The 144,179-nt window shown below is 37.5% G+C and overlaps 6 protein-coding genes across 6 annotated transcripts in view; 3 read left to right on the top strand and 3 right to left on the bottom strand.

Annotated features, from left to right (window-relative positions):
- The window catches only part of ctns (cystinosin, lysosomal cystine transporter), a 5,909-nt gene extending 3,557 nt beyond the window's left edge, over positions 1-2,352 (top strand). The window contains exons 9-10 of the mRNA XM_053513694.1: positions 408-525; positions 1,319-2,352. Coding sequence (XP_053369669.1) covers positions 408-525; positions 1,319-1,464 — 264 coding nt within the window. The 3' untranslated portion in view covers positions 1,465-2,352. The remainder of the gene's footprint in view (positions 1-407; positions 526-1,318) is intronic.
- Positions 2,353-23,762: 21,410 nt separating this feature from the next.
- nrtn (neurturin) lies at positions 23,763-39,058 on the bottom strand. Its single transcript, XM_053512647.1, has 3 exons — positions 38,350-39,058; positions 28,025-28,295; positions 23,763-26,567 (listed from the first exon to the last, which is right to left on the bottom strand). The coding sequence occupies exons 2-3, from the start codon at positions 28,266-28,268 to the stop codon at positions 26,143-26,145; spliced, it is 669 nt and encodes a 222-aa protein (XP_053368622.1). The 5' UTR covers positions 28,269-28,295; positions 38,350-39,058; the 3' UTR covers positions 23,763-26,142.
- Positions 39,059-49,582: 10,524 nt separating this feature from the next.
- On the bottom strand, positions 49,583-55,957 carry ndufa11 (NADH:ubiquinone oxidoreductase subunit A11). The gene is made up of 4 exons (XM_053513457.1): positions 55,814-55,957; positions 54,114-54,206; positions 49,911-50,033; positions 49,583-49,757 (listed from the first exon to the last, which is right to left on the bottom strand). Exons 1-4 carry the CDS (start codon positions 55,890-55,892, stop codon positions 49,645-49,647), a joined length of 408 nt encoding a protein of 135 aa, XP_053369432.1. The 5' UTR covers positions 55,893-55,957; the 3' UTR covers positions 49,583-49,644.
- Positions 55,958-58,636: 2,679 nt separating this feature from the next.
- Positions 58,637-65,297, top strand: vmac (vimentin type intermediate filament associated coiled-coil protein). Its single transcript, XM_053513228.1, has 3 exons — positions 58,637-59,002; positions 59,160-59,360; positions 63,724-65,297. The coding sequence occupies exons 2-3, from the start codon at positions 59,170-59,172 to the stop codon at positions 64,076-64,078; spliced, it is 546 nt and encodes a 181-aa protein (XP_053369203.1). The 5' UTR covers positions 58,637-59,002; positions 59,160-59,169; the 3' UTR covers positions 64,079-65,297.
- A 188-nt stretch (positions 65,298-65,485) lies between these two features.
- larp6b (La ribonucleoprotein 6, translational regulator b) lies at positions 65,486-68,253 on the bottom strand. The gene is made up of 4 exons (XM_053513227.1): positions 68,196-68,253; positions 67,964-68,114; positions 67,019-67,232; positions 65,486-66,754 (listed from the first exon to the last, which is right to left on the bottom strand). The coding sequence occupies exons 2-4, from the start codon at positions 68,065-68,067 to the stop codon at positions 65,645-65,647; spliced, it is 1,428 nt and encodes a 475-aa protein (XP_053369202.1). The 5' UTR covers positions 68,068-68,114; positions 68,196-68,253; the 3' UTR covers positions 65,486-65,644.
- Positions 68,254-71,187: 2,934 nt separating this feature from the next.
- Positions 71,188-72,929, top strand: gadd45ba (growth arrest and DNA-damage-inducible, beta a). Its single transcript, XM_053513229.1, has 4 exons — positions 71,188-71,401; positions 71,531-71,632; positions 71,755-71,983; positions 72,104-72,929. The coding sequence occupies exons 1-4, from the start codon at positions 71,358-71,360 to the stop codon at positions 72,215-72,217; spliced, it is 489 nt and encodes a 162-aa protein (XP_053369204.1). The 5' UTR covers positions 71,188-71,357; the 3' UTR covers positions 72,218-72,929.
- Positions 72,930-144,179: the final 71,250 nt, after the last annotated feature.

The raw sequence follows: 144,179 nt of genomic DNA, 5'->3' as shown, positions 1-144,179 counted from the left end.
TTTGACTTAAACAACCCCCCCAAAAAAGTCGAGCATTCCTTGGTGTCTTAAACATTGTTGCTATTGTAATGCAATTAGTTAACATGTCAAGTGATGGATGACCAGTAATCATGTACGTTTATTAGTGGGATAATGTACATTAAATCAGTGGAAATAATGTAATCCAGTTGTCACATACACAACCAACTGGACCCATAAAATGAGGGTTGCATCATTACATGCATATAGATACATACATTCATGAAAATTTATCATGAGCATGTGTGTATACTGTCTGTACTATTCCTCGAGCCAGAATCATATCAGTACTTACCACTGAAAAGAGAGAGTGTTGCAAGTGGCACCTTGTTGCTTGGACCAGCTTGTAGCTTTAGTTTATAATTGTATGCCATTGGAATTATTTTTAGGCTTACATGAACTATCAGCGACAAAGCACACAAGGGTGGAGCATTGGCAATGTGCTACTGGATTTAACAGGAGGCAGTTTCAGTCTGCTTCAGATGTTTCTGGAATCCTATAACAACAGTAAGAATGAACAATCTATCACACAACACAGGAAAAAAAAACACTGGCAAACACACTATTTTTAGACATTCATACTCTGTTAATACTTGTTGGATAAATCTTTTGAAACATGAGTGTTGTACATGTTTATCTCAGTTAGTTATTTAATATAAAGGAGAAACTTTATAGTACAGAAAATTATCAGCCTGGATAATTGAAACATTTTTGTAACTTTTCCATTTATATATAGACATTTATATATAAACCTGTTCTTAATGTAGTTTATGTCAAATTTTGCTAAACATGTTTTCAATGCCTAAGACAGATCTGAATATTACCTTCCTTTTACTGCAATGCCATGTGTAGCTTCCATTCTCCAGATTTATGCTGAAATCTGCTAAATTGCTTGTAATTTTTAATCTCTGAGTAAAAACGCAAAGTGTATGGAATCTGGACATATTAATGTGCCACTGATCATTATCAAAAGTTATAAAAGTACCTCTCCAGTAAAGAGATTATTAAATACACTTTTATAAGGGAAATGCGCTATATCGCCAAATGTTTCCGAACAGCTTCCTTTCACACCCACATGTGCTCTTAAACCAGTGCTAAAATACAAAATGTGCAGGTTGGATAGTCTGGTGTGGTGACCACTAATGGGAGCAGGCAAAAAAAAACAACAACAACAGATTGAATAAAAAGAAAATGTCATTAGCTTTCCAAACAAAAAAACGTGCTTAGGAATTTACACATGCAGTTAAACATAGATTTTGGATTATTTGTAACTCTTGATGTGTTTTAATTTTTTTTGCAGATCAGTGGAAGCTCATATTTGGAGACCCAACAAAATTCGGATTGGGTGTCTTCTCAATATTTTTCGACATTATTTTTATGATTCAGCACTACTGCCTTTATCGTGGTAAAGGTCCTGAATATCAGGTACTGAATGGTGAGAATTAGGGAACAACTTATGATTGTGTGCAGTTCAGGTAAAGATGCCTTAAAGGAGTAGGACCTTGGACCTACCTCAGCAAAAAAAATTGTTCTTAAAACACTTTTTTATAAGGGTTTTTTTATGCCTAAAATCTTAGACAATTTATAAAAAGCATTTTGATGTTGAATTGATAAAATCTTGAAATGTACTATAGCTGGACAAACATAACTTTATATTTTTATATGAAAAAGATTTAAGTATGATTATGCATTCTGTAAGGACTTTTTAAAGAATATCCCCTGAATTCAAACATATGATGGTTAATGTTTAACTTCTTCTGTAATTTTAATTATATATAATGGTGTTCAAGTCAGATTTGTTAACATATTGACATTTTATTTTGCCTATATACGTGCACAAAGAGAATCAGGAAACATTTCTCATGAGCACAATTAGCAGTATCACAAAGTAACCTCCAGTGCTTTGGACCAATCATGTCTCAGATTCAAGAATAATCCACCTGAAAAGCTGTTTGACTAAAGCTAGTTTACACAAAATAGATTTCAGTGTAGTTTCTACCTGCTGATGAATGCAAACCAGACCTCCTCCGGCCAAGGTATGACAGGAGCTATAGCAATTAGATTGCAGCCTAGCTAAATGAACTAATGTTGCTGATGCTATTAATGGCAAGAGAGCTTTTAGTTGCTTCAAAATTGTATAATAAGGTTAGGAGTACAGTACAGTACTTAGTAATACTAAAATGTCAAACTTTTAGTTTCACTACCACCTACTACTACTACTTTTTCGTCTTCTTTGTCTACGTCTTTATTATTTTTTAAAATGACCTTTTGTTGAACACTCATTGTATTTGTTCCTCCCTTTATTTGTGTTAAATAAAAAAGGAACAGACAGTATCATTGAAATTTCAGTGTTTTTTCTTCCTCCTCTTTTTTTTTTTTTTTTTAAATATGTGCAAGAATAAAGTTGAACCACAGGTTCTTTTTTACACTTCCCCAGTAGGAGGTGCAAGAGGCATAGAAGACTCGCGTTATGTGCTGTAATCAAATGCAATGAGGAGAATGTGTTTTTTGTTTGTTTGTTTGCTTTTTTATGCTAAGGGGTTATAGATGTTCATGAAATTTCAGGTTTGTTAGATCAATTACATGGAAACTTTTTATATTAAATTAAAATTTGCTCACTTAATACCTGGTATTTCACATTTGCTTAATCAACTATTATAACATACCAAATGCACAGACTATATGTTGTTCAACACACTTAAATCTACATTGGCTCTCGAAATAAAAAAAAAAAAAAATCCAAAACATCAATAATACATTGTTGACTTAAACATACTGTAACATAAAAAGTGTCGATCTAAAATGGGTCAATGTTCATTATGTCAAGTAAATATAATGTTTTTATGTCATTTTGACACTCTTGATCGTTCGTGTAGACTACTCAAAATGGTGTCACAGCAGAATTATGATTTACAGTGATGTTTTTAGTTGTCAAGAGGTTTGTATGTTACTTTCTTAAATGTAATCCGGCCTATTTCTATGAACAAATAGGCTTGCAAAAAAAAAAGGATGTGAATCCTTTGGGATTATGTGGAGTTTTGCATGAATTGGTCATAAAATGTACTCTGGTCTTTATCTAAATCACAACAATAGAAAAACACAGTCTGCTTAAAATAATACTACACAAACATATGTTTTTATGTTTTTATCTAACATAACATGTAAACATTCAAAGTGCAGGGTGGAAAAAGTATGTGAAGCCCTAGCCTAATGACTTCTCCAAGAGCTACAGTAATTGGAGCCAGGAGTGAGCCAAACTTGAGTCCAATCAGTGTGATAATATTGAATGTGTTGCTGAAAGCTGTCCTGCTCTTTAACACTAGAAGCGCCGCGCCAGTGTCACCTACTAAAACCGCGGTTCAGCGGTCATTTGACCGCCTATTGTTTTGAATGGGAAGCTGCTGCTGACACACAATGATCGCTAGATGGCGCTTTCACCCAAAGCAAATAGTTTAGCTCCAAGATCAACTTGCACTTGGACAATGCGCCATTCATTCCCGCGTTGATAATAAGCGGTATCTTTTTTTCATATTCAACTGAGAAAACCTACTACAGAGTCTCTAAGGGGACAAACGAAGAGGGAAAAAACAAGTCAGAGGGAAAAAACAAGTCATGTTTGGAATTATAACCCAAAGTTTTTGACTTTTTTCTGCCGTTTTTTCTCCTTCTTTGTCCATCTAGGGGCTTCGTACTATAACAAAAAGGAAAGCTCTACTTAATTTTATATCGTATGGAGAAAATGTTATTAGTTTGTTCATTCTATTTGAAGCTTCTGAACGTCTCGGAGCAGCGATTTAGTTCTGAACTCGCTTCCGTGAAATTATCGCTAAAACAATATTAAATTTGAATAAATCAGATCTACTACAGCAAATAATAAACTATGCTATGTCATAACCGAAGCAAACACAACGAATATGTCTCGTTTCGTTCAGTGTTGCTAGGCAACGGACCACGCGCCTAATCGGTTCACTTTGCCGCGGTGTATTATAAACCTGCGAATTGTTTCACTGCTTATGTTCATGTAATAAAAGCGAGGGAAATGTGAAAGTGATGTGTGGCCACTGAATGAGAACTAAATCAAAGATTTCGGTAACTACACTGAGTGTAACATCTGCATAGTGACACTAAAAAGCTGAACACCTTCACTTTCCCGTTTACCTCTGAGAAAAAAAAAGCTGTATGTTGTTTGTTTATATGTTTATAAAAGTACACGAAGTAGGCGCGCGCGCACACACACACACACACCTCCCCTGAGCCCTCGGTCAACATCTAATGACCGTCGGTATGCAAATGAGACGTAGCCTAACGTGGTGTCGTGTCGGATTTCAGCGGTCAAAGAAAGTGGAAAGACTTTGAAGTAGTTTCAGTGTTTTTTTTAGTTACAACAAGCACATCGATGAGTCCACGTTGTTTCACTGGTTATGACATAGTGACACTAAACAGCTGAACAACTTCACTTTTCTGTTTACCTCTGAGAAAAAAAAGCTGTATTTAGTTTGTTTATATTCAGAGTAACACCTTCCAACCACCTCTCATAGTCTATTGTTAGTTTTAATGATTTGGCTGAAACTAATTATCACTACATAAGTACCCCAACACCATTGATCATGAGTTTCAGCTGAAACTAATTCTATACATGCAACAGAAAATGTAGATGCAGATTCCAAATGTATAAAGATACATGCTATATATATATATATGTGTGTGTGTGTGTGTATTCGATGCATGCTATATATATATATATATATATATATATATATATATATATATATATATATGTGTGTGTATGTGTGTGTAATCGAGGCTGGCTCTATTCAGGGGCAATAGGGGCAGCGCCCCATCAACTAAATGTCTGCACATGTTAATATATTCCTAAAATTAATATATTACAAGTTGATAAACTGATCTGCGGTAGCAGAGAAATCCGCTGAAAAAGGGACACTACACAATAAGGTATTAGATGTCCCTCATGTCTCTGTCCCTCTGCTGTGCGTATTCATTCACAGGCTGCAGCGCGCGCGCGCGCTCACACACACACACACACACACACACACCTCCCCTGAAGTAGTTGCGGCGTTTTTCAGTTACAACAAGCACAGCGATGAGTATAAGAATAAAATAAGGTAACAGTTTGATCTGTGTAGTTAGTGCCCTTGTATAGAATAAATGAATGAATAACACATTCCAACCACCTCTCAATAGAGTGGACAGCAGCATACATTGGAGGGAACTTCTGAGGTGGTCAGTGATTGATGGCACGGTCGTTCGGAGGGGGTTGTGATCACACCTACAGTTCTTTTGTTCTAAGCTGTCGGTCAAATATCTCTCCACTTGAAATGGAAGCACAAAATTGAGGGGCAACATGCAAGGGATTTCAGCATCTCGACGCACAGTAGAAGCTGTTTGTAAAGAAGACAATCTTTGTTTTTTTATTTTGTAATTTTTCTCGTGTTTACCTTGTACTGTACAATGTATATTCATTTTATTAATGAATTGCTGTGAATAAACTACATATGCAGTTGATTTACCAGAAAGGACTTTGTTTTGTGTGCTAAACTAAACTTCAGGGTCAAGTAATAGCGATTTTATTTGAAAAGTATATATATATAGCATGTATCTTTATACATTTGGAATCTGCATCTACATTTTCTGTTGCATGTATAGAATTAGTTTCAGCTGAAACTCATGATCAGGGGTGTTGGGGTACTTATGTAGTGATAATTAGTTTCAGCCAAATCATTAAAACTAACAATAGACTATGAGAGGTGGTTGGAAGGTGTTACTCTGAATATAAACAAACTAAATACAGCTTTTTTTTCTCAGAGGTAAACAGAAAAGTGAAGTTGTTCAGCTGTTTAGTGTCACTATGTCATAACCAGTGAAACAACGTGGACGCATCGCTGTGCTTGTTGTAACTGAAAAAAACGCTGCAACTACTTCAAAGTCTTTCCACTTTCTTTGAGCGCTGAAATCCGACACGACACCACGTTAGGCTACGTCTTGACTCATTTGCATACCGACGGTCATTAGATGTTGACCGAGGGCTCAGGGGAGGTGTGTGTGTGTGTGTCTGTGCGCGCGCGCGCCTACTTCGTGTACTTTTATAAACATTCTACATATAAACAAACAACATACAGCTTTTTTTCTTTCTCAGAGGTAAACGGGAAAGTGAAGGTGTTCAGCTGTTTAGTGTCACTATGCAGATGTTACACTCAGTGTAGTTACCGAAATCTTTGATTTAGTTCTCATTCAGTGGCCACACATCACCTCCACATTTCACTCGCTTTTATGCATAAGCAGTGAAACATTCCACAGGTTTATAATACACCGCGGCCAAGTGAACCACGTTCCCGCCGATTAGGCGCGTGGTCCGTTGCCTAGCAACACTGAACGAAACGAGGCATAATCGTGGTGTTTGCTTCGGTTATGACATAGCATAGTTTATTATCTGCTGTAGTGGATCTGATTTATTTACATTCAATAATGAGGCTTTATATCTTCAGGAGGGGTTATTACATATGTAATATGTAAAAAAATATTGTTTTAGAGATAATTTCACGGAAGCTTCTAACAGAACGAACAAACTGATTAATTTTCTCAAAACCTTATAAAATTAAGTAAAGCGAAATTCCCTAAATGTCCTTATAAAATATCGCTGATTATCAACGCCAGAACGAATGGCGAATTGTCGATATTTTACGGAAGCATATATATATATATAAACTGCATATATGGAATGAAACCTGAGATAGTTACACATACGCACTGAATGACGCATAGATAGTATGCGCGATTCCTTGCGCCATCTGCTGAGAGAAATGAGAATCGCAGGTTGGAAAAGACAGGAAACGTCATGCCGCCGCGCAGCTGTCAGCGATTTCACGTAAATAAGAACAAAATAGCTTTATACTGGCTTTTACTGGTGTGATTTTAAAAATTTAAGCATACAGGGTGATTAAGCTCACAGAACTAGGAAAAGTCATGAAAGGAGGGTCCTGGAAATTGATCGAGTGTGAAGTATTTTTTTTTTTTTTACCCCCTTGCGGTCAAATGACCGCTGCTCGGCGCTTCTAGTGTTAAAAACACGCACCAGTTTTGGGTTTACTGGTTTCAAAAAGCACTGCCTGATGTGAACCATGCCTCGCAGAAAAGAGCTCTCAGAAGACCTATACAATCAAGAATTGTTGACTTGCATGAAGCTGCAAAGGGTTACAAAAGTATCTCTAAAAGCCTTGATGTTCATGTGTTCATGGTAAAACACACTGTCTACAAATGGAGAAAGTTCAGCACTGTTGCTTTTCTCCCTAGGTGTGGTCGTCCTGTAAAGATGACTGCAAGAGCACAGCGCAGAATGCTTAATAAAGTAAAGAAGAATCCTAGAGTGACTTACAGAAATCTCTGGCACATGCTAACATTTTTGTTGACACAACTACAATAAGGAAAACATTAAACAAAAATGGAGTACATGGGAAGCCAACACAAAGGAAGCCACTGCTGTCCAAAAAAAAATTTGAGGCACGTTTAAAGTTTGCAAAAAACACCTGGATGTTCCCCAGCACTACTGCCAAAATATTCTGAAGACAAAAAAAACTAAAATTTAGTTATTTAGAAAAAAACACAACACTGTGTGGAGAAAAAAAGGCACCGCACACCAATATCAAAACCTCATCCCCACTGTAAAACATGACGGAGGAAGCATCATGGTTTGGGGCTGCTTTGCTGCAGGGCCTGGGCACATTCCAGAGTTTATCAAGACATTTTGCAGGAAAATGTAAGACCATCTGTCCGCCAACTGAAGCTCAGCAGAGGATGGGTGATGCAACAGGAGAATGAGCCAAAGCATACAAGTAATTCAACAGAAGAGGCTTCAACAGCCCTCTGAAGTGGCCCAGTCCTGACCTCATCCCGATTAAAATGCTGTGGCATGACCTTAAGAGAGCGATTTACACCAGACATCCCAGGAAGATTGCTACACTGAAACAGTTTTGTGAACAGGTGTGGTCCAAAGTTACTCCAGATCGTTGTGCAGGTCTGATCTGCAACTACAGGAAATGTTTGGTTGAGGTTATTGCTGCTAAAGGAAGGTCAACCATTTATTAAGTCCAAAGGTTCACATACTTTTTCCACCCTACACTGTGAATGTGTGCATGTTATGTTCAATAAAAACATGAAAACATATATTTGTGTAGTATTATTTTAAGCAGACCGTGTTTTTCTATTGTTGTGACTTAGATGACATAATCCCAAAGGGTTCACATACTTTTTCTTGCAACTCTATTAATGTAAAAACATATAAAAGTAATTGGTTTAATTAATACTTTGCTGTAAAAAATTGTAACATGTAAATATTTCTATGATTAGCAGTTCATCAGTGTTGGTGAACACACCAACATTAAGTAGGGCACAAATTATTATTATTATTATTATTATTATTATTATTAATATTATTATTTAAATGTCAAAGAATTTGAACAATTCCCCTGACTATACAGAACTATGCTACCTGGCAAAAATAAAATCACCAATTCAGAAGGGTTTACGTGTTGGGCTGCAACAAGGAAAGAAAACAACTAAAGAGATTTTAAATGAGTGAAAATAAATTCAGAACTCTTCAACACATTATTAAAGCCTGGAAGGATAGTGCTGTCAAGTTTTGGAAGAAATGTGGTCATGAATGGACATATAACTTACAGTATACGCTTGGTGAAGTAGAATTGTAAAATAGCAAAAAAACAAACAAACAAAAACAGTCCAACCTAGCTATGTACTGTACGTATAATATATCTAAAGTAAGAGCACCCCCCCCCCATCATTCCATGCACATTACTTTCAAAGGACAAAGGTGTTTTAAGCATTTTATTAATTTATTTAACCAAAATAATAACTAAAACCCAAAAACACTTTTTCACTTAGGTCTATGTAGTTTCGTAATTTTTTCTCCTTGATATTAAAAACCTTCATTTAAAAACTGCATGATTGAGTGTTTACTTAAAAAAAAAAAGAGAAATCAGTATGGGGGAAAAACACTTTTTTACACCACTATATAATTTAAAGAAAGTTTTGTTTTCATTTATTATTTCATCAGTGGTAGTTATGATGTGTTTGCTAGAACTCTGTCACTCTGTCTTCAGAGGTCAGCAGATGTAGTGTGGAGTACGGGTATAATGAATTACTGTGTAGACTGTAAAATCGTTAGTAAAATTGCTTTCCATGTTTTTCAGATTAAAATAGCTATCGCCCTCCTGCTTAATGGGAAATGTCATCACACACACACATACACCTCCTTTCCCTGAATCATGGCTACAATTTACCTTCTCCTGTTACTTGCACTAAGGAATATTTGGTTAGTTTCTGAACTTTGTTGATTTATCTGATCGTTCCATATTTATGTGTGTTTTTTTTAAATTAATATTCATTCTGTTCACTTTTTCAGTATTTAAAAATGATATATTGTTGCTATCCGGTCTTTGCATTCACCATCTGGAAATGTTGGTTCACACCATGGTAAGTTCATATTGTATAGTACATTACATATTTTTTCTTTATTCTATATTATTCTGTAATATTTTTATATTGTAGCCCTACGTTCAGTGCTGCTAAACCATTACAAATACTATTTCACTCTATAGTCCCTTCAGAAAACTCTTCATGTGCAGCAAGCCTCATGTCAACATAACTGATTTCATTTGTAAGGTGCTTTCTGTTCATCAGACACCTCGCACCAGACCTTCCACTGTTTACATCCATAATGAATAAGTAATTTGACTTACACCTATCCACAGTGATGGCCCAAACTATTGAGAAAAAAATCTGTGTTTTAATGAAATTCTTAAATGTTTGAAATAATAACAGTCAAAACAATAAGAATATTTTTTTATTTTATACAGTGAAATTGCTATACAACAATCAAAATTTAAAATGAAGTCATTTATTCTTTAAAACAGGCTGGATTCAGCTCGGAATAGAGTCAAAAAGACATCTGCATTACTCTGGTGTTACTCACTCAATCCATGCCTACAGTACTTGATTGCTTTCTAAAGATCATTGTCCAACAGTTTTCTGTTGGGTTTAATGCTGGAGAATACCCAGGCCATGGCTTCAGAAGCTGAATACTATTGTCACATAACCAGTTTTTTTTTCAGTTATTCAGCACAAAATGTTCCTATTTCGGTCTGAACCAAATACTAGATAAGCACAGAGGATAAATGAATTTTAGTCAATAGTGAAACTTTATTGTGATCAAAAAGGAATCACACGTGTTTTACAACCACACTGCAAATCAAAGAAATCTTATCAAGTGATCAAATCTTAAATCTAGTCATATGCATGCATAAGACTTCCCATTGTAAGTTTACAACAAATGAGATATAAGATTAGTAAAATATATTTCTGAACCTTTCACCCTTTCCTATTCTCATTGTAGATAATTCTTGCAAACTATAAATATTGCTTTCCAGAAAGAAAGAAGTTTAACTGCTAATAAATGTAAACTTAGTAATAAGATGAGGCTCAGTTCAGAGATGAACTGAACATGGCTTAACCAGCCTTCTAGCACCCCAACCATAAGACATGCAGTAGGTCCTATACCTGCATGATGATATACATAATTCATGTCAGATTGTTGAATAAAAAAATGTCACAGAAGCATAGCAAAGTTTTGCTAAGGCATGATTAGCAGTAAAAGTAGAAAAGTAACAGCAGAGAGCAGTGTGGAGTTGAAATCAGCCTGTCGCACAGACAGCGAACCTGCTCCTCACCAGCTGTAAATTTTGAGAAAAATGTGGTCCAAACATAAGTGTAAACAGAGAGGAAAAGTGCTCTCATTATCCTTAAATTTCTCTCAGTCAGTAATCAGTATAAATATGACATTTGGACTTATGACACATGACCATGTTTAATTTCCAGAGCAGTTTCAGTTTTTAAAAAGTCGATTTTCAAATTGCCATTACATTTATTTAAACAGACAGCCAACTTAAGTGTTTATATGTTCATTCCTTAAAAAAATAGTTTAGTAGTTGAGTTTGGAAACTTGAAGTTCGGGGTATGCATGTCAGAAAAGATTATGGTACCCGCCATTAATATGGTAAACTGATCTCAGTGTGCCTACTTGTTTGTTTGTTTACGGGCTTAGAAGATCACGAAAAAACCTGTAGATAAGAATTGCTTGCTGGAGAGAGTGTAAGTGATGATGAAAGAAGAGCTGGGAAAGCGGTGTTCTCAGGTTAAAACAAGTCAGACGTAAAAGCTTTTTTGATCACTTCATATAAAATTACTGAAGCATGACCATAGCCATGACAGATCTTGGAACTTGCAGCTTGCAACATGTCTGAGCCAAATTCAAAATAGATATGTCACTAAATGTTAACTCTTTTAGCATTCTGTAGTGTTGGAATATACAAATGCACAGAACAGTGGCTGTTGGCATCACGTAGGGTCTTCCTATACAGGAACGATTTGATGGGGTAGGTGATATCTAAAGGGGAAAATTATGGAGAAACAGAGTTATACAATTCTTTTCTACTAATTTGTGTAGCCACATTTACACATTTATCAATTGTGTAAGGCAGCTGAGACAATATCACACTTACAGTATATTAGTGGTAGCTGATAATGTATTAAAGCAATGTTGAAATACACATCTTCTAGGAAATAATTGAGTCACTTTCCTAATAAATATCATGAAAAATTATTTTGGGAACATTGCCACACGTAAATCATTCATGCAGACCACAAATCAATCTGTACCAAGAATCATCACAATCCCACACACTAAAAGTAATGTTTTACTTTATTCTGGTGTAGTGCTGCTATAATTCAATTTATTTATTTTTTTATTTTTTTTTGAAAAAGCATAGATTACAACTTTTAAAGTATGTATACATTTTTGGGCCCATCTGTTTTGCATGCAAATGCTTGTCCCATATAATTTGGGACAATAGGCTGACAGTGAAATCATCTCTCAAATACATACTACCGTTCAAAAGTTTGGGGTCACTTTCTAACTCCATGATCGTTTCTGATTTTTATTTCTTTCTACATTGTAAAGAAATGCTGAAGGCGTCCAAAAATGCATTAATCTCCTATTTGAACAGTTAATGGTGAGATGTGTCTGCTACTTATGCCCTGTAAAGACTTCATAAAGCCTCTAATCTGATGTGCTTTTAATTGGTCATTTTTCAGGCTGATAACTCCAAATGAACTTTTCAAGGTAGGTTTTGGTCTCGCCCTCCTGGGATGGCCTTCATGAGAGCCAGTTTCATTATGGTGCTTGACGGATTTTGCAAATGCACTTGACAATACTGTTCTTGCAAGAACTAATGTATTACAGAAAGGCTGACCTCTGTGTCTTAAAATAACAACTAACTGTTGTTTTGTTGTTGTTACGTAATTACCTAATTCCATATGTGTTGTTTTATAGTTTTAAAATCCCCAGTATTGTTGTAGAATGTAGAAAATAAATCACTAAACAAAAACAAAGAAATTTGCCAGTGACCCCAAACTTTCGAACGGTAGTGTATATAAATAAATAAAATTATTAGCATTTTTTTGCAAGCTTCTCAGACATTTGCTTCGACTTGTATACTGTAAAACATTTCACTGAAAACATGTCTTGAGGTCTATGACAGTAATTGGCAGCAGTAAGAAATAAGATTAGTGACTAGACTGAATGAGGACCAGCAGGATTATTTTATCCTGTTAAAAATTGAAATTTAAACTGAGAATTTACACTGAAATAACATTTATACTGACTGAGTCTGCATGCAAGTGGACAGTTTCCCTCATAACATAACAGAAAGACAAAATTGAGTATTAAAAATTGTGTCTTTATAACAAAAATTAATGAAATTAAACAATTTCTAACTCAGAGGAATCAATTCTGCTTTAGTTTTGATTGCAGGAGTTGTTCTAGTACAACACAAGTCTTCTCTTCCAGAGGACGATGTAAGTTTCTCAAGTGCTAACGATGATACAGTATATTCTATTGCTTTTTCCTCAGCTCATGTTTCAGGTAATATAATTAATCTAAGAATCTCATTATTTTACTGTAAAGTCTTCTTCTTTAACAGGATAAAATAATCCAGCTGGTGCTCATTTGGTCTAGTCACTAATCTTATTTCTTACTTCTGCCAATTACTGTCATAGAACTCAAGACATGTTTTCAGTGAAATGTTTTATACAAGTCGAAGCAAATGTCTGAGAAGCTGGCAAAAAATGCTAATGATTTTATTTATATATCCCATGTGAATTATCTAATCAGTCATTAACAACATTATGTAAACAAAAGAGTGGAAAACGAATAATACCTTGATAATAGTAATAGTTAAAAGTACTACAGTTCCTGGCTTCCACAGTAGATTACTTCATTGTCATGTACAACACACTTTGAAGTATTACACAAATCAAATTTACTATTTAGTAAAAATCATAATATAAACATTTTTTTCTATCAATAAACAATTCTTTTAATTTTCATTTATATTTGTTTGTAGTTTTGTGTTTTTTACGCTATTAACACCAGCTATCTATTCCATTGTGTTTTGCATTTTATGGGATTTTATGGGATTATTATAACCAATAGAGAATGATGCATACATGGATGCATACATAAAATATCATGAGACCTTTGCCTGTGAACTACATCCATTAAATCAAACCTCAACATGCTGCCACTGACCCTTTTCCAGTAACAGTTGTTACCATATCTTACCATTAGGCTTACTATTGGCTAGTTGGTGCTGTGACAGTGGAGCCAGCGTGTCCACACATCTCACTGCTCCTAGCTTGATGGGGAAAGTGAAACTACAGCATGCATTCAGCACCTTAGCCAGTTCCTCACTGAACAGGCAAGGGTCAGTGCTGACTAATTCTCCCCGGCTGGTGCTGCATTCCAACTCACCATTTTGCTGTCATCATCTGTCTTTAAAAGGCAGCCAGGATAAAAAAAAAAACTATGGACGAAACCCTTTTCTGACTGTTCTGATCATGGGTCTACCAATTGTTAATGATTCTGACAGGTGCCTTTTGTTCACCAGCACATGTCTACAGTTTCAGGTTAACGGATCACTGTGGCACAGCAGACAACACACCGAGATTTAGGGGCTCGAGCTCTGGGAATGACCCTCAGCTTACTGTGTTCAATGACTGGCAGCAGGCTGGTGAGTGAATACTGATTAAGGTGCACTATAAAGGATTAGCCCTAGTACAATTAGCCCCATCTTGAGAGGTGTCTTTTTCAGTGAAATGTCATTCAACTCACACTATATATACATTATGGCTGGTGTTAAACAGAACCAATCACAGGAACATCACTGTCTACCTTGCCAGCTCCTATGCTCTGTGGTAAGAACACTGAATGATTCTCATTCTCAAAACAGTACAGTATCAGGACTGTCCAAAATTAACTGTAATACCTGTACTCTATAATCTCATGTATATGGAATAATAGGAATAAATCTTATTATAAATGCTTATAACTGAACATAGACAGTTCATAAATAAATATGATTATTTTCTGTTTTTATTTTAGTACCTAATTTTTTTTTGGTCATTGCTATTAATTATTATTGTGCACAAAAAACAATGAATATACTTGGATTAAAAACTTTTCTAAAATGCAGTGCCTTAGATTACGAGCATAATCAAAACACTCGTAAACCAAATCTAATTTTCCCATAAGAAATAATAGAAACTCAAATTATTCATTTTACAGCCCAAATAAATAAATAAATAAAATACATAAAAATAGTTAACACAAAATATAAAGTAAAGCATAAAAAAATAAAACACATTAACCTGCACTTTACCCTAAAAAAAAAAAGTAAAAATAAATCCTGAGATAGATAAACGTTTCCGTTTGTGCGCGCAGGCGCTGTGTGTGTGTGTGTGTGTGTGTGTGTGTGTGTGTGTGAACGGCTAAAGCTTCTCCCCTCTCCCCCTTCTCGTCTTACACAGTTACCCTTCCTCACTCTTTTCACACACACACGTACACAACGGAAACACTGTTTTATCAGAAAAATAAAGAAGAAATCTCACATGACACATAATTGAGCGACACACTAACAGAATCACTGCTGTAAAGTGAAAATAAAACAAATTAACCTGCACTTTACCTTTGAAAAGAATCACAACAGAGCAGTGTTTCTGTGTAGAGCAGAGAGAAAGAGTGTATGTCTGTGTGTGTCTGTGAAGGCGAAAGTAGGAGAGGTTACAGAGCAGGCTAATACAGCGAGAGAACATGGATCTTTAACCTCTCTAATAAGACTTGCTTTTGCTTTACACACGGCGCTGTGCACACACGCATACTGTATGCGAACACTCACGTGGTCACAGTGTTATAGTAAACAGTACACGCATGCACGGATGTTGATTATACCAGTAAGACCAAGCACGTGAAGCTCAGCGTCAAAACAAAAAGCCCATGCGTGATACATGATACGCGGTACTCGTAAACCAAGACTTGTTCTTTTTCCAAGTTAAAATTTATTAAAAATCTTTGCTCATCTTGCGGAACACTTGCAAACCGTGTTACTCGCAATCTGAGGTTTTACTGTATAGAACTGCATTCACTGTATAGAACTGCATTAGTATGTGATATTTTTATTAACCTCTCTCAGCACATCACCAGTTATATGTGTTTTCTAACTAGGTTTCTGTAGGAACGTTGTTGTGAAAGTTCTGATTAATTTGCCTAGTGCTCAATTTTACATTCCTCATGCAAGATCCAGGAAAGAGAACAGCATTTCGGGGACAGTCTAAACAAAATTAAAAACAACGACTCAGTCTGCAGACTGATCTTTGAGTTATATAACATATTAAGTTGTTTTTTACTTTAAAAAGAAATGAAAAAATTAACCACAATTGGCATATGAAATGTGGGCTCTGCGAGACAGCTAATAATAGATGAAATTGTGAATTGGTTTGTGGTTCCTTTCAACAAGATTTGGATACTTAGCAAGATGTTGAAATATGCCTATATATGTTTTTTCTTTCAGCTCATTCTTTTAAATAAATTATTAGTGAGGTTTTGAAAGACATTGCGAACTTGGCTGTGTTGTTTTGCCAACATGGAAATAGATGTCAAACTGTGATTAGTAGAAGTGAGAAATTATGGATGCACTGTGAACACACAACTTTGTAATATACAGTATAGGCAGGTTTATGTACATTTCACACACCATATCATGACTCTAAAACATATTACTCACAATTTAAGGATCAGGTTTCCACTTATCCAATATTTTGATATATGCTCCATTATGAATATTGAAAACTACTTTCATGTGCCTGGCAGGACTAGAAGTGTTTTAGGAAATATAAAACCAACAAAGTGTTTCCATTAAGTTTTGAGGGAAAAATATGACATTTTGACAGATGCGTCCATTCAAGACATGTTTTTTACCTTTAATGTTTTGGCTTTTAATCTGTTTTATTTGGGCATATGCATAGACGTTTCCAACAGCATAATTCCACGTTTCTTAATTTGATCAATTGTATGTTTAATCATTTCCATCCATCCATCCATTGTTTATCCCTATGCCTATATCTTGTTTAGGGTCTCAGGGACTCTGGAGCCTATCACAGGAAACTCAGGGCACAGGGTGAGGTGCACCCTTAGTGAGTCGCCAACCCATCACATGGCTCAAGCACACACTCAAATACCCACTCATACAATAATGGAATTTGGAAACACCAATCAATCTACTTCACATGCCTTTGGACTATGAGAGGAAACTCATCAAGCATGGGTAGAATATGCAAACTCAGCAAGATTTCAACCCCCAACCTTGTGAGGCAACAATGCCAACCACTAAATATCCATGCTGCTAGTTGTTAACTGACTCACTCACTTACTCACCTTCTATACCGCATAACTGGAGCCCATCCCAGGAGATTTACTGTAGGCCATGAGGCGAGGTACACCTAGATAGGATGCCAATCCATCGCAGGGCACACACATACATTTACATTCATTCACACGCTGCGGGCACTTTAGGAATGCCAATTAGTCTACCCCAATCTAATCCTACCACTGCACAGTTAACAGGTAAGGATCAACATCAAGGGCTAGAGATAATTTCCTATGCTTGGAAACTATTAACTTCAGTAATCTTCACTACTGTGCAGAAGTTTTGACCTCAAGAATTTGAAATAATTTTCTTATTTTAAGGGCTCCAAAAAAGTCCTTTAGTAAGAGGAGTTGTTTAATACTTTTGCACTGTACTGTATTTGAAATTATTAATTGTTTTAAGGTGGCATGGTGGCTTAGTGGTTAGCACTGTCGCCTTGCACCTCCAGATTTCAGGTTCGAATCCCACCTCATGTCTATGTGCATAGTTCTCCCCATGCTTGGTGGGTTTCCCTCCCACAGTCCAAAGACATGCAAATGGTGTGTATGTTTGGTCTGCAATGGATTGCACCCCGCCTTGTTCCTTAAAGCTCCAGGCCCCGGTGATCCTGTATACAGGACAAAGCTGTAAGATGAAATAAGCGTTCATATCCTTACTTCATTCATTATTTTACCATTCACGTTACAGTTTAGATTAAATAAGACCAAGAAAATAAAATAAAAAAAGTCTTTTAGGGTACATGTTGTTGTTGTTGTTGGTTTTTCGTCTGCTCCCAGTAAGGGATCGCCACAGCAGACTATCTGGTCCGCACATACAAGCTTGGCACAGCTTTTAATGCTGGATGCCCTTCCTGATGCAACCTGCCCAAGGTTAGGGTTAGGGTTTATCCGGGCTTGGGACCGGCACTGAAACACCTACCACTGAGCCACCAATGCCCTAAACTTTTTCAGCTACATCATATTCCAAATTAGTTCCCATTTAAATTAGTCTATGTTGCATTTCTCAGTCAAGAATTGTTAGCGATTTACTTATTTTTAACCAGTAGACTCTCAAGATCTTTGTATATTCCATAAGCACACGTTATTTAGTGCTCTCATATTTTAGGCATGACCACATGGTCATAAACATCATGGTTTAGGTTAGTGTGGGCTTGTTTAGAGATCATATAGCTGCTGTAAGCAGAATTGGGCTTAAAATAGTCCAATAAATTGAGAGTGAGGAAATGAGGTAAATATTTAACACCAGTTCCTATTAAAGGGGTACCATCAGAAAAAATATTATTGCAGCTCTGTAAAATATAATGATTTACTCTGATCGAATTAGAAATCCTGAGTGTTTTACGGTACATATCGTGTAACATTGCATTTCACAGTTTTCCAAACGGTTCTATTCCAAGCACAATGGATAGATCAGAAAATGCACACTTGTGTTTTGGCGCTTTCCAAATGTTTATGAATTCTGATAGCTAAAATGAACCTTGTGTACGCAAAGACAACCATGATTTAAAAGCATAATAATCACATTTGCAAGTGACAGCCGTGGCACAGCCACACTTTTGGTTTTCCACTCCAGCTCAAAGTAAGCAAAGATGGTGAGCAGTGAAAACAGAGTTGCACATGAGTCACCTAAGTGTCCAAAGTGGTAACACCAATTACCAACACCATCATTATGTTTGCAGTATAACCATGGCACTGATTCAAGTCCTGCAGCAGACTTTTAAAATCTGGAGTCTTTGCGACTAAACTGAGTCATTAAAGGAACTGATCTTGTTGAGTAACATATGGATTTTTGAAGAGGCAGGGCATTTGTTCGCCAGCTATGCATCATAAAATCTTTTCATGTTGTCTAGGGCCGCCAGGCTCGTTCACGTGTGTCGCATGTGACAAAAATGTCCTCGGAGCAACTTTTATTGATGTTTTAAGAGCTCATGCAAGAGATTTGGCTGTTATGTTGGAAGGCTTTCTTTTGTACTTTAGAAGCAGATTTCCTATGTCTGCCTGCAGGATAGAGCTACAAAACATGTCTCCTATTTAAAATTATAGTGGCTCATCGATGGTGGGTGGCCCCACTGAGATATAGATCTTTTACAAGAGAGATCTGGCTAAAAAGTCATTAATAGATTCAGTCAGCTAAATAGCTATAGTACTCCAATCTTATCAAATAACTAAATCAGTTGTTTGACATCCCATGGATTTTAAAATGACTTTTATTAATAGACAGCTTCAGCTCCAACAAGCTGTTCCAAGCTGTGCAGCAAATATAAATGCAGAACTTTCCAAACATTTGGAAACTGAAATATTAACTCAAGCAAATGCTGTGTATTTAAGATAAACAGTATGTAAACAGTGATTTGTTAATATTTTAAAATAACCCCATTAGTTTTTACTAAAAGCAGTTCGTTTAATGAGTGGAAAAACACTTATAATACAGCAAGTCCTCTGATAACAGCATCGTAAATCATATCTTGACCATTATACTATTAAAAAAAGCTTGAAGCTGTCTAATTTATATAATTTACTTCAGTTATTCAAGCACACTTTGATAGATGTTTCTAATCATAGATTCAATAAATTTAAAGAAACTAATTATGAATGTTATTTGTATGCTGTTACTGTATACAGCTAATCAAACTTGATCAATGTAAATAATTAATTCTGATAGCTCAAAAGGTGTTTCTTTTGTTCTCAGCTTTAAAAACACCTGAGAATGATTCAGACTTCTTGCTTCACGTCTGAAACGCTGGCCTCCCAAGAACATTTTTAATGCCCCAACATGTGGAACTGGCTTGGACAGGGTTATAAACTTGTTGTAATGTCAAGTGGTGCTTGTGAATGATTGCGTGTACAGTTCCCACAGACAGACGTGTCTTTTTGCAATTTGGTGGTAATTTATTTTATTTTTTTATTTTTCAAGGATCAGGAATTCCACTAATTAAATGTTCACAGGAGCTGCAGTCGGCCCCAAACCACTTCGGCCAGAATCATTATTCATGGATGTCCTTCTTTAAATTGTTAAAGGGATTTTAAATTAAAATTATTTACTACAGTTAAGAGTCTCATCACCGTACTGTCCCTGAAGTCTTATGTAAATCAGCTTTATAAGGGGATTTTATCACAAGTCCTGGTTTGATTTGAGCTCATATTAAACATCATATTAATGCACCTGTTCTAATGCATTTTCGTTTATATACTAAATGTTAAAAGTGGCATACATTTATTTGAAACATTTATTTTTCAGAGTTGTCAGATCTTTGTAACAGACAGAGCACAATAGACCTGTTATAATGTCAGGACAAACAGAAACAAATTTGTTTCCAATGCATTAAATATAACTATAAATGAGTAAAAAATATGATGCCTTGTTCTTTAATTAAATAGAAATTGAGCATTAATTCATGTATTAATCAATTTGTATTGAAGATACAAAATACTGTAAAAGATTTTGTAGTGGTCACGTTCTGTACCACTGTGATAATTTTTCTGAAACATTAAGCCTCAGTGTGTTTTATTTCATACTTAAAGCACGTTAAGTTCCTTCACATTCAGGGTGTAAGCTTAGTCAAATTCTTAGACTATAGCCAGTTTATTATTTAGCATTTTTTATTTATTAATTATTAAAAAACAAAAACTACTACAGGGATTTTAACAAATAGTGATTTCAAAACTTCTAAAATAAATAGAGCACTAAAATGAGCTGCCCTGTGGAGATTAGTGTAATGTTGTCTGGCTGCTGCTGTTTCTTTTTTTCTTCTTTTTTTTTAAAAAAGGAAACAAAAGTCTTACACATGTTTAGTCTTACTAGCTTCCCTAAAGAGGTGCACTGTCTTCTCCATAGCCCTGTAAATTCACACGTAATGTCTGAATGTAAAAATAAACAAATGAGGACACTGGGAGACAGTGATAGATGATGTTTGTGTAGTGGAGATAAAGTGATATATACAAGTCAAAGTAGTTTTCTGAATTCGCTGATTTGGATCGCTTCCACTGTAGGTAGAACAGGGGGAGGTGTGTGGATGTTGAAGCTAAAGACTGGCTAATGTTCCTGCTGAGTTGTCACAATTATTTTGCTTTCTTTGTACAAATGCAATTGCTTTTAAAATTGTTAAACATTAAGCAGGTGATGCACAAACATTATTAGGAATAGTATGTATTTAATTATGGTATGAGGGAAAAATCTCAATACTCTGCAAGGATTTTATGAGCATTTGAGCATCTGCAACGTTACCTGTTGATAAGCAAATTAAATAAACTGTTGGGCTGGTTGTTGGATATTAAAGGGCAAATATGTAGAATGACACTATTATATTTAAAAATGTTAATATTATATACATCAATTATAATGCAATCATTCAGTTTTAAAGAGTAGCATGTAAAAAGGGCTCAAATGGAAGGTTTTGGTTTAATTTGTACATATATTTTTAATAAAAACAAATGTTTTACAATATAGGCTGTCAAGTGCCTAAAGATACAATTAAAAAATAGTTGTTTATGTACTGTAACATCCTATAATTCAGTAAGATGTAGCAACATTTTTTGTAGGAGTTCACTCAGTGTCTCAAATATCTTTTTTTTTTTTTACAACATCGCTTTGGTTCATTGATGTTTGAGGGCTTTAGTTTCTGCACAGTTCTCTTAAGATCCTTCGGCAGCAGTTCAGTGAGGTTAAAGTCTGGACTTCCAGGTCCTTTCATTTTCTTTTTCCGCCTTAGTCATTCAGACGGTGATTTGCTTGTGTGTTTGGAATCATCTTCCTGTTACATGACCCGGTGGTGAGCAGATGGCCTCACATTTTGTCTCAAAAATATTCTGGTATAAAGTGGAATTTATTATTGTCGCAATGATTTTCAAAGGCCCTGTGGTCAATTCATCAACCCCTCCACCATCAGCATATTAGTTTAGTTAGTTGGTGTTTGTGATTAGACACTATGTTAATCAAAGACTACTATTTCAGAAATTTGTAAATTGTTTAAAGCAATTTTGCACATTTGTATAAATAACTGTAACTTTTTAATACCAATAGCTTTTCTAAGGCTTTTATAAAAACATCATGGCTGATATTTTTCTTCTTATCATGAGGTAGACATACATATACAGTAAATGCTCTAGAAAATCGAAAAACTGCCAAAAGTTCTGCTTTGACAGAAATCGTCACACATCTTGATGATAAACTGGTCTTGTGACTTTCTTGACATCTGCCTACTATTTACTCTCTTAAGGATTTTGGGGAAGTAGGAAATGTTTAAATCTTTTTTTCATGGCTGGTTTCTAATTACTGATTTTATTTTAATAAATTAATTTGGAGTTGGAAATGATAATCGAGCAAAAGAATACGGAAGTGACCGCTGTGCAAAAGTGCAATTTACTATCAAAGCACATAGGTGAAGAAAGTCCCTGGAAAGAGATCAAGAGATTTGTAGAACATCCATGGCTCAGAATTCATTTAAAAAAATTAGTCATTGGAACTCACACTGATAATTTGTTCATGTTTAAAACATTCAAACAATTACACAGGCATGCTGACATAAAAATTAAGTTGGTGATTTAGAGCTTTTTACCGACAGGTCACTTAGACTTCAAAACATTATGCCTGAATAAAGTAATGAGGTGTTGCATAAATACAGTGGAGTTGAGAAGTAGTCCTAAAATAAATCTCCTTTAAAGGAAATGGACTAAAAGTTCAAAGTCCTTAGAAGTATAAATAATGAATGAAAGTATACATTTTCAAGAGGTAGGTATGTAGACTCAGCTTTCAAAGCTGCTTAAAGAACTCAAAATGCCATAGACAAAGAACTCTGATCGCTCTTGTATCACTCTATCTACTCTTTAGTGAGTGTTTTCTGATACGTAGCTACAGTATATTGTTTTTTTCCTTTTTTGGTGTCCTGTTAGGTATTACAGGACACCATACATAACTTTATTTTTGTTGTTGTTTTTTTACCATTTTACATTTTGATTGATTAAGAAATATGTATACCATAAGGTGCTCTCTTAAAGAAAAATATTTTTTTTTATCATTTAACAATTTCAAAATTATAATTTTATTTGTCACACGTATGACCATATGCAGTATAATATCCAGTAAATTGATTATATGACTGTTCATGACCTATAGGGTAAAGTGGAAAGACAGTAAGATAGATGGATATTACTGCAATAGGCAATAAAAAAATGGCACCAAGAAAAATGTAAATTAAATTTTTTTTTAAATATGAGTTAAGTTTACAAACAATTCACAGAGGCTGAAAAATATAAAATGTATAAATAAAACACATAAGTTAAACAGAATGTGTAGAATGTGAATGTGCAGAATGTACAATATGGCATGTCATTTATAAGGATGAACACTCCAAATGACCGTTTTTTGATGAAAATGTGATTTTAACGCATTCATCATCTTTAACAGCTCTAAGGTTGGGCTACACTTTATCGTTCATGTTAGCCACTGCACAAAATGAATAAATGTAATGTGATGTACAACATAAAAAATTAGTTCCCTCGCTCACTTACGCACATATTCTCTATACAGCTTATCCTGTTTAGGTGACAGAAGGCCTGGAACCTATTCCAGGGAACTCTGGGCACAGGGTGGGCTAAACACTGGATTGGGTGTTTGCCTCATCTGCATGTCTTTGGACTGTGGGAGGAAATTGACTAGTTAAATTAACTCACTCACTCACTCAATCATTTATCTGTACTGCTTTCTGCCAAGATATTGAACCTGGACCCTGGAGGTGCAAGGCAAACTCCAGTGCTAACCACTGCACCACCTAGTTGAATTCATTAATTTTTTTTATTGAGTTTTGCTTCCTGTGCACCTTCTTATATTGATGAAATGTGAAATGCATTACTTTAACTGTGTGAAATAAATAAACCAATGCAAGGCATGTTTTAAAGCTTGTACAGTTTATTAAACTGTGATAAGAACATAATGCATGAGACTTTGGCACCAATACATTCAATAAATAAATGCTCCTGTTTTGTCTGTGATGCTACAGTATGTAAATAAATAAACCATAACTTACTCTGTAATAAATATATATATATATATATAAACCTTTATACAGATGCATTGCATCAATGTTTATTGTAGTTGGTCGACCAGTTCCAACAAAGCCCGGGCAAAGCGGCTGTATCTGTGGTGATAGGTTGTGTTTTATAATACACCCATAATATCAGCTTAAATAATACATTTTGGTTTGAGGAAAGTAAAACATAAAAGTGTCAGAATAGGAAGTGTTTCAATCAGTACATCCAGTGAACGTTAAAAAAAAAAGAATAGAATATTTGCTGTGCCTTAGTTATATTTTATCATGCTGCATGCACAAAATTCACCAGTATCCTGATATCTGGTTTAATGCACAGGGTTGGGAATAATCTATAAATACCAGAAAGAAAATCCTGGTGGCATTTAGCATAACACCCTGCCTGCTTAGAATCTAGTTCAATAATGTAGTTGGTACAGGGTGGTCGGAATTTTCTTTTTTTTCAGGTCATTAAATTTATTAAATACTAATATACTCATTAGCTACATTTATTATTTAAAATGTTATGTTAAAATCAGACTTGTGTAGACTAATGTGCTTTGAGGTTCTTGCAGCTTAATATCAGTCTGCCTGAGGTGGTGATATTTCTGGATGGAATTATCTTGCGTTGTAGTTAGACCCGGGGATAGAAGTTCAAGTGATTATACTGAGGTATATAGACACTATACAAGCACTGTTTTAATGATTTTACTATAGATGGAACAATGCATCTAACTTAAATAAATATGAGGTGCTAACAAATAACTCCACTAAGTAAACAGAATATACTTTTGGTAATGAAATGACCTACTGTTTTGTCCACTTCAGCATTCAGTGTTTGTCCGAGTCTCTTCGAAAGGCACTAAGTGGATTAGAGTAGTCTGTTATAGGATTTACGAAAATGGAATGGATTTGGTGAGGCTATCTCAGACACAATCCTCCTGTCACAGTCTTAACAGGACACCTGCTCCTCGACTGATTTTGCAGTCAAATGCAGCAATCGGATCTAATTCTGCAAGCGGGTTGGAATTTAAAACTTACATAACAGTGCCTCAATTTACTCCCTCCCATATTTTTACCTTTGATTCAGTAAGAATTTGTGTTTTCTCAAATCATGCACAGGGTGTGAAAGAAATATCTCTAAACCATCTGTTATCTCATTTGTGCAAAAAGTCTGATTTATGGAACACTTTAATTTTTTTCCCAAGAAAACGAGATAGCGTTCGTATTGTGTTGAGACTAGTCTGTGTGAGTTGTTTTTGCAAATGTTGATGAACCACATTTTCCCCTAAGGAATATTTCCTCTGAAAAGTGATGTGATCAGATGTGTCTGATAAAAACAGCTTAAGTGAGGCCTGGATTGTTAAAATTTAATTTGATATGACAGCATGGTATTATCTTTGAGAAAGCTTATTGATGTCTCATACATAAATCGACATGAAGCCATGCAGAGACACTACGTTCATGTGAGTTCCTGTTTTTGGTGAAACAGACCTCTGATAAATCATCTTTTATGCTCTTTATCATTTCGATCAGGAGACACCCATCAGGGTGCCTTTACCAGTAAATCATAGGTTATCAACAATTAAATGATACATGTTGTGAAACACCAACATCCATCCACACCATGGATTGGTTTGTCTTGAGGGCTACATGATTTTACAAACTTCATGGGCTAGATTGTGTTCTCTCTTACCCAGTGACACCAAACTTAAATGAATTTTTCTGAACTTTGATTCCTTTTTTTGTCAGTTTTTCGATGTAGTATATTTTAAATTAAAGGTGGTGCTAGAGTTAACAGTACTAAGGTTTAAGCAACTTTTCAAACAACTTTTTGCATCAAAACCTTGCAAAGTGTGTGTATGGGGAATGTGATGGTAGATTTGCGTGAAAGGGCAAGATACACGAGTATATTTTTAACACAGTTTTTAACTTAAAAAATAGGACTTTTCAGGCTGAGCAGATTCCAATGCCTGTTTGTCTGTCATGGAGAAGGGGGGAAAAAACATAGACTGCATCATTAAAAGCCTGATTTCATATTATCCACCCCAAATGGTAAGGCTGTACTCTACAAATCACTCACAGCCTCCTTGTTTATAGCCTGCACTCTTTCCTTTTTTGTTTTCCCCGGAACTGTCATGACTTGTTTTCTATGTTATATTCTTTTTTTTGTTTAGTTTTTTTTGCACTTCTTACAAACTTCTTCTTATGTCTTTAAGTAAAGAAGAAGAATCTGCATTTTCCATGTAATTGATGTCATACACAAGCACACTTCAGAGCAGAAACCTCATAGATGGTGTGGTACTGACTGTGGTTGTCCAGGAAGGTAATCTCTTCATATTCCGTTGGCCGGCAGCACGGGCTGTGCCGAGCCCTGTCCGTGCTCTCTCTGGTCAACAAACGCTGCCCCTTCAGCTTTGCCAGTGCCAAGTCATAGTTGCGACGGCTGGCCACGCATTTGCCACTGCAGTACCGGAAAAGGATAACTTCATCACTGACGTAGCCCAGGCCGAGTTGGCTTACTGTCACCTCCTTGTCTGTCAGTGAACATGGCTTGGTACCCTTTTTAGCCCGCTTAGTTCTTTTGCCCAGTTTAGCATCCCTTTGGGCCTTCCTCTTCACCAATGTGCGGATGATCTGCTTCAACTCGCCTTCCGTGAAACTCTGGAATATGTGCATGACTGGAAATAGGACAGAAGGAGGTGCAGTGAGCTCAAATGTTCTGCTCAGGTCAAAATACAGTAACTATGCAGTTTTATTAAAAGTGGGAAAAAAGTCTAAAATAATTTTTAGTTTCACATCTTCCTTCTTAACACAAGCAAGCAAGCAAAAAAACAAACAAACAAAAAAACAGAACAAATGCTAACTGCTGATCTTAAATGCTAATGCTAGCATGCTAGTCATAATTGAAGATTTTGAAGAGCAAGTTTCTTTAACAAACACTAACAACTAAAACTAAAGTAATGTTTAAGGATATAATTTTCACTCATTTCACATGTTCCTCATCTCTGGCATGCCTACCTCCCTTTGCTTGCTCATACAGGATGAAAATGGTATTTGGTATTTTACAAATTATACATTTGCATTAAAACAATCAGAATATGAGACATGGCTTATTGTTAGCTAGCGAGATGATAAAAGGTCCGTTCAAGTTAGGCTAATGCTAAGAAGATAAGTTAATACTAATGCTTAACCTAAATTCGTAGCATTTTACTATAGTGAGCACTTATTTGAACTATAGATAAAACCATAGCTGGTGAGGTGAAAGAAGACCAGCGCTCCATGGTGACCGAACTGGATGTTAAGCTACAGAAATTTCAGTAATATGTCCAAAAAATAATAATAATAAAAAAATAATAACATAACCAGAACATCAACCAGGGCCTGGGGTTCAGAGCATGAAATGAAAACTTTTCAATAAATGTCCATTTATGATTATGACAATGTACTGTAAGTGTATTGCCTAAAAATCAATATTTACATAAAGTGCATTGGTATCTGGTCTACTGCTACATCTAAAATATTCAGCTCTTTCACTTAGTCAGAGGATGAATCTGTTGCTGTATATTAAGAAGCTGGTTTACATTGTATAAAATAATTTTTTTAAATCTTGAAGTCATTACTCTTGTGCCAAGTACTAGAATTTAAAGCCAGGTGGCTAAAAAGCGCGGTGAGCCCTCGCTGACCTGCTTAGCACGAGTAATTCTCTGATCCTTCTTTTAATCAAATGACTCGGTAGTCTCACAAATTCATCTCTGCTGACTGTGTGTGTTTGTGTCTGTTTGTATCGTTACACATGAATTCCTTTGTTACCTTATTGTTATTGTTAAAAGCAATTGATCAGGGGATGCATTAGTTTTATTTCTTGTTTTCAAACCATTCATATGAAAATGCAACAAATCAATTTATGTTTCATCTTCTGTATAAGAAGAATTCAAATTAATCCATGCTTTCTCTTTGACCTCTTAACCTCTTGCATTATTCAATTACTGCATTGTTGTATTATTGTATTTGATTTGCTAGAGCCACTGAGCTTCTAAATCAATCAATAAATTTATATATGAAGCCTTTACTAAATTAAACCAGAAAGTAGATTGTATTCTTGCAGCATACAGAAATAGAAAAGACTGTTTCTTACATTCAGAGATGACAGAGTTGTCCTCATTTGCTGACCTGACCCTCCGCAACTTTCCCCTGGTCCCAGGTGAGGAGTGATTTGAAGACATTGATGATGCTGATGATGGTGAGGATAATAAAGAAGATGAATGCTCAAAATGAGGAAGACCATGTGCTTTGGAGGAAATCAGCATCCTAGAGAGTAAGACGGAGAGTGCAGCACCACAGAGCATCAAGACGATGGCGACACACTTCCATAACTTCATCTTAAAATGACTAAGCGCATTGGCACTCTGCAAGAAACAAAACAAAACAAAGGTGTATAAAGGTCTGTGTGTGAAACATGTTCCGCCAACACATATCCTTTGACGACTGGCAGAACTAACTAACCCCAACTGGCAGGGCTGGCAACTGGCAGTTAGTGTACATAAAAGTGGAAGTATTTTTATTATATATATATATATATATATATATATATATATATATATATATATATATATATATATATATATATATATAATTTTTAACCAGTACTATAGTCAAAAGAATGAAACTGTGGAGGTGGCAGAGAGTCCTGAGAAACATACACGATTATATTTATATTTCCACTTATTCCGCTTTAGAATATCAGCTAGTGCACTTTGTAGGGTGTATAATGCTTTGTTCCAAACAATATCCCAGTAATGTTATGATATTTATCAGCACTCAGGGAATGAATCTCATCCAATCAGATTACATAGTCTAAACTTACAGTTGTATAATTCTATTTTAAATGAATAGCCTGATTAACAGGTAAAATCATCACAACGGCGATAATAAAGGTTTCAGACAAAGCCAATAAAAACTCTAAGAACTCAGGAGTAAATAAAACCTCTTTGATAACTGTGTAAACCAATGTTCTAACTCCTCTGAGAACAAAAGCTCCGGAAGCATACAAATTGCTTCATCATCTTTTGCTCACTCTCACACACTTTCAGGGAAACACAGCAAATACTGTACTTGCCCATGCTGGATACCAAACAAATTGCCTGTGCACCAGAGTATTTTGCCTGCTGTGAAAAGGGGTTTCCTGTGGACAGCTTTGTCCTTCAGCAATTTCATTCACAGATGTTATCACGAGTGGTTTGCATATCCAGGGATATTTTACCTCACTTCTGAACTATCCTTGTCATTTAATACTCACAGTTGTGGGCGATGTCCCTCAATCAACATGAGAACTACCCTAAACATTCAATACCTCCATGCTCTTATTTATTGTTGTGCTATGTTTTTTAAATTGCATGTGGAGGTGAAACTGGAAAAACAGCAAAGGGTCTGGATAAACTATCATGGTGATGTTACATTGGTCATAGGATCCTCTTTTGGGGGTTTGCCAACACACATATGAAAAGTGTATTTGTTTGGTTATTTCATTAATCTACCCAGTTAGTGCACTCTGTGGTGCCTTGGTTATCTAGCCTTATGGGTATTTTTTCCATAGATTTATAAGCCTTTTCTATATATCTATGATGTATTATCTTATAATAATTGTTCACTTCAAACATCATCAAGGGACAAAGAACATTGCCAGAAAGCATTGTTAAATTCTGTGGTTATTTTCTAATATTGCAAATTCATGTGAAAAGTGAGTGTTTACGATGTGTTTGGAATTAATTCTCGTTGGAAAGAGAGAGACTAGAGACACTTGGATGCAAAGCAGTTCTGTAAATCCGGAAAAATAATCTCGCAGTGGAGGATTTCTCCTGACCAACAACTTTTTAAAGTACATTTCCAGACTTTTTTTTCCCTACTGTACATTGACTTCAATTAGCATTTGGTTCCTAACTATGTAGAGGAGCATGGAAGACAAGAAGAAGCCAAGATTTTGAGTTCCATGCTTGAAATGGCTTACACGTATTGTTATTTTATAGTCTTATGAATAGTGACTTCTGGTTTAAGGTGTTTGAGGCTCCTGTGAAGATCATTTCATTCCCTATATAAAGTTAAAGATTCATTCATCATGCAGTGATTGTTGACATCCTAAAATTTTTGGGGTTTATTTTATGAATTTAAGCTTGCACTAGAAATTTGATCTGTCTAAAATGTCACTGTGGAGGGCTGTAAAAGTTGCTTTTAAATTTTTTAAGTGCACTTTGGAGCTCAGTGTACTTGATGCCTTGACGGGAGTGTCAACAGAAAAGCACTTCATGCAATGTGAAATAAATAAGCCATTAGACGTTTCCAGGATTATGGCCAAGAACATTTGAATGGTAAAATGATCAGGTGTTTCTTAAAAATATGAATAGTTCCTGTCTCAGTGTACAATATCTCATTTATAGAGACTACCGTAAAAGATTGTTTATTCATTGATCATGGCAAGAAGCTTAAAAGGTCAGCGGAAACTTCTTCAGTCATGGCTACAGATTCCAAGACCTTCTGAGGGATTCCTTGAGTTAACCAACCCAACTATTATAAATAATCCTTTTCATCACTTTTGAATAGATGATTGAACTGCTCCACCAGTGGCAAGGTCTCTTCTCTCTCCTCAGAGGAGCATTCAACTCTTTTCAAGGAGAGACCCAAGGGCTCTGTGTTGTTGACTTTCATTCAAGCTTCTTCACACTCAGGTATAGAGGTATAGAGTGTAGCACTTTGATTATTTGGCACTACACTAACTCACTCATCGTCTGTACTGTTTAATCCTGTATAAAGGGGCGGGGGGGGGGGGGGATTCTGGGACCTATCCCAGGAGACTTAGGGCATAAGGTGGGGTACACCCTGGACAGGGTGTCAATTCATTGGAGGGCACACATATATACACACTCTGGATAATTTAGAAAGCCAATTAACCTAATTTGCATGTCTTTGGATTGTGGTAGAAAACCCACCAAGCACGGGGACAACATGCAAACTCCATGCACACAGAGGTGGGAAATAAATCTAGAAGACAGTCTAGAATGCAAGATGACAGTGCTAACAACTAAGCCACAAAGGGACTATATTTTTTGTTTAATTTATTATTTTTTTCTTAAGCTTTTACATGGATATTTATCATCATTTCTCTGACTTGTGGACAGTCACAAATCCCACTATTTTATGCATTTTGATAAAGTAGATCTTGTTCTGCAATAGAGGCAATGTAAGACAAAGCATGGTTGTATCCTAAAGCACCTAAAAAACTAATTGAAAACAAATTGTAAACAAAGTGCACAAATAGAATGAGAAATGAAGGATGTTTTAAGCACTGTAAAAATGAGATCTGCATAATTCAGTAAATTTACTGGGATGTGGCCCTGTCCAACTAAGCAGGTGCAACTATGCAAAGATATTATATATATATATATATATTCAATTCAATTCAATTTTATTTGTATAGCGCTTTTAACAATTGGCATTGTCCCAAAGCATGAATCAAAATGGTCAGATAGTCCCTGGTGAGCGAGCCGAGGGCGATAGTGGCAAGGAAAAACTCGCTGAGATGGTAGTAGGAAGAAACCTTTAGAGGAACCAGACTCAACAGGAAACCCATCCTCATTTGGGTGAAACAGAGAGCAGGAATTGATCTGCATTCATACTGTGTGTTAGGTGGCAGGCAGTTCAGTATAACAGTTAATGTTAATTGATGTTAATATGGAGTCCAGGTAGTTATTGGAGACTCAGATAGACTTGTAGGAAATTCCAGTCCTGAACTATCGAACAGTCAAGTTCTCAGAGAAACAGCTGTCAACACCAGTCTGGTGTTGACAGCTGTTTCTCTGAGAACTTGACTGTTCGATAGGTTAGGACTGCACCTCCGGAGTAAAGGTTTTGAGTACCGCCTCACATGGTGGATTTCCTTGTATGGTGAAAAGACATGCAATTTAAATAACTAATCAATGTTACTGAATTGCCCGTAGTGAATATGTGTAGAAGTTGGTAGCTTTGATGAATTGGTACCCTGTACCCTCCCTAGTACCCCAAGTTCTGTCACCCTGTACAGGATAAATGGTATAAAAATCAGTGAGTGACTAAAAGTAATTCACGGGACGTACCTAGCTGAAATGATAATGGACCTAAACAGCTCTTTCACTACTTATTATGCAGTATCAAGTGTATAGGCCAGACAAACGCTCTATCTTCTCTTTTCTATTACTTTATTCTGTATACAGGGTCACGAAGGGCCTGGAGCCTATCCCACGAGGCGGGGTACACCCTACATGCTCATTCATACACTGTGATTAACCCAATCTCCAAGTCTTTGGACTATGGGAGGAAACTGGAGTACGCAGAGTTAACCCATCACGCAAGGGGCAGGGGGGCACCATGCAAACTACATGCACACAGACCCAAGGTAGGATTTGAACCCGGGTACCACTAAGCCACAGTGCTGCCTTATAGCACCTTGGTTATGTCCAAAAATATAGACCTGATAATATACTGTAGTTTCATTCGATAAACATAATCTTAAAAAATTGCAAAATATCGACTTCTAATAGGAGAGTTACAAAAATATGATCATGTGTTTAAAATTTATCATTAATAACTTTTTTTCATTCTCAGTATTTTCCATTCAAAATAAGTATTTCATACTGTTATTTTTAAAATGTCCACTTGACCGTGGCGTCTCCCTGTGTATAATTTTTCATGCTTGGCTCTTTGCTCCTTCATTCTTGTCTAAACAATTATCTGACTAATCGGCCTTGTTCTTCATTCGTAGAGAAGTTTCTTTGTTTCAAAAGCTCCACCGGAAATGTGGTCCAGGTTATTCTCTCTCCATAAATCCTACACATAGCTGCCTTTTTCCTTTATTAGGAAACATGTAATTGTTTACAGTGTTCTTTTGAAAAGGCGCCCACTTCCAACTAACTTATACCTTCATTCCATTACAAAACAAGCGTGAATGTTATATGTATTTATGGAAGATAGAAAACAAGACTAAAAATAAAACAAATTCTTTAGTGGAGTGGGTTCTTAAAAATACAAAGACAGGTACAATAAGACATTTAGAACTAGATTTCCTTAATGCAAGGTTCTCATGCAAGAGAAACAATTGGTAATTAACTGTCCTGTAGTATTCCCAAATCAACCCCTCTATCACAGCATAGCATACTATACTCAATTTTGTTACAACTTAGAAAACAACTTCGACCATAAGGGGGTAATTTGACAACAATTCAATTTCAATTTGAAACATTTCTGGTTATCAGCAAAAAATTTAATATAATAATCTGTGTCTTACAAGCATACACTTTTGCTCAGATGCATGAACAAACACCACAAAGAGATGTAAAAGCTATTTAAAGCTTTATAGGCTTTGTGTTAAGACCGTCCTGTTTACATTGTCAATCATTTGGAACGTCAGATTCTGGAAATTGACATAATGGCTAGCATCCTGGGAACTAATATCAAAGGTGTAATTCCAAGAAACTCTGTGTGGCTCATCAGGCATGAACAGCCGCACATGCACATGATAGACATCGAAATGCACACATGCATAAATACAATATACACATCTCACACCCAGAATGAGTGTGTATACAGTACTTGTATGAACATATGCTTCCTTGGAACACCATTCAAATGGTGAAATATTGAATTTTCTACTTTTATCGACGTGCAAACTCTGCTTTACATCCAAAAGCAGACTTGAAGTACTAAAAGTAAAAGTCTTCTTTTGGAGCATAAATGGGTTTAGAAATTTAGTTTTCAGTGTGGAAATGTAGAAAAGTTTTTTTTTTTTGGTTGGGAAGAGCATGTGGTGCATGCGTGTATCTCCTGGGCTTCATACCAGAGAGTGACATACTTGCTAAGAACTTTTTGAGGCTTTTACAGTAGTTGGCCAGCATGACATAAGTTTATAAGTTTGGGTAAGTTTATATCTCTGCCTGCTGCTTTGGCGTTTATCTTTTAAAATGCAAATGTACAGTACCCGTGGACAAGTATTTTTCGTTTTAAGTTTGTATACATTTTTTTTAATTAAGTTTATTTATGTATGGCCAAATGTTTCATCTATACACTGATCAGCCATAATTTTAAAACCTTTAACATTAAAAGTACCTAAGTTTTAGGTTTTCCTAGTGCACCCACGCAGCTCTGTTCCCTTGCAGCTCGGCTCTACAGGACCTCTGGGTGTGTTCTGTGGTGTCTGACATTCAGCAGATCTTTTGGGTGCAGTGGTTTGCAGGGTGGGGCCTCCATGAATCAGGCTTGTTCATCCTATGGATGCTTGATTAGATTGGGATCTGAGAAATTTGAAAGTCAGGTCAACAACCTTGAACTCTACAGCAGGCTATAACGCTCTCTGGGTGTTCTGATATCTTTTCTGTTGTGGCCTACAGTGACTTTTTTGAACAGTTTGTGCTATATTATCTTTTTCTGTAGGATTGGGCCAGATGGTCCCCATGAGCATAGATGGGGCTTAGGTGCCAATTATTCTTTTACCAGGTTACCTAATATATAAAATTTTAATCACTGGTATTCAGTTGATATTAATGTTATGGTGGTGTGTTTGTTTTTTGAACATCTCATTCCAGATATAGACCCATTTATTCTTGTAATAAGCTGAAGACTCTTCACTAGATTTTGGTTGTGTAGCTATGGATAATATAGTGCTCATTTATGCACTAATAAGCAACGCATTTGTGGCACAAGAGCATAAGCGATGTCAGGGACTGATGGATGTGGTCAGTGTTTCAGTTTATTCTGAAGATTTTCAGTGGGTTTAAGCTCAGGGCTCTGTGCAGCATAGTTCTTTCACACCATCCTTGGCAAACCTTGTCTTCATGGAGCTCAGTTTACACACGGGGTATTATCATGCTTGGAATATGATTGCGCCTCTTGTGTAAAAGGAAATGCTACAGAATACAAAGACAACCCTGTGCATTTGTATGCTTTTAATTTTAAGGCAGTAGATTGGGGAAGGCTCACATGGGTGTGAAGGGTAGGTGTGGATAAAGTTAAAGCATTTTAAAAAAGATGTGGTGCAGGTGCATCATAGGTTAATTGAGTAGTCTCTCCCACAACCCCTCATATGACAACAAGTCTGCTGACCAAGGAGTACCTTGAAATAGCATGACATTAAACTAACATGCCTGGATATTGTCAAAGAACCCAAACCATGTACATAAATCCCCATCCACCTCTGATGAAAAACATGCCATTTAAGTGAAGTTTAACTGAAAAATCTTAACATTTATCCTCAAACAACAATCCTAATGAATGGACTTTATATCTCCATTTGTGCTCACTACAATTTTATAAGCGTGACATAGTGTAGTCTTGTGAAATTACAGTACATCTGACATTTTGTCAGCTTTTGTAACTATTTATGCTATCCCAGAGGTAGCTTATTACTCAGATATGAAAGATCATCCATAAAGCATTCTTCTACTATGACCTCATCCTTAATCAAAATGAATAAACATCAAAGTGGACCAAACATTAAAGGAAGTTTTCAGACATTGTCTACAGGTTGAAATGTTTTGGTTGAGTGACAGCATGATGCTTTAACCTGACAGATTAATCCCCAGTTTCTCCCTGTGCTGTGTAATCAGCGTAAATAGTATGAATAGCAGCCCGCGTACACCCTCGTTCTTCCTCGTAGATCTGCACCAGAGGTTGTGCAATAGACACACCTAGATTGTTTTTCATCATGTGACTCCTGTTAAATGCTGATCTGGGAATCAATAATGATTTCTTCACACACTAAGTTGTCAAGGTTCGAGAAAATCAGCATTAATCTCCGGGCAACACTTGAGTATTCCAGGTGTCTTCATAAGCTCAGGCCAGACTAATGCTGATCCTCCAAAGCCATGCACAATGAATTTATTATATTTTTCAGGAGAAACAATCATTTCACGCTCTGGTATTTTAGCCGCTGCTGGACTTGTGTTCTGTGTTCATCATCAAGTTCGTGCTCGCTCGCCAAACACTGTATGGAAGTGAATGACACTAGACAGATGTCTGCCAAATGAAGGGAATGTCTCCCAGTGTTTACAGGCCATATAATGAATGTTTAGTTCAAAACCCTTGTTTGTTTTGTTTTTTTTCTCTCCTGCCTTCACAGCTGCCATATTGCGTGTTTATATCTAGTCATATTTAGTCTGTCATTGTGTCTGCTTTTACACAGGAAAGTCCAACAGCGTGTGAATGTGCATTAATATATTATTTATGAACTGCATGAATTCAACGTCAATGGGACAAACATGAGTCAGAAATACCTTTATGTAAGCCTTGTTTTTTTATTTGTATATCCCGAGGCTTTTCATGCAGTGAATGCGTTGAACATCACTTGTTTTTACTCTCCTTGAGTAAGAAAGGGAAGTTTTCATAGTCCCACACTGTTATCAGTTCAATGCGTAACAATGAAAACAAACTTACGGTACCTGCATACAACATAATCAAGAAATCATCAAATTCTTTTAATTAACCCAGCATCCCAGTAGAGGAATATTAGAACTGTAGCACTTGGTTAAGTTGTAACAGTAACTTTAGTTTTACAGTATATTAATAATATACCAAGTGCTTATGATCCAACCTTATATCTCAAACATTACCACATTACTGGATAAGTCCTGTGGATAAGCCATGAGGTATACTCCATACTGTATATACAACCATAATTATCACTATAACCCATTGTATATATGTAATGTAATAAAGTACATGTCAAATAAATACACAAAATGGGCCAACACATTCTACTTAACAGATCATCATGCTGTAGATACACATCGTGCTATCTTTGGCCAGGTGGTCAAAGCAGCAAGACGTGAACGCTATCAATGATCTCATCTCTCAATCCGTCCGTCTTTGTTCTGCCAGAAGGAGTTGCTCCATAATGGCTGGATATAGTCAGTATTTATTTCTACACCTCAGTACTAGGACAAAAATCTCTTCTTTTATAAACCAACAGAGGCGGCATTTAAACTGCAAGTGCAGTCAGTCATTATTATACATTAATATACACACCCAGGCCCCCTTATTAGACACATGCTCATTAATACAATTACCCATCGATTTCGTCATGTGGCATTGGCACAATGCATAACTACAAAATCATGAGGTCAAGCATTGCACTTTATTTTACGATCATATCAAATAGTTTGAAAATGTGATCGCAGAGATTTTTAACCATGATCATGGATGGATGGTGGTGCCATGGGTGAGAACGCCATGACAGATGAGAATAGGTAGACTGAGCTAAAAAAGAGTATACAGTTTCTCAAATAGCCAGTCTTTACAACCTTAGTGAGCAAAACACAATCCCGGGAAACACAATACGACAAACCGTGAGGCAGATGTGCTACTACAGCAGTGAATAACACCGTAAAGGTCCATTCCTGATGCATGATGTGAACATTAACATAAGCTCTTAACCAGGGTGAACAGCATTAACAGTGGTTCCTAAGAACATGGTGAGTGTGTTTGAAAATATAGCGTAAACATAATATAATACTTTAATCCTGTTAATAATCCATCAATAAATGATTAAGGAGATAAGGTTTGGTGCATTGAGAAGGACCTTAAACCTTTTTAATCCTTAGGGTGTTGGTTTCTGTCTTATGTACATGTCTGTAACATACACATACAGTAGTGTTCTCTCATGAATATTCTGAGAAGCACACCACTACTACACACCACTACTACACTTACCACATTACCACATTACTACTAATCCCAGTAGGTGGTTTTGCACAGGGCGTCTTTCTTTCTGCTTGTGTTCCACATTACACGTCATTTGTGCTTTCACAGAAATAGATATGCAAGGTCACGAGTTTTACACCTAAGGCTTTCCTTGAATATCCACATGTGAGAGCAAGCGTGAGAGTGCCACTGCTCAGTCACTAAGAAAACACAGATCATTTATCATCCATATCTGGTTGAAAGAGATGTCCATTTATATCTGTTAAATTTACTGAAATATTGAACTGCATTTTTTTCCGTGATAAGTTATGGGAAAATCTTTTTAATTAATTACGAGTTCTAGTTATATCTTTACCACCTATTTGATCATAGAATAAGGAAATAAAGTGACAAACCACACATCCAACAGGTTTGACATCTAGCACCACCGTGATTCAAGTTTATGAGAAAATATTTTTTGTGGGGGGAAATATATAAATATTTTTTATTTTTATTATAAAAAATATTTAAAAAAAGAAGGCTACTGTACCTTAGGCATGTTCGTCCAGATTACGCAACTTTGTGGTAATGAATCCAAAAGGATTTTATTTAAAAAACAAACAAACATTTATTTCAGTATAGTTTGACGTTCTAATAATACTTCTTTTGTACAGTTTTTTTTATTTTTCATTTCACAAGCTTTTTCTCTTCTGCAACTGACATCTTAAGCACCAGCTTAATTGGCAAAAGAGGATATGCTCTTACCGTTTGCCCGGCTTATCCAGACTTGTCAGGTTGTCTAAGTTTTATGGTGACCTCTGGGTAAAAATGTCATTAATCAATATTCCAGCTGTTAGACTTGAATCAGTGAAAGACAGTGTAGTTATATCGTCCCTTGTTTATTGCTGTCTTGCACAGGTTTCATCTAGGACTCTAGAACATTATCCCCCAAAAGTGCAGCATTCTTTCAACTTCAAAGGATCGTCAGACATCCAGGAGTTCAGGGTGCGTAAAAAACATCCCCAAATCCGCATCTTGTTGCCAGGGTCTCGTTACGCATTCAGAGTCAGAAATATAACTGAGCTGTAGATTTCAAAAAGTTGATGTGATAATACAATTTATAAAAATTATTAAAAAAAAATTTTTTTTTTGTTATTTTGCTCAGATTAGCATTTCTTACAAGGCCTCTCATGAAATACAATGCTGAAAGATAAAGCGCCTTGGGAAAGTTGTTTATTCCACAAAAAATTCCTTCGCAGTGATTCACTAAAATGAAGGAATAGCTGGAGGCAGCACACTTGTTTCCCTCAGACAAATCTCCTATGTTAATTTTCAAAAATGTTCTCCAAGTGGTTAAAAAAGTAATAAAAAATAAAACCCAAATCTGCTGCTACTAGGCGTCTAACAAGGTTGTAATCATTTCCCATCTGCAGCATGACCAGACCAGTTTCTTGTGTAGTGAACAGACTGGTGTGTGAAGATGACTCTCGTGCTGGTTTAATGCTGGAGCTCTGCAGCAGAGGGATGGTTCAGGAGAAGAGAAGGGAGGGAGAATGGGGGGACACGATGGGGAGTGTTGTGAGCGGCACACACACATGCAGGATAAATAAGCTCCTCCTCTGGGGCAATTGGGAGGGAGGGAGGGAGGGCAAAAGTTAATTATAGATTGCTCGCTATCTATTAATTCCAGGACACCGACCGGTTGCAATGTCTAATTGTGCATATTTTCATAATGTACATTTATTTATATTGTACACAATGTCACAAAGATTTTTGCTGTAAGAGTAAATTTCACATAATCTCTTCACGGGAAAAAAAATGCTTTGCAGATGTTTATGGACACCATTGCTTTATTATTTGCAATTTTAATAACAATTCCTAATATGTGTTTTTATGTCAATAAATGATTCACTATAACAAGTGTGACAAGGTTATATATGAAAAAACAGTTCAGTATTACTTTTTTCCCCCAGTAGAGTTTTCATTAATTTTTATTAAACAAATGATGTCAGTACGAGGTGTGCTTGGTTCCCGCTTGGTTGGAATGGAAACCTACACCATAATTATCCTTATTGTAAATAATAATGTTAATAAAATTATTTGAGATAGTAAAAAACATCTTGCTTATTTGTCACAAGATTTGTACATGTACATAATCAAATTTGCATTGCAATACACTTTGCCTCGTCTTGCAGAGAAATCCTTCATTTTTTTTATTTCTATACGGTATTATTTCAGAGCTTTAATTTGGAAGATGATCCAAGCGAACTCCAAACATTAGTATGGAAGTAATGGGTTTTCATTTCAATTAAGAGATTAATTAAAGTTTGGGAATTATCTTTCCTTATTAAGCTTTAGACTTATATTGTTGTGTACAGTTTAAAAATGATCATTTTGCTAAACATACTCTGAAATCTGTTAAAAATAAAATTTGAAGTTGTTCTGTTTAGTTGTATTCTTATGTGTAAAAAAAAGCATGAGCTTTAAACATTTAAATTTAAATATTCCTTTAAGCTAGTAGTTTTATAGTAACTGGGATTGTTTTTTTAATCCAATCATTTAAACTTCAATGCCCAGCTTATCTGCACCACACCATTAGGCATCATTAACATACCTTCCTGAAATCAAACAGGATTAGACCGACTTTTTAAATTCTCTTTTGACAAAATGAAGACTGTTTGAGTGAATGTAGGTGTTTAAGTGGATGATGAAACCAAACGCAATTATGACTGATTTGGAATTATAGACGTCACTTAGATGTGGATCAGTGCATTTGTTTGGTTTCCATAGAGCGATGGAAAAACACTCAGGGCATGGGTTTAACTCGTGCATTGGCAGCAACTTTTTTTTTCTTTTTCTCGTAATAATGACCTTAACATTAACTTGTTACAATAATGTCTGGCAGCTGTGAGAAAGACTGTGTTACACCTTAGTGGTCCTCTAAAACATATAACATAATCATACATGTATGTTAATTAGGCTTCATAACAAGATTAAATGTTAAACATTAAGTTTGTATAAAAAAATTTTGCTCATGCAAGAAGATAATAGCAAGACCCGGCAGGGATTTTACAGACCTCTTTGTTGGCAAGTGTGCGTTAATAAGAGTCCACTATAGGATGTGGGGCTAAGAAAACTTTTTTGTGTGGTCTAAATGTAATCCCAGCAGCCAGGCTGAAATTTCTCTTCTGGGATTGCGTCCATCACTAAAGGTTTCCCTTTGCTTTCTGACGGAGAGAGGTTAGTGACATGACAAATGTAAACCGCAGTCCAAACACACCGTCTGAGGCAAGAATATCCCAGTAAAAATGGCAGCTGTGTGTGGAAATTAGTGATCTCCATGCAATCACACCCCAAAATCATTCAATCCCTTTTCCAGTTTACACTGTGGTTATTAAGGTCAAGAGACTGTGTGGGGACAGACAGTTCTCTGTGTGAATACTGATTAGGTCTTGGCTAAAGACTGACGATCAGGTAAGAGGGTTGTGAAACACACTGCTGCCTTTAGATCACAGTGACTATAAACATCTCAAGAGGAAGGAGAAGCCTGCAGCTGTGCTTGGCTGAAAAACTGAGGCCTTACATCTGCTGCTGTGTGTAAGACGAGCTTGGTTGACCATGCTTGCACTCGTCCTAACAATTTGAAATGTGGATGATGTTGCAAAAAGGTAAATTAGTCTATCTCGTTGATTTTTTGCATTCTTTTCAGATGTATATGGGGGATTTGGTCGACTACCAGAAACTCGAACAATGGTAAATCATTCTCTTAAATATCATTTAAAGGACAATAAAAAAAACAGTAAAGACATTGATAAGCACACACAGCAACAGTATTTTAGAATATAACCTTGAAACTGACCTCAAAATTTTCCAATTAGTAGAAACCTGTTTTTTGTTGAAACCAAATACTTTTTACAATATGTGACTCTTATTAAAATAGACTTTTATGGGCATTTATTCCGCACTGCCAAGCAGAAGGCCCAGGTTCAATTCCCAGCCAGGGACAAAACCCCAACCACTGGATGCAGTGCTAGTTCAAAAGTCGAATAAAATGGGAGTGTTGCATCAGGAAGGTCATCTGGTTTAAAACTTGTACGAAGTTAGGTCAAGATTGGATGGTCAGCCTTTTACGGGAGGAGCCAACACTACAACAACACTAAACTATAGTTTATAGTATGTATATGTAATATATATATATATATATATATATATATATATATATATATATATATATATATATATATATATATTCAGAATGACCAGACTATTTTAAGTGAAAGATGTGTACAATTATTATTGATTTTATATGTGAACTTTCAACCTTAGCCATTGACTTTATCTAATACCACAATGACAAAACATTAGGAAGATACCTGACATCTGGCTTGGGGTGGAATAAGGTAGAACATGATCTCCTGAGGCTCCTGCAAAATGTATTTTGTATGTTTTGCCACATTTTTTATATACCCATACTGTGGTTGGTAGTTTGTTTTAAGTAGATATAAGGTACAGTATTATTATTATTATTATTATTATTATATTATATAATGTATGAATTACAATCCATGTTAGCAGATGAACTGTACTCTATATTCAGATACAGGCGCTGAAAGTGGAGTTCTACAATAGTATGGTAGTTTGCTGACTCCACAAGCAGATATGGCGCAGCTTATAAACACCACTAAGTAAATGAAACAGTCACTAACCATGTGCATGGAAGATACCCATTATGCACTTTTTTTTGGGGGGGGGGACTATCACAAGCATCCATTAATAGATACTTGCTTGCTTTTTTCATTTTTTTAGGTTAAAAACATTAGCTACAGAGGTTGAGAGATGCACAGCACTACATAATAACACAACACAAACAAATTTAGCCCAATAAAAAGAAATCCAACAGGTCTTGATATTAACCAGCGTAGTGTGTTTTTGATCATTGACACACACTGAATGCTTTTTAAAGAGCCATTTACAGCAATCACAAGCATGCCAAGATTAAACAAACTTTATTTGATCTTAGACAGAGATAATATTCTGACTCTTCTCTCCCGAAGTGTGCAGGTTACGGTTATTGAATAAAGTACAGAATTGAAGCTCCAGGTTTCACCTGATGAAAGCCTTGTTTGCTGCCAAATACTGTTTTGTTATCCTACGTCCATTTGATTAAGTTAAAAAATGATTGAATTATTAAAAAGTTAATTAATGAATCAGGTAATTTTTTTATGGCTATTTTAAGTAGGTAGTTTGTTGGCTAACATTGCTAGCTGAGGAATAGAATGCTTTGAGATAGCTATCATTGTGATAGCTATTAGCTAGTTATGGTGATGTTACACCAGTTAGCTTCCCTTAATTACAGTATAGGTGTAGAGTATAACAACAACTTATTATCAGTTAAGTATCCAACTTAAGTATCCAGTTAAATAGTGGAAAGTTAATTATGATTTGTTTTTAACATGCTGTATATGGATTACCTAGTTAAAGTAGCAGGCTGTTATGTATCTAGGCTAGGCTAGCACATGTCCCCTATTTAAACTAGTTTCACCTGGGTTAGCAGATATACTTGAAATGTTTTTTATATAAAATTTTAAAAAGGTATATCAAATGTTAAGAAATAATGTATGTAAAGACTGCAGTAGTAGCGGCCTGGCTACTGCAACGTTCCTCTGGGAATGAGATCTAGGGCTAAAGCTTTGTCTAGTGCAAGTTAGTGTGGTCCTTTGTGCTACAGTAAACTTAATGATAGTGCACTGTATGAAACAGCATTGTTACAGTAGCTATAGTGTTAGAAAGGGAATAAAAAATACAGGCTGTGGACCTGGACCATCCCAAACATTTAAATGTACTCTCTCTTTCTCTAATTCTCTATACTGATTATCCAATATAGGGTCACAGAAAGCCTATCCCACTCGGGGCATGACGTGGGTTACATCCTGGACAGGGTGCCAATCCATTACAATGCACAAGCACACACACTCACTATGGCCAATTTGGAAACACCAATTAGCCTACTCTGCATGTCTTTGGACCCAAGCACCTAAACCGACCCAAAGGTGGGATTCGAACCCACCACCATGGAGGTGCGAGACCACAGTGTTAACCACTACACCTCTGTGCCTTTGAAATTTAAATTCAGTTTAATTTTATTTTTAAAATGCTTTTACCATTGAACGTTGTTGGGGGGATGTTTCATATGTGTACACCATCTGAGGTAATCAAATTATGATGACAAATTAAGTCCACCACAACATATTGCATATGATAATAATCATCAGACAAGTGATATCTACGAGCTATCTACTCCTTTATCTGTGTGGTAAGTGTAAGATAGATTACTCTTTTATCTGTGTGGCAAAGCATCGGGTAATATGGGTAGGTAAGCAGGTAACCATCAGGTAATATTTCATGTATTCATGACCATGTCTCTTTAAGGGTGTCGTAGCAACGGGGGTGAATACTTACAGTATGCAACCCCAACTTCCATTGGTAATAGTTTTACCGAACACTTTCCCAATCCAGTAATATTATTATTTTGTATAGAATTACAACAGTTGATGAACTGCCGTATGTTCATCTTTTTTGCAGGTTATACATCTGTTTGTGTGTTCAGAAAGCAGCTTTCATATAAATGCTTATAAATAATAAATGCTAATATATATATATAGTTTTTTTTGTTCATCCCCTGCAGATTCTTTGGATACAGTATCTGGCAGTATTGTAAGCAGTATTGTAGGCCGCTGTATAAAGTATTTCATTGGACTGAACACTCTATGTTATAGAAATTACAACTAGCCTGGCTTTTGTTAGGTAAGTAAACACTGCATGAATTTACAGGTATTTTTTCCACAACACATGATATTAAACACTCTTAGTTCTACCGCAGTAACTTGGCAATAGATTTAGTCTACAAGAGAAACGCTTCTATAAATCGGTCAGGAAAAAAAAATGAAAGCATAAATTGTGTGTCTGTCATCATCTGTTCTCAAATGGCACACTGCTGTGAAGGCACATAGCTAAAGCGGGAGTTTTCCTCTGGGACAGCTTATGGGCTACTATACAATGTTCCATCTTGTCTGTGAAGACAAGCCTTTTAAACAACCTATCACTCATGAAGGTCAGCACATTGCCCCTTTTACATATTTTTGCTGACTTCTTTTGCATTAATTTTTTTCCTGTGTGTCAGGATGTGTGTATGACTGATATTGCAAGCAGCCAAATCTCAGTGTGTGAGAAGTTTGGCTGCAGTGGATTGGATTCCCGTGGCTCAGCACTATGTAAATTATTCAGTGGCGGGAATCTCGTGGTTTGGAAGCTTATTCTTTTAAGCTCTATTACATCCAGTTTTGACTTGCCTCTGATTGTATAAGACTTACTTAACAGTTGAAGATAAGTTTAGTACATGGGAATAAATTATTAATATTTATATCATGACAGTTATAAATATTTATTATAACTATAATTTACTATGTATATTTGCACACTCGCTGGACACTTCTTTAGGTACAATTGTTCAACTGCTCATTAATGCAAATATTCAATTAGCCAATCACATGACAACAACTCAATGCAGACATGGTCTATATGCGTAAATGCTGACATTCTGCTGAAGTCCAATCTGAGATTAAAGTGACTCTGAATGTGGCATGATTGTCTGAGTATTACTAATTCTTCCACAGATCTACTGAAATTTTCATGCACAACCACCTCTAAGGTTTATATACAAAATATTTATATACAAATATATGGTCTGAATGGTCTAAAATAGAGAAAATATTCAGTGAGTGGAAGTTTTTGGGGTGAAAATGCCTTGTTGATGCCAGGGGTGAGGGGAGAATGGCCAGAATGGTTTGAGCTGACAGAAAGGCAATCATAACTCAAATAACAGATCTTCACAACCTAGATTTGCTGAAGGGCATCTCTGAATGCACACCATGTCAAGCCTTGAAGCAGATAACCTACATCAGCAAAAGGCCACACCGGGTGTCTCTCCTGTCACCCAAGAACAGAAAACTAAGGCTACAATTCACATGAGCTGACCAAACTTGGAGAATGGATGACTGAAAAAGCATTGCATGGTCTGATGAGTCTTGATTTATGCAACAACATTGATGGAAAGGACAGAATTTGGTGTGACCAACATTAAAGCATAGATCCATCTTAACTTATGTCAGCAGTCAGGTTACTGGTGGTGATGTAATGGCGTGGATTTTCTTGAACATTTTGGGCTTTTTTAGTTAATTTAGCTTACCTGAGCATTGTCTCTAGGCGGCATGGTGGTGTCATTTTTGCATGTGTTTTGCATGTTCTCCCCATGCTTGGTGGGTTTCCTCCTGGTACTCTGGTTTCCTCTCACAGTCCAAAAATATGCAGGTTAGGCTAATTGGCATTCCCAAATTGGCCGTAGTGTGTAAATGGGTGTGTAAATGTGTGTGCCCTGTGATGGATTGGCACCCTGTCCAGGGTGTACCCTGCCCTGTGCCATAAGCCTCCTGGGATAGGCTCCAGGTCCCCGCGACCCTGAATATAGGATAAAGCGGTACATGTACAAGTTGAGTGAGTAAGTATTGTCTCTGACGATGTCCATCCCTTTATGACCACAAGATAACATAACTAAAACTAAAATCATCTCAAACAGGTTTCTTGAACATGACAATGAGTTCACTGTACTCAAAATTCTCTCCAGTCACCAGATCTCAGTCCAATAGCAAGCTGCATGTATGCATTGCATACATACTGTACATTGGGATATTCTCATTAGGGGTATACATGTCAACACTTCCCTTTACATACAGCAAGACATTTTTTGAAAGACCAGAATAATTGCATCATAAAAACTAACCTCTTGTTTATTACTTTCTAGCAACCACTCCATATGTGTGTTAAACAATATTAAAGGTTCCATAGTCCTGCTGCCTGCTCTGTCGATATAATATGATATGTAATGAAGAGGATGCTCTTTGGAATGGATTATCAGTGTGTTGTTCATTGTTCAGAAAACTTTTCAACAAACACTGATATCCAAAATGTGTCGAAAAGAATATGGAACTGATTTTGATGAGTCTTATGCCCACCCTGATAACAAATGTGAATTAAATGTTCAAAAACACATCAATGCACCCGAATTCACAATGTGGATCAATGCTAACTATATTTAAGTTTCCATACCTACTTTAGAATCAAATGTTTGCTTAAATTAACCAAGCTTATTCACAATCAGAGAATACACACATAGCAGCTTGAAGTTAGACTATATGCTAATTAAAGACCAGCACAACATTTACCACCAGTCATAATAAATAATGGGACACAGCAGCTAGCACTACGGCTGCTAATGCTTACTTGTGAAAGCAAAGCAAAACAGCTAATCAATTAAGGAAGTAAGTTAAGGAGAAAGCTCACATCAGCTGTTTTATACATGCCGACTCATTAGAATGGGAGAAGTCAGGAGACATGGTACAGGATCAATACGTTATACAAAAGTCAGCCGATTATTTTATACAGAATCCAATACTTCAGGAATCCTTTGGCGAAATAAAGATCCTGTGGTTAAAAGGAAACTCACCAGAGGCTATAGGTGTAGCAAATCTTTCTTTCAGATTTACGCAAGTCTTATTTCCTAGGAAAAATCTAAACAAACAACCAACCAAAAAAACAACATGATAAATCTGGCTTGTACAGGTTCTATGCAGAAATCTACTGTACAATAGAGGTTTTATCAGAGATGGTTCTTAACATTTAAAGTATCCCTTTTCTAAACATATAGCTCACAGTTTATAACATGTTCATACAATATACTTGTAGGAAAATCTGGGTTAAGAATTTTGAAGCTTTGGGCAGGGTGGTGGTGCAGTGGGTAACGTTTCTGACTTTCAGCTCCTGGGTTAAATCCAGATCTCAGGTTTCTGTCTAAACAGACTTCTGCATGTTCTCCCTATATTTTTGTTTCTAAATTGAAATGATGTTTTCTTCTGCATTGTGCCCAGTGTTCCTGGGATTATCTCTAGTTTCACCATCATCATGATCAAAATAAAGCAGATACTGAAGATAAGGTTGTAACTTTATACACTAAATCTGTAATAAGCACTTCCTCCATTGGTTCTGGGATTAACCTGCTTTTCTTAAGCAAGTACCAAGCCCATTTTTCTGTGTGGAGGAACAAATTGGATTTGCTCAACCGAATCGTGTTTCATTCAGACTTTGACAACTTTGGAAAAATGCTGACATGTACAGCAAGATAGAACATTTAAGCCAGTAATGCATGGTGTGAAGTCCTGCACAGTTTAGAGATCCCTTCCAGCTCAAACACACCTGGTTCAACTCATCATTTAATAAATGAGGCTTCAGTGGAAAAACAGAACACAGACTCATATCATGCGTGATATTTCATCATAAATATCCAGTTGTTATACCGTCCAAAACGATATAAATCCCTGATTTGGACAGATAGCCCTAATAAATGTCAATTCCCATAAACAATGACAAACTTTTACGTTAATTTCTTATACATTGACAAATTACTTATAGTCTGTGCTAGTTAAACAAAGTCAACATTTTGATTAAAAAAAAAGCTAAATTGACCAGAAACCATGATATTATAATAATTAGAATAACCTAAACCTGCATAAATTATTTGGTCAGCAGCTCATTGGAAATGAAAGTATGTTTTGCTAATAAAACATACGAACACTCATTACCGCAACATTTAATGTCTGCATTAGTCAAAGTGCTTGAACTCGTGTTTTCCCACCTCACTGTATGTTGTTCTTTAAAAGCCCTCTTTCTGCAGCTGATGAAGCGATGTAAACAGCTAGCAGCTGTTTCTTGCATTCATTAAATCAGTTTTAAAGCCCTCTCTGTGAATGTTGCAATAATTGCCTGTAAATGTGGTCTAGTGAGTTCAATCGCACGACAATAAAAACCTAGCACCTTGGCAATTTCTCTAACTGATTGATAATAGAGCTAAGGCTTTATTCAGATTTGAGATCTGAGGAGAGCTGCTTGGAGGCAGCAGAGCAGAGCAGTCCAAGTTCTCAATCAACACAAGACCAAATGCATGCCAGACCACCCTGAAATGAATGAGTGCATATGAATGGAATGAGGGCAGTTAGATTAGACTCAGGTGTTAAAAATCTAAATAAGTTTAATATATGATGTAATTACAAACCTTTCGATTTGGCAGATGTTTACAAGAATTCAAGAATGCACAGAGGTAGGGGTTAAAAGTAACTTATGTTAGGGCAGTCTTGGGATTTAAACACCAACTTTTTACTAAATATTTTCTTTACCAAACTGTTGAAAATGATAAGTAGGTAGACCTGTGACTCTGTGTTAATGAACAGCTCCACCCTGTGGCCAGACTCAGAAGTAATCAAATAGTTAAATATGCTTTTATACACAAATTCCTACAGTTCAGGAGGTCCTCCTTTTTTCAAACCATATTGGATTCAGCTGATCATCCAAATACAGTACCAAGTTCTAATTGAAGTTTAATCATGTGTGTTTTTGAGTAGAGAAAGCATTAAACTGTTCAAGGACCAGGAATGAAAACCTGTGTTTTTCAAAAAGACACAAAGTTGCCAAATAGTAGCACATGTGTAAGTTTTTATACCAACCTAAAAATACACTGGCATCGCATTATGGATTGAAGCACACTTACACTGCAGTTCAGCAAAAACCCTGTTGAAATCTATTTTAATATAAATCTATATTAATTACATCATATATTAAACTTATCTAGATTTTTAACACCCGAGTCTAATCTAACTGCCCTCATTTCATTCATTCAAATATAAAAATTTGTAATCCCTTTTCAGGATTTAAAACATTTCTAAAAAGGAATTTTTACTAGATCTTATTACAGTAATCATCAGTTATTATTTCAGTGCACTTCACCTTTAGTAACCTACCCTGGTCAAGGTGGATTCGTTGTACACTGATGTAGGGGTATGTAAACTTTTGCTTTGAGTATAATGCATAACTTGTATTCAAGCATTGAAAACACTTTCCCTTTCATAAAGATTTATTTCAGCAATATACAATATGAACACAACAACAGTTAAAGTTTTACAGTCTGGGTTCTCCATATAACCTCCAGCCCTCCTTCTTCCCGACTTTAGTAAGCATGGCGACGATCCCCAGCCCCATGCAACCGGTTGTTCCTATCATTACACTGCGAGCTATTGCAGTGAACAGGTAAAAAAGAAAAAAGAAAAAAAAGCAGCACATTAGACCTGTCTTAGTCTTACTGGGCATCATTGATATAGACTGTGCTTCCTTAATTAACAAACAGATTTGACATTTTCGACAAAAAGAATGTCCGATATACTCACTTCGAGCCCCAAGAAAGGCTCCTGATGCACATCCACCGATGAAGTAGTTAGTGGGATCATCAGGAGCATCCCTGACATGCGCACTCAAGCAGGTGGTGACACCAAATATTGCCCCAAGAGATGCTGAAATTATCACAAACAAGAGTTGTATATAGTTTAACACCATCAAAACTTTATGCAGTATTGTGTACATTTATTTCTGCTGCTTATTAGGCTGAAGTACTAATGAAACTAGCAGATTATTTCTGTGTCTTGAACGCACTTTGTTTACACCCCCTGGTAAGAAAAAAAAAGTTGCACACATACAGATTATATGTAATTTTTACCAACATTAGTTTTAATTATAATGTGAAATGTGCTAGCTGGCTAATTCATGTTTGAAAATGATTGCTTAAGGTCCCAGAACCACTCTTTCACAGTTTGAGTCCTGAAATATTGCCCATGCTAACAGAGAAAACAAAAATGCATAAATGTAATACCCTGGTCAGTCAGTACATTCAGGTCATCAGCAGACTTAGACATTTTATTCCCACATAATGTTGCTGAGTCCAACTTAAGCAAACCCACATCACAACACTGCTTTGGGCTTGTACAGTAGGCATTATGCATGATGGGTGAATCACTTCATGCACTTGCCTTACTATTCTGAATCAGAACACATGACCTTTTTCCATTGCTCCAAAACCCACTCCTTATGCTCACTAACAGATTGAAGCCTTTTTTCTTAGTAGAGTTACTAACAAGTGGTTTTCTTAAGCCACACAGATGGTTAGTCCCAATCCTGTGAGTTCTCATTATATTGTGTGTGTGCAGTATTTCACTATTAAAAATAGCTATGTATTTCACTGGCATTTTAATTGTTCTTACTATGCAATTAAGTGTTTAAGTGATCTCCATTCATGATTCAACTACATTTCTTCTATGAAGGTGATGGTTCAGCATTATGCTTCCAGGTTTTAATAATGTTTTAAACAGGTCAATAACTTAATTTCCAAAATATTCTAAGTTGCTTGATGGAGGTCAATAATTTTGACCCTTTATTTATTACCAATCATTGTCGTAACTATAGGCAGTGAAATCACAATGGGAAACTTTGCAAACATAGTGGGCAATGTTATGCACTTTAAATTTAACACTTGTCATTATATATACACACACACACATACACACACACAGTATCTCACAAAAGTGAGTACACCCCTCACATTTTTGTAAATATTTTATTATATATTTTTAAGGGACAATGCTAAAGATATGAAACTCTAAAAGAATGTGAAGTAATCAGTGTACAGCTTGTATAATAGTGTAAAGTTGATGTCCCCTCAAAATAACTCAACACACAGCCATTAATGTCTGAACTGCTGGCAACAAAAGTGAGTACACCCCTAAATGAAAATGTTTAAACTGTGCCCAGTGTCAATATTTTGTGTGGCCACCATTATTTTCCAGCACTGTCTTAACTCTCTTGGGCATGGAGTTCACTAGAGCTTCACAGATTGCCACGGGAATTCTCTTCCACTCCTCCTTAATCATGTCACGAAGCAGGTGGATGTTAGACACATTGTGCTTCTCCACCTTCCGTTTGATGATGCCCCACAAATGCTCAATAGGGTTTAGGTCTGGAGACATGCTTGGCCAGTCCAGCACCTTTACCCTAAGTTTCTTCAGCAAGGCAGTGGTTGTCTTGGAAGTGTGTTTGGGGTCATTATCATGTTGGAATACTGCTCTACGGCCCAGTTTCCAAAAACAGGGAATCATGCTCTTCTTCAGTATGGCACAGTACATGTTGGCATTCATGGTTCAGTCAATGAACTGTAGTTCCCCAGTGACGGCAGCACTCATGCAGCCCCAAACCATGACACTCCCACCACCATGCTTGACTGTAGGCAAGACACATCTGTCTTTGTACTCCTCACCTGGTCGCCGCCACACACGCTTGACACCATCTGAACGAAAAGTTTATCTTGGTCTCATCAGACCACAGGATGTGGTTAAGATAAGATAAGATAAACCTTTATTAGTCCCACAAGTGGGAAATTTGTTTTGCCACGGCAGCAAGTGGACAGTACAAAGTGAAAAAATTAAGAAAAAACAGAAGAAAGTAAAATAAAAAAAAATATAGGGGAAATAAAATAAAATAACAAATACTAACAGTATAAATGTATACTATACAATCTGGTTCCAGTATTCCATGTCCTTAGTCTGCTTGTCTTCAGCAAACCGTTTCTTGTGCACCATCTTTAAAAAAGGCTTTCTTCTGGGACAACAGCCATGCAAACCAATGTGATGCAGTTCGCGGCATATGGTTTGAGCACTGACAGGCTGGCTTCCCATCCCTTCAACCTCTGCAGCAATGCTGGCAGCACTCACACGTCTATTTTCAAAAGCCAACCTCTGGACATGACGCTGAGCACGTGCACTCAACTTCTTTGGTCTACCATGGTGGGGCCTGTTCTGAGTGGAACCTGTCCTTTTAAACCGCTGTATGGTCTTAGCCACTGTGTTGCAGCTCAGTTTCAGGGTGCTAGCAATCTTCTTATAGCCTAGGCCATCTTTGTGTAGAGCAATAATTCTTTCTTTTAGATCCTCAGAGAATTCTTTGCCATGAGGTGCCATAAACATCCAGTGACCAGTATGAGTGTGTGAGAGCGATAACACCAAATTTAACACACCTGCTCCCCAAGGACACCTGAGACCTTGTAACACTAACGAGTGACATGACAACGGGAAGGGAAAAGGGCTAATTGGGCACAATTTGGGCATTTTCATTTAGGGGTGTACTCACTTTTGTTGCCAGCAGTTCAGACATTAATGGCTGTGTGTTGAGTTATTTTGAGGGGACATCAACTTTACACCATTATACAAGCTGTACACTGATTACTTTACATTCTATCAGAGTTTCATATCTTTAGCTTTGTTCCTTGAAAAGGAATATAATAAAATATTTACAAAAATGTAAGGGGTGTACTCACTTTTGTGATATATATATATATATATATATATATATATATATATATATATATATATATATAAACAGAGCACTGCATTTCACTACACATAAGTAGCTTTCCAACTAGCTTGCTTTGAACAGATTGGCAATAACATCACTAGTGTAGATAAATATTTAGTTGAACAATATTTTCCATTAAAACAGATGGTGCTTTCGTATGCATTCTTTCTTCCTTTTCCTTTATAAGTGAAAAAAAAAAAATTTGTGAGTCACCTATATGAGGAAGAACATAGAGAAGTAAGGTTGAAGAATGAAGATGAGGAGGAAAAAGATCACTTGAAGTGGGATCCATTTTTGGTAGCGTGAATTCTTAAAACTTGTATTTGCATATTCGCAGTGCACTTAAATGTGAATATCTGTGATGTATTTAATTCACATCTAAAATCTTCGCTTTTCTGTACAGTACATTTCAGCTCAGATTGATTTATATATATTTGTATTTCCATATCCTTGGTATTCCCCAATCCTATTTTGGGGTTTATTACACAAATACTAGGTGAAATTGGTTTTATAGAAACTAATATTGTAGCCTCTCTCTTACCAGAATAGACAAGACATTCTATGCAGTGTGTGTAATTATATAAACATGGGCTAAATTAAGCAGAAATGCAGACTTACTACTGAGTTTTTGTAGTTTTTGTTAATTTATGTTGTAATTTATGTTAGGTCTCTCTGTCCTGTCTCTGCTAGCCAGTTAACTAGGCCTCTTGGTTAGCTAGTTTAGTGTCTCTGTTAATTTATGTTGTAAATTTATGTTGCATGTAGCACCTTGGTCCTGGAGGAACGTTGTTTCGTTTTACTGTGTACTAACTGTATATGGTTGTAATGACAATAAAGCCTACTTGAACTTGAAACTGAATCTAATATTCCCATTTTTAATATTGTTCTGCTAACACTGACCAATCATTACAACCCTTCAATTTCACTGATCCTAGTTAAACCTAATAGCAGATAATTCTGCCAACATTCATCATGTGATGTCTGAGTGAAAGAACCATCAATAAGTGACAAATAACACATTAAAAAAATCTAAAAAAAAATAATAATAATAATAAAAAAATTAATTTTGTACGAACTGTAAGTTTGGATAAAGGTTAAATGAAAGTTGTCATTTTTATCAGTGCAGGGTTTTGCAGTGCAGAGTTTTTTCCAAAATGATAAATTTTTAAAAACACAACAGAGTAATTACTTACCCATTGTAACTGTGCCATTTACTGCCCTTGTCAGTGCCTCTAGTGAGGTTTCAGGCCGGATTAACACAAGATGGTATGCTGAGCCAACCAGCCCTGAAAATCATTATTATAAATCATGAGAAACATAACTTTACATTAAAACAGATAATGGCGGCACTGTGAGCAGAAATTTTTCTGTAACCTTCCCAAGATTTGTGCCTCGAAACAATCCTGTCTCGGATGTCTACAGACAATTCCTTTGACTTCATGCTTGGTTTGTGTTTTGACATGAACTGTCAACTGTGGGACCTTATATGGACAGGTGTGTGCCTTTCCAAATCATGTCCGATCGACTAAATTTATCACAGGTGGACTCCAATTAAGCTGCAGAAACATCTCAAGAATGATCAGGAGAAACTCAATTTTCAAGGCTGTGAATACTTATGTACATGTGCTTTCTCAATTTTTTTTTTTTTTTATAAATTTGTAAAAATCTCAAGTAAACTTTTTTCATGTTGTCATTATGGGGTGTTGTGTGTAGAATTCTGAGAAAAAATTTTTTTAAATTCATTTTGGAATAAGGCTGTGACATAAAATGTGGAAAAAGTGATGTGCTGTGAATACTTTACAGATGCACTGTACTTATTATGATTTTATGAGTATCCTGATCCAATATTATTATTTTGTTATTCTAAAAAAAACAAAAAAAAACCAACAACAACTAAATTCAGGATTCTATGCTGCCTGTCAATGAGTAAAAAGTTTAGAGCCACCTGTAGGATCATACAGGGAACTTCAACATTTTACCGCCTCAAATACAAAGATGTACAAATTAAAAATGTATTTAAAAAATATATTTAAGTGTGTGTGTCGATACATGAATAGCCACAAGAATCATGATTAAATCATGATTATTTACGATTATCATGATTATCTATTTTCAGCCCATTGTATTCAAAAGGACCATAAATGTCAAGTCAGATGTTTTATTATTACATAACGGTATTAATATGTTTGATTGCTTTTTCCAGACACAGATCTGCTGTAAGACCCTTAGACTACATTTAGTTGACCCTGATATTAGACTACATTTAGTTGTTTTAAATGATGTTATTTTATACAGAAGTTTTTTCCCATGGTCACTTAATCAAAATGTGGTGTAAAAGACAGGGGTAACAAGGTTTAAAGATGGGGTAAAAGGTAAAGAAGAGACATAGAAGTTGGGGTTTAAAGATAGGGGTAAGGGATAGAGTAGAAATGGGGTTAATGACAGGGGTAAGAGGTAGATAAGAAGTTGGGGGTTATTAGAAGAAGTAAGATGTAGAGAAGTTAGAGGGGGCGGGGTTAAGAATTAGAGGATAAAACCTGTCTTCCAATAAGTGACGTTATTTCTCATAGATAAATATATATTTTTTCTTATAACAGGGTGTTATCTAAATGACACACCAAACGACTAGTTTGTGACTTCATTGTATTTGTGTTCACGTGCTAATATACTAATATGCTACACCAATAAACATTGTAAAAAAAAAAAACGCTATTTAATACAGACACTGATGTTTAATTTGGTGTGAACGGTTAGCTAGCCAGTTATAATGTTAGCTAGGTTACTAGCATGCTGATGCTAGCTAACAGTCTTGGTTGCACTTGATACGTCTCTCGGTTTGATAAGAAAAAGTAAATAATTTAAACACAGAAACGCAAGTTTCAAATGTGCTCACCGAGGGCAGTGCCCAGCTTAGTGGTAATCCATGTTTTTCCAACACAATCTTTCCCCTCTTCGAGGTCCCAGTAACCCATTATGGACGAAACAAGGACACACGGAAATCTCGCGAGATCACAGCGGTAAGCCCGGACAGCGCGAGATTGGGCGCTGCTTCTTTAGACTTTTAAAGTACTTTACATGCAGCCCAGTGTACTGGCACCCTCTTCAGGTCAAAGCAGCTAAAAGCGACTTCGTAACTCCTACAGTTGACTATAAGACAATTTTCCTTGTCCATTTTTCCCTATTATATAATGTCCTACGTTTATAATAAGAATAATAAAAAATTATTTCTTATTCTTCAAATTTAAGCCATTCTCCTCTCTCTACACTTGACGACTTCGCAAAACTCATTATTTACTGTATTTATTACAAGTAAGTAAAACATAATACTCATATACACTCAGAGACCAAAAAACATTATTCACTCTTTGCTCCATCCATCAAATATGTGATTTATTTGAAGAAATTGGCCCATTAAGACCATTTTTTAATAAACAGAAAAGTAAAACAGAAACAGAAAGTGCTTGTTTACTTTGCAAATATTTAGTGAATCAGAAAACTAGGAGCATTTTTTTTCTTTCAAAAACACAATAGTAACAATTAAAAATGTTATGCAGTGACATGTTGGTGTAGTGGTTAGCACTGTGGCCTCGCACCTCCAGGGTCCGATTTCGAATTCCTGAGTCTGTGTGCATGGACTTTGCATGTTCTTCCGGTGCTTGGTGGGTTTCCTCTGGGAGTCCAAAACATGCAGATTAGACTAACTGGTGTTCCAAACTTGCCCGTAGTGTGTGTGTGTGTGTGTGTGTGTGTGCCTTGCGATTTATTGGCACCCTGTCCAGGATTTACCCTAAATTGTGGCCAAAGTCTTCTTGGACAGGCCTCAGGCTCCCCATGACCCTGTACATAATAAGAATAAGATAATTAATTAATGAAAAAAAAAAAAATTCTGACACATGTTCTAATATATTTCCTGCAACATATAACACAGAGCATGCACTTAAAATAAAAGGGCAAATTTTTAACAAACAAAATTTATTAACTCAGTATGCTAGAGATCCATGAGTACCCACTTTATTCTGTAGATCTCTACAGTTGTGCATATCTAGTTGCCATGATATAAACCAGACAATAAAAATTATAATTTGATCAAGTTATAAATGTGTTAAAATAAGTAATCTGCACTTTCTCTGGTCAATTAATTCCCCCTATCTTTATAACACAGGTGTCACTGGCACTGTCAGATAATAAATAACATGAGTTAGTCAAAAATCTGATGATGACAAATATATTTTAATTACCACTCAATTGTTGGCAAATCAGGTTATGTGGACTATTAAATTCTGACATTATTAATTTACCATTGTGTATAAACACCCAAAACTACAGATACATACTGTATAGTCTAATGAATGAATGCTATGCAACACCTTAGTAATACCTAAACAAATAAAAATTTTATGTGCCAAAAAAAAAAAAAAACTATAGTCTAAAAGCACAAAGATCTATTCCCAAGAGTGGAAAGTGTTCCCAACTTGCCCACATTGTGTGCATGTTGACTGGAGGTCCTACCACAGTCGTAAAATGAGAATAAACACAATGGTCACATCAACCTGCAAGATGCTTAGTTAAAAATGAGTTATATGCACTTTTTCTCATTCTCTCTTTTTTATTTGATTGCTTGATTAGAGTACCACAGTCATAAAATTGAAATGTAAAATGTGTATGGTATTTATCTAAACTAATGCCACAATTAAAATGTTTATTCTAAATAGGCTACTAAGACATAAAAGATGCATTTATAAAATACAAATTTAATTCAAACATTTAGGATTTCTCTGTACAAATGAGGGTAGACATCATAAATGTGTCAAATAATTTAATTGCGAATATTCGAGAGATGTTTAATTAATAAACTGGAAGACCACCAAAGCATAACAGAATCATATTAATTTTAATTATATCACCTTTTGAAAAACACATTTTGAAATGTAATCACTGCTGAATAGTTAGTTTGAAAATGTAAAATATTTACTAAATTTACTAAGGTGGCTTAGTGGTTAGCACTGTTGCCCTTTAGGTTCCCTCTGATTTTCTCCCACAGTCCAAAGACATGCAGATTAGCCTAATGGGCGTTCCCAAATTGCCAAAAGGGTGTGAATGAGCCTGTGAGTGTGTGTGTGTGTTCCCTGCAATGGATTGACATTCTGTCCAGGGTGTACACTGCCTCATGCCCTAGGTCTCCTAGGATATACCCCCCGTATACAGGATAAAGTGGTATAGACGATGCGTGAGTGAGTGATTTTACTAAACAAATTTTACTTGAAAATTAAAAAAAAAAAATTATTTGTAATTTTACTACAAAATCTATGAATTTATGTGCACTGGGAAAAGAAATAGACAAGTTACAATTTGTTTAATTTTGCACACAAACATGGTCTTTTCAGCAGGTGTCAAGTGCACCTATTTGGTAAAAGGGAGAATTTTTATGTACATCCATCATGATTGCTCCTTTGATGGTTTACTTCCGGGGCGGAGCAGCTACAAGTTGCCTCACTTGCAGTGAATCAAATCAGTGATTCAGTGATCATTCGGAACATCATTTAGTTCATCAACAAGAGTCGGCTTACAAGAGGCCTTTATAGCGAGATGAACCTGAAGGTTGACCTGAGCTTTTCTATTATTTTTTAATAAAATAAACTTCACGAAAAAAAACAACAACATTCTGCTCATTTGTGTGTGTCGGCTCTCCTAAAGAGAGTCGGTTCAAAGAGTCGACTCTTTTTCGATCGACACATCACTCACTAGCTTGTTGCTGATGCCAACGAGTGAAAAATAGGAGCAGTTCGATAGATAATTGCGTCACAGTAAATATATTCAGCGGTTGTACAACCGTATTTAAGGATTGGAGAATAGTCCAGTCGTTGTGGGTGATGTAAACAGACAGAAGCTGATGCTGTAACGCTGATAACGCATCAATGCTTCAGGACGAGACTGCAAGGCTAAAATATAGCTAGCTAGCCGTTAGTTTGCCAGCCTTCAACGCTAAAGTCACCGCTTAGGGCCAATGAAGCTGAAATAATCACTTGGATAGTTCATGTGACTTAGCTAATAGCAGGCTGCTCATCGGAGAAGACTGAAAAGGGTGAGTATACAGTGCAGGTTGAAGGAGAGACAGCTAGCTAGCAGCTGTCATCACGCCTGACCAGCTGATAATGATGTGTGTGCGCTCCTTCCGGTCAGTCATTGTAATGAATCCTCCCTGACTGGCTGATCGCAACTCGGTTAATCCTTTCTGATAGATTCGTGGACATGTCGTCTCCATCACCGGTACAGATAAGAGAGGCAAACGCACATCTGGCTGCCCTGCACAGGCGGGTCGCAGATCTGGAGCAGAAACTGGAGGCAGCCGGGAACACACTGCGGGAGCAGGCAGAGAGTCTCATCCGGAAAGACGAGCAGCTCAGGGCAGCGACACAGGAAATAACCGAGAGCAAGGACAGGTGCATTCCATAAGGCATCATGTGCATTATCTTGGAGATTTGCTAAGAATATAGTTTTTACTATTATGTGTTGTTTTAGCATTGTGTTCATCAATGTAATGTTCACATGTCATGCTGACTTGAGCTGAGACAGGTAGTAATATCTGATATAACCAGTAGGGATATGAGTCACCAGGGACCACCTGATATGATATTATCAGGATACCTAGGTGTCAATTCAGTTTGTATCATCATCCCAATATATATATATATATGTGTGTGTGTGTGTGACTAAGATGTCACTCAATGTGATGTCATCTATATCAAACTAGGACATCAGCCCTGTGTCATTTGTTCTTCTAAGGATTATTAGGGCCCAACCACTATAGGTTGGATTGTTTTCCTAAGGATTATACATACTTTTTCCACCTTCCACCTCCTTTCCACCAGACTTTTTGGGGACCTTGACATGCTTAAAAACACATGAATCTTGTCAGACAATTGGAATCAGCTGCCATTAGAATGCCTGAGACTCTTGGCCCCAGGTGTGGCCCCTATTCTACAACCTTACACATCACAAATCACATATGTGTCTCTCTTTCTCTCTCTTACACACACACACACAAATACACTCATACTGTAAATTACACACGCACATGACAAATGTTAATACACAGCCTCACACACTACACATACAAATATGCACAAACACATTTACTTATCTTGCACGCACTCACCTCTGTCTCACACACACACACACACACACACATGGTTTAAATGTTTAAATAATGCTTTTTTGACCTGACACATATTTAGGGCCCAAGTTGTGCGGTGCACCTGGGCGGCAATGGCTTTTTGTACGTCTTAACATGCTCAGAAAACACACAGGTTGTGTGGTGCACCTGGGAGGTGATAATCACAGTGAGTGACATCAGGTTTAGTGACATCATGGTGTAATGCTTTTTTTCCCAGCATCTGGAGCATTTTAAAGGGCTAGACATGAAATTCCAGTCATAATGGTATTGATATGTCACCTTTAAATGCATGTGCCGAGGGTAGCCATTGTCTTTCTGGTGTGCCTGGGTGGCAATTGCGCAGGGTGCTTGGGCCCGCGCATTGTTCCTTGCAACTATATTATAATTGCTTTAATTATATGCTGTATAATTATACAGTGAAACCTCGGATTGCGAGTAACTCGGTTTTTAAGTGTTCCACAAGACGAGCAAAGACAGACACTCACCCTCTTTCTCTTCTCTACACAGAAACACTTCCCTGTCGTGATTCACCTTTCAAAGGTGAAGTGCAGGAGAGACCTCTAAAAAGTCCCGGTTGCTGATGTCACTGAATATGATGTCACACAGTATGATGTCACTCAGGAAGTCATGAGCCATTTTTGGCATAATTTTAAAGCATTGATATGGCTGGACGTGTCTTTCTGTTATAAAAATTATTGAGCTCAATGAGATCTAAGTGTATACGTGTGTAAGTGTGTGAGTTTGACATGCATCCAGATTCTCCGGTCTCCTAAGGGCAGCAGACACACGTGTGCTCATATTCATGACTTTTTGAGCATGTTAAGACCTCCAGAAAGACAATTTTTTATGTTGAATTGTTGAAACATTTTTAGGCCCCTTTTATATATAGAAATAGATACATTTCTTACATACATAGTTTTTTAAAATTCTAAATATACACTGTAAAAAAAAATAGTAAATTTTACGGTAAAAAACTGGCAGCTGTGGTTGCCAGAATTCTACCGTAAAAAAAAACAGTAGCACCGTTATTGCACTGTAAAAAAAGTAATAAACTGTAAATTTTAAGGTAAAAAAATGGCAGCTGTGGTTGCCAGAAGTTTACCGTAAAAAATACGGTAGCAATGTTTTTGGGTGTATGGGATTGCACTCATTATACTGTATATTTTACAGATTTTAATTGTTTTTTTTACGGTTTATAACTGTCTAATTAACATGTTTATGTTGTTATAAAAACAGTTTATTCCCGTCAAATTCCAGGGTTTACATTGTAACAAATACGGATCATAACCATGTTTTTTACAGCTCAGAACTGTCTAATTTAAAGATTTATATTGTAGCCTAATAATAATTGTTTATTTCCATCTTTTTTACAGCTCAAAACTCACTCTCACTCATTGTCTATACAACTTTATTCTGTATATTGGTGAGGGTTTGGGGGGGGGGGGGTGTACCTGGGGAAAACCTAACTAGCACAGGGATAACATACAAACTCCATGACACAGAGACAGGAATCAAGCCTGGCCAGGAATCGAACCTGGATCCTGGCGGTGGAAGGCAACAATGCTAACCACTACACATCGCTATCTATGTGAAAGCATCATTTTATCACACTAGCTGGAAGCTAATAGAGACAGAAGTTACATTGCTAAGCATTCGGATTTTACTGTTAAGAAACTATAAAGGGTACTTTTATACTAATTGATGAATACAAACTCAAAGCAAATTATCAAAACCCATCAAAATTTATTCAAGACTTGGACATCAGCATGGTCCCATGTATTTTTTAATAAAGATAGCAAAACAATATTTAAATTCTCAAAATCAAATAAACAAGTGCCAGGGTGGACATTTTTTAAGCGTTTTGGGCAGACAATCTAAGCATATAATTTTATATAAGGACTTTTATTACAACTTTACACAAAAAATTATTTGATCACACACATGTTAAAATTGTTTATGTCCACTGTCCTGCATTGTGTTTTTTAAGTGCACACTGCACCGGGGTGTTAAATATATTAAATAATATATTATATAATAATAATAAATTATCTTATCATGTATTTTGTAATGGGTTTGGCACAAGGGGGGCAACAACAAACATGGACGAGGTATGTCTGGTAAATTTCTGGCAACCACAGCTGGCAGTTTTTACCGTAAAATTTACGGTTTATTTATAAACCGTAGAACAAACTTTTAAAATCCGTAAAATATACAGTATAATGAGTGCAATCCCGTACAACCAATAATGTTGCTACCGTTTTTTTGACGCCAAGTTTCTGGTAACCACAGCTGACAGTTTTTTACCGTAAAATTTACGGTTTATTTTTTACAAAGCAGATATTTTTCTGATTTTTAAAATTTATCAACAAAGGTTTAGTAAAATATAAACTGATCCTTCATGATATTAGTAAAAAGTAACTTCTCTGAGAGTTTCCTTTTTATAAATAGAGTATATCATAAATTTTACTGCAATAAACCATATTTTCATATGTTTTTAACTGTTAAATTTAAGGTCTTACTCTGTAAAACTAATTACAGTTTTTTAACTGTAAATTCTACGGTTATCCCAAGTTTTGTAAAATACGGTTTTTAATACGGTGATTCTGTAGCATTTATATGGTATTTTACTGGTAAAATTACGAAAATTTTTTTACAGTGTACTTCACAGGATTACAGAGGAATGTCAACATTTCACCACCTCAAATCTAAACATATACTCTAATAACTGTAAACTTTGTTTGTCTGTACATTGAAGTTATTTGCGCAAAAATAATTTGGGGGACATAAGATGAGTAATATAACACATCAGGTTGGTTTTTGAAATTTCTGTCGGTCTATTTTTGCATGCATTATGTAAAAAATTACTGATTTTTAATGGGGTTTTCACCAGTGTAGTTGGCCGAGCTTGATGTAACATACAAACTTTGTTTCATTGCAATCAATCCTTAGGAAGAGAAGCTTTGATAATTTGAATTTTACATCGAAACCGCCCTTATATCATCAAAAAATCTACCTTTGTCATCAAAATCAGTAGTTCTTCTAAAAATTCAACAGATGGCGTTGTACATTATTTTAAACGCACTTATGAGTGTGCATTTAAAGTCTATGCGAACAAAGTTGCCAGCACATGTAGTGTAAAATAGATAGATAGGTAGATGAATTGTCACTGAAAAAGAAAAAAAATCACTGAATCGATTCCCCTGAGCGATATGATATGCCAGTGGTGTTTATTAATATCTCACTATGATGTCTGTGTTATTCTCAGATTAACATGGTACCCATATTATATAAATGCAGGGTGGCTTAAAAGTCTTAATCCATAGCAATTTTTTATTTAAAACTTACATCATGGCATATTTCTTAATATATCAGAACTGATGATATGCAGTGATTATTTCCTCAATTGGTGCAATGATTGTTCTGGGCCATATTTAATAGCATACTAACTTCAGATGAAGTCAATTAATGTTTTTTTATTGCTTTTATTTTTAGTTTTAAGTCATCATCAGTCTGAAATAAAAAGAAATGTATCTAATTTATATAAAGTGAAATGTTTTTAATATACAAGACATATTCAACATATTCAAGACAAATTTAATTAAGTATTTTTCTCCTAATCTGTTTTCAAGGGAGATTTCCTACCTCCATGAGAAGCTTTGCCAGTCAGAGGAATCTATTCAGAAACTTCAGCACATAGTGAAGGATAAAGATTCCCTCATTGGGCAGTTGCAGCATCGCTGCCAGCTGTTGGACAACATTTGCAAAAGCCGTCCTCTGTTAGACAGCATGCTGGCTCAGATGGCTGAGGTGGAGAGAATGGGTCCTGTTATTGACTTAGTGAATGCCACAGCGGACACTTCGCTCACGGATGGAGAGTCTAACTGCAGCCCATGTGGCCTGTCCAACCACAAAGACTTTTCTCTCAGCGAAGATGACATGGACGATCCGGAGCTAGAGGGCGTAATGTTCGGAACGACAGTATGAAAAGAAGAATGAACTTATCTTGTTTTCGTATTTTGTGTCTTCGGTAGAGCAGATGTGGAAGTTTGTCCAATATGAGAAACACTGGCAAGTTTTTGATGGTTCTTTTTCATCTGAATGTGTATTCATTTTAATCCATTCCCTCTTTTTTTTGTTGTATTTTTTTAAATACCATAGGTATAATTTAGTCAGGTGCTCCCATTACATTATCTCTGTAAAGCTGGTTGAAATGTGAACAGCCTAAGACAATTATTCACTAGGTTTTTACCTCATTGACTAATTTCTAAACCTTTTAAATTACCTAGTGATGTAATTAAACTTGCCAGGTTTATCTATTTTTTTTAAAACCACAATTATTTAAGAACCGTCATTCAGCAAGACAAGAACATGAGATGCCTCACTTGTAGTATACATGACCTTTATCCTGTAGTGTCTCATCCTATTTGATTCTGTGGCACTAGCATTTTTTTATACAAATACAGAGGTTACTGATGCATTGAAATGGTCAATACGATAGAGTTGGTTGCAAATCTTAGTCAGTTTTTTAATGCTTTAGTTTTTAATTTATTGTAATTGTAATACCCATGTTGCTTTTTTACAAGCAATCAGGTAAGAAAAAAAAAATCCATTTTATTTTCAGTTACATGGTAATTTGGCTCAAACGGTTAAGGCTGTGGCTTACTGGGTTACTGATCGTAAGGCCGGGGATTCAAGTCCCAGCAAGTTGTTACTGTTGAACCCTTGAGCAAGGCCCAAAACCCTATCTGCTCCAGGGGCGCTGTAAGTTGGCTGACCCTGCTTCCTAACAGGGAAATGCGAAAAATAATTTCACTGTGCTGTATAGTACATGTGACAATTTATTATTAATTATTTTAGCCTGAACTCATGCAAGCATTCAGGAATGGTTTCATCTCACTACATGGTTTTTCATTCATTCATCAAAAATGACATTCAAGTGGGTAAATGTTGCACATATTCTAGCTATAAGCTGTACTATTTGGAACATTACAGCTAGAAAAAAAATTAATCTGTTAAATATCTTACTCTGTTTTATGCAAAGGTAAAGTGTGCTATTGCATCATGGCACAGTGCTAGTGTAATCAGGGCATGTGTGCGTTACCTTTTATTTTCTACAAAGTTAATTGGTGCCTCAAATGTGATCACTTGGTCTATTGGATTATTTATTCTACACTAATAAACTAAACTATTTTGCTATTCTGTACTGGCTTGTTAAAGTGCTGTTTTCAGGGGAAGAAAAAGCAAATACATCCTACATGATGATCAAGTGAGTACAGTCTTTAAACTGGTATACAGATTTTTGCACCAAAAATCAACCTGTGTTCCATAAAACTAGGACTGAACATCGCTAAAACTAGTGTTTAAGAATTAATAATTTGCAGCATGCAACAATAGCAGTTCAACCTTTATTTATTCTTTGATACAAAACAATTATACTATAATGGAATACTCTATTCATGGACATGGGCAATAGTACTTATTTAACACTGGTTTAAATAAAATTTGGCACAGCAGATCAACTCAAGTGTACTTTGGTGATCCACCTGCGCATCACTGTGGCAGCAGCACTCTTCCCCTTCCAATACAATTATGAAAACCTTTAGTGCCATCAGGGCCCAATGGCTGACGCACCACAAGCACACTGATGGCTCCCTTTATTTGATCTTGGGACAAGGGGCAGCTTTTCTCTGGATAAAAAGCCTGGGCAGCATTTTTGCGCCGTTGGACCCATGGACTCCCTCCATAGCCCATGCTGTCCTGTAAGAAATCACATGAGAACTTGCTTCTGTTGTATGATGATTGACAGGCCAAAGTCGGAGTGCTACTTAATGGAGAAGTGGCTAGTGGCGAGGCAGCATGACCTCCAGGAAAAAGCTTGTGTGGCAACAGAGGACTGCCTACCGGGCTACTGAGAGGGTTTCGATAGGGGTCGGAATGGGAAATTGAAACCCGAGGGATAGCCAGGGGGCTACCATACTGAGCCTGGGGGCGAGAGACTCTGCGGTTAGGGCGTGGTGAAGCTGGAGCGAAGTCCGACTCTGACGAACTGTACAAAACTGAATCGTCCAGACAGTATAAATGCTTTTTAGATTTCCGGTTGCGTTTGGTTGAGACATCATTGTCAATGCCCTCCTCTGACTCATCCTCTACCCGGCCCTGGCTGCTTCCTTGCTTCCGTGTTCCCCGGCTCCCGAGGAGTACCACTCTGATACCTTTCCCATTCTGTGCCTGTTCCTGGGCTTTCAAGATTTCATATGCCTTGCGCACCCCATCCAAGTACTCATATTCAACCACAGCACATAGGTTTCGGCCAAGCTCAGCATGTTTTTTGGCATAGCGTTTGAGCTCAGCAGGGATCTCTTTTCCTGGGCGGAGTATACGAAGAGAAGTGATTGTGCCGTGTGATCCAAACATGTGCATGGCAGTCTCCATGATCCCTTGCTGCTCAGTTTTTGATGACCTGCTGTCTTCAAACTTGGATGAACTGCCATTGGGTAGGAAATTCCAAACCAGCAGTAGCTTTGTTGTAGGGATGCAGAGCAGCCGTTCAGGGATAGGTGCTCTCCGTCGTACCTTGGTCCCCAGGTCATTCACCTCCAGGTGCTGAGAGGATTTTGCAGCAGCCAGGGTAGTGCGCCAATCTCGTGTCAGATCCCGTATCTGCCAAAACAGGAAGGTGAATTGAGAAATGTGAAAGTTGTCAATAATTATCATTTTAGCAACAGGGAACATCCAGCCACTATAATCTACCACCTCTAATTTAGAAAAAAAAAAAAAGCTCCTCATGGGTTCTTAGCTTTATTTAAGAGGGTTAACTCGGAAGCGTGTCTAATAGGCTACCACAATGCACTCAAGTTCTACTTAAAACCCTAAAGAGTACTGTTTATTATTGTATCCCAACTGGATATAAATTTTTGCACTCACCTTTTTGAACGAGGTCAACAACTTCAGGCTGACATAACCCATCTTGTTTCTCTGGACATGTTTTAAAAGGAAGGCATCAGCCTCAAGATTTTCATCAGAGAGGTAATACTCAAGCTGGGCAGCTATTTTGCATCGTAGCTCGCTTGGTGGTGGAGTCCAATCCTCACCTTCACACCCTTCCTCTTCGAACACATCGGTCAGTTCTGCTGAGCTCCTGCAACCCAGTAGTCTTCATTTGTGACTTGAATATACACCAACTGGTAGATGCGCTTATTGTTTGATGTAACCTTACCATCACCACTGCGAGTGAGCCCCAGAGTATTGCAAGACATGAATACGGGTCATTCTACAGAAAAGGTGGAATTTGGGTCATAAAAATCTCCTAAAATGAATTTCTTTTACACCCTTAAAACTTTGCATAAAATAAGTGACACTTCTGAAGAAATGAAGAAAGACATCCGACACCATTAGCATTTGTCCAGTGCTCTTCATCTAGTCACCTCTGATGCAGGAAACTTTAAAATGCATTTTAAAATAAACTCTTTCTGAGACAGCAACACCAAGGACAGTTTGTTGTGACTATCATTATAAATAATATGAAATAAATAACAATTATTGTTTCTTTTAGTGTTTAACTTATTTTATAAGATTGATGTTATTGTGAATTAGATTTATTTCATGTAAAAGATATCTTTAGATGAAAAACAACTTCAAATGTTGGATCATAGTAACAATGTATCCCTTTCTTCTTTGCCTTTACAATTACAATGTTGACATTTTTTATTTTAAAAATATGTGTTTCATGATTGGAAGTGAATACTATATTTTCTGAACATGTACAATGAATCTGCAGGTTATATTAATTTAAATGATTTTGGTATCAGCAAAACTAAGTGAGACACTTTCCACCATTTTTGTAGAATGACCCACAGATTTAAGTCTTACCCGTCCAGACTATCATTCAGGCCATCGTCCGTGTAGGAGGATAAACCTTTCAAGAGCACGCTCTCTTTACAGTGGAAGATGTCGGTAAAGATGGGAGAAGACATGCTGGAGACACAGGGGTTCAGTCATAATATACAAAAGCCTGAGCAGCCTGTAAAAGAGTAGATTATTTAGTTAGTTGGCTGAAATATAACTGATGTTGAAATAAGGACAGTTGAGTTTTCCAGCCTGCCTGCTCTGGCCACTTGTCCTGTCTCTCCGCGGGAAACCTGGAGCCAGGTGAACCGCTTTACTGCGCTGATTTTTAAACGTTCTTACGTCAGAATTGATAGAAAGCGACTATTGGGCGAGTCACAGAACGACGTTAAGTCGTGATGGGAGTTCGGTTCTTTTCAGTTTTCAGTGAGTCGGATCATTTGTATGAACTCAGCCGAAAGAGCCGATTCTTTCAGCTATCAAACTGATGAGTTTTTTTTCCCTAAGCAGGGAAGACTTTTCGATATTATGAGCTATGAGTGAAACTATTCAGAAATGTTTAATCAACCTCAAAATAAATGATTAAATTAATTATAACTATATATAATTATATATATATAACACTCTCTTGAGGATAGAATGTATATGTATGTATAAAAAGAGATAAAAGTAAATATAAAGAGACTGTATTGTCATTGCAGCAGTACAACGAAATTTGTTTGGTAGCTTTCAGAGAATAGCAGCTTAATACTCAATACTAGGCAAATTATGGCTAATCAGTAAAGATAACGAGACTTTATTGTCAGTAATACAATTTTAATAATAATTGTAGTTATAAAAATAAGTAATACAACCAATTTTTGGTAACCAGCATCAATAAAGAGAATGTAAGGATCAAACAAAAACACATAATTGACCTCTAATATAAATATAACAATATATACAGTGGAAAATATGTGCAGTAGGGCATGGATGGTGCAAGCAGTGCAAACAGGTATTGTCAGAAAAAGAATGAAGATGAAGAAGAATATTGCAAACAAACAAACAAACAAACAAAGAAAACTATATTTAAAGTCCTGGTGGTTCAGTGCATAGGCAGCATCTTGGGGAAGACGGGAAAGGGGAGTAAACTTCGTTAGGTTCGTTGATTTATCTCTCTATCTTAAATTAAAAGATTAATTTCCGTCTACTCTGATAACTTTCTTAAACACCCTATACACCATGTACGTCTAACTTAAAACAACATAAAAAGAACCAGTCAAGGTAATTTGTTATCAGGTACAGCTAGGTTTAATAGGCTAATATAGGCTGAATGTTAATGCAATGTGTAATACTTTGTTTCCATAAATATCAAGACCTAATGTGGGTATAAATGTGGTATTTGTCAGTGATTACTGGAGGTGTCGTGTTTAAGCCACGGCTGCCTTCTAGTTGTGTGTAACGGTGCTTATTCCAGCTGCAGGGGTTCCCCAGAGGACAATGGTGGCAGGGTGACCATCGTCTTAACATGAGGGGGAAACGTCGAGCCCTTCTCCCCATCCGGCTCTCATGCAAAGTGCTTCCTGTATATTACGTTTTTGTAGGCTGGAGTGTCAAATAAGCGTTACTCACTAATGCAATCCCATCAAGGAAAGAGGTGGTCTGCTCATCGTAAACCACACACACACACAGAAAGAACACATTTATAAAAAAATATATATTAATAGTGATAATTATAAATATAATCAATTACAGATCTGTTTTATAATTTAAATGTTAATTTCATTTATTTATATATTCCGTGCTTATTAGTCATATTAAAGATCAATTCTGATACAATTACATTTCTTCCCCGGCAGGCGGCATTACCTGACTTAAATTTCAACCTCTTGGAACGTAGTTGTTTGTTTCCTTGTTTGCATGTTTGTATGTTTGTTTCCTTGTTTGTATGTTACATTTACCGCCACCATATCACATCGATTTTAATTTTACAATGCCTTATTATATTTTACTTTATTTAATTACCAAATATTTTATTTTATTTCATTTCATTATATTCTACATTTGGTATAAATGGTTAATGTATGCAAGGATGCAGTTACGTTTTCTCACCGCCTGGTGACGGTAGCTGATCATGCACTGCAGTATTTGTGCATAAGTATTGTATAAATAGGGCTGCCCTGTTTAAACTCAATGTGCTCATCCACTAAGGGGCGTCATTGGGCCTAGTAATTTGAGTTAGGTAACAAAGCTTGGGTAAGGTGTGTGTGTGTGTGTGTGTGTGTGTGTGTGTACATATGTGCTTGTATTTCCAAGCAGTGGCTAAAGGCTAAAGACAAAGGCATTTATTTCACCATAGTGGTAAAGCATGGGGTATGCATGAATCACTTACCCTCTGAGATTATTAGAGAGTATAATAAAGTAGAGCAAATAACCAATGACTGGTGGGTATTAAGAAGAAGTCTTTTGTGCACATTTTAAAGCGCAGTAAAATCAATAAATAGATGCCCCTATTAGTTGACCTTGTAAACAGTTTTTGGGAGGCCAGTCCTGCAATAGCCAAAGTACATAAAGAAGCAGGCAGTAACACTAGCATGCTGGGAGTGCACCGGCCTCCTATATTTAGACCAGCTGGAACAGGAACAGCGCGTGAGGAAAATTCCAGGTAACGTAGATAAACCCGATCATCCTCTAGAATGCCGGTGCAGACTGGGAATAAAAACAGTGCATTACGCAAAATGCAAAATCCAGACCTGAAAACAATACGACAATATCTTTAACTTCTGCAGAAGTTAAACTAGTGCAAGAAGGCTTGCATGCATTAATTAAATTCTTTATATAAGTAATTACTATATCTTTGTACATTATTCACCTGTAAAGACCTATGTGTGCCCATGTATATTTATGTATGTATGGGTTAAAATAGCTGAATAAGCCTCCAAATTAATTTCTGGTTAAATAGCTGACATGATGCAAGTTCTTTCTTTTTCAAAGCAATGCGAAAATACAAGAGAAACTCAGGAAATTCCAACACCATCGTGACATAAACAACTACAGAACTGCAATAGGTAACTCGGAGGGGAGGGGGGGGACTTCAAGTCAGCCCACGTGGGCCCTAGGCTTGAGGATCTGTAAACCACCAATGACGAGGAAGGCATAGAAAGTTCCCTGACCAGACCAATAGAAGGAGAGAGCGTTGGATGAGACCACGCCCATGTTTTTTCGGCCTATAAAATGCTTGGGTTTCGCTCTCTGCCGGTAGACGAAACTTTACCACGACTAGAGCGAGACACGAATCAGGACTAAAGCAATCGGAGACACTTTCTTTGGATTACTCTTCTCTCGCGCTGTTTCGGAGACGCTTTCTAACCGGAATCTATCATTTGCAGTTTCACTTGAGGCGTTTGGATTTGCCTACTTTTGCTTACTTGACAACATCATGACTCTGGAAGAAGTCGTTAAAGGCAACGTTACTGAGAAAAAGTAAGTACCATTTTAAAGAATAAACTTCTTTGACATTGCGTGAACAGACAGTAACATTAACAAGTGCATGAAGCTTACAACTGCAAGTGTGCACTAGGTGCTTAGCAAATTATTCTTTTGTTTTTCCAGGATGGATGCTGTGAGTCAAGCCTTAGAGGAGCTGCTGGTTGCAGCACAGCGACAGGACTGCCTTACTGTCGGCGTGTACGAATCTGCAAAACTAATGAATGTGTAAGTATCTTTTCCGCTATTGACCAGTCAGTAGTTATCCTGGTTGCTTACCTATAAATTTTTAGGCGTGCATTATTGACTACGAAGTTAACCGATTGATTTTTTTTTTCTTCCTGTCACAGAGATCCAGATAGCGTGGTGTTATGCGTCCTGGCTACGGACGAGGAGGATGAGGACGATATCGCGCTTCAGATTCATTTCACTCTGTTGCAAGCTTTCTGCTGCGAGAACGACATCAACATCCTGCGCGTGTCCGGGCTGAGACGCCTGGCGCAGGTGATCGGAGAACCAAGTTCGCAAGAAAGCAATAACAACGGCGAGCCCAGAGATTTCCACTGCATCTTGGTCACTGTAAGTATCAAGCATCAATATCAAGTGCAGTCGCATGCACATTTGCGTGCATTAGGATTTCTGATTGTGCAACTTATTTACCTAACTAATGCGTGTTTGTATTTTTTTTTTTCTTTGCAGAATCCTCAGTGCCAGCCACTTAAATGCCAAGCGCTGAAGGAGGTGGGAAATTACTGCGATGAGATCCGCTGCAGGAACCAGTGGGTGCCTTGTCTGTCACTGCACGAACGCTGAAAGACGTCGCGAGCGCGCGCGGAAAGAAAAAAAAATCATACCTAACCATGTCTGGTTCTGTGAGGAGCGGAAGGAAAGAAAGAGGCGAGGGGGGCTTTTTCTTTTTACCCGCTCTGCGTCAGCTACTGTTCAGCCAAGACGCTGAAGGAGGAAACAGAAAGGAAAGTTCCTCGTTGGGCTTCGCGGCCCAGTTTCGTCCTCCGCTGTGAGGGAGCGTTGTTTTGCGGTGGTGGAGAATGAAGAGGAGGAGAGAAAGAGAGAGAACCGTAGGACCACGCGATGTAGGGGGACCAAGTGCTCGCATGCGCGCTGCGTAGGAGCGCGCGCAATCGGTTTCCCATGCACCATGGACAGAAATCATAAGAGAGAATGAAAGAGAGAGACTGTCCGGCATTGTAGAAACCTAGCTGTAGGACAACTGCTGCTGGACTTTATTGCTTAACATTGCAATTTCTCATTTGTTGGACTAATATTTCTATGCTACTATATCTATACATGTGGAATGCAGCTGCTTTTCACAGCTGCAAAGAGGCCAGTGTTAGAAGACATGTGGATGGATACTATGAAATGCTGTTCTTAAAAAAATATATTTTTATGTTTTTAATATTTTTATGTTTTTGTTTAACTTATTCCCAATACTTAAAGATTAATATATGTTTTGAACATCGTGTGAACTCAATGCTGTTTCAATAAATTATTGTGTGAAAATGAAGCATCTGACTTATGTCTTAAATTGAGGGGATGAGGTGTGGGGGGGGGGTAAAGGTTCTGATGCATCACCCAACCAAAATCTCTCTCTCACACACACACACACACAGGTAGTCCACTTCTAAAATAGGGAAGTGTCAGGTTATGCAAACAGAACAAATGGACATGGCTTGCGTTGTTTGCTGATCGAAAGTGTTCACATCCTCATCTACTGGTATCCGCATCATATCCGTTGCAGTTGCATCACTACACTTCAGGGAACAGGCATTTCTAAGGTCATACAAGACTGTTTACGTTGGCACACTCTCTCTAGTCTGGAAGAGGTCGAATATACATAATTTCTCCATGAGTTCTTGGATTGTTTGTATCCGAAAGTCATCTTGAGAATTATAGTAAACTTGCTCTTTTACTCTTTGCTTGGAGTCTTTACACTGATAAATCATCCAATAAGCAGTCTGGATCTAAATTAATGTCTGCTGCAATTAACATGTAGGAGTACAGGTTAGCAGGTCATTGTTGAACACAAACAAAATTCCACTTACCAAGGCAAAATCTTATTTAAAAATAATTAATAAAGCCAGCAAAGGGGCATGGTGACTCAGTGGGGAGGTTGTCTTGCACTTCCATCTTGACTCCGATCTGTGAGTGAAATTTGCATGTACTCCCCATGCTTTTTAGGTTTTCTCCAGATACTCTGGTTTTCCCCCACAGCCCAAAGTAGTAGGCTCAGCCTACTAGGCTGATAGGCATTTTCAAATTGCATGTAGTGTGAGAGAGTGTGTTTGGGATGGGTTGGCACCCTATGCTGGATATCCCCTCCCTTGTGCCCGGAGTTCTCTGGGATAGGCTCCAGGTTCCTTGCAAGTCTACACAGGATAGGCAGTGTGAAATATAAATGAATGAATAATAAGCCTGTGCACTGTCTGGATGGAACTGTGGTACTCAAGGCAGTGTTGGTGCTTTAGAGGTTCAAGGTCCAAGGTTTATCCAGAAGGTCTGCTTTGTGTGTGTGTGCGTGTGTGTGTGTGTGTGTGTGTTTGGTATGGGGGATGGGGTGGCTGAGATGAACCCAAAGGCAACAGGTAGTCACAGGATTCAGGTGGCTGTGGAGATTAAGGATTGTCCAGGAGATTAAAAGGGCAGGATGGACTCCCCAGTGCATTGTTCTTTAACTGGTGGCCCACTGCAAACATACTGTATGCGCAAAAATCATAATCAACTTATCATAATGTTGCTTACTTTATTGCATGTTTTATATATAAAAAAAATAAGAACAATGACATACTTGGCTAAGAGTTTGTACTTTGGTTTAGATAGCCTTTGTACAGTACGTGATAAGATGTTCTTACACACAAGCGTTTGAATTATATTATTAATTATTATAAGTCATTTACATCGATGCTGTCAGAAATAGGGTAAATCCTTAAATCAGGAACATTTACTCTGTATTCCATTATTTTTACCCTCGTGTGGTAGGAGCGTGTCTATTTCTAGGCACTCCCTGAGCTAAATATGTGTTGCTTTCACCTCTGACGTGGCTGTATTACCGATTACGCATCGGTATCTCCGGAAACGTCATTGACCATATATGGGCAATTTAAGTGCTTCGTAGAGATTCCCCCGACACGAACAGAAAACCAAAAAAAATAAAATAACCAATGTGGTCGTCTATTAAAATGCACAAGGACAAAAACACAAGCGTAAGATGAACCCATTTAGGCATGGCACCGGTGAGCAGCGAATCATCATCATCGCGTACTTTATGGCATGATTTTGACAAGTGTCACCGCTCTCACATAATACTAAGGAGTGTGAAAGGCTGAAACGGTTCTCTAAAAATCCATAACACACATTCAACAGATGTTTCAGTTAGGATGCGAGGGCAAAAATAGCTCGGTTTGTCAGTTACCCAGCTGGTATGTCAGGAATGCGGAAAAGAAACGAGGGGGAAAATGCTGCGTGCCTCAGCAAAAGGCGTTTCGAAACCCACGAGACAGCCTTATTCAGTCGTCGTGATTAAGAAGTGAATAATGTGGATTGCAGCACAAGAATGTATCCCGCTAAGCCCATGCCTTACTGTTCCTCCTAAAACTTTGGATATAATACTTCAGATTAGAAACTGGGTCAAAGACCATGCACGCAAGAGAAATATCAGTAGTTATGACTGATATTACAATCCCTCCAGCCCACTGATTCCAAAAAAACTTGGAAAGAGGAGAGGTATCTTATTGCAAAATATTTGCAAGTATAAGCACATTACCGCACTAAATAGGCGCTGCAGTTATGTACTACATTTTTCTCAGTGGTTAGCACTGTCGCCTTGCATCTCCTCGGTCGAGGGTTCGATTCCCAACTTGGGTCTGTGTCCATGGGGGTTGCACGTTCTCCCCATGCACATGCTCCGGGTTCCTCAATTTCCTCGCAAGACATGCAGATTACGCTAATTGGCGTTCCCAAACTGCCCATAATGTGTGAATGAAAGTGTGAGTGTGTATATGTGTGTGTGTACCCTATGATGGATCGAAATCCTGTCCAGGGTGTACCTTGCTTCATGCCCTAAGTCTCTGGGACTCTCACAACCCTGTAAACTATGAGTGAGGGTCTGGCTACGTTCAGGTGAATGAGCTTGTAAAACCATTGCAGATCATTTCAAGCCTGAAATCCCACTGGTTTTCTGTTTTTTTGTGTGTGTGTTTTTTTTTTTTTTGGATGCTACCAGCTGTCAAAATGTAGGTCAAGGTGATCAAGCTGGTAGACCAACAGGCAAGAAAATCGTTACGGCTTTCAAATATGGTGTACCTGTTTAACCAGCTCGGCTTGTGTTTTAGCAAACTAGATTATCAGAACAAACTGGAATTTTAAGGAAATGATACAGAGGCCTGCAGAAAATCCTTAATATTTATAAATAATTTTTTTTTTACTAGTCGACATTTGCTGTCAGTTATATTTAAACAGCAAAAATCATCAAGTGTATAACCTACATGGACACTGTCTGTTGTAGAATGTGTAGACACCTATCATGCTGCTTTCTGGATATTCTCCACCATACTGTCAGACATGATTCTCAAAACTGTGCTCTATTTACAGGATAGGGTGTCGTTTCAGACACAACTTTGGAATATCTAGGTAAGCAGGCACAGAGAGAAGGGTGGAGGGTGGGAGGGAGCACTGGCCCTTCCCAGAAAAACCAACCAGCTTATGCTTTCTTTACAAAAAGGCACAGACATAGAGACATTCTGCCTGGCTCCAGATGATTTTTTCCACCTCGTTCCTGCTCATAAAGCCTTGATCTGTGGGTGATCTGTAATGAGAGTGTGCCACCCAGCCTGCTACTATTTCTGTGCTCCAGTCTGACTCCCACCCTGAGGTCGGCAGGTACGAGAAGTCTGGTTCATATGCATAGAGCCTGATTCCTAGTTCCCACCCACAGAACGGGCTCTTTTACAGCCCAAGCTCTCATACAAATTTTGAGGTTGTCCTGGAGGCACGGGTGCACAGTTTGGGTTGCTTTAAAACTGTAGAACTGGTGCCATGCTTCTGCATGTTCAACTAAATTGAACAGACTGTAAATAATGCTTCCACTTTCAGCGCACCATGTGATGCCTTTAATCAAGACATCGGTGGGATTTTATCTCACTTCCATAAACCAGTAGCTCATGCCTAATTAAACATGCCAGTTGCTAGTTGTCAGCAGATGTTCAAGCCTCAACAAGGTCATGACTGAAAAAAAATTCAGGAAATGAATGTTCAGTGTGTGTTATCAATTTCTTTTAAATAATGCATTTGGATATAGCAGGATTACTCGGAAAAACAGCAAATGGTTTGTCATGATAACAGCTTAGAGACAGTTTAAAGAATACTAAGCAGTTCCAAACTACTTCATTGCAATTTCACAGTAAATGCAATAAGCATTTTTTATTAAATTTAAAGATAAACATTTTTCTGTAGAAAACATATACTGACTCATATTTACCTATGCTGATCTGCACACACTTTGCTTTATGCCACAACATAATTGACATAGCAATCCTTTTGAAGATCATTCCTATTGTGCTACAACATAAGGCCTTTGTGAAGTCTTAGGACATGTGAAGCCATAACAAAAAGCAATCCTTCGATTGGTTATGTTTATTTTAAGGTGTGACGTTAACCTTGACACTTAAGTGGATTATATGACCTATAGGGAGTGGGCAAAGTTTGATAATACTAAGTGCTCTTGTACGCCAAATCCACCATGTTTTACAGGCAGACAATGGCTTGCAGTGTGTTTCACCAGTCTCTCCAATGTGGTGGAAAGAGAGTGTATGCAGACTCTGCCCCAGAGGCGTCATACTGAAGCACAATAGAAGACTTCATGAGCAGCTACGTTCGCAGAATGAAACTGAACTTGTAGACTGCATACTGGAGCCTCTTACACTGAGCTTGGGAGGGAGAGTCAGAGTGAGAGAGAGAGAGAGAGAGAGAGAGAAAGAAAGGGAACAGTGGGACTTTTCTTTTCCCAGTAACGATTACTCATGCCTCATTTCTAAAACCTTCTGGCAGTCTAAATTTTTGAGGCCTTAGGAGCTATTAATAGCCCCCCATAAGTGGCTATTTTTAGTCCAGCATGACTATATTTATACTTAAGGGAGTGGTGGCCTTGTGAAATAAAAATAGGAGGGCTCGAGTCAGTAAGAGGCTTACCAATGTCCTCAACTGATTTTCTATCCCCTCAAGTGGTTTCCCAAAATCACCCACCGTCACTCTGCCTCATCTAATCATTGCACACAGGCTCAGTTGCGAGTTCTGCAAGGCTGCTAGAAAAGTGGTTGGTAAGAAGTCAGAATGCAAAGTGTGCAGAAGCAGCCCAAATTACAGGCTAGTTTACACCCACCCCTCTCATCCCAAAGCCGTGGCCTTCTTTTTCATGTCAAGAATGCTCCTCCACCCCTTACACGAAATGCAACCCATTCTCTTTGATATATGCAAACCTGCAGGATTTTAAGAAGTATCTCTACAAATTTGAGATTTAAGATGCATTGCAGTAAAAACAATTGCTGTTTGTATGGCTTGATAGCATTCTTAACACTTGATCTACAGTATTTGTGCTTGAAATGGGATGTTTTTTGATGGAAACATGTAAGGAGTTCTGTAAGAAGTGCAAAATGGAGTTAAGGAAACAGTAGTTTCATTCAGCTTGAATTTGAACACAGTTTTAAAACTAGAAGTGAATAATGAACAACGTTATATAGTATGGGTTTCACGGTAGCTTTGTGGTTAGCCCTGTTGCTTTACACCTCCAGGGCCTCCAGGCTGCGTATGTCGAATTTGCATTCTCCCCATGCTTTGTGGGTGTCCGCCAGGTACGCAGTTTCCCCCAAACAACCCGAAGACATACACCGTAGGCTGACTGGCATTTAAAAATTGCCCATAGTATATGACGGATGTGCACATGTAGGTTGCAAAAAACATTGAGGTCCTCATCAATGTAACTTCCCCTTACAGCAGTGAACATTGGTATAACATCATAGGACATTGCATCCAACCATATTCATGATCACGTGTTGAATGGCTGTAAAAGGAATTATATATTGAATGGAATATAACAGTGTATTGTTAATGTTCGTAAAAGAAGCCAATTAATACTATTCTCATAATGTACTATGACTCCCTGTGACACAGCATAAGTGACTTTTTTAAAAACAGTGATGTTGTTTGGATCATCATGTCTCAGAAAAAAAAATGAACTAGCCTTTCCAGTTGATAGCTGTGGCTGTCAAATTGGGGGATATTGTACATATTGAAAAAAAAAAACTTAAAAAAATGTTTTATGGTGGCACGATGGCACAGTGGTTTGTTGGTAACTCCAGGGTCTGGGTTCAATTCCCGCCTCAGGTCTGTGGACATGCAGTTTGCATGTTCTCCCTGTGCCTTGTCATGGATTTGCACCCAGTCCAGGGTGTACACTGCCTTGTGCCCAATGTCTTCTGGCATAGGCTCTGGCCTCTTGAAGCATGGCTCTGCAGGGTGTCTTGGAGTGTGCAGTGTCTGGCACCAGGATATGGGCAGTGCTGTGGTTTGCAGAGTGGATCAGACTTGTTTATCCACCGTATCCCGTGGGTTCCTGATCAGATTGAGGTCTGTGGAATTTGGACGTTGGCCTTAGGAGCCTCTACTGGGTCCCATGCATGGCAGATTGTAATGCACTGGGTGTTCTTGTGTCTTTCTATTATGGCCAGCGTTGACTTTTTTTTGGACGATTTTTACTGCATTGACTTTTCTATTGGATCTGACCAGACGGGTTGGCTTTTGAGTGTTCCAGTCACCAGTTTATTGGTATATAAATGATAATCAATATTAATTTGTTAATGTTATGTGATTTTAATGTAATGGTTGACCAATGTAGATTTACTCGAAGTTAATTTGTTCACAAAATACACATATTCTAATTAAAAGTGAAAGAATGCAATAAAATTAGGTTTTATAGTGGTACTCAGGTCATCCTAGTTGACCTACCGAAGCCAATAATGGAAAAAGTAAACAGTGTTTAATTCTTTCAAATAATTACAGTATATGTTGTGCACCTAATAAAAGTGATAGACACTTTTTCAAAAAGCTCAAGAATTAAAAAATATATATATTTTAAATAAATGTCATCAACATGTCTCAGTTCCCTTAACCATTTCTACTTACTGTACATTTTTGGCTAACTCATTATCAGATGTTTAGAGAAATATGAATACAGGGTGCTCAGAAACCTACTAGAAGTTTGTGTACACTCTGTGATTCTAAATCACGATTTCCTGATTACTACCGTAGCTTAGTTTAATCACTGATCCACCACTGCTTCAAGTGTTACTACCATCATTTTTAGTAGTACAATTTATTATTTTACTAGCTTTCTGGACTGCCCATTTAAATATTATTAGGTACAATTGCTGACATACTTCATCCACTTTGTTTATGCTTACATAAATGACTTTCAATTATAATTTTGTAGAACACTGAACAATGGGAGTTTTTCCATTGCTTATACTGTATGCACGTAGTAGTTGTTTGATCACTAGGCAGGCCATTGGTGCTGCTCCTATCTGCTCGTAAAATCCATTACGTCTAATTAGATTAAGTTATTAGTGGCATTTCAAATTCTCTGAACATGACACATCGATTAGCCAACTGGAATAGAATATTCCATGAGACACACAATACATTTTTAATGGTGGAACAACCATACAATATACAGCTGCTCAGTTTGGAGATCAGATATGCAACCACAGAGTGTAATTTGTTCTAGCAGTGTTTGTGTGTGTGTGATACAGATATTCTAAATAGATATGAATCATGCACAGTGGCACCTCACTGTGCAATTTAGACCATCTACTTCCATTCCAACCACATGCTTTTCTGGCCTTGAGAGATTTTGTTTGCGTAGCCTGTATATCAGTTGTTGTTTTTTTAGGTAAAAATAGATTCTTCTTTTAATGGTAATTCGATGTTTTGGAACCATATAGATAAAGAACTGTCCCTATTTGTCTAAAACTATTCAAGACATTTAGTAAGAACTGCATGAGTATAATGCGAGTAAGATTTACTGTACATGCACGTAGATACAGAAAGAGGGCAAGTTAGAGAGAAGACAAAACAGAATGGTAACAATTAAAGTTAGCACAAGGTCCTGGGTGGTCTCATTAAGTGTTAAAAGCAATTACCACACTGGAAAAATGATTGTGCTACATTTGAACTCAGCCTTCAAACATCATTTATAGCAGAGAGATCAAGGGCAAAAGCTCTCTCTTGGCTCCAGTGGGACGGGCCTGGGCAGACCTTTGGATCACAAAAGTACCAGCTCCAGCATGTAAAAACGTTTTTATTTTTTTTATTTTTATTTATTTTATTGTTTTATTTAAATCTCAGTTGAGTTTGATTTCAATATCCAAAGTGAGTAATTGTAACTTGTGTATGTTTAATAGGGTATGCACCTTGACAACTAGTAGAAAAAGTCATGTTTTCTTTTCAATTATTTGAACTTGAACACTTCACAGACATCTCTATTGTACAAATGCAATGAACAACCACTTCTGTTGAAACTTTATTGTACCTCTGGCCAAGACTACTCTTTGGTCCTCTGTGCATTTGCCATTGTTTGGTGCCATAGGTAATTAAAAGGTACGGGTAAAACCAGTGGGAGTGCTTGCTTAGGACTGGTTTCAGTGAGAGACAGGGGGTTTGCATTAACTCCATCCAGCTTGACAATCTCAGAGTTGAAAGGAAACCTCAAATGCAGCCAGTCTTAACCTCGACCATCCCCACGCCCAGCCACAATCAAGAAGCAATGGGATAGACCGTGACAGCACTGTGAGGGTCAAAGTGAGACAGTGGGCTTTACAGGGTGTGGTGATACTCTGTAATTATAACTGAGCAACAAAAGAGACACTGTTGTGCTGATGCTTGCAACCTGGCTGCAAACACTGTTGAGCGTCACATCAGGTTTGCACAAGTGAAAAATTCATGACTTCCATTAATACAAAATAGTCATTGTATTTAAAAAAGTCCACTTATTAAAAAAACTAGAAAAACCATACTTGGAGTGTGTGCTTTAAAGAGTCAGTCTTTAGTAAATTATTTGGGGGAAATAAATAAAAGATCCGGTCATATGTAGAATTCATACCCTAGGACAGCTATTAATACAACAGCATTCAAAATGTGCCCTAGGTTCAGTGTAAGTAAACTGAGGTTTCATGTGGGGGTCGTTATGGTACCAAGTTAAACATTTCTGGCTGAAACATAAAAGCCCTAAAAGTAAACAATTCTTAGAAAAATTGGGACTTTCCTCGAAAGCTTATTCAGGTCAAAAAGTACAGGGTGTCCCAAGGTCTCTGTACGCAGGGGAAATTAATACTTTTTAGCTAAATTTTATTTGTAAACTTTGCAAACACACACAGAGTCATTTCTCCCACTCATGATGAACTTGTGATGACACAGCTGACATTATGCATGTACACCATGGCCTTTTCATGGTCAAGGTAATTCGAAAGCTATCTAAAAAAATATATATAATATAAACTTTTGGAAGACATTTTGTTCTAAAAATGTACAAATTTCCACCAATACCGTATATGGAGACTTCTGTGACACCCTGTATAGAGTTATTATTATAGTTATTGTATGAGACAAAATTCCACACATTGCTTACAACTTCGAGTTGAAAAGTCATAAATACCTTAAGTTATTGGCTTCTTTTCCAGGTAGATGATTAACAGGCTATGGTGTGGTAGCGAAGTGCTCTTTGACAACCGAGCTTCTATTTTTAACTTCGTAGAGTTTTTGGAAATGTTCAAATATTTGTACACATTATTACCCCATTACAAATAAAGTAAGTAATACCATAGCCACAACAAGAACAAACATTCAAAGTAACATGAAAGTAAGAAGTAAATGAACAGTAAGTGAACAGTGAACATATTAGACAATTATATATCTATATAATAAAACTTTTGGAATAACAATATTATTTTCAAGGCAGGTGTGAGGTTAAGACCCTGAGTTAATGATTGGAAGGTTGGGGGTTCAAGCCTCAGCACCACCAAGCTGCCACTGTTGAGCCCTTGAGCAAGACCCTTAACCCTATCTGCTCCTGGGGTGCTGCATTATGGCTGACACTGCACTCTCACCCTAGATTCTAACTATGCGAAAAAGAGGTAAAGTGACAAATAATTGAATATATCTAAACCTTTCTTTTTTTTGAACATATAAAAGCAGATGATATAAACCCTTGAAAGCAGCACAAGACTTAACATCAGTGAGTGTTAGTAATTAGACGAGCACAACATATCCATATCTTCTGTCTTTTTTTCCTTTTTACTCCCTGTGAATCAACCTTTCACTGTCAACCTGAAAAAACACAGACATGTCCCATTGTCTTATTTGGAATTGGTGTCCAGCCTTCCCAGCTGTACCGACATCTGTGTTTTTCTTTGCTTCAGGACATGTGTCACTCCTATTCCACTCATGATCTCGGAATGAAGCCGTCCCAAATCTGTTCCAAAAGTTCCTTTCCAAAATCACACACTAATTCCTGGCTTTGTGCCCAACACTCCAGTTATCAGCTAGTACTATGTATTGCAATTCAAAAATGAGTCCAGACAATGGTTCACGTAACATAATGGTACTGTATGTCATAAATTACTAATAATTAGGCTAAAACATAACACATAGTACAAAGTGCAGAAAAAAACATGTAATTTCAAACACAAATCACAATTCTAGTTTCTGTAATGTCAAACAGCCATTCTTGTGTGTTTCCGTCTGTCTAGTATGCGTGTGCCGCAATTAGCATCACAAAGACTAAGCTAAATTACCCCCTTAACCCCACCACATGGCTGACTCCCATCAGTATCCCTAAAATACAGTCTCACCCACAGCACCCCCCACCCCACTCTCAACTCTCTCTCTCGCCAGCTTGTTAACACCCTCTTTTTTTCCCATCATGTTGTCCTTATTTTTTGCCCAACAAAAAAAAGAGGGGAGGGTTAAGGTCCCAGGGAAGCAACACATGGCAGTGACCTCAAACTGTCGTTGCTGACCAAAGGTGTGACGTTGAGGAGCGAAAAAATCTATTCTGCACTTTTTTAAAGACGCATTTAGAAACTTCCCAGAGACTTGGCAAAAAACATATGCTATTCCTGTTATGTGTGTTTGGTTGTACTAAAATAAGAGGGAGAAAATAAGAAAAGCCTGAAACTGTGGGCGTAAAAAGAGTTGGCCCAGACAGGGCAGAGCTATGAGTGGCTGGTTGGAGAGAATGATAATATGTTTATTTACAGATGGGCGCACACACTCACACACTCCCACAAACGTGCGTACAGTATCTGTGTGACTCACACACCCCAGAATCAGGAAAAAAAACACGTCTGGACAGAGGGGAAGCATTCCCACAAAACCCACCACAACAGTAATAGCCTTACTGATGGAGCAGAAGCTAAACAACTGGCCAAAGTGTGACTGTCTGATTCCGAACAATTATACACACATATACATGTGCGTGACGACCCTATAAGACCATCATTTGTGTGTCTGCACACCCACACATCAGACAAAATCTCTGAAGGGTGGAAAAAAGGGGAACTCTCAATCCAGCGAAACAACCACAACAGCACAAGTTCTGCTTTTCAAGCCCTTTCAGCTCCAAGAGGGCCGTGGTCTTAAACTGAAACATTTACTCATCGGTCTCATTCAGCCAGAAGTCAAACCAGACCCTCCCGACACACTACTCCAAACAAAAGAAGTGTAGTCGGTTATAAATAAAGCATGCATTTATACTGTATGTCAAAAGCCAGTGTTTCGGTAAGAATAGAGGGCCACTCTTTCATTATCCATATCAAAATACATATTTGGGCAGACTCTGGTTTTATTTAAATGTCAAAGCAATCAAAGTGCATGCTGAAACAATCATTCTAGACACTAGAGTCACTGATTCCCTTAGCTGTGTCCGTTGATTTAGAGAGAATTTTAAATTGATTCTTTGGGAAAACAAATACATAATGGGTTATTTCTTGAAAACTCTGTTAAAGGTCTCTTTAAAAGCATTACGATCTGCCTGATGCTGATGTAACCTGGGTGTATTACATACAAATAGACCAAGCGAAACCCGTGGGGATAGCTGAAAAACCAGTTAACGTTTTAACATAAATGAGAAGTGGTGAAAATGGTTTCGGGTTGAAACATGGACGTAAATAAAGGGAGATTTATTTTGATGCCGACCAGTTTCTTTCTTTGTACATGTACAGCTTTCAATAAAGCAGAAGTGACATCAGCACTTACACTTCAAATTCTGCAAGAGGATCCTTAAACAGCTGGTGTGGCCCTAAACGGAGTGGTCGTTGTGTCTCTAGTGACCAGCTTTCACAAAGCGATATACTGTAAGCGTCCATATTTGACCTGAAACATTTACACATATAAGAATGTAATAAGGAAGCTAACACTGCTATATACTATTAATCTAGTAACTGTATAAAAAGTGTATTTTCAGGTAAATAAATGACTTTTAAAACTAATTTTCCCACATTAATAAAAAGGGTTGTATTCTTATTTTGCTTTACCAAACTAACAAAAATACCAATGAACTTTAAAGACCAAGGATCATTATGCAGGATTTGTTTCATTGATATATGACAACATGACACGTACTGATGCATAACATTTAAAACGTTTGAGATATAAGCTTCTTCCAATGTGCCAGTCACAGGCATTATTAAAAGCATAACAGTACTGACACATCATGAAGTTATCTACTAAGGATATATACTTATACTATAAGTGCCATATGCCATAGCTAGAGATACACCGATCAGCCATAACATTAACAAAATTAACATTTAGACCACTTGGGTTTTGGGTTCTCTGGTACCGCTGGGACAGCCCTGGCCCCTCTGCCCCTATTTCCACATGGCCTCTGGGCATGAGTTGGCCTAGGTGGCATGGGTGAGCCTTATGTGCCCATGATCCTGTGCAACGTTTACTGGTATATTATTGATAATTATTGTTAATGTTATGGCTTATGGGTGTACAGTCATAATATTAATACAGTTTACACAGTTTTGTCTTTAAATTGTCAGAAGAGGTAGGGTGGGGGGGTGGAGTGAGCAAGAGCGAGAGATGGCCCGAGGGCAGCCAGGTCAAGGAGCAGTCTGGAGTCTTCTCCTTATGAAGGGATACAGCCACTTACTGTCATTTACCACCATTACTCTACAAACACACCTGCTGCTTTCTAACAGCAGGAAAAACCTATCGCTCACTCACTTTAATGTAGAGGCTCTCCTCAGTCTCGTGGCCAGTAGGCATGTCCTGACATGAACATGCAGGTGGTTAGTATACTTCAAACAAACGCTGCCTCATTGGTTTCAACTACTTTCGCCGTATTGTATAGTTTAAAACCCATGAGGTACAGACATTCATGCGTATTTAGACAAAAGTGTTGCGTTTTAAAGCATAAAAGACTGACTAAGCAACGATGGGTTTATGTCTTCAAGCAAACGGCTTTGTAGATGAAGAAATCCATTCATGCTTTTGTGAATTTCCAAATGTGTAATTACTGTTTTTGCATCAGCTCTGTTGTAGGCTAAAATGGATCATTGTAGACAAAAAGATCACGCATAACATCAAAGAGTTAAGACAACTTTGATAAATGATCAGTGATTTATGGTAAACTGCAACAAAGCCAGAGGCTAAATTTTTTTTCTCTGTCAAAAAGCTCAACACTGTCAAAAGCCCTAATATTCACAATGTGTAGTTGTTAAGTAAGGAATAGCACTCAGTGGGCCATTTTGTTATAGGAAATTTAATCTATATCAGGCAATTGTGGCCCCAAGTGGGGTCCAGGGGTGGTCATGGCCACAATGTTAAAATTACTGGCCACCACACTGCCCTGCACCACCCTTAATGACAAGCCTGTCAATCAAATCTTTTTGCAGTGCAAACTTTCGACATATATTTAAGGTGCAACTTTTGAAGTTTAACAAACATGGCATTACTGAGTAGACATAATTCCAATGCTTTTTGGCTGGGAGATGTTATTGTTGCAGTCTTCAGCAGTGAGCTCAACTGACAGCTCAGAGAAACAGGACATGACAAGTGAATTTTCGTTTAACAAAATTGAAAAATAGGTTATTCCTTAAGACGAACCTGCTTACACTAGCGGATTACAAACTATGTATGTAGCTAGCATAAATAATGTTAAGCTTTTCAAGTTACAGTACACTGATAGTGACTAAACCTAGTCATCAAAAGATAACATAACTAATCTCAATGTTAAAAAAGGAATGGTTGCTCTGCTGTTGTCAGCTAATTTTATAGAAGCTAACATTAGATCACAGCCAGCATTATTATATTAGCTCATGCTAATTAGCTTAAATAGCATGAGATAATGCTCATCATCATCTATACCTCTTTATCCTGTAATTAGGGTCTTGGCGGGCCTGAAGCCTATCCCAGAAGACACGAGACGGGGTACTAATTCATCTCAATTCATCTCAGGGTACACACCCATACTGTATATACTGTACACTCGAACACAAACAACGGACAATTCCAAATGTCAATTAGCCTAATCTGCAGGTTTTTGGACTGTGGTAGGAAACCCACCAAGCACAGGGAGAACATGCAAACTCCATGCACATAGAGATGGGAATCGACCTGGCCGGAAATTAAACCTGGACCCTGGTGGTGCAAGGCAACAATGCTAACCATTACACCACCGGGTCGTCTAGGCTAATGCTATCTTACTCAAAGCTGGCAATTGCTGATTGATACCGACTGACAGAGAAAAAGACTAGGAAGAAGACAAAAAGTCATTCTTTTGACACAGCTAAAATTGGGAGGGAGAACAGGTGAGGAGGAGAGACGAAGGTCATGATAGTAAATAGGCTCATAAAGAGGACAAGGAAGAGGTGAGCAAGGTAGAGAGCAGGCAGACAGAGGAGCCAGCTGTGTTCACTGTCACACCATCATAGACATTGTATTTAGTGTCAATGCCTAAAAATCAAAAATAAAAAAAAATTGTTTTGTGAGAGTCTTATAAAGAAATTCTTATGAAGTACAATCAGTGATAAATATTTGAGTAACTTAGGGCGTTTTAGGCTTTGCGACAAAAACGTCTTATGAGCTCAATCTTAAGGAATTTTTTGGTGTATTTTGCTAAAATTGCATTGGAATAAGGGGATAAAGTTTTATTGAGTCACATGTTACTCAAGAGTATCTTTTGAGCTCAAATGAAAGGAAAGGGACAACGATATATGTCCAGAAGAATTTGTTTGTGGTTAGATTGTGGTTGAATGTGGTGTGTAATGAAACAATAACATGTAAGCTAGGAGGTAGATACACTGACTTACACATTTGAGTTTAATTATGAGGAAGGTACTGTACTGATTTTGAAATGTCAGTTCAAGACTAGGATTCAAAGGATGGAAAATATATTTAACTAATACAATAAAATGCTGGCATGGATAAAACGTTCGTTATCAGCCAATAATTAATATTTATATATTTATGCCTAAGCAACCCCCAGCCTTGAATAATTTGTGATGATGCATTCAGATTGGAATTTGGAAATTAATAAATCCTTGGCTGATCTCAAGCGAATATCTTAATCTGATTTTTATATGAGATCACCAAAGGAATTTACAAGCATGCATTTTTGCAATCATGTAACCCTATAATATTCAGTGTCTTGAACTTTGTATTAACTTATGTATAACCATAAAATCCTCTATGCACTATGGACTATTTAGTGTGTTTTTTACTTGCCCCATCTAGCCTTTAGCACCCCCCATCACCAGCCAAAATATTTTTTGCAGTTGCCATTGATGCCAGCTTGGTGTGATTTAGCCTGATGGAAAGCAGAGAAATGTTTTTTTTATAAAAGCATGGCCAAAAGTAAACTGCAATTTGCTTTTAATTACTCTATTCATTAGAAAACAATGCATTGTTCTTTATAAAACAATTATATTTTACATTACTGAATGCCTTTCAAACAAGCTGTCTCCTTTATATATTCCTATAAACAGTCAGTCCATCCCTCGTCTATTTTTTGAAATTCTTTCTTGAGTTAGGCTGCATTCAGTTTAAGATTGTAGCTCGTAATTTCCAACCACTGACTTGGAAAAAATGATGAAAATGTGCCCTCAGCTAATAATAACTCTGAATGGAATGAGAATTGCATTAGAATTACTAATGTGCACATTAACACAAACCAATCAGACATAACTTTAAAACCACCTAGGTTGTAGGTTCATGGCCCCCTCGGTGTATGGCTCCACAGGACCTCTGGTGGTGTGCTGTGGTGTCTGGCAAGGGGACGTTAGTAGCAGATCCTTTCGGTGCAGATCCTTGACTTGTTTTTCTGGCGCATCCCATCCTAGGTGTTCTGATACCTTTCTATTATGGCCGGCACTGTTTTTTTTCCCTGTGGTTTGTGCTGCATTGTGGTGTAACAGTAAATGCATCCATAACATCTGATGTGAGACTTCAACAGTGCTGTGGTAGAACTGTATAGTGACAATAACTAAAAGAGTAGTCAACTTGCTGCGTGGCTCAGAGGCAGAGCAGAGTCACAGCTGGTGGGTGAGTCACCCCTGACTAAACAAATGTTCCTCTCTGTGTACTGCACCCCTACACACCCCTGCATGCACACCCCCAAACTAACAGCTGCTAGGTAGTTATCTGTGGCCTAGTTTCTGTATGACATTTTTGGTATCTTTAACTATTTAATTAATTTTTGCATTACATGTTAGTTTGGAATTCTGAAAAGCTTAACAATGAATAATTTAATTGTTTAAATAATAAAATTAGATCATTAGATCATGATTTTTGTGTGGCAATGCCTTACTAATTGCTTGATTTCTTGTTTATGGAATTCATGTACTTTTGTTCTTGGAATGTGGTGTAGTCTAGGCAAGAACATTTTGCAGATGATTATCTGAGGAAAAACCTCCCAAAAATAATCAAGTACTAGCAAAGCTGATTAAAATCAGGGACATAACATTCCCAGATGAATCACAAACAGCTTTTTTTGTCTCGTCTGATGCTGGTACATGAAACAAATATTTACCAAAATATTTGGAGCCAGAGAACACTTTATACTTGACATAAAAACTCCGGACAATTTCATGCAAATCAATCAAACTATTCAAAATGTTATTTTTGTTAAATGTTAAATATTTCTTTATTTCAGTATATTATCTTGCTATACTACACAGATCATTGTACACTTAAAAACAGTAGCTTTAGACAATCACAATATGTAGCAAACGTGCATATAGAAGCTGTCGTGCAGCATTTCTAAAATGTGCAGTGTTGATGTTAATCATATCCATGCATGGACGTGCACAGAAAAGTCTAGTTAAGACAGTTAGTAAAGCTTGGGTGTGTATGTAGAGACAGCAGGATGTAGAAAGGACAGTGACAAATAGTAAGAGAGGTTTTCAGGTGTGGTGAATGCATGAATGACTGGTGAAAAAAACTACGCTCTGACCTCAGGGTGAAGAAGAAGAAAAAAATTGATCATAATCTGTCAAACCTTTGACTTTATTTGACAGAACTAAGTCACAGCTCAAGGAAGAGCACTAACAAATAAACGCTGCACAAAGGAATTATTTGCAAAATATTTGCATGGATTTGCATAAGTTTTTGCATGGCTCCGGCCAGATGGCTTGCAGCACTGCTCTGGCTTTCGTTCCTGTCTGTTACGCACTGTCTCTGTTCCCTCCCAGTCTGAGACTCAACCCTGAGCAGGGGCTGTTACTGTCTCGGTTTTTGCAGTCAAGAATCGCGGCACACCCGGGTCTGTCTGTGTCCTGAGTTTGCAATGAGAAAGATAGAGAGAGAGAGAGAGAGAGGAAGAGAGAGGGGTGGTGTTACTGGTTGACATGTAGAAGTTATATACGGCACACTCAGACTCATAGTCTGATCACAGAGAAAAAAAGTGTGTGAGAGCGGTAGAGAAGAAAGTGAGAAAGTTCATCAGTCAGCATTGACTCAGAGGGAAAAACCCAGACATGTGTGGCAAGACAGCCAAGGGGGAAAGACTTTCTACGCAGGGTAAACAGGACGCAGTCCTCCTTATTAAAAAAGAGGGTGTTTGAGACAAATCGTGGCTGTCTGCATTTTTCCTCCTGTCCCACCAATCTCAGACGGATTGCTCATGCTTTCTAGACAATGTGAAATTCTGTGTCTGGGTTCTCCCTGAATTTCCTTTCTCTCACGATATAATCATTCGAGGCTTTGGCAAAACTCCCTAGCAAAAACACATGGTAACCCCCCATGGTTCCATTTTAAAAGTATTAAATCTGAGGAAGCTGCTTTTGTGTTCAGTGTTCCTCTTATGACCCATAAGCCTTAACGTCCATGAAAGCAACAGCTGGAGAACTTATCCTAAGTAGAATTTGTCAAAAAAGCTGAATCACACTAATCAACATCATGACAGGTTTGTGTGGACTGTCTCATCCACTTCCACAGACAAGAGGCTGGTCTTATGTAATTCCCAACTGACTCATGAGTTTAATTATAGGTATTTCCATCAAGGCAATAAAGCTAAAATGAACACTATCACTCAAAATAGATGTAGTTTACTGTGTCTGGTCTGACACACCATGATGCAAGTACATGTACGCCCGAACACACGTTATCAGTGACCCATGATTACTCTATTTCAAAGCCATCTGAAAAATAATTTAGTGATTCATACAAAAACTGCGAAGGCCCCAGAACATCACAGTTCCCATCTTTTTTTTTTCAAAAGTCAACATTTGAGTCAATACATTTCCAGCAATTTGAATGCATCTTTTAAATGTAGCGTTTAAAAGAAGCAGAAGCTGAGATTATATTCTTTAGAAGCAAGGCCAAGTTTGCAAAGAAAAAAAAAGGTCAGTACTTGTTTACTTGGAAAATGATCCCAAAAACGAAAATGCTTTTTTTTAAAAAAAGGCTGTTTACTAAAAATGGTAAGGCATCTTTTATATGGCTGACATTTTATTGTTTCAGAAGTCAGCTCCTCAATTGAACACATTGTTTGAAGCAGAAGAAACACTAAGGCTGATCCTGTGGTCTTAATGATTTCTGTGTGATATCCATTCCCTTTATAGGATGCTTTGAGTGCAACATGAACACAAAGGACACTAGTAAAAATGTTGACACAATTTTCACTTTTTCTTCTTTTGGCATTTATTTTGAAGAGACGGTGAAACCGAACTCATATGATCATTTTCAAACATCTGCTAAGATAAAAATCAGCTGCCAAACAAGTGTGAGTAATCCATGATCCACTGCAAAATTCACAGAGGTATGGGTGGGGGGTAAAGAACTCAGCAGCCTTTTTTAAAAAGATTTTTTTAAAGGAACTGACTCATTACTGGGGATGCAGAGAGCCCCCAAATGCTTGTGCTTATCAGACACAATGAGTAGTTTTTCAAATGCAAGCCAAATGCTAGCTGACGGTGACTGTTCAAAGTGATTAAAATGCTTTAAACGAATACACTAGAATAGATCACACAGATACCAAGGCAATGAATCATACAGGACAGAAGACCAGTGTTAACTGTCAGGATTTTGCTTAAGTGAATGTTGCTCAAAAAGTCCCTTTTGATTATGTCTTCCATTGTATTGTTTGTGCAGCAATCCAATGAAAACATGTACGACTGATAACCTATAAATGCATTTAAAAAAAGGACAAAAGGTGCACACTGTCAAATTGTGTTTGAATAATTGGATACCAGTGACAAGCTTGGATTTTGATCAAACACGCCTTCAAAGTATCCAAATTAATCCTGGCTTTTTTCCCACACAATAATAACTGTTTATACATGATTTTTTTTTTCTTGACAAATAAAATTTTGGAACTAGTCATTACACTTTCTTGGAATCTAGGTGTCTGCTCACTGTAGTACCATTTAAGTCTAAAAGTATTAAGGTGTGGTTCGCGTGCATCCAGAAACCCGAGGTTTGCTTTGTGTGCCGAGGTGTGCCACCACACACCCACACGTCCAGAAGTCTATAACGTCCAACAAACAGAGATGATGAATCAGATGTACAAAGAACGAGGTGTACATGCCCTGCTTACGGAGGAGCATTGTCGGCATATTTGTCTAGAGTGTGGGCATGGATTGTTCTCTTTTAGAACAGTTAGTAAGCATTCCTTCTTTGCGGCCTCAATCTTTGATGATGAAAGGACAAATGTCAGCTAAACAGTCAGCTAAAAAAAATCAGGGTGGATCAGGTGGAGTCGGCGATTCCTCCAGAACAAAAATTCACTTCTCCACCTTTACACTGGTCAAGCGGCTGCTCTGTACTTACCCTTGCATTTCACCGTGGCTGTCTACGATTCTATCCCACTTATTTCTAATCCATTAGTGGATATCATATAATATGGCTCCCAGCTCAACCTTAACAGCTATATGCTTTGAATATGAGAAAACTTGCATGCAAAGTTTAACTGAACAGCAGTGCAGCTGCTCTATTAATAGAGCTGAGCAGATAATATTTAACTCTAGCTGCCTATGTAGATAACCTAATTTAAAAATAGCACCGCAAACACTTTATCTTCATCTTTGTCTTTTGGGTTGAGAAAGATTTTATCTAATACACTAATGCTTGCATGCGATTAAACAATTCTACATACTTGATATGAGTAAATGTTTGCTAGTAATACTGTGACTAATAATCCACCTGTAAATAGCCCGAGCGTCTGCCTGCCTAATAAGACCTTCTGAGTCACTGCGTATCTGCAGTGTAGTAAAAACTTCTTTCCGCAACAAATCACAGTTGGCGGGGCATCCCCTTTTCACAGTCTACAGTCAACAACTTGCTAGTTCCAAAAAAAGAGTTTATTATTACTTTTTTTTTATAGGAAGTGTTTTGGAGTAACCCTTTCAAATTTTGTTATTTCCTTGCAGGGTGAAATTATGAGGCTTAATAATGATATGAGTCAGACAGGTAAACATGTATGAGAAAGCCATTAGGATAAGTGGAAGGGGGAGACAGGATGAGGGCTATGACCTCTTTGACACCCCTGGTAAACTGCCTTCCCCTCCTCCTTTGGACAAACTCACAATCTCATTATGCATTAATACACTTGTAAAGTCTTATCTTGACTTGACAAAAGTCCTGGGACTAATCTCTCCCCAGGGCTGCGCAATTACTGGTTAAATTATGATGATGATTTTTGGTGGTCTGTTAATTAAATGTAATCGGCTGCAAAACTTGGGTATTTTGCTAATATCGAATGTCTATGCTTGAAATAATGGGCTTCAATTATATCTTATAACAGTCAATTAATTTGGTTATATACTTCAATTGTGTGTGTGTTTTTTAAGAGAAAGTCATTTAAATGATAAACTAAACACAGTATGCTATACATAAAAAATTTTCTATGTGAAGAAAAATGCTGCTGTCTATAGAGAAAGTTCCATGCAAGAATAAAATGCAATCACACAAGAGGAAAAACTAAGTGTTTTATTTGTTACCTGCAGAAAACACTGAAAAGCATTCTGTTTCTGCTAAACAGAAAGAAGAAAAAAATCAGCAGGGGTTTGCCTTGAAGAATTAAATGCTGACTTTGTGTCAGAATTGAATGTAATTCCCCACTACAATTAATTTCACTTTCATTACCGTCTTGCACTCATAACACAAAGAAATATAATTACTCCCCAATGACAACCCATGCCACAGTCGATGGCATGGTTGTGTTTGCAAAAGGGCAAAAGAGCTTAAAAGCATCATTTTCCAGTAGGTGTTGACGGCCAGAGAAAGGAACGATATGTACAAGTTTCATTTTTTCTCAGTCTTTCTTCGTTCTTAGTTCATTGAATGTCAAAACACTTAATCATCAATCTTTTCAGAATTACTGCTAAAACATGTTAACCGGTTACATTACGAAATTTCTTAGTCAAAACAGCATCATGCCATAATTGAGCGATTGTGCTGATGTTACACATATTACAGAGTAGGATGTGTGTAGGTGATGTAATACATGAACCCCCTTAACTGCTATAGTGTATATTTGCAGTTAAGGGGATTGTGCAAAGCCTACAAAGGAAATGCATGTTTAAAACATGAAAATATACTTTTTATGTTTGTCCATTTAAAAAATTAAGGTCTAAAGTGGAAGGTATAAAGACTTGCCGCATGCTAATAGAATTTCAGTTTTTGCATTTTTCTGCATGTTAAACAGGGGTCCTTCCAACACAACCTGTTCATGCATTGCATACCTTGTGTGCCCCTGGCCACCACCACTGGCCCTATCCTGACCAGGGTCACAAATTACTTCTGTCATTTCTTTTTACTATGGGATTGAACTTTTGTAGAATCAAGTCATCAGTCATCAAGTGCAACAAAAGCATTGCTCCTACACTGTCTGAATAATTGTGGAAAAAAGCATGTGGTTAGTCTGGTAAATGTCTATAGAAATGCAATTTAATCATCCTATTTACAACAGTGCAAATACACCTCCAAAGAAACAATAATGTCAATTGTATTATGAGGACAGACAGATAGACTGGAGTCTGAGGTCACAGAGCAGTGCAAGTCAACTATTTAAAACATATAGAATTACAGTACACAGGTAGACAGTAATATTCCTGACAAAAAGTAGACTATGATATGGACATAATGTGTCTCTGTTGCAAGAATGACAGTTTCTAGATCAGTTTGCCCTTTTACCTCAATATGATTCGAGCATGGAAATGCGATCCAAGATCAACACACTGGCACACTCCCTGTGCTACAGTATGAATCCAGGCCATTGTTGCAGCAAACACTGTGGGTGTTGAGCATGCTCCGTATGAAGTGGCTCTTGGAAACCAAAGAGAACGCTCCTGGTTTCCTTAATGTCCATGCAAATCAATGAGCGCTGTTGTACCATGTGAATCAGGCCTTTTTGCTGTGGTTGTACTTGAATTATAAGGCAGAGGGATTTTTTATTTATTTTATTTTATTTTTTATTTTTATACTGTACGAACAACAAGCACTGTGCTTTCCCACTGCACATGCCTTGTTTAGAAAGACACACCCAAAATGCACACACATTCGCATACACACAAACACACATGCTTCTACAGCTGCTGCAGCAGGAGCACTGGAGAGGAACTGCTAGAGAAGGTTTCCCAGCACTGTCAGCAGTCCTTCCTGGTTCAATTCAAATAAATCATCCTCCCAGATTTCCCAAGGCTTTGTAGACACAGCATGTGGGAAAGTAGTCTCCAGAATGAAGGTGAGGGCACTCTGGGACAGCCTGTGTTCCCAGCACGAAACCTTAAATGAATGGTATTGTATGTACTGTATAATCTGAGCCTTGTTTGCCTTAAAAGTGCATTAGGTTGTTATGGGGATATGCTACAAATAAAAGAGAGAGAGAGATTCCAAATATCTTTAAAAGCCTGAATAAAGTGCCGTCTGTATCCACCTACAGCTTTGGAGAACTGCATTTAAATACCCAGTTTAACAAAGTCGGAAGCCACATTCAGGGCAATTGACTGTCATTAGTGTCACCTTTAGATAAACAGTTCACCGTGGTAAACTGCATGCAGTCAGCAATGAAGACTTGTTGCCATGAAGAATGCTTGCTAATGAGAATGTTGGCTCACAACAAAGTCACAAGCATGACTCAACTCTACAGCTCCCGAGGCATCTAATGTTCCATAAATGAAGGCGTGTTTCATGTCTATTTTTGTAATAGCTTAACACTTTGTAGCACACAGTGCTTATTTCTCTACACTACCGAACAAACTATTCAACCAAACATCAAACATGCGAATTTTATTTTTCCCACAGATGTTGACAAATTTAACTTACAACACTGTAAATGCACGATCCACTTCCTACTCAATTTGATTCTCTTTTACTTGTAGTGGATGTGCCATCATGCCCTGAATGTGTGGGAACACCTTTATTTTCCCACCAAAAACTAAGTAATCCCCCCACATATACTTTGTACGTAATGAGTTAAGCAAAGATCAGGATACTGTGAGGACACGCAAGACTGGTTTCCTGAGGAATTGGTTAAAAATCCCACAGGCACTAAACCTCATCTCTCCCACTTGTTAAATATCTATGGGTCAAAAAGTGGTCATCCAAACGTCAGCCAGGAAAAGGTCTTTTCTAGGAAATATATACACATACACACCCTCACTCAAGGATGAAAATGCATTTTTAGCCAACTAGATATCGAATAACAAGGTTAGTGTGTGATATGATTTCTGCAATTTGATCATTTATATGCTTTCATATAAAGTAAATTGTGCAAGTGTGTTTTGTTTCGGTTATCCTTACATGCCTTTATTTACTGACCAAGCACATGACTGACAGCACAGTTCCAGCAGGACAGAGTTCACATGACATGCACAAAAAGTCAGTCAGTTGAGTTCAGATAGCTGCATGCTAACATGTGTGACTGGAAATAAAATAGAGCAGAAAAAAATGTACACGTCTGGCTGATCCTATGACCGTTATTTTTAGTGACTGTCTTTATATTGGTCATGAAACTCTGTTGCATGCTAGAACTGTAAGATGCAATGTGTCAGATAGGGTACATTCTGAAACGCTATAAACAAAACTTGAAAACAGACTGTGAAAAATCAGTGCATTGATTCAAGTGCCAGATCCTGGCAAAGATTTCGCCCAGTGAACACTTCCCCCAGTTGGGACCTTGCCCTCTCCAGGCACATGCTATTGTGCCAGATCAAGACAGGAGGAAATCATTGTAGCTCCATTTCTCAGAAGAACAGCCTTGGCAAACAAGTGACCTTTGCTCTAGAACAGTGTGAAATTCCAGCTTGCACAGATCACAGAAACTGATTGTATCTTCATAATATACCTGGTCCGCTAGATAACACAATCTCCATTGAACATCCTATAACAACTTGTTTCTGTTTGTCATGACCAGTTATGACCTTTAAATGTGAAAAATGAGGTCTGTCCCATAGTTTGACACAATAGTTGAAAGCACACACAAAAAAGGTTCTTAATGATGACATTTGCTCATTTACAAATGCAGGCCTGAGACACTGCAATTTTTGTCCTTTCTGCTGACCCACAGTTCCATTGCATTGCAGTATATATCAAATAACTTTTTTGTAAGAAATTTAGTAGTGACATCACATTGTAGCAAGCGTGCATGACACAGCTGGGACCGGAAGTCACAGCAGATCTAGGGACAAAGGGTTATTGTCCGGGCTGTGTCCCAAAAACAGTGGCAAGACTTGGGAATCAGTCTCATGAAGAGTGCCCAGCATTGAGTGGTATGACAATAAGGCAGACAGAGCCAGAACAGAGTAAATGACAGACAGACAGGGCTATGAAAATGCACAGCCAAGGTTATCCGGTGCAAAAGGTGACTTAGCTTTCTCATTTTTTGTATAGTATTGCATTGTTCTCAAAGTCAGATGCAGCCTACGATGACAAAGAGAGGAAGGAATAAAACAAAAGGAGCTCAATTATGAGCACTAAAAAATTTTCACATAAGACAATTTAAACTTGTTCTACCAGCTGTAAATTATAACATCTGTACACTAGGACTGGCTGCACTTAGTAAGTGCACAGATATATTAGGATAAGGAGAGTTCTGGCAGGAATAGAATGTACCGAGGGAAAAAAATATCCTGGCACAGGACTTACATAACTAAGCATGTGTACCTCCAGCACTGGATTCGGGTAGAGTCATGCTCTGCCTAATTAAGAAAGTGACTGAATGCAAGACTGGAAAAGGACAGCCTGAAACTGGCTACAGTCACTGCTATTAAAACTGGCAAGAACAGACTGTATCTGCCATTTAGGACTTTTTTATTCACCAAATAACCCAACCCTGAATATTTATTAATGTAGCTGTGTTTTACATTATATGCAGCCTTTGATCATTTTAATCCGGGCTCGAGAAGAAAAAGTGGATTAATCATCGCAAAAGCAATGTTTTGTTTGTTTTTTGCAATGTCTGCTGACCAATTCGTTTTAAGCTGTGGATTGATGCAAACCAATGCAGTTTGTGATAAACACAACGCTAAGAGGTTCTGCTTTTAAACGTCAGTCTCCTGTGGCGTCAGGTTACCTCTGCGGCTTGCGATGACAGGAAGTCAGACGACCGGAAGTCACGACGCGCGTGAAACGTCACGATGCGGTTGAAAGAGTGAAGTGATCCCTGAAATCTGCCTCTAGAAGCGTGATCACAAAACAAATAGCGAGAGATTACTTCTCCGTACTCTTTCTCTTACACACACATAGTGTGTATGTATACAACCAGGCAAAAAAGTTTGGATTTTTTTCCTACATTCTAGAAGAACAATACTGACTTAAAAAAACAACAACTATGAAATAACACATATAGAATTATAGGTAATTAAGCAACAACAACAGTCAGTTGTTATTTAAAGACACAAAGACCAGCTGTTCTGGTGTAAATCTTGCAAGAACAGTACAATATTATCTCAGCATACGAACGCTCCACCTCACATATTTTCACTTTAAGAATGAAAATTTTGCAAGAAATTTGCCTCGGCATACAAAGCATTCTCAACATGCAAGCAAACGTACCAAGCCGAACCAAACAATGGCTAATCGTTCCCAAGAATGATATCAAGGACAGTAGCAAGAAGAAAAGAGAACCACTTTAAGTTTTGTTTTTTAAAGCAGCCAAATTACATGAGGTTTAATGTCTATTTATATTATATTTAACTTCATGTCTTTTCTGAGTGTTATACCCTTTATATTTTCATAAAAATATGATTATAGTGTTGGAAATTGGTAATATTGGTAATATTTTTGGGTGGCTGAAACAGGTTATATATATTTTTTAAATCTGATTTCACCTTATGAACTCGCCTCTGAACCAGTTTAAATGTGTATGCCAGGGTACCACTAAATTGTCAAGTGCATTTGCAGCACCACAATAAAACTTGCTCTCATGAAGACCATCCCAGAAAAGCAAGACCAAAACTTACCTTTGCTTCAGGGGAGAAGTTCATTTAGAGTATTCAGCCTCAGAAATCACCAATTAACATCACCTCAGATTACAGCTGTTATGAAGACTTTATGAAGGAATCTATGAAGGAGATTATTACATATTTTGGATGCCATTAGCATTGTTTCACAATGTAGAAGGAAAATGAAAATCAGAAAAGACCATGGAACTAGAAGGGGTTTGCTTGTGTGTGTTAGGGGCCCAAACATTGTTATGCCTATATTTTTCACGTTGAAGTGTGTATATATTTTTTTTCAGGCACCTCTGTATATAGAAAGGAACAACATCATAATTTTGCAAATTTTCTTCTTTTATTTTTTATATAAAATATAGATTCACGTAAATGGTCAAGTACGTCATAATTATTATATATTTTTAATAATAATTAGTTTATTAAATTATAATGTGTTTTGTTGTTTTCTATTCTGTTTATACCTGCTGTTTGATAAGTTTACACTGTTTATCTACCTTATAAATGTCTTCTGATCCTGGGTCAGCATATAGTTTTGCATATTTAGCATAGTTTAAGATTAATTTACTCTTTAATTCATTTTCCATACTGTGTAGGGTCAGGGTCGCCTAAAGCCTATCTCATGGAGCTCAGAGCACACGGTGAAAGACACCCTGGATGGGGTGCCATCTCATCATAGGGCTCGATCACATATGCATTTACACATCCAATTATACGCTACAGGCATTTTGAAAACATCACTCAGCCTACAATGCATGTCTTGGATTACGGGAGAAAACTGCATTACCTGGAGAAAATCCACCAGGTACGGGGGAGAGAATGAAAACTCTAAAACCTTATGAAATCATTGATATTTAATATGTGTGAACAGATGGAGATTATCCTGGATAATGCAACAACTCATTTTTCTTTGTAATATACTGTAAGTTGTTGTTAAAAGGGGCTTCACCCAGGTTGCACATTCATAATAACTAAGCTGATAAAGATAATTAATTGCTGTTCTTAATTGGAATTGGAATCTTTCTGTCTGTTGTAAAGATCTGAGATAAATGAGAATTGTTCTCAATGAACAGGTCCTTGAAAAGACATCAAGGTCCTTGAACAGACATCTTTGACAAGGCCCAGGTCAACTAGGTCAGGCTTCCAGTGATATTTTAAATACTTTACTTTAAATTGAACCATGATTCTGTTAATGGTATAAATTGGTATTTCAAGCTTCACGGGTATTTGTCTCTTGTCATAATAATGGCAACAAATTTTGGTGCATACATTTGATTTTAAAATGGTGTCTTCTTCTGGCATGTTTGTGTACACCCAGAATGGGATGTCAGTTTTCTGGGACAATATGTAAACACACATACATTGCAAGACACGTAAGGAATTAAAAAAAAATAAAATGTACATAGGTAATCCATCTACATGCATGTTTTTTGATAGGTGAAAGGAATGCATAAACCCTGTTAGAAACCCATGCAGATATAAATTATACACCTGAAAGTGTAGTGAAGTGGCAATGTTTCTTACTGCACCACTGAGGCACCTTTTTAAAAATACTTTTTATTGCACTCAAAGACCCTGGATGAAACCTGATGCAGTGCTCATGGAGCTGCTGCATTGTTTGGTATGTATGACAGATGCATAAACTGATTCGTAGCTGACTGTTGGACTCGCCGTTGATAAAAGGCATTATTTCCTTTTATAACAAAACACATAATTCAAAGCAATTCAACAAGAGTCTGTGATTGCAGTAATGTATGGAAAGAGTCTAATTTATATCCCCTTTTTTAGGTATCTGACTGAGGAGATTGTTGATGTTGTTTCTCCAAGTTGTTTCTAGTCTCGCTATTTTGCATTCCCTTTAGTGGTAAGGTTGAGGCTTTGGCAGGAAAGTTGGGGTGAGGTGGAGTTGGGGGGGGGGGGGATTCGTCCTTATTCAGTAATCCAGCCTGTTGCCAGGAGCTATGTCTGAAATGTAGTGACGGTGCTACATAGGAATGCTACAGCTTGCATTCCTCGTCTACTGTTGGGGAGTATGAGCTCAGCTAACCCATTGTGACTGGTCACTGTATGCGGGTTAGACTGCACTAACCTGGCTCCTGTACTCAGCCACACTGACCCTGCCATCAAGTCAGCAAGCACATTTGGCAGGTTTATCGATGGCATAATGCAAACTAATCCCAGCTCCCATAGCTTCTTCTCAGGAAAGGTCACTGTGACCACTTTCTAGAGATAGCTTATTGAGCCACATCTTTATGGCTAAAGAAAATTCTATAAATTTGTAAACATGCACATCTTATAGGTGCAACATTTTACTATATATATATTTTTTTTCATTTGTTTTATATATATTCAAGTTTTAATATTAATGGTTAAGAATTTAGGAATGGTGGTCTTTCTTTGTCAATCAGGTAGAAAGCTGCCCTTCTTGCACCAGACAATTTTAATCTGGGAGGTTCATGAGCAGGGTGTAAGGGTGTGGTCTGTACTGGGTGGAAACTAGATGAACATTTTGATTTTAAAAAATTTAGTCAGCCAGCATCTGCTCAAATAATCTTGAAACAAGGTAATTTTTGCAGTTTAAACAATGCTTCCACATTTCTAGCCATGGTGTCAAAATCGGCAAGCAGCCTTATAGAGGTTGTGCCACTTATCCACTCTTTATCACTTACCCACTACAACATGCAACCTCCTGTATATGTCGTCATATACAGCTATTTCCTCGCATACATGGTTCTAGCAATCAGTTACAGCATACAGGTTGTGCTACTTACGGTATCCACCCTTTATCATTTACCTATGACAACATGCACCCTGCTGTATATGTCGTCATACACAGCTATTTACTGCATACAGGGTATTAGGGATCAGTTAAAGCATGCAATATTACTGATTTTGTATGAAGATTGCACTCGGAGACTCAATATTATTTAATAGCAGTGGAATATGAATAAAATACTGCAAATGTTTAAAAAAAAAAAGAGAAGGAGAAAATTTGTAAAGAATACTGTGCCCAAAGTGGGTACTAGGACACAGTACTCTGGTAAACAGTACTAGCCCTTAGTTCTGTACTGAGGGAACGTTGTGCACTCTTCTGCAATTGCTGTGGAGAGGTAATTGGCTTCCTTTAAGCAGAAATGCTGCAGGGCTTCAGAGGCCTCTGAAAGTCTGCATGGCAAGAGGCCAATGACAAATGAACAACATGTCCTATTATTATTCTTAGAACTTGATGTGCACCATGAGACAATTAAAGTCCATGTGCAGAATAGTGCATTATTATTATTATTATTATTATTATTATTATTATTATTATTATTATTATGTGCAAATACTTGTATTTGTATTTTGTGCACATACTTTGTCTTTGCAGACTGTTTGTACTTTTATTGCTGCACATTCACTTGCACATGCCAAAACAGACATAGTACGAAATCAATTGCGGAATGTAATGAGCATTGGATTGTTCTTTCTACTCATGCACATGTTCATGCCTTTTTCCTGTCTTTCCAGTCTGCTCCTTGTAAATGAAGTTCAGAATATCCTGGAACATTCTGTCTCGTTTGTACTCTCAGCCCAGTTATCCAATCACTTGGGTAGGTATGTGCCAAAACAACAGTGCAGAAGGGGAGGGTCTTTTTCCTGCTCCAATCCATGCACAAGCTCCTTCATATTGCACAACTTAGTAGGCATGTTTACGTCAAGTATGTTTCTAAAAGTTAGAGATTGTTGCTTTCTGGTTGATATGTTAAAGGTACATGAACCCAGAGCTCTGTTTATGATGCTGAGACAAGCAGCACACCAAGAACCATTAGGAAAAGGACAATTAGGCATATAAAATGGTAAATTTAAAGAGCACACATGGAAGGAGTCAGTCTGCACGTTAAAAATCACAGACTGTACCTTACAAGAATTTTGAACAATCCCCCACTCTAAAGTCAGGAACAGAAACTTCTGCATGCACATATTAAACGATATGATCTTCAGAACCCAAAAGGAGCAGCTTGCACTTGTCTGTCAGCTTTCATTAAACCTGCCACAAACACAGTGGAGGATATATGCATTTGGTAGAAACAAACGTGGAGTAATTATGAAAATTCCAGTGTTGTGGCAAGTACACAGATGATGGCATGACAGCAGGTTTTCCAAAGAAACACAGGGAGTTTAGGGGGAAAAAAAACAAAGCAAGGAGAGAGGGTACAGAGGGAAGGGAGGGCCTGGAAACTGCTGTTATTTTCTCTCGCCGACTCCTTTAAAAAAAAAAAAAGGTTCATATGTTCCCTTGTTGTTCATATTTGCGTGTGGAAAATAATAAGGAAAGGCACGCTTGTGCCTTTGGCACAGTATCACTTACACCAGCAATACACACACTCTGACATGCACACAAACAAAGAATTTCCAGAAACCTAGACCTTTTTTCCCGTTAAAAAAAAATATTAAAAATCATATGATTAACATTTCCAAAGAATTTTGCTGCATAAGGCATGAAGTCTGCACATGAGTCACTGTGTAAGGGGGAAAAAAAGAGTGAGTGTCTCAACCTTTAAGTGATTCTTAGCATTAAATTAACACTTGCTTGTAAAAGTACAGGCATGTTTTCGCATGCTGTGCAGGGCCATCCTTGCAACACCATCTACTTAAATAACGCAGCTAAGCTGGCAACAAGACTATTAATCAATACCTCGGACATGGAGGTTGAAAACATGCTTTGCACTACTGCCTATAAAAACAAAACAACAACAACAACAGCAACAGAAAAAAGTGCAAGGGCAAGAAGAGGAAAACATCACTATTAATCACTGTTAATGAAATGCCAACATAACATGTTGTGAAGGTGTTTTCATTCTGGAGGAGTGGGGGAACAATAAATGACTCATCACGTTTCAATTGTGCATCATGCTCAGGAGGTTTTGTGCATGTGTGTATAAAGGTGGGGGTGGGAGGGTAGAGCGGTACACGACACACCACCGGAAAGGAATGGTTATACGGGATATCGATAAGTGGGTAAGAGAGTTATCAAGAGAGGTAGGCACAGAGAGAGAGAGAGAGAGAGAGAGAGAGAAAGTGGCTTTCAGTTATCATTGGTCAATTTGTGTCAGCTAAATTTTTTTGGCTCCGACCCAGATTCTATCATGGGTCTACCTAGAAAGAGGCATTGAAAACATATCAAAGTACCATGTCCTAGGATCTGTTTATGATCTTAGGTTAGATGACAGGACAGGACGACCCGTTGTGTTGCAAGAAGTGACTGAGCCCATTCTTTTTTTTTTTTTTTTTTTTGACAGATTTGGAAAGTCAAAGCAAACACATGTATGCTTTCCAAGAACTAGGAGTTACAAGCTTTCAGCAATCAGCTGTTGAGTTTTTTTTGTTGTTGTTTTTTTAAGCAGTAGTACACTGTATGTAAGTAACTAACCCCTCAAACAAATGAATTGTTCCAAAAATACATAGTGGCTGCAGAATTATCCTTCTCCTCTCTGCTTCTGCATTTGTCCTTTTCTGCAACCTTTGATATTTTTAGACCTCTGTTTCCTGCCTTTCATTATGAGACAAAGTGTACTGTACAGTATGACATCCTGGCTCCAGTCAGTTTCTGCAACACCCTTCACTCATACAAAGGGTAGTTTAAATAGACCTTCAACTAAAAATGTCTAATCTGCAGCTTTTACACAAAATGTGGGTGTGTTGTTCTTAGACAAGCACAGTGCAATTTCAGGTTACAGCATTTCAGCCGTGAGATCCACTAATTACATGCAACATAGAGGAATTAACAAGGGACTGGAATAACACTCCTCTCCTCTAAGTGTGGTTCTCTGTGTGAAGAAAGCAAGCTTTGCTAAATAAATTAATAAATAAGTAGGAGAATGCCCCTTTGCTTCACATTCCAGAAAATCTTGGCGCATTTTCAGTTTCCTCGGTAGTCACCTCTCCCGTTGGCCTTTCTGACGAATTCGAGCGTTTCCTGTAAAAGGGGCCTTGCGGGACGGGTTTTTCTCAGAAGCTGAAACAACCGCATGAGTAGAAAATTCTCCACACATCATGCTCTTACACATCGTGCATTTGGTTACTACACATCACATGCAGGCTACGTGAATATTTCATTTTTTCTTGGAAAGCAAGATAGTGCAGATAGACTCTCCTAAAAAAATCTAGCTTAGTGGAAATTCTTGGAGGATTAGGAGAGAAAAACATGTCAAGTTGCCATAAAGCAACCCACCCTATTCATACGAAGTTTAGATTTGTACATATATTTATGGAGAACTCAAACATTTGCACACTAGGAATAAAACCATTTGAATTTAAAATGAACAGATAAACTATTTTGCATTGTTATATTAATACAAATATTGAAACTTTCCATGAGGCTTTAACATGAAATCTTATGTAAACTTGGTGTTTATCGAAAAAATAAATTAATAAATATTTTTTCTTTCATGTACATGGAAGTGAACATTCAGATATGCGATCAAAATAAAGACCATGTCCATTATTATAAAAGTGTGGTCATACTGTACTTTCAGTTGTAACAGCAATAGATTTAATCAAGCTAGCAGGTTGATTACATTTTGGAAAACATTTTATAATTGAATTAGATTAGATACTGTCATTGCATCAGTGAAACTGTCTGCACTACTGTCAGAACATCATTAGTTCAAATCCCATTGATGTCACAACCATCCTGGAGCACAAAGACAAAGAACTGATTGGGATTGGCACTGACGTGAGCAAAATGTGCCGCACTGTCAAGTTATGTACTGTATGCAGACAAAGGTATAGACAGCATGCCATGTCATGCCGCCCTGTGATGCAGCAAGAGCGGTGATTAAAAGGATGAATTTAGCTTGTGTCGCATATCTCAAAGCAAGCACGTCCCTGATTTGTACCTGCTGTATAAAAATTACATTTTAGCCCACACCCACTATTGGATTTAATCCAAAAACAAACATAGATGTTTGGCACATTAAACAGATACAGATGGTGTTTGGTTACACCTGTAATTTAAATTATACAACATCACAAGCAACACAGAATGTTATGTATTCAAGAGGTTCCAATAAGGCTGCAAAAAGAACATTTGTGCAGTGTAAGTTGCAGAAAAATCAGTTAGCTGCTGTTTAGAAATAAAGGAACTATTATCTATTATAAAGAAAACATCCTTCCAGCTAAAAGTGTTGTACCGTCATCAATGGAATAGCACTATTCTTTGAAATTGTCTTAAGAATGTACACAAAACATTCCATTTTGTTCCAATTGTATCCTGGCATAAACCTTGGATTGCGAGCTAAATCTTTCCCGGAAGCATGCTTGCAAATCAAAACACTTAGTATGCTCAGTTGTTATCTTGTCAGACAAAGCACATGCGTACAACTCGTATATCAAGCCCTCACTCGTTTAATAGTTAAAAATGTATTACAAAGTTTTGCTCTTCTTGCAAAATGCTTGCAGACCGAGTTACTCGCAATCCAAGGGTTCACTATATCTATCTATCTATCTATACAGTTCTTTTTTTCCTGCCCATATTTAATTGCAAAATGTAAAATATTAGGCTTGTCAAAAGGCAGCACAGTGGCGTAATGGTTAGCATTGTGATCGCACACCTTCAGGGTAAAAGGTTTGCTTGCTGACCTTGCGTCTGTGTACGTGGAGTTTGAATGTTCTTCCCGTACTATGTGGCTTTCCTCCAGGGGTTTCCTCCGGTTTTCTCCCCAATCCAAAGACATGCAGATTAGACTAATTGCCATTTACAAATTCTGTCTAACATGTGAGCATGTGTGCTTATGTACCCATAAATGGATTGCTGCCCCATCCAGGGTATACCCCATGTTGTTTCCTGAGTCCTCTAGCAAAGGCTCCAGGCTTCTCCTGACCCTGTACAGGATAATTGGTAAGGAGAATGAATGAGTGAGGTTGTAATCAAAAGACTGGGAGTTACATTTATTACTATGGTAGATGATGTAGACCCTCCTGTATACCAGTATAACAGTCCAACATTAACCTTGATTTATCATACAGTATATTAGCTCTTTTTCTCCCACCACCTTTAATGGATCATTGCTTTGTGAGTCACAGCAGTCATTAGACAGTCATGGGGGTGCCTTGAGATTGCTGGTGGATTGTTATTCTTGCTAGCTCAGTTGCAGCAGTGGAAATTTTTTTTTACTGAATAAGGCTTTTGTACGATGGGAAATTTAGTCATTGCAGACAATTATTTCATGTTTTTCCCTCAGTCCTGCAGACCCCGCCCTCAACGGCTACTGTTGACCAGCTTAAAATCCATAGAAACCATAAACGGCAACATCGAGTCACGTGACAACAGCATCAACATAGAGGAGATTACTATGGGAATCACCAAAACACTGTTTCCAACACTGTTTCCAAAACGTCCATTTTAGTCATTTACAGACAGGGAAAAAAAGACATATAAACAACATATGACTTAAAAGCTGATGGACAGATGATCTTCACCTGCTGTTGTTGTTTTATAGATCAATGTGTTCATGTGATTGTTTTTCACAGTCACATGGCACATTCATTAACAATGTAGAGGTCTGCTTTTGACATTTACTAAGAGTCTATTCTTCTTGTTGTTTTCAAGTTTTGCTCTGAAGTCCCCAAACAGCCTGTGATAAGCTGAGAAGGGCATGAGTAAGGCACGTGTCATGTTCATAGGATCAGCCGTATGCTCCTCTTAATCATGACCAAAGGGCAATGTGGGCTGCCTCTCGGGTCAGACCATGCATCAAAAGCCACAATTGGTTCTCTTTGTTTCCTAATCACCCTGGTTGCTTTTTTTTTAGTGTTTGGAGCTATTTTTAGAGCCAAGGCAAATATAGTAAGGGGATGCTGCTTGTAATACACATTTGGCAGAGTGGGCTCGTGTCCAAAAGCCTCATGTGATGCTTAAGCAATTAAATTGTCACATGCATCTTGCATAATCCTGACTAAGTCTGACTGGCTTTTGCACACAGTATACCATTTGTTCTCATTATAGGGTCCACACGTCATATGCAGACCTCTGTCCAGCTTCTTGGCCATAACAGTGCATGCTGCATCAGTTGATGCATGTTGAATTGCTTTAAAGAAGCAGGAGCTTCATTTGGTTCTCTCTTGCGTGTCCATATCCTGTAAACAAATGCAAATAAACAGAACAGCAAACAAACATGCATGGAAAGAACGTCCATGTGACGCTGGGTCGTTAAGTAGTTCCCATAGGGACCACACACCAAAACAATGATACACACTCTTACAATAAGGCCATCATGGAACATAAAGTATTGAATCTGGCACTTGTCATTAATAATGGTACCTGTGATGGTTGCATGGTGCCATCAGCCAAGACAAAGAAATCAAGTCACAGCTTCAACCTAGTTACCCAGGATGAAGGACAGCACCAAAACACACAGCACAGATACACTCCATGGTGAGCTGCAATACAAAACAGAAGCCTAAAGGAATATTCACATGAAAATATTATTACTCAAACAAAACAGAGCTTGAACTCTGAAGACTGAACCATTCTCAGTATCTTTCCTCTGAGTGTCTATCTACAGTAAATGCACTGCAATGCAAAAGTGTTTCGTAATTTAATAGTATAAAAGTTCAAATTGAGTGCATGCATGTTAATTTGTCTGTCCATTTCCCATTAAACATCTATTTATGAATGTTCCTACAATATTGGTACAATATTGCAAGACAAGAAACAAGAAATGTTCATTACTTCCTTTTTCTAAGCTTCTTAGAACCGATTGATGATTTCTTATATCTGCTATTTATATGAATATGCTTGTGCTGTACGTAGGGAGAAATTTCAGCTTGTATTTCACCACCTACAACTTCACAAAAAACAGAAAAGCAGCCCATTCAAAGTTTATCCGGCAGCTACTCAGTCCTGTAACTGAAAAAGCCTGGTTAGAGTAGGTTCTTATAAGCGTCATATGTTTTGAAAAAAAACAAACAAATGACACTTTTTTTTTTCATTTGCATCCCACTCAAGTAGGAAAATACCATCATTACAGCTTGCAAATGATCACTTACAAGGTTCAATGATTGTCGGATAACTTTCCAGGGTTTCTTGATGGAGGAATGTACCGTGTTGTTGTTCTTGTTACTGTTAGTAACTCTAATGTTATTAATAGGATGCAAATAAGAAAAAGTTTATTAGCCTTTCAAAGCATATGATCTTTCAGAATCCTTGAGCCTTTGACCATTACTAAAGTCTGTGTAAAAGAATTAAATATGTAAATAATGTTCTCAAATATACCATAATCTATTTCACAAACGTTTCATGTTTGGCCCTCTATTTTTACCTCTGCTTGGATTTTAAATGGGTTATAGGGTTTAAAGTATTAGATTTTGCATTTAGTTTTTTTCAGGAGCAGTGGCAGCAGTACGTAGAGTTTTCATGTTTCTTCCCATGCTTGGTGGGTTTCCTTCCACAAGTCAAAGTCATGATTGTGTGTGTGTGTGCCCTGCAATAGATTAGCACCCTGTTCATAGTGAATCCCGCCTTGTTGCCTCCTGGAATAGGTTTCCCATGAACCTGTACATGATGTGGTATAGAAGATGAATGAATGCATGAATGAATGAACATAATAAAGCACATGATGAGAGCATTAACAGGAGTAGACCTCACCTCTGGATCATGACATGAAAGTCTGGGAGGAGTGTGTCAAAGGTGTTGCTAACAGCTTTGGAAACATCTATTCTTACACATCCTGTAGGTCACTAAAAAGGGAATCCCGGAGGCTATTCTGGAAAGTGACCAAGTGAACAAGATGTTTGTGTGTGTAAAAAGAGTGTACACCAACATGTGATCGAACAGCCCCATGGTGTTTTGTTGACATCTCCAACAGTAACAGGTTTTGGCAGTGCATATGATGCCCTAGGCGAATACCTTTACTGTACACAGATATGCAAAATAGTGCATTGTTTACATGGTAGTGAAGTCTCTCCGAACATAGTGTATCCTAGAATATAATCCTTAACCTATAAATTTACCTTTCTATAACTGGGTTGGAAGTCAAGTATGTTGTCAGACAATGCATCGTGTTATTGGTTAGCCAAAAAGGATATTTAGCGAGACTTCTAGACTTTCAAAGAAGATGTAAACATTGCTAAGAACTGAAAGTCTGTTACTTTTTACTGTTTGGAAATAAAAGGGTTGAAATTTCCAATTATGGAATTATGGATTTTTCCTTATGTTGTTTACTAGCAGCCACCTCAGCTCGTGATATATAAAATGTCACTAAAGAAAAACGAACGAAAGGACTGGATCTAAAAAGCATGGTTCTCTATGTGTATGTTTGCTTGTGTCTACACATGTTTCTACACGAGTGCTGACTGTTATAAAAGAGCAGATTATGAGGGACTTGGCTCTTCCCTCTGGACCTCTGTTCTTTGCACTTTGTTTAGATGTGACACAATGTTCCAGAGAGAACGGCCCATGCAGTCCCTAGTCAGAAGAAAATAATAATTTTGCTCTTTTGCAGCTTTGTGCGAGAGAAAACAGAGATCTAGAGAGACAGAACATAGCAAAAGGACAGCTAGTGAAACAGAGTGTTTCCAAGTCATCACAGAGGAGTCTGCTGATTAAATTGACATTGTACTGTGAGTTTGTGTGTCAGAACAAATTAAAGAGAGTTAGTGTGCAGAGCGAGATTACACTGTGCATGGAGCCAGGCTCTGTCATTTATCACATAAAACATCATGCCTGAAAGGAAAGTGCTTTGAAAGAACTTTTTGTTGGACTCTTTCTTAGTAACAGGAGCACAAATAGGTCCGAAGAATAGAAGCAGCTGTGACTGAATTTGAGAAAAGTGAGAAAAGCATGTGAGGAAAATATCTGTCAGTGCAACAATGTAATATTTTCTATGCTTATACTTAGAGATGCTGGAGGGTAATAAACAGCTCCATGTATTTGCATGTGCATGTGTTTCAGAGATGAATATGACCTGTGTTTGTATGATTTCTGTGCCTGCAAACAGACTGAATGAACTGATTGAACTGGGGATTTGGTCTGTCTGGGATGGCCTCTGTGTAATTGGGCCAATGCTGGCCTGGCCTTGTTTAGTCTGCAGACAAAGGCACTTAACAGGGACTTTCGAACTGTGGCTGGGATGCCACACTCCACACATGTCTGACACTCTGAGCAGACATTAACCCTGAGATCACATGGTAGTGTGAGACATTTTTGTTAGTTTTTTATATATTTTGCAGGACTAGTTATAATGACACTGTCTTACTTCTTATATCTTTTGGGCTTCTGTGCAGGAGTGCCGAGGCTGGGGTTAAAGAACTTACATTTCTATATACAAAGTTGGCCAATTGCTATATATATTATGAAAATCGTGAGAACGTACAAAGAAGAGTGAATGTGGTTAATGCAAAAACTGTGGCTGTGTGCTTAACCCATGCATCCTGCACTTATATTTACTTCATATAACACACTCAAATTAGTGCATAATATATAAAAAATGATTTAGTTCTGTACTTTTCCAACATGCGCCTATTCAGGTCGGAGCACCATAGACACACACACACACACACACACACACACACACACACACACACACACACACATTAATTTATTGATGTTTCTTTACAAAAATTCATGTTTTTGCTAGGTTGGGAAAAAAAGACAACCCAGAGGAAATTACATGAATGTCAATAGAACATGCAAAACTCCACACAGAGTTACTGTCTTGAGCTCAGCTGGGCAAGGGTCAAAAGTTTAACACATTTAGTAACTTGACTACAATGTGCAAAAGTTAGCTGGCTAAGTAACAGTTACTGACAACATACTATGCATTCACTAAAAACACTGTGATGTTTTTGATTGTGAGAATCAACTATTGTAGTTGATCAACTAATCAACTACAATTACACTGTCTTAGGTCATTGACCTGAAATCTTTAAAATACCTCAGAAGTTTATTCTTATCAAAAGCTAAGCACTAGATCTTGATTTAGCTGCTATGTTTCTCAATATGTTTTACAAATGTGGAAAGATAGTAGCCAGGGTTAGTGGGAAATTAGGCTGAAAAATAAAAAAAGGGAATGTAAACATAGCTAGCAGAAATGATTTCACATAGCGAGCTAGCAGAAATAGGTGTTATTTAGCTTGCTAGTTCATTTTTTACTGATATGCTAACAACAACAAAATCAGTTCTTGCAGCAGTTGATTTATGCAAAAAAAAAAAAAAATAGTAGTTTATCTAAGCTGGTTTGTTGCTAGCTAGCAATTTGTTCATGTAGCAGCTCAGCATTATTGTGTGATTACAACAGAATTTGCTACAATAGCCAGACAGCTAATAATTAGAGAAAAAGTTTTTTTTTCTGGGCAGTGAATTCATGCTTGAGATTGAGATTCATTCAGGCTGTGGTGTGAGCGCGTTAAACAGGACACGAAAGCGTGAATCTCTTGACAAAAGTGTGAGATTTACAAAGCCCTGTAATATGCTAGACCTTAAGGAGACAATGTACTTTTCTTTGTGCACATCCTGTTAACATGACACTTTAAATTCCCAGCCTTACTCATTAGAAAGCTCGGCCACTGAGTGATAGTTATGATAGCAGCCTTAGATAACCTCCCCCTGGAGAGTTACCCTGAGAAAGTCTGGAGTCAGTAGCATCAGGAGATTAACATGACTGGCCTAATTACTCAGACCTCCTGCTGGGGTAGCACACTGACAGCTGGGAGTAACTGTACCCACAAAGATAAAATATTATTAGAACTTGGACAGCTGGTCTACAGTTAACTAGCCCTCAATCACTGTAACAAAGACTGACTCAACATCTTATTTTCACATTATTCCTATTGGCCTATTTTATTGACACCCAATGCTAAAGTGCTGAAAATAAGTATGCACGTAGTTGATGATAATAGTTCCTTAGGGCACACCTTGGACTGGGAGCCAATCCATTGCAGGGCACACACATATACACACTCACTACGAGCAATTTGAAAACGCCAGTTAGCCTAATCTGCATGTTTTTTTGGACTGTGGGAGGAAACCCAACAAGCACAGGAAGAATGTGCTAACTGCATGCACACAGACCAGAGCCAGGAATCAAACCCAGACCCTAGAGGTGCAAGGCGACAGTGCTAACCGTTACACCACCCTGCCGCCCTCTTGGTAATAACAATTTATTCTATTGTAATTTAACAATTATTTAAATATAAATTTGATTAGTTCTATAAACAAACAAAAATACTGCCCTTATTATTTAAGAATACATTTAAACTATCTATTTGAACTATTCTATCTGAATAACAGATTTGTATTTATTTCCGTTACTAATCCAAAAACACTATTAGTGGTAAAGTGCAAGACAACACAATACAATACAACCTTTAATTAAACAAAATGTGATTTCCAAAAACCTCCTTCACATGAATGCAATGTCTTTATAAACTCGTGTTAACAAATCTGGTGTTATGCATGCAATTGCCCTTCAAATGCATCCCTTTAAATGATGTTTGTGCTCTAATTTATTCGACATACCATGGCTTTCAAAAAGTAAAAACTACCATTATACTGTATCTCTTTATGCTCTTCTGCTACACTAATGCACTTATTTCAGTGTTTCACTAGTGATTAAATACCATCAAGGTAAAAAGTTTTCCTAATACACCGGAGCCATGATCGGACCTGTTTTATATCTGAAATGCTGAGATCGAAGTCTTCTGTAAATGACAAGCGGTTTTATGCTTTTATTACATGTCCCAGTTTGACAACTCTTAAAATATTTTGCTAAAAAGTTCCCCAAAGTTAACATATGAACAGGGTGGGTAAAAATTAACTCAGCAATAATTTTTAAAAAAGTCCTTTTTTAATACAAATTTATTGAAACAAGTTGTACATTTACTTTATTACTTTATATTTTATAAAACTTAAAACAAATCTTTACATTTCAACGTATGCGCTGGTGGAGTCAACCAGATACCTCAAACAGCCATGAGTGGAATGCACAGACTTCTAAAGGAAGTCTATTAGGATATTGTTGAGAACCTCTGAATCTGTCTCCACGTCCTCCAGTTTATGTGGATTTGTCCTGTAAACCTCCTCCTTTATGTAGCCCCACAGTTTTAAAAAAAATCACTTGGAGATCTGGAATTCTTGGAGGCCATTCATGAGGTCCATGTCGTCCCAGCCAATGTCCTGGAAAATGCTATTCTAACCACGCGCGCACAGTAAAAGTGGGGTGGTGCACCATGGGTGGTGCTCCAATGATACTAAAAGTTCTATAGCCATTAAACATTACCTGGTTAATTTTTACCCACCCCGTATATTTGTTATATTTTTACAGCCTACTATGACTGGCATGAGAACACACGCAGATGCAGTGTTCGTGCACGCCCAGTTTGGATCACTTTAATGCATTTATATTGAGCCAATTTTCAGGCATTAAAAAAGCTTGGGTTAAAGTCCAAAAAAACCTGAATACAGGTCTACAAAAGGAGAGGGTGTATGCAGTAGGAGAGGCTACCTCCACCCCATACCACACAAGCAGTTTCCCAGTACAACAGCTCAGTCTTAGAAGGACTCTGTGCCTGCCCTTTATCTATGTTGTTTTTCTTTCCTGAAACACTATACGGACTTCTAAGAATTGGCTCTATTGCACTTAAGCTCACATGTCTGAAGCTTAGCATGATTTATTAAGCACGTTATAATCACATGTGTGCATTTTTCTACAGATTACATGAGCAAAGTTAACCTTTGCAGATAACCACAAGCAATACACTTCCCATTTTAGTCAATATAGCACAAAAGTCAAATATGGGTTTATATGCATTTAGGTACACATGCATTCAGCATACCGTGTGTATATATGCATTTTAGTTTTGTTGTTCTGGGCTGTCTTGTGCAGCTCCTCTAATTGTTGTTTGCTTCACAGAATTATCATTCTTTCATTCATATCTGATTGTAAGGCTAGGTTTTATTAAGTAACTTAAGAAGACATAATGCTCTGATTAAACCACTGTGAATGGGGCAAAAAAGAAGCTAAAACCAAATATGCACCAAGTCATGTGCCAGTATTGCTTTAGACCCACGTGCATGTCTTAAAGCTGAGGTGAACAGACTGCAGTCTGACTCCACGTGGCCAGTGGGGGGAAAAAAGGCTATGCAGTAGCCCAGCAAAGAGGCCCAGAGCACAGCTTCTACCTTTGTCAAGATGAAGCGACTGCAGTGAGGGAGGAGGGGAAATAGAGGCCCTGGGGTTAGAGAAAAAAGACCACCAGCTTCTGAGAAGACACTGACCCCAGGTTCACAGCTCGATGTTAACCCCACCTGTTTGTCAATAGGGTTTGACGAGCCTATCCTAATGTGTGCCTCTGGCTTACAACAGACTCTCTGCAAGCAGGGAAAGCTGCCACCTGGGACCTGGAAACAGGAAAAAAAATTAGATTCCACCATAGAAAACACAGATAAGATAAGACATCTATTCTAGGTAGCACAGTGCACGGAAGCTGCAAGGTAAACTCTATGTGTATGTGTCAGGGTGTGAGCGTGTTTAAAACGGGTGGAGGTTAAATAGGATTCTCCGCTGAAATAATTCCTGTCCAGACATCAATAATCCACCAACAGGGTTATTCCTTTTAGCTGGAAAAACAAATGAAATGACTCATGGGAAAGCTTGGTGGAAAAGTATGAAAGCTGATAAAGACAAGTTTTTCCATACGGCATGCTTATACTAATATGAGTAGGAGGACAAACAAGTCTTCTTAAATGGTCAGCAGTTATTAAATAGGGTTATACAGTAGACTGTCATGGTAAGATCATGTTAATGAGGTCTCAGATTATAGAAAAGCAGCTGCAAGTGTGATTCTTGTAAACTTCTGTAATGTTCCCAGGGGAAGTACTTCAACCACAAGCCTAACCTCACACCTCTTAAGCACCTGTGAGACTCAGCACAATGTTCAGGGAAACGTGCCAGCAAGATGCTGATTTCATGACTTCATGATAAGATCTGAAGAAAAATAGATTTGAATGCAAATATGTACATAATATGACAACTCTGCAAACCTTTATGATCATGCTTCAGATAGTCAGCAAAATGCCCAAAGCAAATGCAACAAGGTTTTAAACCTTTCGAACTGCTGGTGTTAGGTTAGACGACCGAGAAAGATAAAAAAAAAAAAAAGAAAAACGAAGAGACTAAACGAAGGCATAATGTAAAATGTTTACTTCCTCTAATGAATAATTAACATAATTAGAAGTTTGCAGACTCACATACATTTACTGGTCTTGTGCATGATTGGTGGCAACATGATTTATAAAAAAGAGATGGTTTTTACTTGTCAATATGACCTTTCTCTCTCTCTTTCTGTGTGTGTGTGTGTGTGTGTGTGTGTGCACGTGCATGTTCTGATGTGCCATGTCATTTTGACCAGGGAGGCTCCTTTCTTGTGACAGTCCACTCGTGCTTCTTGTCACACAGGAAATAGCATGTGTGTGTGGTGCTTTTCTTTGAACAGAACGAGAGTTTCATGTGATTTTTGCGGAAAGGCATTGTCTTGATCATTCTGATAATTTTGCAAGATTCTAATTCACACACCTAAAAGCCATATATCAGCACATACACAGGAGCTTTATGTAAAAGAGTTACACTTGATGCTAGATACGGTTTCCCAAGAGATGATTATTTAGAGTGAGTCTGACACCAAAAGTTTTTTTTTTTTTTTTTTTTTTTAAGCATCATGGAAAAGGAATAGTGGAAAAAAATAGATATATTGGGCTGAAGTCTGTCAGCTGATAAAGCTAATTTTCCATACTGCATGTCAACACCATGTCCTAAGAAAAAGAGGAACAAATTGATAAATGACTGGAGGCGTGATTGCAGAGGGATTACCCCATCACCTGTAAGCGTAATTCTTGTAAATATCAGTTGTATTCTCAGGGGGAAATACTTTTTCACTTAATATACCGAGGGGTTTCTATTTTCATCTTTCACACTGACTTTGCATCAATATATAGCCAGCTTGAAGAGAATGAGAGAAAACGGTTGCATAAAATGAACATGAACTATTTTTTTCTCACATTTCTCTATTTTATGCTGTTTATACCTTTGCCCAAATATGAGCTTACAAATGCAAATGTAATTATGCAATGCTTCATGAATGCAAATGTTTAGTTGTTTCTTGGTCTTCCTTTCATTTTTGTAAGTTTATTATTATTATTATTATTATTATTATTATTATTATTATTATTGTTAATTTACATATATTTTTTAAATGCTTATTTTGACACATCGCATTTTTTGAATACAGTAAATGTAGTACAATACACAAAGGCTGGCAGATGATGCAATGTGAGACCCGGTCTGCTCTATTTCAACAGACTTACAGCAGAGGGAGGGAAAAAAAAGAATTAAAGGAACAGAGCACCATACAACAGATGGCAGTTTATTCTCACATTTATCCATTTGCACAGACTATATATTTAGTGACACATACTACACACAATTTTTTTTTTACCTTCATATATTATCGAGATTAAGATTCAATTCAATCATATGTACAGCACAGTAAAATTATTTTTTCGCATATCCCAGTTAGGTAGCTGAGGTCAGATCACAGGGTCAGCCAGGATGCAGCACCCCAGAGCAGATGGGGTTAAGGGCCTTGCTCATGGGCTCAGCAGTGGAAGTCTGGAGGTGCTGGGGCATGAACCCACGACCTTCAGATCAGTAACCCAGTAACCCACAGCCTTACAACATAGTTTTTTTTTTGTTGCATTGTGGAAATGAAGATAGTTATTAAGAATTGGCTTGTTACTACTCTTTAAGACAATCTAATTAAAAGTGTGCTCTCATTCTGACATCTTTGCATCCATTGGTGCTCAGAATCAATGTATATTATAAACTGCATCTTTTACAGATCAAAGAAAATCTACTGTATTTGCTATCGAGGGGTTACAGTTTACAGAACCGGTATCTATCGTGCTTTGTATTATAGTTTTGTTTCATATATTTATTGTCCTGCACACAGTTTATTGTTGTACATTTATACTTTATGTAATCTTGTGCTTGTGTTGCACTACGATCCTGGAGAAACAGTGTTCTGTTCCAATGTATTTAATGTGATGACAATAAAAACTTGATTGGTTTGGTTTTATAGTTAAAAAAAAATACTTTTGAGATACTGCAGTTGAACATCACCAAGGGTTGTTAAAACAGTGTCAGATGAAAAGCAAACTTCCTGCACACTTTCTTATCAGGCCACACACAAGGAAAAGCTCTTGTTGTAACTGTAAAATACGATGATGAATCATTGATGCTTAGATGTCGTACCCAATTTCTTAGTCTCTGACTAATTTTGGGGCTCTAAAATCAAGCCCATCACCCTTCCCACATGTCCTACTCATGCAGTGTGTCGGGTTTACCAATGTGACTTTTCATTCTGCAAGTCATTACTAAGGTTCTGATCTTTCCAAGCATGTTTCATTTTCCTGACCATGAAATCTAATTATAAGTAGAGTGATGAGAGAAAGCCATCGAGTACCCGAGAGAAGATCAAGTGCATCTACTGTCATGTGCGGCAGATCCCTGAATCTGGTTTATTATTGATTTCATTGTGTAGGAGGCCCTGGACCAGCACAGTGATGCACAATTTAAGCACAATTATATATATATACATATATATGTTATAAATCAATAATAAATATTGACTGTATTTTCTATAATAAATTATTTGGTATGGTATGTCATATCCAATTAGCTGTTAAGAACAGCAAAAATAAACAACACCATCATCATGGTGTACTTTTTACACAGTATAATAATAGCCTTATTTTTTGAGCTTCTGGACCTTTTTGAAGAACAGGAACACTCCTTAGCACCACTCATCCAAATTTCCTCAATGATTTCTTTTTTTTTTCTTTTTTCTTTTTTTTTTTTTTTGCTGTGTGACAGTTACAAAAGCACATCCTAGACAGCAGTCATGATTTGACATGTTGGAATCTGGCAGGGATCTTTCCAGGTGAAAGGTTGTGTACTGTGTAAGCCTAGTCTGAGAGCAATCGTCTGATGTGCACACCACTACATTGTGATTGTCATTTTAAAGGGTCAGTGATTCTGAGATTTCGAAAGCTGCATAGAGAGATTAAAAACTTGATCCAGTGTTTTTTTTAGTGGAAATTTGTTAAAACTATTAATTAAATCAACATCTTGTATAATAATTATTGCTGATTGTTGTGGAGACTCACACTCTCACCGTCTATTATCCCATATACAAGGTGGCGGGGGCCTGAAGCCTATCCCAGGAGACTTAGAGCACAAGGAGGGGGTACACCCTGGACAGAGTGCTAATCCATTGCAGGGCACACACATACACACACTCTCACTATGGGCAATTTGGGAATGCCAGTTAGTCTAATCTGTATGTTCTTGGACTGTGGGAGGAAACCCGGAGCACCTGGAGAAAACCCACAAAGCACAGAGAGAACATGCAAACTCAATGGAAGTGAAAATCGAACCAGGCTGCGATTCAAACCTGGATCCTGGAGGTACAAGGCCACCATGCCTCTGCTTTTCTGGATAAATATATCCAGATATAAAAATATATTCATGCCAAATCTGACTTGAATAATTTCATTCTGGCTTAAAGCAAGCAAGTGTCCATCAAGTAAAGGCCATTGCATTAGTACAAACAACAATGTCAAGGGCTTCTCTTTTTCTTTAAGTCACCCTATTACTCAGGCTCTCATGACCAGTGACTCCTTGACCTCGCTAATGGCATTTGTTAGTGATGACATGGTTAGCATTTACAAGCAGTTTTTCCCTCAAATGGCTGTAGAAATCATAGCAAAGGCGTTCAAAGTCAGGAGGAAACCCCCTTTATGAGGTGGTTCCAAGAGTCATCGTTCTGGAAAGCTCTCAATAGCCATATAAGGCAGAGCCATGGACAATAGAAGACTGAGATAAAGTCACCCAAGCAAGGACAATGAAGTCAGTTTAGAAGCTGAGCTGAGGTCATGTGTCTCTACGCACAGCGCTTAATTACTGTAATCTCCTCCCAAAGCTGAAATGTCGCCAATGATTTTTATTCAGCACTGAGGTCAGTTGCACAGATCACAGTCTGACATCACGGAGGAAACCGAGAAGGCGCATGGTCTTGCAAACACATGAACACAAACACTCACTCATACACTTCCTGCTTAATTCCTGACTTCCTGGAAAAGCCCAGCCCTGGTTGCTGGAAATGAAGACTGCAGAGGGAGAACAGCAGAACACAAGCAGTGTGTGTATGTGTGTGTGTGTGTGTGAAGAAGAGAGAATGATGAGCTCATGTGATTGGTGAGTAAGAGCATGATCTCACTTTCAGACAAGCACTGCTTGTGATTGGAGGACAGCAATATGCCGACTGGTCACAGCAGCTAATCAGATGGAAGGATGCGGATAGGCTGAGCGCGAGCGATATATGAGTGCACGTGACGTAGGCAGGGGTCACGCGGTTTGCTCACGATGCCTGTAAACCCGCAGTTCCCTGCCAGAATTGTCAATCAGGCCAAGCCGTTTTTCAACCATTTTCACACATTAATGTTTACACAACAGAGGTGCATGCTTGTCCTTAACCTGGGCATATCAAAAAGAAAACAGTCAACCATGTCACCCACCCACGAGTTGTGGGAGGAAGAAAATAAACAACATGTTCTCAAGGAAAAAAGGACCAGAGTCATCTGTATTGAACTGTTTTTGTCTAAACATTTCTGCTGATGTGTAACCCATTTAAGGTTTGCAGACTGGATTTGGTCTGATTGTTGCATTTGCAATGTTTGTTTAGTCATAATTGCATGGGAGGATGGTGTGTCTGTCATAATACAAATATAATACTATATACAGTCAAGAGAGTAAATGTGTCTCCATATTTGGGCAGTGGTAGCTCATTGGGTTAATGGTTTGGGATACTGATTAGAAGGTCAGCGGTTCAAGTCCCAGTTTCATCAGGCTGCCATTGTGGGCCCTTGAGCAAGGTCCTTAACCCTGTCTGCTCCTGGGGCGCTACATCATCATGGCTGACCCTGCACTCTGATCCCAGCTAGAATATGCGAAGAAAAGAATTTCACTGTGACAACATGTGACAAATAAAGGCATTATGTAAAAATGTAACTAAATTTGGTTATGATGCTCAGATTTTTAATACATAACATCTACAGAATAATGTCTTCTCTTTAACTGTAGAAGCAAAAATACTAAAGATATATTTTTTTAATATATGTTACTTGGGAAGCTCATGTCATGTCATATATCCTTGATATCAATGTTCAGAATGTTTATGTGTATGATATACATGTCCTATGTCCTTAGAAGTGGTCCACCTGTAAGTACAGTATAACTACTGTTCCTAGTATGGAATTATGGAAATATCGGTTTAATCTCAGATTACAGATATCCAGCATTTATGAACTTTCACACGTTAACAAATTATCACTAATTAAAATGGTATTACAAAAGAATTTCTCAAATTCTGGATTAAAGAAATTGTGGGAGGAAATTGTACATTTTAATTCCATCAGACTTCAAATTCTTCAACACAAAAATATCTACATCAAAACTGATCAGCAAACAATGATTGATTGTGATAGCTATTTTTATAATTGTTACAAACTTTCATAATTGTAACCAGATTTACACATGAGTTGTTTGGTGATCTGCAAAATTCTCCCTATACATGACCAGCATGAGCTCCTCATCTGACCGTGAAGGATGATCCTGTGATCATGTGATAAGCCACTATACAGGAAGGATGAGCTTATACTGACACTGGAGTTCTGCAGCTGTACTGTTTTTTTTTTTCATCATCAGCACATCTGCAATAATATTTAAATGACTAACATTCTTGATTGTCAGTGTTGCAATGCTTTGCAAAGCCATTCAATGAATCTACAAGCTCAGGGGCGGAAGTCTTGAACTAGGGAGGGGTAAAACCAAATCCCACAAATGTTAGAAACCCACTGCTGGTTGACTTTAGGCAAAGTCCTCTCTCCATTGTATGTCGGTTTGGATCAAAGCGTCCACCAAATGAATAAACGTAATGCAATGCTTCAGAAACAAAATTAAGACGTTTAAGCCACATGAAGGCTGACTGTGAATAAAAAGCGACAGACGCTATTTTTGATGCAGGCCATGTCTATTATGTGGTGGAGCTTATTGAGAGATTAATAGCCTATGAGCAGGGCTGCTTGTGGTGAGCTTTGCAAAGTACACAGGGACATACACATTTCTAGTCAAGATATGTATAGCACAAGGTAATTTATTCTGTCAGTGAGAAGTCTGAAAGTTTTTAGGCTTACTTTGGAGGTGGGGTTGGAAAGTGAAGAGATGTAAGAAAGAGAGCAGTAGCTGCCTTGAGCATATCACTACAACTTTTTTAAACTTACCTAGAATGATGCCCATATACAGCCTACACACAGCTAAAGAAAGTGCACTAAGTAAAGAAACAGTAACCAAATTGGAACGCCTTAAATCAGGATCAGTTACAGAGACTAGTTCCTAAAGTAAGAATAAATCATAGTCACAGTGATGCCAGCAGTTCTTCTTCCAAAGATCCAAGAACAGCCTCTATGACCTTTCAACATAGATGTGATCACAACACCATCTGTCTAGTCACCCCTCGTGGACTGATACATCATCTATCATTATATGATTAAATGCAATATAAATCTGAGCATGTTGGCTAGTGGTAAGCACTGTTACTTGAACCTCTAGGGTTGTGGGTTCAATTCCTGCCTCTGGTCTCCGTGTGTAGGGTTTGCCCGTTCTCACTGTGCAAGGTGGGTTTCCTCTGGGTAATCAGGTTTACTCCCACAGTCTAAAGACATGCAGGTTAAAAGGAAGTAGGTTAATTGCCAATTCCAAAATTGCCCATAGTGTGTGAGGGTGTGTGTGCCCTCCAGTCAATGTGCAGAGCCTCAGTGAAAGCCTTCACATGTAGCTTGCACTCTGGAACAGCAAGTGGTAAGGTTAAATAATAGCAACATTTCTTTCTAATTAACTAAAGGTCATATGGTATCTACTGTAGTTATATTAGGCAATGTTAGGTGACTAACTCATTTAACAAGTTATGTGTGTAGAATATACACTGCAGAATAAACACAGTTACCACAACATGGCTGATGCACACACAAAGTGTTTGATCAGGAAGAAAGTATGCGACTAGTTAATTGTGGGAAACAATTAACATATTTTTTTTTTTTCAACTACATGCACATGCAGATTTATTGGTTTGTGCAATAGTGTGATTTTTATCCGTATACCATTTCTGTAATATTGATGAATTAGCAGTGACAAATGCTTGGGCTGAATCCAACCTGGAATCTGCATAGACCCTTGGTGCCATTGCTATTTAGGTATATGGCTTAGTGTGCATTGTGTGGTTTTTATCCCAATCTCAGCTCTCTTTCAGGCACGAGATTAATGCACACACTGGGGCAGCAGCTCAAACCACATTATGAAATGCCCTTGCTCAAGTAGCTTGCAATAACATTTTTCTACAATAGAGGGCAAAATTTTAAAATATAATTTAGTTGTAATCGTTCTCTGCCTAACACTAAGCAAATTAAACTTTATGCACGCTGTTAGCATAAAGCACATCAAATAAACTTAAGCAAATAAATCAGAGTGTCTGGAATGGTTCAGTGATTGAATGCAGTATTTATAAGAGCTTGTACACTGAAACCAACATGCTCATGCTTACGGATTTATAAGAGTCTGAATCACTGTTTGTATTACAGTAAAAGATGCAAAGGTATTTAAAGCGTAGGTTAGTTTCTAACAATTTAATTCATATAACATTGTCTATTAATGCATTTGTCTTACCATTGCAAAATGTAAGCCTGATGATTAAGTTTAAAATTTTGCACACACAGCATTAAAACCCAATGGAGCAGAATTACAATTTTAAATTGTAGGCTATTTATTTTGATCACAAGCTTTGTGATCCAGTGTTGCTACAAGAGTTGGGAAACAGGCAAGAAAACAGTATTTAAGAATACATTTTTTACAAATCCTTCAGGAAAAAAAAAACTTTATAATCCGAGAGAAACAATGTCTCATACCTATAATTGCTGATCTGGAACCAGCTGTTGTAATTATAAAATATCAACTCAGGATGACAAACCTGATCTGGGAACAGCTCTTAGGGAACTAAAAACCACTAAAAGCCCTTCCTGGATTCTCAGCACTCTCTCTGTCAGCTTGCTGGTCATGTGATACTGGGCATCCAGCCAGCTCCCACACACTTCACACACAAATCAACCGCAACCATCCTTAGGCTGTTTGGAGATCTGGGAAAAGAACACAGAAAAGAGCTGAGAGGCATGTCTTTTACACAAACAGACAAGGGAAGGGCCTAGAAATCCATGAGATGGTGTATGTTTTGCTCAGGGCTCTGGATTTTCATTCTCCCACAGTCGACAGCTAACGTTCCCACATTTTGCAGCTTTTCCTCAGAAAAAGCTGAAGGTGGTTCAGGAAACGAGAGGGTGGTGAATAGTTGGGAGAGAAATTTCTCACCATTAGTGGGGGCCGATGCACATCCTCGTGGGAAATAATGACAGAAACAGAAAACGAGTGAATAATGTTTATAGACTGTTCTGAATTATAATGGTAGTATTCAGTATGCTCTGTTTAGACCCTTTTGATTTAAATTAGCATTGTAAATGTTCGAAATGAAATGAAAGTTATTTGTGAGCACAGTGAATAAATCTTACCTTTATTCTTATACATTTTTCTCAACACTACAATTGCTTCTATGAAACCGGATGGCATGTCACCCATACTTCCCTTCCCTCATGGTGAATGCAAGTCAACCATCCCTTTTCCTGCCCTTCATTCTCAGAGTGTTTAGCATACTTGCAGCCCTGCTGAGCCTTGTTTGTTCCCTTTACTTTAAGCACATGCTGCATGCAGAAATGCATAGCTTTCTCAAAAGCAGTGCAACAAAAGCATTGGAGTCAGTCACGCTAATCTAATGAATGGCGTTGCTAATTTTAATGAGGCATATTTACAAGGATTACAACACCATGCATAGTTACTACAATACCAAAACCGTGTGTACTTAATTCTTTGTGCTTTTCACCAAAGTACAAAAGCTGTATCATCAAAACCATAACAACAACGAAACAGGTTGTGACCCAGTAGTCTTTTTTCTTGCTACCACACAAGGAATGCAGATGCCTCCCACCCTTGTTGAACCATGAGGCTCCTCTTTGGGTGTGACAGCCGGCTCTCCAATGGAAAGAAGTTTGGGAACCCGTTCCTCTGGGAAAAGAGCAAGAGAGACAAGTCAAGCAGGCTCAGCAGAGAACACCGACTTTCACCTGCAGGCAGAAACTGCACATTCAAAGGAAAAGAAAAAAAAAACACAGACAGGCACACAAGGAAAGTTTTTCTTTAATGAAATATAATAAGTGTGTGATAATATGAACACCTACGGGCATTGGCACTAAAATGAGACACTTGTTCTTCACAGGACAAAATGAAATTTGATCGTGTTTTTAAAAATATTTTCATTGCATGCAATCAAAACATACTGTACCTGTATTCTTCTAGGAAAATTCACAATGCTGGCAGTTTGGAGGTGACCAAGTTCAGGGCCTACTGTAGCAGTACCATGAAATTATTGTGGACTCCTTCTGGAGTTGAGTTTGGACAGTTTAAGATCAAATGCTTACCTGAGAATGTTGAAATATATTGCTGCATAACATGTCGTTTATGACCTCTGACCTTCCGAGAAAATACCAAAATGCCCCTCAACTCAGAAATCTTATTTAGGATCTCAACTCTGAGTTTACAACGTGACATCAAATCAGCATGATTGTTTACACCATCAACAATAAATAAAGTAGCACTATTATAACAGATATATAAGTATTTGCTCTAGATTGAACATCGAATCAAATAAAAACATTGAATGCTTTGCTGTTTGAGGAGTATAATATACATTACATATCACACCTACAGTATCTAGCTAGCATGTTTCTAAAAAAAAAATAATGGCATATTTAATTCTCATGTTTTGTAGCTCAACCGCACTGAGGTGAAACATGATGTAATTCTGAGCTCTTAGTCAAATGCAGAATGCAGCCTGATGATAAAACTGTATATTCTTTTAATATAGAGCCTTTTTCAAACTATTCGAAAATATTCAAGTTAGTCATATGTTTTTGTAAAATGCTAAAATAATAATGTAGTTAAAAGAATGTTAGAATGAATTACTCACACATCATTTGTGGTTGGAGAAAACTAAACCTTCAGAAAATATTTTGTTAATAATTCATGTTCCTATAGCTGCAACAGTTGCATGAATATTCATTTTGAGAGTTTGGGGGTCTGAGAGATTTGGGCTTTTACTACTAAAAGTCCCTAAAACTGCTCAGGAAACTTTTGAAACTTTGCACTAAAACAATATCCTGGTCTTTGTCAAATGTATACAGTAGTTACATCAGGTTCCAAGAATACTCAGTTTTTTTGTTTGTTTGTTTGTTTGTTTTTTTGCTGAACCTGTTCATGTTTAATCTTTGTCCTTCATAATCTTTTACTTCCTTCTTAACCTTTCACTACAGTCCCCAGAGACGACGCTTTTTCGTTTTCTAAAAACTCTTGACAAAGGCCAGTAAACAAAGCTCCCACAGCTTTTCTCCACATACAGTACATTTGACCTTTAATATGTTTTCATCTGGAACAACTGATTTTAAAGGTATGGCCCCTAATTTGCAAAAGTTGATAGTATGTTTTCTCTCGGAGCAGTTAGACAAATTATTTCCTTGAGGGATGACTATTGGGGAATTCTGTCGATAAAACCTTTCCCTGAGGACATCGATTTGCATGTGACTATACACACACCTGCACACACTCATTTCATTTCATAAAAATACACACATAGAGATTCACACAGACTGTTACAGACACCCACACTTACACTAATAAGGCTCTGTGTACTCTATATGCTAGTGAAACTGTTGAAACTTCCATGTGGCCTCAATCAATGCGTTTCAAAATTGCTAAGTATTTCCCAGCATCGGCTGACCACAGATCAGTATCTTTCTATCAGTGTCTTGCTGTGTGCCTAAATGTCACCCAAAATCCACTGAGCAGCTCTTTCAGCTCTGAGCCAGTTTATCTACACACTTCCTGTTAGCGTAACGTGCATGTCCGGGAGTTACGTCCAAGCATTCTGGCAGTTTCTAAAGCAGGGAGGTTGTACGAGTGGCATGGAGTGTGTGGGAGAAAGAGAAGAAAAAAAAAACAGCAGGTACGGGCCAGCTCATTCTCATGCTGAGGCTCTGCAGGTGCTACACACTTGTTCTTCCTGGCAGCTTTCTACCAGTACTCTCTGTCTTGTTCTTTCAAACTAGCCCATTGCTCCTTTTCCAGCTCAGTCTAAGTCTGTGGCCGAATAATCCTTCGACTCTATTTTAGCATTCGGATAAGATTACAAAAGCCAGGACTGTTTCCTGTTAAATACACAGTGTTGAGAGACTTAAGCATGTAAATAGAACACCGGCTGCAGCTGATTGGAAAAACCACATTCATTTGTTTATCGTCTTTCCTCTTTTATTTTTGGTTTATTATTTTAATCTGGTCTGGTTTAAATAATTTGATGTGCATATGAGTGTTCAAGGCCTGAAAAAAAATAAACTTTAGTCAGGATGATAAACTTCTTTTTAGTAAAGAAATGCACAGGAAATTATTCAAATGCAATCAACTAATCAGTTCGTCATAAAAGAGTTTCAGAGGCAAACAGCATTTTAGTTCTAAAGTTTTCCCTGAAAAGCATGATTCGTTTAACTGAGGTTGTTGCCGGACAAGAGACTGAGTCACAGCACAAAAACAAGCAGGGCGCGAGAGAGAGCGGGAGACAGCTTGTGGGGGGAGAGAGAAGCACATGATGCTGTCAGTGACAGCGCACATGCTCTCCTCTGCATGACCATATTTGGCCACAGGAGGGGCTTGTGGAACAACCAGGAAGTGGTGGGTCACTTGAGATATCACGTGACTTCCAGTATAATTCGGAAAGCCCTTCCTCACTAAGCCCCCCTCCCTCCATAGCTCTGTGGCTTCAGCTCTCGCATGCGCTTTCCTACAATGCACACTGTACCAAGTGTAATTTGTACCTCTGTGTCATCAGAACAATTTATTGATTAGTCGATGAGTTGGAAGAAAACGAAGCGGCTTTCAAAGCAGTTGCAATCGGATCACTAATATATGTGGCTATCGGGTTACTGGCAGCTCGGACTGCACTGTTAAGCAATGTAATGCAATAAAGTGGAAGCCTGTAACTCTGAGGAATACCAGTAAATGACATCACATGCAGATTGTCCATCTGTGAGAGCATGAGGCCTGCAGCAGTACATTGGAATAAGGCTGTAAAATCAGCTGTCGATTAAAAGTAAAGCTTTGAAGCATGAAAAACAAAAAACGAAAAAATTCTCACATTAACCTTATCAGATGTACCACCGTGTCAGCAAGACGATAGATCTATTTTATTCTATTTTTAAATATCACGGCATCTCACTTCTTTGAAATGGAGAGATGATATTTGATTGTGGTGAAACTGCATTAAATATCAAGCTCTGATGTATATCATCAAAATGCTGACATTTAAATAAAGGACTTTATTAACATTATTTACTGTATTGATTAGGCTTACTGTACTTGCAAACCAATACCAGAAGGTTGTTGGTTCTCAATTCTGATTGGCAAGATGTTATTTTTTTTCTACAGCAGATACTCTATCGGTAGTAATGACCAGTTTATATCAGTCTATTTACTGTAATAAATTATAAGTTTGCATCGTATTAAAACAAACTACAAATTATGTGAAATAATAAAAAAAAAAAAGGAAAGGAAAAGCTCCCCTTGTGTCTTGACTTGCATACTGTATAGCGACCATATTTCAGGAAGATAGCGCTCCATGCCACATGGAAAAATCTGTGAAAAGCTGGCTAAGTTACAAGAGTATTCAGCTTCTGAAACCATGGTCTGGGGCATTTCCAACCCTAAACCCAATAAAAAATTGTTGGAGAATGGTAAAGATGGCAATAGCAGTCACAAACTGTCGTTTGAAATTGCCAAAGAGACCTTCAGAAAGCAATCAAGCAGACATGGATTGAGCAAGTGACACTAGAGACTGCAGACATCTTTTTGACTCTATTTCCAGCAGAGTAAAGCAGGTTTTAAAGAATAAAGGATGTCATACTTAATAATAATATTGATGTATAGCAATATAATTGCATAAAATAACAAATTATTCTTATTATATTGCTTGTCATTATTTATTTATTTATTTTTTTAATGAGAATGTTATTAATACATTTGACTTTCCACTGTGGGTGACGGTACTCTATGTGTGATCCGATTTTGACATTGACATCATTGACTTCAGTCGGACTCGAGCCCTTGAACTTGGAAAAGCTTGATACATTTTAATGTGTGTGCATTGAATTAACTGCTCTGTTTCCCAACAAATAATTCATTTTTAGCTAATTAGCATTAATATTCATTTCCAAGGACAACCAATGAACTTGCACTAGACAAAGCCCCAGATCTCATTCCCAGAGGCATGTTGCAGTAGCCAGGCTCTCAAACATAGTAGCTTTCGCTTTTGCAACATGTAGAACTTGTGGTTCAGGAAAATCAGAAACAAAAGCAACAACTTAAAAAATTTGTCAGCATACTAAGGGTACTCTGAAAATAATCTTATTACATGTGTAGGTGAACTGAGATTTGGTTTCAGCTTTCATTGTCAAAGTTATGTTTTTTCAAATAAGTATCCATTAAGTAATAAAGATTGTCCAGAGGCCTGCATGTATGCAAACTTGCTGTAATAAATATTTCAATTCTTCAATTATGGCAAAGGCACAGCATAATTTGTTTATGTAAATTACTTATTTTGTTTAAAACCCAAGATTTCAAGTCAAGGATTTGTAACTTAACTTAAACTTGGTATTCTTGAGCAGTACTCATTTTGAAACTTGAATTTCAAGACTAGAGACTCAATTAAGTCTTGCAAAACAATGACTTGTTCCCACCTCTGTTGTATAGTGAACGCTTCGTATTGATTAAAAGCATGTGTAATTGTTGATATCGAGAAATTTTTTGTAAGTAAATACTTATTCGATATTTTTGAAATGAGTCTAAATTGTCACTCAGAGTCATAAGTAACAAACCTCTATTTTTACACTTTGCGTCATGTGAAAGTCTTCAGTATGGTGGTCTTCAGCACGTTCTCGTTTCTCTGTAATGTGAGAGGCTGTAGTGTTTGGTCTTATTACCTTAAAGAGAGGACAAAAATAAACTTCTTCTCACAGATATTTCAATGTGTCTGTCTTTAATAAGTAATAATGGTGACCATGGTTTGTGTGGTTAGCACAGTGCTTTGATACAAGACGTATAAAACTCATGCATGTACTGTAAATGAATCAAATTTGCATTATATAACTCACTGATTATCTTCCTATAACAGTAAGTCGAGTTTTATTTTTTATTTAACAGACACTGTATTACAATACCTTCCAAGTCATGTGAAGGAATTAAACTAGTATTTTAAAATACTATACTGAAACTCACTATTCAGCTTTACTTATAAATTACATGTTAACTGTGTTGCTTGTATATTTATGATTGATTAAGTTGGACTAGATACTTAAATTGTCCCATGTGCTTGTGTTTGTGTTTATGAGAGTGTAATCATCTCCAGGCTGTATTCCTGTCCTGTATTCAGTGGCTGTTTGTATAAAATGCTAAAAACAAATGTATGCAAAATTGAAAAGCTTCTTGCATTCCTGCAAAAGTTAAGAACAGTCTAGTCTGTCCATATGGTGGATGAAAGTGTGACGGGAAATGGGTCAGGAAAGCCTGCCAAGGCATTTTGTGACGCAAAGTTGTGATGGCAAGCACAACGACCTCAGGCACAAGGCCAGGGTGAAGCACTCGACACGCTGTTCCAGCGCTCGTATCAACAAGTCATTGTGTCCTGGAGTAACATCTGATACAGAGAACAGACCATTCTGAAGTCACAACAGTCTGAACAGCAGTTGATATGTTTATTGAAGTCAGGTTATGTCCTTATAATTGTGTGTGTATGTGTTTGTGTGTGCAGCTGAGAGTCAGTTTGCACACGAACCAGTGTGTGTGTGTGGGTGTGTGTGTATGTGTGTGTGTTAGAATGCTGAAATGACAACAATGCTGACGTTTTTTATTCTTTCTCATGGTAAATAAAAGAGTCTACCCTCTCAACCACAAAAAGATGAAAACCTCTGGAATCCCTCTCCTTTACCTCAACCTAAAACCAGCTATGAGGTCAGTGAAGTGGCGCTAGGCAGTTAGCACCCACTCGCAGCGTCACTGTAACCGCAGCAGAGTTCTCCTCTACGACTGTATCACTCTCATCGCAACACCGCTCTCGTTTTTCCACCCACTCACAAGGCAATCCCCCTCAGCGGTGAGTGCGTAAACGTCAGTGTTAAAGCAACTCCCCCACAACACCACCCCTACCACCTATAATGGTTTGTTCCACAGCGTAGTTTGATCAGGCAGTGTGAGCCATCAGATGTGAGAAAAAGAAAAAAAAAAAGAAAAATGGCAAATACACCCGCCAGCTCTTGTGCAGGTTTCACACATAGGGCAGTGTAAGCACTAAATGTAAAGCAATAATGCACAATTAATGCACATAACAGCTATTTCATATAAATTATTATTATTTGTATATCTAATTAAAAAAATATCTTTTTATTTTATTTAAAAAGATTCAAAGCTATTTTGAGAATCTGTTTTGTTACTTCAGGTGCAATCTTTCTTTAAAATAATGTTTTTGTGCAAGCATCTATAGATAGATAGATAGATAGATAGAGTTTCACTGCTTTTTAACACTCCTTGTGCACAGGTTGAAAGCGAAGACAAATGCACACTGTCACACCATTTACTGGATAATGTTCATAGAATTCCAGAATAGATTTCTGTGCAGTCCCCGTGTGAGTCTACATACAGTACGTTCGTGAATCGTGTGTGTAAATGTAAGCTGCAGCCACACTGAAGCCATACATGGTTCTACAATCATAGTAGTATACTGTTCCATGCTGTTAGGGAAAAAAGTGGCTAGAGGAGAAATGCTACCATGGCAACAAATACTCCCAGTGATATCTGTTTTTTTTTTTTTTTTTTCAAGGCCGTGCAGAGAAATTCAAATTCATCAAACAGACTTCTTTAACAGCTGTAGTCTGTAGTATTCTCTATTGGAACTAGACTAGACTAGACTAGAGCTGTGAACATTCAAAGGTCATGCAACTACATGAATGCACTTATGATTAAAAAACCAATGGCTAATCAGGTGGTTTCTTGATTTTTTTCTGGATCACAGCCGAACTGCATGAGTTAATAGATTTGGAATGCTGGGTTAGACAGCACCGGAGATTTCTTAAATCTATGTCTAGCTGGTTCCTCCTTGTTAATAAGTGAGTCAGAGGACCTGGCCCAGACTGGTTCAGGCTGACAGGAAGGATACGGTAATTTATATTGTAAATTACTCCTTATGACCAGAATATGCTGGACACTGAGGTGGATTGTTGGCTACAAAGACAAATGACTAAATCTAGCTTCATCCCTTGTCAGCCAAGATCATGCCTTTGATATTGCAGTGTATATAGCTGATATATTTGACCAAATATCATTGGGATTATATTTAGAATAGTTTTTAGATGTTATACCATTAGTCAATTTATTTACAAATTATTTAACTAATGATTAAAATATTTGTTTTTAGGTACATATTTTTGATATCTTTCATGGGTTTGGGTATAACTTGCATCATCTTCAAGTCTGAATTTGTTTTGTGTGTCTTCATGATACTGCAAGTACAACTCCTACTGTGACTCTACTGTAAGTGTAAATGTTGGGACAGCTGCAACCTGATAAGTGGCACAGTGTGAGCATAAAATCCCACCTTGAACAAATTTTAAATCTGTGCTGGATGGAAACATGAATATTGTGACGTTTCGTAGACAAATCAGTAGAGTGCTTTGTGTACTAATGTACAGTTAGCAATAAACCATATGCTTGTGTCTATCATAGATTTTGTCTATGTTAAGATGTCTAATATATATAAAAAAAATAACAGAATTTTCAGTTTGAACCATAAACACAACTGTTAATTAATATTCATATCTGGTTTTATCACTTAATTTGTATTTGTCTTACATCTGGTTTGTCAATCCACTTCCCTCAAAGCCGTGACATTCTGACCAAGCAAACTTCACGTTCATTCCTGCATATAAAACGTGTTAATTAGTGTGATTCTGAATTGCACGTTTTATGATAATGCCAGTGCACGATCTAGTCCCAGCAGACTGTTCTTTGCCAGAATTTATAAGTCATAGAGAGCCTGGGGGCTTTTCTGAGTAACCTTTCAGTCGGTTCTCTGGGCTGACATTACTCCCACCAGATGAGTCCTATGTGGCCTCCGAACTCACATCAGCTTGGCTTTTACATGCTTTAGTCTACCTCCTCGCTCAGCCCTGGGCACAGTCACGGCACTCATCGTCAAGCTAACCGTGTTGAGGTCAGCAAACCAGCTTTGATGTCATCATCAAAATAATGCGAGCATGTCTGAGTTAGTGTGTGTAGTGTGTTGGCCCTAAGCAGTGACGGCTCTATCTGATTCACCCGTTATAAAGTTAAGTGAAAGGAAAGGAAGGGGAAGTGGCCAAAAAAAAAGAAAAAATGAATGAGTAAATGAATGAGTACACTGAATGAATAAATACCCCAAACTACATAGTGAGTCACATCAGTTATCATTACACTGACCACCAGCCAACATGTGGAGACCTTGGAATTATACGCTTGATGTATTTTCTTTTCTTTTTCGGGTTAAAGTTTTTTAGTTAAGATTATGCACAAAAAAACTTTGCTTTAAGTTATAAGACAATACTACTGTAGTGGCTAAGTTGTGTCTGCTTTTATGAAGAAATTTACAGAAACATCAGATAGAGTCTGACTATTTCAAATCCTGAATGGGACAAGACTTATTTTAGACAGGAAGACATAAACAAAACAAAACCTCATAAAGAATTTACTTCAAACCACATTTACTTTTTAATCTTCTTAGCATGTTAATGCAATCATTTACATTTATGATTTACTGCATACTCACTCATTCTTTATACAACTTATCCTGTAAAGATTTGTGTGAGGCCGGGAGGCTATTCCAGGGGAATCAGGACACTAGGCAAAGTAAACCGTTGATGTGTTGCCAATCCATTGCAGGGCACACAAGCACACACGTAGATTGTGGGAGAGAACCAGAAACCCGACAAGGATAGAAAGACCATACAAGCTCCACACACACCAAACCCGAGTGAGAAATCCACAGTGCTATACCAAAATGCTGTTAAGAAATTTATGTAAATTCTTGCATTTAGAGATAAAGTAAGATGAACAAATAACCTTTTTTCCCTGTCAACTCCTGCCTTCTCCATAATGATTTGTTATATGATTTCACCTTTGTTGATGGTTGTTAAGTTAAGCTTAAGCACCTGTTAAATGAGAGAGAATTGGATGGCAGCTTCAAGTAAAGAGACACATTTGGTTAGTGATATAAATATGCATGGATAGCACTCAGTTTACCTATTTGCGTTGTTGTTGCGTTGAAAGAAAAGGCTCCCTGGAGTGACATAGCACTGAATTTGTAGGTCCTGCGTGAATAATAATGTGATGTAACGTGTAATATTGAGAAGGTCTTTTTATTGCCTTTATAGTGCCATTTGTTTGTAAAAAGTTAACATTTAAGTAGTTGAATATATTCATGCATGTCCAACCCCTAGATCAACAGTGGCTTATGGAGTATAATCTGCAAAATGATTGGCAGGAAATGCAAAAGTGCCAAACACAAACAAGCATTCTGAACCAGAAGTCAGGTTCTCACAGCAACTTTTGTACAGGCCCCAGATTAATGCCATGCTCTACTAATCTTTCAAATAATTTATGCAAGTAAGGAATAAAAAAATTATTATTGTATCTTTGAATAAAATAAAAAATTCTTATTTACAACCAGATTTTAAACTTTTTGTGGTTACTCACTTACTCACTCTCTCACTCATCGTCTATACCACTTTATCCTGTATACAGGGTTGTGAGGGGCACGAGACAGGGCACACTCTAGATAGGGTCTTATCCATTGCTGGGCACTCACACTCACATGCTCATTTTTACTCTATGGGCAATTTGGGAATGCCAATTAGCCAAATTTGCAGGTCTTTGGACTATGGAAAGGAAAACCCACCAAACATGCCGACAACATGCAAACTCCATGCACACAGACCTGAGGCGGGAATCAAACCCGGACCCTGTGCAAGGCACTAAGCCGTGCGGCAGGTGCGGTAGGTACCAATGCCACCTCAGAACCTCAGAATTTAAAACTGAACACAGATTTCTGTCTTATTTAAGATATGTATGCATTTGAATTTTATATGTCTTTGGGTTTGCTCCGGGTCCAACATGCTTGTAATAAATTGGCTGTATGAAAATACCCCAAGGTGTAAAAGTGTGTATACAAGATGCCATGCATATCATCCAGTTTGTTTTTCCACATTAATCCCAGGGTTGCCAGGATAGGCTATGGATCTACCACTGAACTGACCAGGTCTGAAGCAGCTAATGATAGTGACTTGAATTAATTAAATGTCACTAGGTTACATAATTACCCAAATCATTTACAGTACATTCTAAGTGACAGCTTGATCCAGCCATTCTGTTGATGAGAACAGTCAGAAGTTAGGAAATTCATGAACTTATCCTGGGCAGAGTTTTAACTTGGGTTTCATAGTTGTAGTTCTTGTAAATTCTGAATCACCTCATGAACAGATGTCAGAGAAGGTCAGAGAAGTTTTATGAAACATATCACAAATATTCATCACAAATATAATGCTTTGTTTTATGCACCTGCTTCCCCAAGTGCCCGGGAAAAAACAAGAGCTCTGACATATTGTGGGGAAGACACATGGGTTGTGTTTGTAATCCAAGCTTAAGTTAAGGGAGGGAAAAAAAACAAAGAAAGAGAGGGAGAGAGGTGGATGGATGGAGGGAGGGCTGTGGACACTGAGTGAGCAGAGAGAGGGAAAAAGAGAGGGAAAGCGAGTAGGAACGTGCAAAATTACCAGGTACACTCAGGTCAGTGACAATGGCTCATCTAGTACTTTAAACATTGAAAGCTGGTCTCCTGTGCTAATGCTTAGCAACCGGTGATAAAACACTGCTAAAACTACACCAAATCTATCAGCAGTTTTGTTCAAGCTTAGACAAAGAACTGGGACACACATCCTCACATACTCTGTGTGCACAGGTGTCTGGTATGATTTTTTCAACAAAAAAAAAATTTCTTTTCATGTTTTTAGTATGCCACATAAGAATCACTACATAAAGGTTAATTTAACAGATAGATTCGATTCACAGCTGCATATTTGCTTTGGCTGATACAAATCAGTAACTACTGAATGTACAGGTTTCTTGTTTAGTAAAGCTTGCTATGGTTTTCATAATCAGAAGTCAACTTAGTAAATGAGAGAATGTCGGTGATCTTAGGAGCGCATTTCTGAGAAGGGTCTTTGAAAATAATATCACACACACAAAAGGAGAGTTTAATGAGGAGAGCCCTTTCGACTCAGATTTCCCGCTTTAAATAAAGGGACGTCCCCTTAAACAGCAGATCAAGTGGTCTTACGTTTCTCTTTTTCACTCAGTTTCTAGGCATCATATGAGATATAAAGAAAGAAAAACACACAATATCTTAACAATAGATTTCTCAGTAAGAGGTATCAGGTTCTCAGAAAGTTAGACCTCAGCATTGCTGAAACATTCTCATTACATCTGGTGTAACATTGCTTAGTTCTACAGTATTTTCACAACCTGTTTTAGAACGTTATTGATCATGTTGCGAAAACTCTGCAGGAATGTTAACAAGCATATATACAAAAACATTTACAAAAACGTGACAGGTTGATCCTTTTTATAGACAAAATGTGCAGTAATACAAAAGCTAAAGAAATTAAAATGTTATTAACCATGTTGTAGGAATGGTACACCAAAAAAAAAAAAAAAGCTCAAACACCTGATTTGAAGAAATGTTTACAGAACCATGGTGAATAAAATGCCCTACTAACCCACAATGGCTTGTTACATGCACACTGCAAGCTGGCTTTAGGTTTATTTGATGCAGTGATGCATAAAGAGGAAATGACTGTTGCCATTTGATTTACACCTACAAAAATATCCAGCTGTTTAACCTCATAACCTTAAGGGATTTTTGGACGAATTCATGGTAATGTTCTTAAAAGTTTTAATAAACCCACAGGTAATCCCGATAGTTTGTCTCCTGTTTGTTACTACTGAGTTTAAAAGATTATCTGGCTAATGATGTAAATAAATAATTGATATTTGTGAAATGATGCAAAATGAGAGGAGTAAGGAAAAAAAGGGGCAGAGGGCAAAGACATCACGTACCACTGCGTGGGTGACAAACAGAAGGGTATCAATGGCATTGTGAGCTTTGAGTGAGCAGCTCAGGGCTGTGTGTGAGTGTGTGTCATTCTGGCTCAGTAAAAGAGCAAATGAGTCACTGTCAGCCCTACAAATGAGTCTTCAATCCACGGCGCACAGCCTTTACACCCCACTGTACTGTACAGATTCACATATTTCTCTTCTTTATGCTTTCCATCCGAATTTCACAATCTGACAGACACATTGAATTCAAAACACACTGTTTAAGATTAGTAAGAAATGTTTCACTTGTTGCAAGGGTTGCATGTTACAGTAATGCAGGGAATAGTGCTGATAAAACTACAAGATTAAAAAAAGTGTTTCTAATTTCCTCTCGTCATATTGAACTGCATAAAATTTTTTAAGAAAACTATTTAGCCATATAAGCCATTTTAAGCTAATATTGAAAAAGCCTAGTATATAATGAGTATTGCTAAGTAGTATTAATTCCCTGCAGTCTTTGTCACTCATGCAGATTTGCAATTAGGCAAAGCTTGGAAATGCAAGCTCCATCACAAAGGTTGAAACACACATTACGGCACAGCAGGCCACTCAATCTAAAGCGTCTGCCGCAGCTAAGAGCAGACGTTTATTTCGCTCCACCATCTTTAGTGTCTGTGTATCTGGGTTGGGGGGGGCTTGGGGGGGGGGGGCTTTTCACACCTTTGCTCCCGAGAGAAGTAAAAAAGTATGCACATACAGAGGGAGAGAGAGAGAGAGAGAGAGAGAGAGAGAGAGAGAGAGAGAGAGCACTTGTACCCTCCCTGTAAAACAAGAGCCTTTAATTATCTCCCCCTGACCCCAGATTCAACCTCTTGCCCCCTGCTAGTCACTCAGCTGTGCAGGTGTGAAAGCTTCATCTCAGAAGCTCTGGGTCTGAAGAAAGAATACTCTTCCCACCAGCCTGAGACATACAGCAACAAAGAAAAAGCTACATCTGCTTATGTACTTGCTTCCAAAAAATATACAGCTTAAATGGACAAGCTCTAGGCTGTTTCGACCATGTGCAAATATTTCTCATGTGAAATTCTTAAGAAAGTATAAAAAGTTAGGAAATTGGGTTGTTTTATTAAGCATAAGGGGCTTTATATAAAAAAACTTTTGCAAGAATTTATTATCCCTAAAACATTCAGGTTATAACTTAGTTATTTATAATAAATCATATTGTTCAAAAAGTAGTAATTTATAAACTTATATTAAACTACAGTAACACCATGTAATTGGCACAGCATCAAGTTTTAAGTAAGGGATTTTCTTACATCATTGCTCAGTTTTTGTCAATAAAGAGTAAATCTATCTAATTTTCTCATTAGAAAATGATTATATAACAAATATAAAAGAGACTAAGCCTAGCTCCATGAAGATTCACTTCAAGCTTAAATTAATTTAATTTAATTATAATATAATATATAATTTAATATAATTTAGCTTCTTTCTGAAAATAGGTGGTTCGAATTAGCAACATTTCAAGCTTGAGACAACTTCAGTATCTGGAAATAGTCTTGAGAATTTAATAAAGAAAAAATATTAGTTACATTAATATTTTCTACTTTTTTGCAGTGCATGTATTAAAAATTTGTTGATGCATGCAAGGATACGTATAATGCATGAAGTGTGACTGCATATGTGTGTATGGATCCATGAGCATGTACTAGGAGTTTAAGATGTTTTTGTCTGTCAAAGCTGCAGTCGGGCCCTGAAATTCTCAAAAACATACGTAAACTGTGGAAAAAGACGAAATTAACCACAAATAAAATATGTAGCCTTTTTCTTCTCAGTATCATCCGTAACTGTCCATAATAATACACATGGTTTTCAGATTTTAGATCAATTTGTAATTAAATTATTATTTTTTTTTGGTTAACAAACTATCTAGCACTAACTAATTAACACAGGACCATATTAAATACCAGGGTGTTTGTACCTATCTGCCTTTTTCCTGAAAGCATGGTATGTGTACTGCAGATGTTGATTAGCTTGGAGGAAATATACCATTAGCATTATCTAATTGCTGTTAGTCACCAAACAGAGACTGCTTTAACACCTTGAGTCAATCATCATTTAATGGGAGCGGTGATAAGAGAACAAGCAGAAAAACCATTAACAAGATAGGACACGAGAGAACATCCCAGAGAAATCAAAGCCTATTTTTGTGAATTATCTCACCTCTGAGTTCAGAAACAGTAGTTCTGTCACTCGCACCTTCTCACAGCGAGGGATTACAAACTGCCACCGAGAGCTAAGCAACCTAGAGGACATCTATAAGATCGCATGTTAGGTAATACTAACGGCTCTGATTCCTCTCCTCAGTGGCTCGACACTCGTTTTGTTCTGCAGTTAAATCAAGGAACCTCACAGAAAGTTGTAAATGTGTGAAATCCTTCTAAGTGTTTGAATCCTGGCTAATTCATAAGGAGGAAACCAACACTTTAAATGAGAGCGCTGCCTAAATGCCAGCACATGGAAATGATTTATCTGGGGAAAATCTTGCACAGCTTGAAAGCTATTAAGGCAGGCATTTTTATGTTTGCAGGAAAATTCCTAAATTCTGTGGTAAACATTATGTGGTGAACAAAGCAATGGTGAAACTAAACAAGTCAAAAGTTCATTAAAATGCAGTTATACCAGGCAATGTGTTTATTTCCAGTCATCACCTCTGCACTTTTGGTGAGTCTTTGGGCTTGGACTTGATTGACAAGGATGCAACCCAACGTACTCTTGAATCATGGTTTGATGTTTTGTGCATTCTGGGATGCCTTTCTGCTCAACACAGTTGTACAGAGTGGTTATTTGGAAACTATAGACTTTTTGCCATCTTTAAGTAGTCTGTCAATTCTTATTTTACATTTCTCTTGCTGAAAAGTTTTTCCATTCATTTATAAACTCAAGAGGATCTTTTGTCTTAAAATTTCCCCCACATTGCAAAGACATACAGTGTAAACTAATCGGCATTCTCAAATCGCCATATCTTAGTGTATGATGGAGTATGTGAGTGATCTGTGATGGACTGGCACCCTATCCGTGGTGTTTCCCCGTTTTGTGCCCGGAGTCCCTTGGAATAGGCCCCAGGCTCCAGACCTCCTGTAACCCTTGGTATGGGCTCCAGACCTCCCATGACCCTGTACAGGATAAGCAGTATAGTGAGTGAGAGATTGTTATGCCTTTTATGATTTAATCAGCAGCGGTCATTAAATGTCATGTGACCCTGAGTCACTAGGAGTCACTTTTGCAGAGAAGCGATATGTGTGCTTTGGTTAGGCTTACGGGAAGACAGCGTAGGTAAATACATGAAGAGAACACACTGTGAGTCTAAAAGTCATGACCCAGGTTAGTTCAGAATGTAAAATTTCCCCACTCTATTGTTTTTGGAAAAGAGGTTGGCAGGATGCCGTATAATAAGCAAACAGCAGAAAATGGCCACAGATTGAACCACAAAAGGTCAAACATATTACAAGAGTATGCGTGTGGACATTGAAAATCAAAAGAACGCATACTGTACACCTGCTCTGTAGTGTAGGAGTGCACAAATAGTCAAAAAAAAAAAAGAATGCTGTACTTTTTCTATTTATAAACTGTGCAACAGGAAGCAGTGAAACAAGCAGGGCCTTTTTGAAGCATTACATAAAGAAACAGCTCTGGGCTTTTAATGAAGCTTATCTGGTGCACTTGCAAGGACTTTTAGATTTCAGCTGCGCTTTTGCAAAACAGAATGCAAATAATTACAGAACGCTGAGACATGAAAAGCCTGCTCATGTAATGCAATTAAGCTCCTTTTTTCTTTTTTACATAAACAGTTGAGCAAAGAGTGTGAAATGATAAAGCAAACCAAATATATCGAACTTTGTCAGCATGTGCATCCATGGTTTTCTTATGAATCACAGGGCGGGTGTTAGCTGCTGGGGAAAAAACTCACACCGCAGACGAGGTGTTAAATCTAGCAGCCTGTTTAAGAAGGCAGCTCCAGCTACTAGGGGAGTCCTGACCCCTCAGGGTTAACACTTTGACTGCAGGTCATGGGAGAGGCATCAGCATGCAGGGCATTGTGAAGGGATTCATAGTGTGTAAGCTTTCAAGAAATATCTACTACATTTTATTTTGTCTGCAAGCACTAATGCCACAGCAATTATATAAATATTTCAATAATTTAAGCTTGATGTGTCAGTAAACTGCTAACAATGAGGTTTGCAGGAAAAACAGTGCATGATGACAAGGTGAAACATTTGAAAACTGAAACCATATAGCTATAGCTATGGAATGTGATAGGACCGGAGTGAAGGAGTGTGAGACGAGGAGCATGGGTGAAGCAGAGCAGAGTGTGGGAACACACACTCTAGAAAGTGCTAGAAAGTAACACGCCAGCCTGAGAAGAGACACAACTCCTTGTTGATTTAACTGATAGAAGCCTGTCCAGGTTTATGGGGGCTGATTACTGTCTCACTGCTGCTCACTGGGGCCATACAGGGGTCACAGCCAGCTATGCTTCTCTACAGAGCAGCAATGCAGATCTTCCCACATACTGTATGAGATAGAAGAGGTGCATCTTTTTTTTTTAAAGAAATATTTCATGCATGCTTAGAGCTATTTTGTAGAAAAATAAGATGAGGCTGGTGTCATTTTGTATGTGATGCAGGCATGTCTATCTGGTGTTTGTGTGTAAATACAGTATATCATACTCATATATATTGTGCATTTACATGCACAGCATTGTTTTACATGCACAGCAAATTTTACAAATAGTAATATACAATAAAAGAGATATTTAGAAAGGCAAATCTTAAAAATACTAAAAAAAATGTTTTTCTACTGACAGAGACATGATATCAATTAGACAAGGCCTTTAATTAAAATGTTCAGCACCTAAGAGCTCTTGATGTTTTTGACAAAAAAAAAAACATCTAGTTCTGAACACGCAACAAACATGACATCAGATGTCTGATATTGACATGAATGCTGCGTTTAAGGCATGTAATCACAAACTGTTTCTTTGCACCAAACAGGGACATGAAACCTTGATGAGAGCAAAGGATTGATTAAAGTTATGTCACTGTCAACAGCTGAGAGAGAGAATAAATGGGTCATAGCTCAGCGCTGGCACAGTGTGTCCCTGGACAGATCGCAGATAGGCCAGCAGCTGATTATAGCATGTGACAAATAGAAGGCACAAGGGCTCCATGTGTCCAATAGGTGCAGTACAAGCAGTGGCTTTGAACAGTGGCATATTTTGGGTGCGGACCACACAGACTGTTGTATCATGATTGAAGTGCAAACAAAAGAAGGTGGTCCAGTCCAGCCTGATAGATTGTCCTTCTACTGTAGCCTGTGTGCTGCACCTTCTGTCTGACAGCTGCACAAGCATGACTGCAAGCTCACTTCTATAGGATTCCTAAAAGGACGAGACATTCCCAGGACAAATTCCAACACTGGGCCTCATTGATCAAGCTGGACAGGAACAAAGTTATTCACTATAAACATTTAACACGAAATTTGGTATTCATAAAAATTTCAGATCATTTGGAAAAAAGACTTTATTCTACGATTCAGTATGAGTATTAATAACAGGCTTAAATAATCATATTGTTAAATTGACTATAGTGAATAGAAAATGTCTAAATAGCTTGTTTATTTCAATTACACGCATCTTTAGTGCAAATTTTGTAAAACTCAATTTTCTTTCAATGATTTGAAAGAATGCAATTTAAAACAAATTCAAAAATGAGGACAAATAAGACGGCGTGTGCAATTATAATCAAAGAAATGGCACCCAATAAAAAGGATCAGACATGGTAAAGGCTTACAGTAGTTGACTTGAGGTCAAGTTCCATACATGATTATGAAAAAAACATGGCCTGAGGTCTGAGAGGACACAAAGATACACAAATAGCAATGGTCAAACTAATTTCGCTGTGACTAAGAGTTAATTATTTTGCATTTTGCATCTTACATTTAGGGTTGTACTTTTATATTATCTCACATTTCATTAGTTTCTGTAAAACCAGATGAACAGAAGGCGGTATTTTAAACAATGGCAGGGCAGGTTAAATGGTAACCTCAGCCACATTCCACAGACATAGACTAGACGGCTGGTGGGAATGATACACATCCTGTCTGCATGTGCATCTCTACTGTCCGCACAAGGACAGAGTTTAAAAGTTCAAATACTAAACATCTGATGACACCTCACCGATGTACATCAAAGTACATTCTTTTCATTTTTATTTTGTTCCTCCCCCTTCCTCCATATTTTTTTTTTTTAAACCAAAGCGTCGCCTAATCAAGTTCCAGTAATTC

The sequence above is a fragment of the Clarias gariepinus genome, chromosome 15 (genome assembly GCF_024256425.1).
Source record: "Clarias gariepinus isolate MV-2021 ecotype Netherlands chromosome 15, CGAR_prim_01v2, whole genome shotgun sequence".
NCBI classification, from domain to species: domain Eukaryota; kingdom Metazoa; phylum Chordata; class Actinopteri; order Siluriformes; family Clariidae; genus Clarias; species Clarias gariepinus.
This window is presented reverse-complemented; position numbering and strand designations above follow the sequence as displayed.

Excerpts from the sequence above, each read along its gene's own strand:
- nrtn (XM_053512647.1), bottom strand. The coding sequence starts at position 28,268 with ATGAAGTTATGGAAGTGTGTCGCCATCGTCTTGATGCTCTGTGGTGCT. Across the intron at positions 26,568-28,024 it reads CAACTCTGTCATCTCTGAAT|TCATGCACATATTCCAGAGT; the intron begins GTAAGAAACAGT and ends TCCTATTTCCAG.
- larp6b (XM_053513227.1), bottom strand. The coding sequence starts at position 68,067 with ATGTCTTCTCCCATCTTTACCGACATCTTCCACTGTAAAGAGAGCGTG. Across the intron at positions 67,233-67,963 it reads CTGAATGATAGTCTGGACGG|GAGCTCAGCAGAACTGACCG; the intron begins GTAAGACTTAAA and ends ACTGGGTTGCAG. Across the intron at positions 66,755-67,018 it reads TGTTGACCTCGTTCAAAAAG|ATACGGGATCTGACACGAGA; the intron begins GTGAGTGCAAAA and ends CTGTTTTGGCAG.
- gadd45ba (XM_053513229.1), top strand. The coding sequence starts at position 71,358 with ATGACTCTGGAAGAAGTCGTTAAAGGCAACGTTACTGAGAAAAA. Across the intron at positions 71,402-71,530 it reads GGCAACGTTACTGAGAAAAA|GATGGATGCTGTGAGTCAAG; the intron begins GTAAGTACCATT and ends TTGTTTTTCCAG. Across the intron at positions 71,633-71,754 it reads TCTGCAAAACTAATGAATGT|AGATCCAGATAGCGTGGTGT; the intron begins GTAAGTATCTTT and ends TTCCTGTCACAG.
- vmac (XM_053513228.1), top strand. The coding sequence starts at position 59,170 with ATGTCGTCTCCATCACCGGTACAGATAAGAGAGGCAAACGCACATCTG. Across the intron at positions 59,361-63,723 it reads ATAACCGAGAGCAAGGACAG|GGAGATTTCCTACCTCCATG; the intron begins GTGCATTCCATA and ends TCTGTTTTCAAG.
- ndufa11 (XM_053513457.1), bottom strand. The coding sequence starts at position 55,892 with ATGGGTTACTGGGACCTCGAAGAGGGGAAAGATTGTGTTGGAAAAACA. Across the intron at positions 50,034-54,113 it reads AAATGGCACAGTTACAATGG|CATCTCTTGGGGCAATATTT; the intron begins GTAAGTAATTAC and ends TGATAATTTCAG. Across the intron at positions 49,758-49,910 it reads AGCCTTTCTTGGGGCTCGAA|CTCGCAGTGTAATGATAGGA; the intron begins GTGAGTATATCG and ends TCACTGCAATAG.